Here is a 137,548-nt window from a genome sequence, read left to right as displayed (position 1 = left end):
TGCGAGAGGCAACTGATCGATGTATCTCTCATACATCCATGTCTCTCTCCCTCTTTCTCTCCCTTCCCCTCTCTCTAGAAATAAAGTATTTATTTAAAAAAAGAGTGCATTAGTTTGTTGGGGGGGAGTGTGTCTATAGATACAAATATTCGTTCGGTTACATCTCTTTCTCTCCCATCCCCAGAATGGCTGAATGGGTGAAACAGCAAGCTGAGCGAGAAGCTGAGAAGGAGCAGAAGCGCCTAGAGCGGCTGCAGCGGAAGCTCGCAGAGCCCAGGCACTGCTTCACCAACCCCACCTACCTGCAGCAGTGCCACGAGATGGCTGAGCGACTGGAGGACTCCGTCCTCAAAGGTGAGTCGCGGTTCCTTGGTGTGGTCGGCCGGCACCCCTGAAGCCGGCCGTTCCAGGCTGTTCCGCACTGCACGCAGTGAGCAGTTCTTCAGCTTTTGTGCATCACAGACCTCTGAGGATCTGACGAGTGCTGTAGAACCTTCCCCCTCACTGTTGAGCACAGTGCATCTCACAGCCTAGGGAAAAAAGACCACATGCCCACACAGCATTTGGTATACTCGACGCCTGAATTCTGTGGACCCCAGTTAAAAACACTGTATGTGCCTTATGGGGATAAGTTAAGTCTTATGGGGATAAGTTAAGTCTTCGGGAGGTGCCTAGACCTCAACATACGTGCTTGCAGTTTAGGTCAGTTTTTTAAATGGTTTTAAACAAGAGTGATTGTCATTAGCTTTTATTAGAGTCCGGAGCATTATGTTGGGTCTGTTGCAGGTACAGTTGAATAAGAAGGAATCTTTTCCATCACAAAGGTTATGACACCGCAAGGGAAAGACCAGTGCCTGCAAGTGACGCGCGTGGGGAGATGAAGCACTGCGTTTGGGGAGGGCGGGGTTTGAACCCGTCAGCCTCAAAGTTTGCAAACTGGACATTGATGCCTAACGTTCTGGTTCCAGAGCCAGAATGCTTATTATTTTAAACCTGTAAACTTGAGATTCATCTCATTTTAACCGTAATTCCATTTTGACATCTTTGGAAATTTAAATTTAGAGCTTTAGATTGCAGCTCTTTTGCAATCCAGATTACTTACAATTTCTCTAATTAGACTTAGTCCCGACAGTATGCGCGAGTTGTTAAAATTTCTGGTTAGGTATGCAGGCTGCCTCCAGCAAGGTGGTATCAGCAGAACTCGGGGAGACTCGGAAACGGCCCAACAAATCAAAAACAGACAGAGGATCCAGTGCAGCGAAAAGGAAGTGCTTTTGGTAAGTGTGTTCCATTTTCATTCCAAATGGATCTTTGAGGACTGGCAGGATGCATTTCCTTCGCGCCTCTCGGGCACAAACACGTCTCTAAGTGATGTTTGAGGGGGGCTCGGAAATTTTCCTGGATGCTTCAGCCTTCAGAGGTCAGTGACTGCCACCCTGTGCGTACCAGTAATGGCTTCTGCTGTGAGTGCCATTAACAGAGTCTAAAGGACAGTATTTTTCCTTACGGTGAAAGATCACAAAAATTGCTCTATACTTGAATTACTGTTTGGTGTCAAAAGAGTTAACTTTCAAAAATCCTCAGTGGAGATACCAGGGCTGTACCTTCTGGGCGGTTCTGTTTTTTTGGTTTTTTTCTCAGTCATAACTGAGGTCTGTGGCCACTTTGCCAGACCTCCCTGCACCACCTTGGCACTCGTGGGTCAAAAGCACAGCAGTGCCTTTTCTTATCCTTTCTTCTGGTAGCTCTCCCGCCCTTCCCGGCTGGTCCTCTGGGTACCAGCTCGGCTCCCTTGGGCCACGTTCTAGATAAGTGCGAATGGATTTTACCTCCTTGTAGGCCTCCCCTTTGGGGATAGAAAGATAATTATTAACCAAAGATCACCCTAGAAATTTCCCTCGTGCCCCTTTGCAGTTAATTCCCTCCCCCGCCCCTCTGCCCTGGCAACCACTGATCACAGGTACAGTGTTTGTTCCTGTGGTTTTGTCTGTTCCAGAGTGGCAGATAGCCTTTTGTGTCTGGCTTCTTTCACTTACCGTAATGCTTCTGGGCTCCGCCGGCGTGATTATATGTATCAGTAATTCATTCCTTCCCTTGCCCAGCATTACTGCACGGTGGGGCTGCGTCACAGTTGTTTATCCATTCTCCAGTTGGATAATATCCAACAGTTGAAATCCATGCAGTATAGGGAAAAAAGCTTTAAATGAAATCTGTTTTGTTTTATGAGAGTCACAACTTTAAAAAGGAGGTCCTCTTGGATCCTTGAGGTGGTTGGTTCCATTGTTATTTAAATTTTTTCCTTTTGTTTATGCCTCTGGAATATCTTTTCTGAAACGGACATACTCTCTGTCTCAAGCTAGCTGATACTTTTATTCAGCCAGAGTCTGATCCCTGAACAAATTGCAGCCCCTTTTTAAGTAGAAGCTGTAAGTAGTATCGACCCTTCCTGTGGTGCCTGGCAGGTTGGGCACGGACGGCCTGGAGGCGGCGGAGGGGTCCATCTCTGGAAGCTCAGATGATGACAGCGAAGAAGCACCTGGCACTTCAGGAACGAGCTTTCCTCTTCCCAAAAGTGGCAGTGACAGCATTGCGACGGCAGCCGAGTTTCCCAGTGGTTCTCAGAAGGCAAGAGTACTGAGTGCAGACTGCAGCTCACCAGAAAAACCACAGAGCCACACGGCTGACCCGCGGAGTGGAATTGCAGAAGGCTTGTGTGCTCAGCTGGGGGAGGCGTCCACCGAGCGTGCGGAAAGGAAGATGGAAACACAAGCAGAGAAAACCCAGGAGAAAATGGAGGCGGAGAGTAGAGGACCCACGGACGAGGACGCAGCTGGGGCTGGACTGAGTGAGGAGAGAGACACAGAAGAAATAGCCCAGGGGGAACAAGCTGCCCAGGCTGCACCTGGAGAAGGGAGGGGAAACGTGCCCCTTGCCAAACTGGGGGAGAGCCAGTCCGGAAGCACGGTAAGTCGTTGGGGGCTGTTGTCTAACACGAAATCAGTTTACTCTCCACAGTGAGTCATGAAAGGGAAAGCGTGCTTCCCCACCAGCTGCTTCGTGGGAAGCTTGCTTAATAATCAGAAGCGAAGTACAGGTAGATGATGGTTAAACTTGCCTGTCCCCCTCAAAATCCTTAGATTTTTTTTTTTTTTTTAGCTCCAGAATTTATATATTTTTGCCACTAGGTGGTGTCCTCTCATTAATTCTAAGATGTGTATTTTTCACTTTTCAATCTCTGAATCCGGATATGTATCATTAGGGCGTAATTGTATTATTTATTCTTTCTTAATAATACAACAGTAAGGCAGATTAAGGTAGGCGGTGCTAAAAAAAAGGTAGGCGGTGCTTTGGATTTGGTGAAATGTACTCGTTTTCATATAAGATTCCAGTTACTCAGCGTTTCTTACGTGATAGTATTTGAACATACTTGTCAGCTGGATGTGGAGATTTTCACTATAGAAGAGGAGCAACTCGTTTTTAATTTATCATTAAACCTTTACGTTTAATTTATCATTAAACCTTAATTTATCATTAAGCCTTTTAAACATTTATTTTCATTGTACATATTCTCCCTCTAATAGCTGATTATTTGCCGTCTTCAATAGACTGACTTCCAGCAAAAATATTTATTTTAATGTTTACTCTTTGAGTTAACGATTGGCTTTTTACAACAGCTAAAACGTGAACTACTTGGTTTCCTTTAATAAACACAAAGCCTATTACTTGTTTAACCAGCGCCGTCCTTACCCCCAATGAATAAGCGAAGATAGATACACAGAGGGCCTCCTCTTGGGAGGGCAAGGGGGTTTTTTATGTTAAGCACTGTCAGTTGACCGTCACATCCTCTCTGGAGTTACAACATGTAACTTTTCTGTTACTCGTATGTATTAGGAGCTTTATCCTGACCAAAGTCTTGGGAAAATGAATAAAGGGAAATGAAGTAAAACCCGATTTGGCTTTCAATCCTGGAGCCTTTAACCACGGGACGTTTTGTTCTTGACCTTGTAGTAGTAGCTGTTGTGTTCAGAACAACCAGGAGTGGTTCTCCAAGGGCACTTAAGTGGTATTTTAGGATTTGGTCACAAATAGTGAAGCCAAGCAAGGTTCTCTCCAGAAATCTAAGAAAGTGGCTTTAAAAAACTTAAATAGAAAGATAAAAAGTCTGTCCCTAGCTCTCTTTAATGTCTAAAGAAAAATAGGTTATTGTGAGAGAGTTACTGCTCTTTGAAAACCCTTGGACGTGCACATTTTCACCCTCTGAGACCATCCGTCGTTGGAAGTGTTAGCTTTGTCTCGCAGTCTGTAAAGGTTCTTGGTGGATAGAACAGTTGCACGTCTATGGAACAGCATTTTAACTTGTGTTCTGTAAGTGGGGACTGTGACAAGCAATCTTAATTATTCAGTCAGAACAGAAAACATTAGGAGTATGGGATTAATAGACTCACAGGCCTGAGAACCTCATCAAAATTAAGCTTTATTGGGAGCTGCTCTTCTCTGTGGTCATAGTGTGGGGGTCAGGTATATTTTGCTGTTGTAATTCTTAATGGAAAAATCAGAAGAGAATGTCATGTAACCATTTGTATAGTATTAAGACTCTGTTCAGGAATCCTGTAACTTCTGTTACTGTTCTGAGTGCTTGTTTCTAAATATATGGATGGAAAATGAATGGTTATGCATCTTGAGAATGCATTTGGAAAAACATTTAGATGATTATTAAAATGCAATAGCGAGATAAGGCAAAATAGCGGAAAATTCCTTGAGAAATAGAATGTAGTTGGCAGTTAAAGCCTTATTCGGAGAAAGAAAAAGAAGCCTGTTTTAAATTTTTTTTTTTTTTTCTTTTTTCCCCTTCTCAGTCTGTTGATCAGGAATCCCTAGATTTGCTGGCCTTCACCTCTGCTGCAGAAATGGAGTTGCTGGGTCTGGAGAAGCTCAAGGGCGCCCTGACGGCACTGGGGCTGAAGTGTGGGGGCACCCTCCAGGAGCGGGCGGCGCGGCTCTTCTCTGTCAGGGGCCTGGCAAAGGAGCAGATCGACCCGGCTCTGTTTGCCAAGCCTTCCAAAGGGAAGAAGAAATGAATTCCGTCCAGGGTGATGTCCTGGTTCTCTCCAGTCCGGAACTTACAACCTGCATAATGTTGACTCTTGGCCATTATTCCTGTTGATATTCAAGCTGATCTTTTACCTTTTTTTGGAGAATTTTTATGAGTTTGAGTCAAACTGAAGATATTGGCCAGGGAGCAAGATCTCAAATGCTCCCGAAGCTGACTTTTTAATAACCCAGTTCTAACTATCCTCTTTCCCATTATTACATTTATGGAATTAATGTGTGAAACCACCTAGGCCTGACGTTTTTGTGGGAAGGTTTTTTAATAACAAACTTAATTTAATAAACTTAAAGCTGTTCAGATTTTTTGTTTCACCTTGTGTCATTTAGGTAAGTTACATTTTCAAGGAATTTATCTGTTTGACCTGAGCTGTCAGACTCGTGGACGTCTGCAGAGCCTGCAGTGGTAACTTCGAGAGGGAGAAAGATGGGTTCCCTTCACAGTATTAGCAGGGATTCTCTGTTTACGTACAAGTGTGGTCATCGCACAGAAAACGGCCAGTCAATGGAAGGTCTTGGGCAGAGCAGGGCAGTAAGTAGTCATTTCAGAAATTGCATGGCTGTTCAAAGAGATCACAGGGCTTAAAGTCTTAGGGACAGAAAACCATTTTCTGTGATGCCGCAATTTGCCGGCCGTGGGTTCCAGCAGGTGGGAGTTTGTAAGAGTGAGTGGAATACACAGGCTCAAATTTGACTTGATCTGTCTGAGAGCGGTACGGACTTGGTGTTTGATCTTAGATGTCTGCGGGGAAAGGCTGTTGCAGAAAAAAAGTGTGTTTATTTTAATCTTCTCCTGAGGATGGACATACACACATATACACATGCATATTTATATATTTTAAATTGATTTCAGAGAGAGAGGAAGGGAAAGCGACACATCAATGTGAGAAACATCGATCAGTTGCCTTTTATATGCATGCCGACCCGGGGATTGAAACTGCAACCCAGGCATGTGTCCAGACCGCGAATGGAACCCGCGACCTTCTGGTGTATGGGCGACGCTCGGCCAACTGAGCCACCTGGCCAAGGCTATTTAATTATTATTATTACTATTCTTTCAGTAATATTTTGGACACATGCCTTGTTTCACACTGATAAAAACAGCCGTATGGAGACGTCGCTCTGTATTTCATGGTCTCCATTTGTTTTAAGTATATGCCGACTCTCCTCCCCTCTTGCAATGTCTGAGGTTTTTTTCGTCCAACTATCATTCTGTAGCATGGTCTGGCCGATCCTTCTGTTGTTTTTATTTTTTGTCTTCTGCTGGTGTGCTGAGAGGGATTTCTTTTTAAATGAAGAGTAGCTGGGCCGTACACCTGAACTCGCACCGGCCGACGGTGTTCCTCTGCTTCTCTGCGTGGGCGATGTCTTGTCTTCTCCTCACGCAGTAGGTGACGTGCTATTGCTTTCTGCCGTATAGTGCTGCGGAAGAAAAGCTCTATGCCTGTTGGGAGTTTTATTTTATTTTATTGTATATAATGTGAAATGATACATACCAATTTACTCCTTAGACACTTCCATATTTTTAAGTTTATCCTTCAAGTTAAAAAGTTACCAGGTTATTTCTAGTTGTGGTCTCTTTCTTAATATTTCTTAGAATTGGGTGATGCTTTTGAGGTCAAGTTTAGCCTTTTATTTTAGACCATTATTTTTGTATTAATTGATTTTTTTAAAATTAAAAAAATTATCCTCACCCAAGGATATATTCATTGCTTTTAGAGAGAGAGGAAAGGAGAGAGAGAGAGACATCGATGGGAGAGAAAAACATTGATTGGTTGCCTCTCATACACACCCAAACTGGGGATCGAAATCGCAACCCAGGTATGTGCCCTGGCTGGGAATTGAACCAACATTTTGGTGTACAGAACGACGCTCCAACCGACTGAGCCACCCGGCTAGGGCTACTTAATTGATTATTGCTTTTATTCTCTGTTTTCATGGAATCTCATTTTCTGTTGTATCTGCTATTTGCTACTCTCCTTGTCAATTCAACACTTAGGTTTTCCCTTAACAAGTCTTTCTCTCAGATTTGTCCCTCCTCATGCTTGCTTCTGTTTTGTGGGTATGTTCCCTTGAAACTCAGTGTGTATATGCCTTAAGGACCTTGTGTAGCTTCTGCTTCTCTTTCATAGGGACACATTTCCTCTGGTTCTTCAAGTTGATTTCTTTATAATTACTCCTTTGTTAAGTATGTCCACATGGGCGTGAGTTTAGGTCTTCTAGGATGGGATTAGATGTGCGAGGGATTTATTGGGGCCACTGCAGAGGACAGAGAGAGTCTGGAGGAGCAGGTTTGACACCCACGGAAGGAGAGCGAAGGGAGGACTGGGCAGGAAGTCTCAGGCTGCAGTGTAGTTACAAGGAAGTTTCAACCAGGTGGATGGAGAGTCCCCAAACCAGTCATCCTTTGGCGTCCAGCATCTCAGGGGAATGGGCCTGCCTTAGGACCCCCACCGTGCTCACTGGCTAGAAAGTATGGCCTGGGTGTGAACCGAGTGGACCCAGAGGGGCTGCCGGTGGGACCATCGGTCAACTGTGGTCCCCACAGTAGGGGACCCGAAGGGTGTATATTCATAGCTGCCACAGGGCGTTTCTCTGTTGCTTAGGACTATTGTTCCAGTTTGGGTACTTGAGAACAGTTTTCTTCAAGTTACGTGGCTATCTGTACAAATCTTAAAAAGTACTCTCAAAGGGGAGGGGGACGTTTAGACGGAGAGGAGGTTGACCTTGTGAAGTCAGGTTTTTTTCACCGGCGGGAGGTTCGTGCCCAGGGCGCTCCTCTTTTGTGGCAGCGAGCTGCTGGCAGGGTCAGTGCCCCTTTCCTAATTGGCACCGTTAGCCCCTTCAGCTTGCCAGCGCCAGCCGTGCCCTTCGACACGCAGCACGGAAGAGTGAGCAGCGCTTGCCCCGCTCCCCACGGGCAAATGGACTTTGACTGGCAAAGTAAAAAGACTGTAATTCTGAAGCGGCTCCTTTCTTGTAACACAAAAGGCTGGAAGTGAGGAGGCTCACACTGAACAGAGACTGGCCACCTTGGCGTCCTCACGTGTGGCTGCAGCTGGTCCAGCCCTCACTGGTCCGCGCGCAGGGGTATTAATGGGCTTCTGCTGTGGGTCCATTTCATTTACTGACTCTTTAGAAGTGGCAGCCTTCCTCTGTCTCTGGTTTCTGGTGCTAATACAGAGCTTGCTCATTATGTTTCTTTGGTTATGTCAATGGACGTTGGCAAGAGAGAGTTAAATGTATGTGCTCGGATTTCCGCCTTGAACCGGAGCCTGTCAGTGGACTTTCAAGATTGAAAGTGTCCCCCAGAAAGTCCAGGAACTGAACCCCAGGCGTTAACAGTTCTGGGCAGGCTCTGATCAAAGTTAGGGAGGTACTGTCTGTCAGACTTCACGGCACTACTCGTGTGTCTGAGCTAGAACACGGGAGAGGGTGCTGTGGGGGCCAGGTGGCCGCGTGTCATCACACGGGCTCTCCCTGTGAGCCAGCTGCCCACCGACCAACCTGTCCCGGGCAGAAGCCGGACTCAGGCCGAGCCGCTCTGAGCCCTGGCAGTGGAGAGCTGATGTGAATTTTAAATGCTGTGCTGCTTAATGTCACCCTTTCTTTTTATCCGCTCTCCACGAGTTTCCCGTCGGAGAACGGTGCTAGATGAAACGAGCCTGCCCCCACACCACTTCTGGATCACTGATGCAGGGTCACCCCACTGATCTGGGGCCCCATAGTTGTGGCCCCGAGTCACACAACACTGGTGGGTTAAATCAAAGCACTGGCGTGGCATAAAGTGACTTCTGTTTCCCCGCAATGCAGGCGGTGCGGTGTGCTGGGCTTCAGGGCAAGGGCTGTGCAGGCGCCCATCTGCGTCCAAATCCTGGTGTTCCCACTTTTTGGATTTTATTTGTTTATTTTTTTAGTGAGAGGGGAAGGGAGGGAGAAAGGGAAAGAAACGCCAGTCAGTTGCCTCTCATATGTGCCCCCACTGGGGACGGAACTCACAACCCAGGCCTGTGCCCTGACCAGGAATCGAAGTGGTGGCCTTTCACTTTGTGGGATGATGCCCAACCAACCGCCTGAGCCACACTGGTCAGGGCTCCCACTTTTAATGGTACTTCCTCGGACAAGTCCCATAACCTCTCTGAGCAGCAGTTCCCTACTCCCGCCATCAGGTGGCATCACGTCTACTTTTAGTTCTGTTAGGGTTGAGTAAGACCTGGCACGAGAGGCACCCGGTACAGTGCTCTGCAGGTAGCTTGTTGCTGCTCAGTGAACGGAAGCTGTTGGAACATTAGGGAGGGCTGACCTTTGGCCGACAGAAACGCAATGTGAGCCACAAATGTCATCAGACATTTTCTCATTGTCACATCGAAAAGTTCAAAGGAATAGGTGAAATTAATGTTCACTGTACATTTTATTTAACCCAACAGATCCAGAACATTCTAAGACAATTAGTAAAGATAATTTGCAGTCTGGGGGGATTTTTTTTTGTCCGAAGTCTTTGAAATCTGGTGTGTATTTTACACTTACAGCACTTCGCAATTCAGACCAGCCACACGGAAGTGCTCAAGAGCCCCTTGTGACTTTTGGCTACTATTTTGGACTTGTAGTTCTAGAACACATCTAAGGCCAGGCGGCGAGCACAGAAAACGGCGCATCGTGACCCAAACCAGCAGGTGCAGAGCTGAGTTGAGGTGGAATCAGGCCGAGGCTCCTTGGGGCTCTCAGCATGCTTGTCGGGCAGTCAGAATGAAACCTCCCTGGGCAGTCAAGTGTCACACATGCTAGGTGGAAGTGACTTCCCTGTGGGGACACACACATGCTGGGCTGGTTCTGGGGCTGAGCCAGCTAGGAGAGCTGTAGTTTGTGACCCTGGACTTGGGCTTGCTGCTGCAGGGCTGGGGGACCTCCCTGCAAAGTGCTCGAAGTGTCTGTTTACGCCTATGAATTGAGCTGTAAGGCATGACTTATGTTTGCATGGGGTAATAATTAGGCCCTTTAAGACTACAGCATCTTGAAACGAGAAAGTAGTGAGGAATTAGGGATGTTAACGTATAATGAAAATGGGTGTTAAGTACTGGGATGGACCCCAGTGCTAGGATGCGTCAAGGTAACGAGAATGACAGTTCAGCCCTGGCTGGTGGATTAAGTGCCGGCCTGTGAACCAAAGGGTCGCTGGTTCGATTCCCAGTCAGGGCACATGCCTGGGTTGTGGGCCAGGTCCCCAGTAGGGGGCAAGTGAGAGGCAACCACACATTGATGTTTTCCCCTTTCTCTCTCCCTTTCCCTTTCTCTAAAAGAAATAAAATCTTAAAAAAAATAAAAGAATGACAATTCATCTAGGAAGGCATTTCATATCTCTGCCTGTGAAGCTCATTTCAAGACAGCTCCCGTGTTACCTCCTCCAACTGCGAGAGGAAACAGTGGGCTTGTTAGGGAGTTCTGCAGACTTGCAGTTTCCAACCTTGACGAGTTGTGCGTGGCTGTCTGTTCGGGGGTGTGCACCCCGGGTCGTGTGAACACCTTTTTAGGGCCCTCCATTTGGTTCTTGTCCTCTCAATAAACACCTGCAAGCCCCGCACACTGACCTCATCCACTCTGTGTCCCTCCACCTCGGCCAGGGGGCGCCTTGCTGTTCCCGGACCAAACCCACCCGAGGCCCTGGGCCCAGAGCTCTGCACTGACCGACTGCCCCTCCCCTGGAACGTCCTTTCTCCAGGTGTTCACAGGAATGGCCGCCTCACTTCTCACTCTAATTTAAAATGGCAACTACCCCTCCCCCATACACATCCCTAACTTTCTTCCTTGCCTATCTTTTTTTTCTTTAAGATTTTATTTATTTATTTTTTTTAGAGTGAAGGGAAGGGAGGGAGAGAGAAAGGAAAGAAACACCAATATGTGGTTGCCTCTCGTGCACAACCTACTGGAGACCTGGCCCGCAGCTCAGGCGTATTCCCGGACTGGGAATTGAACCCGTGACCCTTTGTTTTGTAGGCTGGAGCTCAATCCACTGAGCCACACCAGGCAGGGCAAGGCTATCTTTTTTCATACTACCAAATTTCATACTGTTTATTTTATTTGCTTATTAAATGTGCCTCTCCCCACCTGGAGGATAATCTACATCCGGGCATAGATTTTTGTCTCATTTCTTAGTGCCCGGTACTAAAAAGGTGCTCAACAAATATTTATTGAATGGAGAAATGGACTACTGTACTAATATGATGTGTTTTATAAAGCAAATAGAATTCTGGGTTTATTCACCATCCATCAGCAGATCAAACAGCATGCCCCCTGGGAAGCATAGACCTACTTAAAACCTTTGCTTGTAGACATGGTGGTTGAGGAAAATGATTAGGACGGAATATTTTACCAAAATAAAGTCTGAGCCCTGGCTCGTGTGGCTCAGTGGATTGAGCGCTGGCCTGTGAACCAAAGCGTCGCTGGTTCGATTCCCAGTCGGCACATGCCTGGGTTGTGGGCCAGATCAGGTCCCCTGTAGTGGGTGCATGAGAGGCAACCTCACATTAATGTTTCTCTCCTGCTCTTTCTCTCTCCCTTCCCTCTGTCTAAAATAAATAAATAAGATCTTAAAAAAAAAAAGAAATCTTGCTTTAAAAAAAAAATCTGAGAGCAATTGAAGTACAGGCTCAAATGGCAATTCTATAGAAAGGGATTCCTTTGCTCCTCACCTGCCAACCATCAAAGAAACGTGACCAATTTCTGGGAGGGAGAAAGACTCCGCCTGCTGCCAGTAGAGGGCGCTGGGCACTAACGAAGGCACAAGCCAAGCAGGTTGGGCAACTGCTCTGAGGGTGGGAGGAGGTCACTGTGTCCCTAAGAGCTGAGTGACATCCCCTCCCAGGTCCCCCCACCCACCCCACACACAGAGTAAGTGGCAGACAGATGGTTAGGTCTGAATTTGACCGGGTTCTGTCTTGATTCTTGCATTCTCATGTTTCACTCCGGCTTTCCGTCTACCAGACATGAATAAATCATTTATAGGCTGGCTGAATATCCCATAAAATGAATACTTCTCAACTAACAACTCTTTTCTAATCACTCGCTGTTGTTTTCTGCTGCAGGGATCTGAGTCTCCTTGAGACGGAGGTCTGATGCTGGGGGTCCTGTAGCCTGATACCAGCTGGGCTTGGAGACTCACAGCGGCCTTACGCGTGGGTGTTGAAATCTTGTTGTTGGAAAGTGCTATCTATCATTTTTAATACAAAAATGTTCAAGACAATTCTGAAAATTCAAAGATACCAAAACCGAGCTAGCACACCTTTTGTTGGAATGCTTTCTAGTTACCTCATTTTGTGTCCTGTGCTTATCATTTGTTACTAGGTCACAGACACGTCGACCTCTTCTTCCTCCTCTTCCTCCCAGCCCACGTCATCGCCCAGTTCTAGTGAGCTGGGTGGCAGATGTGCCCGCTTCTCCCCATGCCCACGGCCGCTGCCCCGCCAGGCCACAGCCCCTCGGACAGGCCGTGGAGTACTGAGGCCTCTGACGGTCTCCTGCTTCCCCTCTCGGGCCCCAACCCGCCGTCCGCCGCCCACGCAGCAGGTGCAGTTGTCTCGTAAACATTGTTTTATCGTGGCAAGTCATATAAAGTGTACCACTGTAACCGTTTTTACCTGTACAGTGCAGTGGTGTTACTCACGTGGTTGTGTAGCCACGACCACCGCCCACCTCCAGAACTTTCTCACCTTCCCAGACTGAAGCTCTGTCCCTATTAAACACTAACATTCCACTTTCCTCCCCTGCAGCCCCTGGCACCCACCACCCCGCTCTCTGTCTCTGTAAGTTTGGCCACTCTAGGGGCTTCTTGCAAGTGAAACCACACAGTATTTGTCCTCTTGAGACTGGCGTCTTTAACTTTAGCACCGTGTCTTTAAGACTTGCCCACGTGGCAGCGTGTGTCAGAATGTTGTCCATCTGAAGGCTGAATAATACTCCATCGTGCATGTGCCCCCCTTTATGTTTCTCCGCTGGGATTGCCTTTTCCAATGCAAATCAGGTCATGTCTTTTTTCTGCCTGGCACCCCTTGGTGGCTTTCCACTGCCCCCTGAGTCAAAGCCCTTCCGTGACCTAGGACCCCCTCCTCTAGCCCCTGCCCCTCACCCTCTGCTCGCCACCCACACCGACCACTTCCTGATCCAGGACACGCCAAGCCCTTTCTCAGCCCCCCACGTGAGGCTCCCTCTGCCGAGCACCGCCTTCCCCACTCTCTTTCAAGCTGGTTCTTCTTACCCCAGACTGTCGCCTCCGCCCTGGGGTCTCCCCACTCACTCTCTCTTTCATTGTCCCGTTTACTTCCTTCCTTCCTGTTATCTGGCCTCTTGATGGCTTGTTTATCGTCTGTCTCCTCTCCCTGAAACGGCTTCACAAGACACAGGCCCGGCCCTGTCTGGGTCACTGCCGAGAGGGGATCAGCTACGATGTGCTGAGGAGTGGGTGCTGTCAGGCTGTCTGGGGGTGTGGGGGTGTGGCCTGGCTTGTTACTTGCTCACTTGCCCTAAACACTCATTTATAATAGCACTCATTTTAGAAGGTGGCGCATGGCCTCGGAAGGGCCTGAACTAGATGGCCAGGAACCTGGTTTTCTCCCTTTCTTTCTGCCACCCACAACCTCCCCAGCGTTCCGCGGGGCTGAAGCTTTCCCCTGCACGCAGCCGCAGAAGGTGGTGCTAAGGGCATGTGTCTCCCCTCACTTCCCAGCATTTCTGTACGATGCAGGGAGCTAGAGACTCTGAGAATATTGGGCAAAAATAAGGAGCTTTAGAAAGAGATATATCAAATCTATTAACCAGAGGAAAAAAGAAGCCACGGGGAACATGAATAAATTGTTTGGAAAAATTTTCCAGAAAAATAGGAAAATTCCACTCATCTGCTTTTAAAAGTTTGGAATGGGGGGAAATGTATTTGGTAAATACAAAAAAAGTAATTTATTTTCAAACTACATATATCTATAGAAACACATAAATATACATAGTTCGAGAAAGATGAAGAGACACTAAAAAGAGAAGCTTTTACTAATTTTGAGCGCAGACAACAGTCTGAGTGATACACGAGCATATTTTTTATGTGTTGCAAATATCTCCTCCTGCCTCGTCTTGCCTTTTCACGAGCAGCTCTTAGAATAAACCTGTTATTGACTATAACATACACATGGGTCGGTGACTATATCACAAAGTACAATGTGACATTTTTACAAATGAATTGTGTGACCCGCATCCAGATCGAAAAGGCGCCCTGGGCCAGCACTGCACAGGCTTGACCAGCACAGGACACGGCCTGGGAGCAGGCGCCGGGGTGGGGAGGCCACCTGGAGAGGGAGGGGTCCCTGCCGTGGGCAGAAGCCCGTGCCCCTGACTTGGGTCTCAGCCACTCACTTCCTGATCCCCTCCTCATTTCTTTCAGACCCCGTCACATTTCCGTAGGGGCCCTGAGCTATGGTTCGTTTGGGCCTAGTCACACTAGCCGGGGCCTACCGGCCATCTGGCCAGAGTCCTTCAGGGCGGCGAGGTTGGCCTTGCTTCGCAGCCAAGGCAGTGGTGCAGCGGGGACTGAAGGAACTACTCCCCCCCCCCCAGTCACTGTGTAGGGCCTTCTCCCCCCCCACGGTGGCAGGGCCGTGTCTGTCCCGTTAGCGTGGAAGCTCCCACCCCCCAGAGGAAGGAAAGTGTGAAATCTGCTGCTCACGGGGAGGCTGATGAGAATGCACGTTAGCACAGTGTTAGCTGGACTGGGCGCACTGCGGTGCGCTCCCTGAGAGCCGCACCCTGCCTGTGTCTCCACGGCTCTATGGTGTCTGCTGATGGATAGGTGCTCAGTGAGCGCTGCCTGGACGAATGAGCTTCGGGGGGATCAGCGGGCTGCCCAGCAGTGCCTTCTACGGGACTGGGAAACTGTTCACCTTGAGATTAAGGTGCTTAGGGTGCAGCCTAGATGGGTCAGAGGCCTGGGTTAAAATCCCATGGGGTCTCTGATAATCAGGCTGCCTGACTGTGGGCAAAAGTAGCTTGTTTTTGGTCTCAGTTTCCCTTCCCAAAGGCCCCCGTGGTTTCGAGGGTAGAAACTGAAAACATGTGACAGCAGGGAGCCCGGGGAGAGGTAAGCTGTGGGCGCTGAGCCTGGGGTCATGGAACCAGGGGGTCCCTGGGCTGCTCCCATACTCTCCTTCTGAGGAAAGGTGACCCCATGTGGGGTTCCAGCACCGACTTTCCCCTTCTCCTCGCATATGCCTTTTCTGAAGGGGATGCTGCCCTTTCGGCAGGGCATCAGCCTCCGGGAGGCAAGAGGCTGAGGGGCAAAGATGGCTGGGGGTCTGCCTGGTATAACCTCACACTGGGCTGAGGCTGGGCTCCCGGTTGCTCTCCACCTTCCTCCCACCTTTCATGAAGTGAGAAGCAACCACGGTGGTGTGACAAAGGCCGAGGAAGGAAGAGGGTGTCAGAGAAGCAAGGTCCCACCTCTGCTGTGTCCTTTTTGACATCCCCTCCCTTTCTCTCTCTCCTGGTTCCCACTGGGACCCTGTGCTCCCTCTAGGGCTGGACTCGGCTGGGGTCAGTGAGGCCACTTTAATAAGGAAGCTTCCAAAAACTCAATGATCAAGTACTATCTGGATTGAGCACTTTTAAAAATGAAAATTAATGCCAAAATGTCAATCACCAGCAAAGAATCCAGTTTTAAAATAAAGGCAGTTAGTCTCTGAAATATTTGCTTTGGTTGACGTCACATTACTTCTAGTTAGACAATTCTCAGATTTCGATTTCGAGCCCTGACTCCGTTGATGAAAAGTGGAGACTAGGCCCTGTCTGGGTATTGTTGCCCTGATGCACCAAGGTTGTGGGTTCGATCCCTGGTCAGGGCACATAGAAGAATCAACCAATGAATGCATAAATATGTGGAGCAACAAATCAGTGTTTCTCTCCCCCAACTTTCTCTCTCTTTGAAAAAAATCAATAAAAAAAGAAGTTGTGTCTCTCTAGCTGCTTCTTGAACCATCTGGAAGGTCCACTTGGCAAAGGGCTGAGGCCTTGGCCTACAGCTGCGTGAGCAACCTGCATGGGCGTGGATCCCGCGAGTCCAGTTCCACCTTCAGTTGGCTGCAGCTTTGACCGACATCTTGACCGCAGCCTCACTGGAGACCCTGGGTCAGAACCATCCAGCTAAGCTGCTCCTTGCTTCTGTACCCTCAGAGACCACGAGGTAGGAAGTGTTTGGTGTTTTCACCACTAAGTCTGGAGATAATTTTTTACGCAGCAACTTCTCTCTCTCTCTCTCTGGAGAGATTTTGGCAGACCACTCCATTGGGCTGCACGAGTGTCCTGTTCCTTCTCTGTCACCTGCCCCAGGATTGGCACTGCCTGTGTGCTGGTGATACCCAGGGTTTTGGCTCCGCCAACCGAAACATCTTCCCAGAGCTTCCAGCCATCACGTCTGCTCCCAGGTTCCCTGTGATTTATGAAATCCCAAACCCAACTGCCACAGGCAAGAGGGACCAAGACAAGGAAATGTGATGCAGTACCCTGAGAGGTGTCCTGGAACAAACAGTGGACAGTAGGTGAAAACTAAGGCGATCTGAATAAAATGTGCGTTTTACTTAATAGTAACATGTTAACATTGGTTCAGTGATCATGGCAAAAATACCAGGCTAATGTAAGATGTTAATAATAGGGGAAATTCTGTGGGATCTGTGGGAGCTCTCTTTGCAATTTTTCTGTAAATATAAAACTGTTCTCAAATACAAAATTTATTTTAAAAACAGCAACATAAGGGCTAGACTAAAAAGTCATGAATATTTTAGAACATAAAGTCAGGGTGTGTGATAATATATACATATACACACGTATATATAGAGAGAGTATGTGTGTCAAATGTGTATATATATATGCCATATATGAAGGGTGTGATATATTAAAGAACTTCATATGAAAAGGTCTCACATAGACCTAGGAGTAAAGAAGGCATTCTTGAATAAAATGCAACAAAGAAAAGATGAATAAATCTGACTTCAAGAAAGTACAAAGCACTATAAATTTGAAGCGAAACCATGAAAAAGGGAGCATCTCAGCCGTGGTCTGGGGGAATATATTTGCCGTGCATATAGTCAAGAGAGGGTCTGTATCCAGAACGGAGAAAAAGTCGCTGCGAATCAATGAGGAAAGGACAAAGCACAGAACAAAAGCTGGAGGAGGAAATCTACACAGCTCAGAAACGTTGGAAAAGCCATTCAATCTTCCCGTTAGTCAGAGGACTGTGAAGTAGAGGCAGTACGATTCCCTCCCCTTCCCACCCTGTATTAAATTAGCAAAATGTGGGAGCGTAATTAAGAGAGGGCGAGGACTTGGGGACTGGTTTTCTCAGACACGGTTGGGTCTGCAAATTAATAGGGTCTTGAATAGCAACTTGGCAGAGTCTGATAAAACTAAAACATGCACATTCTTCTACCCAGTTCTCAGTATCTAACTTAGAGAAATAGATAAATATATCATATTTCCTTATATAAATATATGTTAACATATATACACAATATGCCAATATACTAATAGAATACCAATAGAGAAATACCCGTACACAGTTCCCAAACAGGAATGCTCAAAAATCTGCATTGTAGCATTGAAGATCCAAAAGCTTTAAGAGAAAACAAACATTAATAATAATTATTATTATAGAGAATTAGAATGGCATCTAACTTTTCATTAGCAATCCTACCTGCCCTGATCACTGGAGGTCAGTGGAGCAAATGCCGTAAGCATTCTGAGAGAAAGTCCTTTTTGAAGCTAGAATTCTACACCCAGCCAATCAAGTCAAAGGGAAGAGTGAAGACATTTGTAGACATGTAAGCTTCCTTTCTGAGAAAGTTACTTGAAGATGTATTCCAAGAAAATGAAGGAGAAAAGAAGAGAGGTAGAAAACAGTGGATTTGACCCAAAATAAGCAGTGAGGGGAGATACCAATGACAGCGGTATAGCAGGCCTTGGGAAGAGCCTTATCTAAGTTTAAGCCAGAGAACAGAGGTCTCTGGAAGAAGGGAAGATACTGCTAGAAAAAAAAGAAATTGGATCCTCTGAAATAGATGAAAAAAGGCTGAATAATTTTGAAGATATGATGAAGGCACATTATTCTTTTGTCAACAAGAAGAAAAGTCATCAGCAACTCTAAGAAAAATGAAAGGCCGAACAAGATCATAATCTAAATATGAAGCAAATTAAAATGAGGTATTAGGCCCGAGCTGCTGTGGCTCAGCGGACTGAGTGTCAGTCTGTGAACCAAAGGGTCACTGGTTGGATTCCCGGTCAGGGCACATGCCTGGGTTGCTGGCCAGGTCCCCAGTAGGGTGCCTGTGAGAGGCAACCACACACTGATGTTTATCTCCCTCTCCCCCTTCCTCCCCCTCTCTCTAAAAATAAATAAAATCTTTTAAAAAATGAGGTATTGGGAATAATTGATAGACTATATGAGAAAAGTGAATCCATTTGTCTTTGATGCCAGAAACACTTTTCTTTGGGTTTATTTTGGACCCAGAGTTTTAAAAAAAGTCATCTTAGCATCCTTTCCGGCTCTATAATAAATAATATTTATATAATCAAGGTAACGTAAATGTCATTTATTAGTTTTTCAGCATTTAAAGTCAACTCATAAACAAAGGACGGGACAGCATGTTCAGGTTTCCGGCTTTGACGATTGACGATGCAAAGTGTAAGGCACAGCTGGCAGAGGCTGGGAGACAGGGGGGGTGGGGGGGGTGGGCGACCCTGGCGGTCCCCAAGTTGTGTTGTGTGCGTTCGTTACTAATTTCCTCAATGAACACTGTCTAAAGCTCAAGGAGCAAGAAATAGAGGTTTTAGTATATTGTTTACATTTACAAAAGTGACAAAAAGAACTGAAAGGACCCACATGTTTGTTAAGAACGTGATAGGATGATGGAAGAAGAGCGACCTGAGCCGACCGTTCTTGTCCGGAGGGAAGGCATCAGACGTGATGGCTGGAGAGCGGGAAGGGACGCGTGGGGGACTATTGCTTTTCTTTGTAAACCTTCGCTATTTGATTTTGCAGGACAGAAATGTCTTTTTTAAGAAATTAAATTTATTGGGGTGACATTGGTTACTAAGGTCAGATGTGTCTTTGAACACACACACACACACACACACACACAAACAGGCTCTTTCGGAAACTCATCAGCTCCCACCAGGAGCCTCTCCGAGAGGCCGGCCAGATGCTCAAGGGACAGCTCAGAGTTGCATCGCAGAGGAAGCAGAAAGTGTCTGCAGGAGGTGTAGGGGCTGCTTGGTGGCTGGAGTGTCATGTTCCCTAACGCACACGCAGAGAGGGGGTAAAACACGCCTGGGCTTCTCACCAGTGGTGGAAGGCAAAAGCTCGTTTCCTTTCCGCGATAGCTGCAGCGCTGAGCTTTTGATAAAATGCTTAAGTTTCTGCGAAAAGGATCCGTCCCAGCAGGAGAGGGCTAATCCTACTGATTTTCAAATGACTCCAGGCTCATTATTATGTATTTTGTTTACTCAGCCCGCCTTTCCAATTACCTCTCAGAATGTGCAAATCCTCCTTCCCCGCTGGCTTTAGCCTGCTGGAGATTGGAGAATGGGGTAATGACCTCAGTGACAATCCCAGGGCCTTCCACTCAGTACCAACAGCCTCGAAAACACCCTGCAATCGGGGCCTTTAAGAATTTTCTATCTAGAGCAGGGTGATCGCAAAGACCTAGGGCCAAGAAGTCAGGTGAGGCCAGGAGCGCTGGCTCCCAGCTCTGGCTCTGACTGCTCCTGGCTGTGTCTCCCTGTGGCAGAGTGAAAGCAGAAGAACCTGCTGCCATAGATCAGCAATTTTCAACTGGTATCCTGCAAGATCCTGCAAGAATTTTAAAACCACGCACTACCTGACTGTTGAGTGGGGGGCACTGACCTCTTTCCCCTTAGATTGCCAGATAAACAAAGGACAACAGCCAATGTAACAGTAGCTCTTCCGTGTGAATGAATGAAAACGACACCTTTTGTTTTTGTCAGATCCGGGTAAAATGTTTTTAGTGGGCCGCAGACTTTTCATAATTAGTTTATGTGCGCCACGAGATGAAAAAGGGTGAAAATCGCTGCATGTACCGATGTTACCAGGTGGCTGGTCTCACGTCGGTTCAGATCAACCTGAAGTGCGTACAAGACACAGCGTTGCTCTGGGAAAGCGGACCCAGGGTTAGGCAGCAGTGTAGGAGACACTTGTCACTGTCTGTCCCTCTGCCAACTGTATGTGGTTTTCAGCGTTGAAGTTGTATGTGTTTACCCCTAGTTTCCTGAATGAATTCTGGCCTTAATGTGGACTGTGATCTCATGCCTCTTAATCCAAATTTCAGAATGTTTAGCAAAAAGAGGCTCATCTTTCCATTTCTCCCTCTCCCTCTCTCCCTCTTCCTCTCTCTCTCCCTCTCTCTCTCTCCCCAAATGTTGTCTAAGCTCCGTGCTAGGCATGACTACAGAATCAAACAGGAGGGTGTCCATCCATCCCTCGCTGAGCTGCTGCTTGGTTGGACGACTGCACACAGCCTGTGTATCCAGAAGGCCACAGGGAGTGTCTTCCAGCTGTTGTCATGTGGGACCACAGGCACCCAGAGCTCACAGCGATGCACTGGGCAGGGACAGATGGGGCGGTCAGAACACGAGGGGAGAATTTTCACGAAGGAAGGGAGGGAGGTATATCTTAGACTGACAGATGAGAACACTGCAAGGGTGAGAGCTGAAGGGCTTTTAGGCCTAGGAGAAAGAATGGGCCAGTCCAGGGCTGCTCTGTGAGAGGCCAGACGGCCGGTGGGCGCTGTGATGAATGAGGCAGAGCATGGGGGTGGGAGAGCCAGGCTGGGCCTGAGCAGAGCCTCCAGCCAGAGCCCTGGCTCCCTGTGGCCTTGGAAGTGACAGGTGAGGGACTACTCAGGCAGAGAGGCGCTGTTCAATAAGTGCCTTGGTCTCCTGCCTTCTGTGTCACTGTGCTTGAAAGTGAAAATGTTTGGACGTGCTGATGCTCTCAGGACAGACAGAAATGGGTGTTTGCAGGAGAGGGTGGTAGAGAAGAAATAGACATTGAACACAATTTTGTTCACTTAAGAGGGTTAGATAGTTAATTTGCATGTAATATGAATACATTTAGAGTATTCAGAGAGAGAAAAAGCCTTTCTGTTCACCTGTTCTTACTCTCGTTTTCAGGAAAGAGCTCAGGAAAAATTTCTTTTCCATTTTTTTTCTCTGATCGTTTTCTTTCCTCTCTTCACGGCCGATCAGGAAGCTGAGGAATCATCTGACCCGGCTTGGGTGACGGAAGTACACCCTTTGTGGTGTGACGGGCTGTTTTGTGCTCACGGGCCTGCGGTGCACTCCCCCCATCACCCTCACACTCCTTCCCAAGCCTAACGTGAGAAGCTTCAACACCAGGTTCTCACTGTGCCCCCCGCAAAGCCCACTCAGGAGGCCTGGGCTGGGGGCCAGGGTTCCTCGGTGGTTCCAGGCAGAAATCGCCACCTCCGGGGACAAATCCAGACCTGGTGGAAGGTGGGAGGTGCCAGGGTGGGGCTCGTGGAAAAGCTGTCCGGGGTTGAGGGGAGGTGAGGAAATGGGGGCCCTACACCAAAGCTCGGGGGCAGCTGGCCCTGTGGCTCCCCGATGGCCGAGCTGTGTGGAGTGACCCCAGGTCAAGGGGCACCACTGCAGGAACCACGGCATCCTGTCCAGAGAGACTGGGTGACCTCAAGGCGGAGGCGGGCTGGGTTGGAGGGGCCTGGCTTTTAAGTGCCCTCAGTCCCAGGTCTGCATGGGAGAGCGAAGTACTGGGTCCGGCACAAATAACGCCCCTCTTATATGACAAAATCTTTTATTACAAAATCACAAGCATGTAATTCTGTAACAAAACACTATCTCACTCAAGCACACCGTATGACATTTTAGGCAAAATGTTCACGTTAAAACTACAAATTATTACACCCATATTGGTACCCTACCAACCACACTCAAGCAGGCCTTACTTCTGCTGGGCCCTGTATTTGCATTCTCCTCCAGCATTTGTACGGTTACACGTGGAGCATCCACAACATAGCATCTCTGAGAAAAAGTCTACAGAAAATTTAAAAAATCCCTCACACCATAGGTTTGTGAATAGCATGGGCTTATCCGCCGTAGGAAGCCTTGGGAGGGAGAGGGCTGAGCTAGACAGTTTATACACAGTCTTCCCTCCCCCACGTCAGAACAGGCTGTTTACAGTCTTTCTGCTTTTCAGGGCCCCCCTGACCCCACAACTGACCCACCGGACTCCGGGCCCAGACCCACACTCAGAGGGGAGGCCTGGGCGCTTCCTCTGCATGACAAAGGTCAGCTGCCCTCCTCCTGACCACCGAGTCCCCATAAAAAGCCTCCCAATCCACACTCCTGGTCTTCTCTTGGCCACTAGCTAATTGCCCAATTATTTTATTTCCCCTGAGCAAAACTTCAGGCCGCCTGGAATCCACATTCAGGACCAGGAGCCTGTGTCCAGGAAGCTGCAGGAGTCTGGAAGTTGATCCTCTTGTCTGCCTGCTGCTCAGGCCTCCCCACCCAGCCCTGCCCCCACCCAGGGGTGACCGGGTCCCTCACCTACCCGGAGCTGATGGCCGCCTCCCAGCAGCTTCAGGGGGTCGGACAACACTGTGCACTGGGAACAGCTTGAGGGTGCAGAAGGAACTTGGGGCTGGGAATCGGAAGACACGACTGTGCAGGCATCCATCAGTTGTGTGAGCCTGAGGACATCGTCCCCTCTCGGAGCCTAGGTTTCTTAGCTCTAAAAACTGGGGGCAGGACAATGGTCTGGAGAGCCCATTTCAGCTCCGATTCTATAAAGAATCAGAACCATTTGTACACGTCCTCGGAAACTGCGACTTCAGGGGAAATGGAGTATAATGAAACCAATGTTACAACAGGCCAATTGACAGAAATGTTAAATTCCTATGGCATATTTCTGGTCACAAAAAATCACCAAACTTTTAATAAGACAGTCAAAACACTTCTAATATTAAACCTTGGGATAAATGTGAGCTATACAATGTATTTAAGAAAGATGAGTAAAAAACAGTAAAGTCATTATTTTCCAACCCGCTGATTCCAACGCAGGGTCGCCAGAGGTCTGAGCTTCTCCTCAAAGTTCAGGGTGCCAGGTAGGGCCACCCGTTGCAGGGCCCCTCACCCTCACCCCACGTCACTCAGACTAGGACAATGCAGACACGCTGGCGCCCCTTCCGTGCACGTCTTTGGGATGTGGGAGGGACTCGGAGTCCCTGGGGAGACCCACGCAGACATGGGGAGATTGTGCCAACTCCACGCAGACCATGCTGTGGCCAGGGAGTGATTTTTTCTTCTTTTCCTCATCAGCATTACAGCAAAATGCCCGGGAACCAAAATGATGTATTCAGGGACTTGCTGCAGAATCATCTCCGTCCGGTTCTCCAAAGTAACGGAGGAGGAGGAGGGTGTGGCACCTTGCTGGATGGACACCTCCTTAAGGGAGGTCCCCGAGATAGAGAAGGGTTCTCCATTTCCCAATGGTGGACCACTCGCCCAGGCTCTCGGTGGCCCCTCGGAGCTCTTGAAACCCACGCCCCCATCAGTGGGACCGGTCCTTGGTCAGCGACACCGGGGGTGACTGGGCCGTTCCAGTCCCCACTGAGCACTCAGCTCTAGGGGGTCTCTGTGCTGGGAGGCCAGCCAGCTCAGGAGCACCCGAGAGACGTCTGGGGTTTAGGGTGGCAGAGAATCCAGCAGAGGAGGGACCTTCCACTTGACTTTGTGTGCTGGAAAATGAAGTTTCAGTTAACTGGTCAGTTATACCCTGTGCAGAAGGGGCTCCTGACTGCTGGGGACTCCCATGGGTCCTCTGCCCGACCTGGAGGCAGCTCCCTGGTGGGAGGAGCCTATGTCAGTCAGGAAGCAGCAGCCCCAGGGCCTGGCCTCTCTCACACTTGTGACAGCAGGTCCGGGCTGAAGCCAGCCCCAGTGAGCTCCAGGGGTCTCGGTGTTTGGGGACTGTCAAAGGGCCCCTGGCATGCCTGGGTGTCATATCCTTGGCACCACCCTGGCCGGTGATAAGCCACAGGGCTTCCTCTCCCCCAGCGCCCAGGCTGGCGGACTTTGCATATTTATGGAACACCGGCCCAGAACAGAGCTTCAAGGGACCAAGGGCCACAGGCTCTGGGCTGCCTGTAAATGGGATACTTCTGCACCTTTTGGCCTGACGTGAGGCCCAAATGTTTGCATCAAGTCCTGTCCCTGCTAATCATCACTTGCAAAGAAAAGCAAAACGATTCTTTTGAAGAAGGCTACACTTGTCACAGAGCGAGCAGGAGGGCGTGTTTGGGCCCAACACAGAGGTGGCGCCTTATAGTTTCAGAATGTTCAAACTCTCTGAGATAGGAGCCCCAAGATGGGATTTGAACCCTCCTTGTGAATGACACCGATTCCGTGGAAATGGAAGAGGGAGAGGAAAGGAAAGGGGAGCCCTTGAAGTGGCAGAGGCCCAGTCCTCGCACCCCCTGAGATTCCCCTCGGGTACAACTGTCAAAATCTCGGTATTTCCTCTTGTCCTGTGTCGATATTTGGCAGAATCCCTGTTTCCTTCCCTTCAAGCAACCCTAGCTCTGGCACTTGGTAGCTGTAGGACCTTGGGCCAATCAGGTAAAGTTTTATGCCTCAGTTTCTTCATCTGTGAAATGGGAACAATAATGGGAACAACTTATGAGGATAAAGAGTTAAAGTACATAAAACGCTTAGAACAGTGAGCAGCCCATAAGCACTGTTAGCCATTATGAATATTACCAGCGTTGTTATCATTCCTCCCTTTCCCCAAATTCTAAGCTCCCCCCTAATTACTGAAGCCCCTCAAAGTACACGCACCTATGCACACAGTGGCAATTTATGCACTGTGTCCCCAGGCTCTCATCCAGGGGAAATCCCGCCCTTGAGCACCAGAAGGTTCTGTCTCCCTCAGCCTGGAATGTGTCGCGACCACAGTGGCAGGGGGGTGGCACGAGAGACCTGCTGGCGACAGAGCACCCCTATTGGGAAGGGGGAGTGGGAGGGGGATGCTCCCTGCCCACTGGGCCCCTTCACCCTCCTTCACCATCATCACTCACCTCCCAGGTGACAGGACACGGGTTTTGGGAAGGACTTCCTCCTGCACATCCTCGCATCTCCTGGGGCAGGAGGGGCCCGCTGGGGACAGATGACCTCCCCAGCCCTCCACTTGCGGGGCAGGTCCCTTCACCACGTGCTATTCTGACTTCACGTCGGGCGGGTGCTGACACCTGCCTCCTGGGGCTGTTGTGCGTCCAGGTCCAGAGAGCTCTGCTGGTTGTCACCATGTCGGGAAAAGCAACTGTGCAGATGACAGTGAACTTTGTCTGGGCTTACTATGTACCAGGCACTGCTGCTGCATTTAATCCTCCCACCAGCCCCGTGGCGGAGCCCCCTGCTATCGCCCCTCCTTCAGACAGAGTGAACTGCAGCACCGAGTAGTGAAGGAACTCGCAAGCAGGTCAGACAGCCAGTGAGCAGCATATGTGAGCCCAGCCTGTCTAAAATGGGTGTTTGAGGAGGCCCAGGGGGCTCCCACCCCGCCCAAAGTGCCCAGAACCTGTGGCTTTGGGCAGGACAGGACTCTGGGCAGCTCTGGCCTCTGCCTTCCGGGTTCCTGTACCTGGAGCCCTGTCCGGGCATGGCATGGGCTTGGACGGACTGCTGGTGACGGGGCCAGCGGCCATGCTCCCTGCATAGCCCACTCCCCAGGACGATGCCGGGCTCGCATTCTGCCAAGACGCTGCAGAAATCTCTCTCCCGGGCACTTGCAAAGAACCAAGCTGCCAGATTTCTATCTGGACAGCATCTAGCTTCCTTCTGTCACAAGGGAGGACCGGGTCCCCCAAGGGACTGTGGAGAGGAGGGGGGCTTGCAGGGAATGGAGAGAGATGACTCAAGGGGCTTCTGCGAAATGCCCTGAGCAGGGCCTGGCCCAGGACCACAAGAATGCAGATCACTTTCCCTGCTTCCTTCTCAGCAAGCAAACCCAGGCTGGCCCCCAGGAAAGGGACTTCCACAGCTGGCTCTGGCTAGTGGGACTTTTTTGCAGAATAGTCTTGCTTTTTCTTAGACTAGGACTGGGATAGAGCCAGGGAAATTCAATAGGCACTAAGATTATTACTGAGCTGCCAGACAGCAGCGGCCAGAGGCCCCCACCATATAGCGTCCAGGCAGGCTTCGTGCCCTTCCCAGACAGCCCCTCCTCAGGGCTCGGGGACCTGTCTGGCTGCAGAGCTCCCAGGAGGGTGAGGGGTGTGACCTTCCCCCCTCACCACCCAGGCCCAGCCCAGGGCTGCTATAAAGCTGGCCCAGCCTGGCTCTCAGCACACCCAGCTGGGACCCTCCCAGACCCTCCTCAGGGGACACACAGCTCTGCTCCTCCTCCTGAGTGGCACCATGAGGTCCCTGTGGCTCTGCTGGGCGCTCTGGGCGCTGCCCCTGACGGGCCCCGGGGCGGCCGTGACCGAGGAGCAGATCCTGAGCAGCCTGCTGCAGCAGCTGCACCTCAGCGAGGTGCCCGTCCTAGACAAGAGTGACATGGAGGAGCTGGTCACTCCTGCCCACGTGAGGGCCCAGTACGTGGCCCTGCTGAGGCGTAGCCATGGGGCCCCCTCCCGAGGGAAGAGGTTCAGCCAGAACTTCCGAGGTGAGGCCTCCCTCCCTGCTGCACCCTGAGCCTTGGGGGGAGGGGGCTGAAACTGGATGTGCCCAATTTGGGAAGGCTGCTGGGGCCCCTTTCTGGGGCTGGGATGCACCCCCTGGGTGCCCAGAGACAGACCCAAGTGCCCAAGGTGAAGATTCTCATGTTCAACATCGCAGCTGACCCTGTTAGCTCAGGGCCCAAGGGCTGCCCTTCCTGCTCCTGGGGATTGTTATAAACGGCTACAGACAGGCCCCAGGGGGGTTTCTAGGTAACCAGGTTTGGTTCTCTCTCCACCTGGCCACCACCTTAGTGGTCCTATTACCCTCAGAGGTCCCCTGGGGCCTGGAGAGGCCCCGCTGACCCTGCTGTTGTCCCCAGAGGTGGCCAGCAGGTTCCTGGTGTCCGAGGCCTCCACGCGCCTGCTGGTGTTCAGCATGGAGCAGAGGCTGCCCCCCAACAGCGAGCTCGTGCAGGCGGTGCTGCGCCTCTTCCAGGAGCCGGTCCCAGAGGCCGCGCTCCGCAGGCATGCGCTGCTCTCTCCACGCAGCGACCGAGCCCGGGTCACCGTCGAGTGGCTGCAGGTCCGGGATGATGGCTCCAACCGCACGTTCCTCATTGACTCCAGGTGGGGAAGCCCTGGCTAGGATGTTTATGGGGAGAAAGTGGGACACGGAGTTAGGCGTGGCGGGTGTGGGGCGGGAAGGGGCCGGCCTGTCCTCAATAGGAGGGGGATGGGAGGGAATGGAGAGATTTCCCCAATCTCCAGCCCTCGGCGCAAGCCTCTGTCTCCGCCTGGTGTCGCAGGCCCGTGTCCATCCGCGAGAGCGGCTGGAAAGCCTTTGATGTGACCGAGGCCGTGAACTTCTGGCAGCAGCTGAGCAGTCCCCGGGAGCCCCTGCTGCTGCAGGTGTCGGTGCAGAGGGAGCACCCGGGTCCGCTGTCCTCCAGCTTCCACAAGCTGGTCCGCTTCTCCTCCCAGAGGCCATCGGGCACTCGGCAGGGCGAGCCCCAGCTGGAGCTGCACACCCTGGACCTCAGAGAGTTCGGGTAGGTCCCAGTGGGCAGGAGCGGACTGCGGTCCAGGACCTCGACCCCTGGACTAGCTGGGTGGGTGGGTGCAGACAGCCCAGGATGCAACCCATTCCCCACTATATGTCAGTTTCTAATGGTGGAAATTTGTATTATTCAAACGTTTTATTGAAAAACACCTTCAGATATTTTCAATGGTTTTTGTGTTGTCATTGACACATACATTATTCTAATCATCTATTTTCATTTTACCCTTTTCCATAATTAATTCTTTGAAACATATTAGCATGAGCTGTTACTAAGTTGAACAGCTTTCATCTGGCATCTGTGAATTCTTTCTTCAGGGGACACATAATAGGCCTTTGGAATCATACAGCCTGGGTTCTGTGTAGCTCTGCCTTCTACTGGCCGCAGGGCCTCCTCTGGCATGACACTTCACGCCTCTGGGTCTCAGTGTCCTCTTGTGTAATAGGGATAAAGCTGGACCCTCAGCGAGGTTCACGTCAGGATAAATGCAGGTGCCATCTGAGCTAACATATGTGAAGTGCCTGCCCCGGTGGCTGGCGTATGAGGAAACCTTTAGTAAACAGCAGCTGATTTATGTTTTGGGTGTTTATTCATTCACCATTTTTTCACACACATCCAGCTTTTTTAACGTCATGAGAGATGGATCATCCAACTTCCCCCCAGATGACCCCCAAGGTCTTCCCTAGGCCCCCTGACCTCCACTCTCCCAGCTGACCTCTGACCCTGCCTCTCCTTGCCCCCACAGAGCTCAGGGCAACTGTGACCCTGAGGCGCCAGTGAGCGAGGGCACCCGCTGCTGCCGCCAGGAGATGTACATTGACCTGCAGGGGACGAAGTGGGCTGAGAACTGGGTCCTGGAGCCCCCGGGCTTCCTCGCCTACGAGTGTGTGGGTGCCTGCCAGCAGCCCCCGGGGGCCCTGACCTCCAAGTGGCCACTTCTGGGGCCAAGACAGTGCATCGCCTCAGAGACGGCCTCGCTGCCCGTGATTGTCAGCATGGAGGAAGGAGGCAGGCGCCGGCCGCAGGTGGTCAGCCTGCCCAACATGAGGGTGCAGAAGTGCAGCTGTGCTTCGGACGGGGCGCCCGTGCCCAGGAAGCTGGAGCCGTAGGTGCTGGGCAGGGCCACTGAGGCCTCTGGCTAAACACATTCACAGAAGCAGGTCTTAGTGTAGGTTGTAGTTTTCCACTTAGCAAGTTTCCCTGCCTCAATTAGGGCCCGTATTTTACCTCTCCGAGTGTTTCTCCATTTCTTGTCCTTCTGTCCATCACCCTAAGCACTTATACGAGTGACTAATGCCCTTTGGGGTTGCTGAGTAGGAAATCCTGGTGTACTTGTTAGCTGGCATAGCTGAACATGGATAGATTGTCTGCTAGGAGCTTCTGTTCTCTGGCAAATTCTCAGCTGAGTCGGGGACAACACACCCCATCATAAGGGCTGGGGAGTTCAAACTCGTTTACTCTATTACATAATGAATTAAAACAAAACCCTACCCCCCCCCCCCATTTCCTCTAGATAGGGAGGGTGTCCAGAAATGAAGCCCCATCTCCCCAATGTCGACTCATTTCGGACCCTGAGAGGGTGCTGAGGGAGGCGCAATGGCTTCAGGCCAGTGCCAGCGGCCCGGGAATCAGGACAGCTGGTTATTGAATCTACCAGGGCGACAAGCTGTGACCTCTAGCAAACGTAGAAGCTTTTGAGCCACCCGTGCTATTCTTGTGAAAAAGAGAAGCTGGGTCTTAGCTCTCAGACGTCGTTGCCCTGGGGATCAGACAGCCTTAACCTCAACCCCCACCCCCCAACCCGCACCAAGGCGAACACTGCTCGCACATATTTAGTTACTTCTCCCCCTGCTTTAGATGATAGGCCACCAGTTAATACCACATGTATTTAGTTTTCCATTATTACTTAGCAAAAAAACCCAATTGAATGTTGATAACCTGCTGGAATAAAAGTGGTCTCACTCTGTGTCTCTGTATTTAATTTCTAGTACTTAATAACCCCTATGTAAAGTACTCCTTTACACAGGAGACGGGCGCACAGCCCCGGCCCGGCCTTGGATTGGCCCGTCCCGAGCTCCCGGCCGCGGATTGGCTGCCTGGGCGGGGCGGGGCGGCGAGGTCTGTGTGTGAGCGCGGAGGGTGGGCGGATCCGTGCCGGAAGCTGCGGAAACACCGGAGATTCGACTTCCGCGTCCCTAGCACCCTGGGTCGGGTCTTCTCTCGCTCCGCCTTTTTCGTGCGGTACCTCTCGGGCCGCGTTGCGCGGATTCCTGCAGCTGCCGGGTGGACGCCGAGCCCAGGACCATGAGCGTGGGCTTCATTGGCGCGGGCCAGCTGGCCTGTGCGCTGGCTCGGGGCTTCACGGCCGCAGGTGAGCGCGTGGTGGCGGGAGACCGAAGCGCGGGTGGCCTGTTAAGTAGCAAGAGCCTTGTGTCAATGTAAGGGATCCAGGGGGAGAGGGAGGTCGACACAGTGAGCATGGCGGGCCTTGATTCTGCTTTCCCAGGGAAAGCGTAGGGACGGGGTGGGCCATGATCCCCAGTTGAAAAGCCCTGTCTGCTGTAGGCGTCCTGTCGGCTCACAAGATCATAGCCAGCTCCCCGGAAATGGACCTGCCCACGGTGTGCGCGCTCAGGGTAGGTGGGTCAGAGGGGTGTGGGGGAGAGGGAGGGGGCCCAGGAGGAAGGTTTGGGGCCCTGAGCTGGTCATCAGCCAGCTGACTTTCCCCACCATCTGGAGCATCAGGATCCCCCCACCTTCCCTGGGACAGATCAGTGTGGTGAGAACACCCAGATCAACCGGCTGGGGTTCAAATCCAGGCTGTGGGGTGGTTAGACTAATTGAGGTAGTATGTGTGGAAAGCGCCTGGCACATAGTAGGTACCCAGTAAACACTCCTTTGTCTTCGTGGACTGTGTGTCCTTAAGGTACGCTGAGCCTCAGTTTCCTCATTTATAAAATGGAGGCCACAGTATCCTCTTTGCTGAGTTACTCTGAGGCAGGAATGAGCATGCAGGGAAAGAGCCTGGCAAGTTAGTTGTTCCTTTCTCTAAAAAAGAATATCGGATATCCTAAGTCTGCACCTAAACCTGGGCGGTGTGGGAGGGGATGTCTAATAAGGCAGATGACAGGCAGTGTCTGTGCCTAGGATGGCTGACGTTCCCAGCCCTGCAGGGCCCTGCTTCTCAGCTTGGAGCCTTCACACAGTCTGAGAACAAGTGTCCATGGTTGGGACAGGGCCTGACCCAGCTCTGCTTCCGACCATTGGGTCCTAGCATTTCATATTCTCTTTGTCACTTTCCAGCTGTGGAGACTTCTTACCTGGCAGAGGGGTGGGTGCCTTGGGTGCTAGAGTATTGGTGGGGGGTGTGCGACAGTCATTTCCTGGTTGCCATGGAGAAGCTTGTTCATGCTCTGCACTGGTGCTCACTTGCCCAGTACCACACTGGACAACTTTGTGCAGCAGGGTAGGGGCAGGCCCCGAGGGACAATGCAGGGAATTCCAGGCTGCAGTGGGCTGAGTATAGGCTTGGCAGGGGTCCAGCTGCTCCGTGGGAGGGCCTGTGCCTGGTGATGCTATGAGCTGGGTGGTTCCCTCCTGCAGAAGTTGGGGGTGAACCTGACCCGGAACAACAAGGAGGTGGTGAGGCACAGCGACGTCCTGTTCCTGGCTGTGAAGCCACACATCATCCCCTTCATCCTGGACGAGATTGGGGCTGACGTCCAGGCCAGGCACATCGTGGTGTCCTGTGCAGCCGGCGTCACCATCAGCTCTGTGGAGAAGGTGCCTGTCTCAGCTCCGGTGCCCCGCTGGGAGGGGAGGGGTGGGTGCTAGTGGGAGCTGCGCCCTGGCCACTCACCCGCCCTCCTCCTTGTTCCAGAAGCTGCTGGCGTTCCAGCCGGCCCCCAAGGTGATCCGCTGCATGACCAACACGCCTGTGGTGGTACGGGAGGGGGCCACGGTGTACGCCACAGGCACCCACGCCCTGGTGGAGGACGGGCAGCTGCTGGAGCAGCTCATGGCCAGTGTGGGCTTCTGCGCCGAGGTAGAGGAGGACCTGATCGATGCTGTCACCGGGCTCAGCGGCAGCGGGCCTGCCTATGTGAGGCCCTCATATACTTACTCAGCCATCTGGGGACCCAGGGGAGCAAGATGGGATGGCAGGCAGGCTGGGCTTTGGGTGCAGCTGGCTGGTGGTGGAAGCTGTTGCTTGGCACTAGCTCCAGTCATCAGGAAAAGCAGACCCTCAGGGTGCCCTCGAGTGTCTGTGGCCCCAAGACTCAGTGAGTATCTCCGCAGGCGTTCATGGCCCTGGACGCGCTGGCCGACGGCGGGGTGAAGATGGGCCTGCCACGGCGCCTGGCAGTCCGGCTGGGGGCCCAGGCCTTGCTGGTCAGTATCTTCCCTCTGCACTTCTGGACCAGGGTGTGGGCTGGGGGGTCTTGAGGGGCAGTGTGCTGGGGACAGGGCCTGGTTGGGAAGCTGGGAGGAGGACGGGGGAGCCTCTCCCGGGGCGTGCCTGCAGTGTGTTTCACTCATATCCCCTTCTGCTCTAGGGGGCTGCCAAGATGCTGCTGGACTCAGAGCAGCATCCAGGCCAGCTCAAGGACAATGTCTGCTCCCCCGGGGGGGCCACCATCCACGCCCTGCACTTCCTAGAGAGCGGGGGCTTCCGCTCCCTGCTCATCAATGCCGTGGAGGCCTCCTGCATCCGCACACGGTGGGTCTCTCTCTCCTCCGCCCAGGCCCCCGCTTCCCAGCGGGCTGCTCTGGGCTGGGCCCTGTCCAGCAGGACCAGCCGTCTCTGGTGTCACGAGCAGTGTTGGAGTCTCTGCTGTGTTTATAATCACGACCTTCTGGCTAATGGCTTGCAGACTTTACCTCATTTAGTTCTCGCTACAGTTCTGATAGTTGGGATTAGCTTTGATTCATAGGTGAGGATGTTGAGACTCAGTTTTCCCAAGGTCAAACAGCTAATAAGGGATAGAGGCAGGATTCAACTTCAAGTCCATGACTTTAAACCCTGTGGCTTTCCACACTCCCCCACCCCATGTGATCACAGATACCAGCTGGCATTCTGTGTCTGTGTGGTGACCCTGACCCATACTTAGTTAAAGAGCACTTTTGAGGAGTTGGGGGGAGTGCTTGGTTGGCCTTCTAACTTTGGGTGGTATCAAGTCAACAAGGGTTGGGGGTTATGTGGGTGGGGAAGCCTTGAGAAGTTCTGCTACAAGGCTTAGTGCCTTCCCCCTTAAACCCTTCTGGGCTTTGTCTTCAGAGAGCTACAGTCCATGGCTGACCAAGAAAAGGTCTCCCCAGCTGCCCTCAAGAAGACCCTCCTGGACAGAGTGAAGCTGGAATCCCCCACAGTGTCCACACTGACCCACTGCAACTCAGGGAAGCTCCTCACCAGAAACTCGTCCTCGGGAGGCAAGAAGGACTAAGGCAGCCCCGCCGCCCTCTGGGACCAGAGCCCTCGCCTGTGGGGGCCGCACAGGGCAAGGGCAGGTTCAGGTAGTCGGCAGACCCTGGGTATAAAAACCTCCTTCAATCTGTTCAGGCCAAGCAGCCCTAGTTGCCCCTGCTGTTCCAGGTTAGAAGATGCTTGGAAGGGGCGGTTGGTGCCAGAAGCCAGAGGGAACCCTGCCCACCTCCCACTGTCAGACCCAGCTCAGGTGGGAGGGTCTGGGGAGGACCTTCAACGCTGGTTCTCCGACCGGAGCCCACAGTGGGGTCCGCTGATGCCACGTCAAGGGCGTGAGAGGACAAAAATGACAAGGGCGCTTTGAATCTAGAGCGAGCGGCTTAGAATGGTCACAGTCCGCACGCACGAAAGGAGACCGGGCAGTATTTCACTCTTGCTTCACAGATGCACCAGTGAGAGTTCGTTGTTTTTGCTGAGTTTAGCTGCTTTAATAAAGTTTTATTTTTTGTTATCCTGCTTTTCTTATGCTTCATCGTAAGTCATTCTAGAGAACTTGAGGCCCTGACCAGGTGCCCCTGCTTCTGTGGGCACTAAGTAGGGATGAGAGGGAATAAGGGGCCAGGCCTTGACTGCTGAAATGACGCTGCTCCAGCCCGGCCCCCAGGGTCAGGGTCAGGGTCAGGATCAGGGTATTATGTTCTAGGATGGGCCAGAGCTCATGGCAGAGAAGAGCCAAGTGGCCTGTGAGCCCTGGCTCCTCTGACTGCCCTCTAAGGGAGCCGCTGTTTTCTTGCTCATTTTGTAGAAGATGCCAAAGCCTAGAAGGGTTAAGTGACCCCAGTTAACTGCGGTCTGGTGAGTCTGTCCGAGTTCTTCGTTGCTGCCTCTCGGGGCTGAGGCTGGGTGCGCCGGCCACACAGGCTGAGCCTGCGGTTTGCCCACAGGCTCGTGTGCCTGGCGCTTGGCCCCGGGGCGTGCTGTCTGTGCCATGGCTTCACAGCAGCTCTGAGTTCAAACCCTAGTTTCTACCACTTTCAGGGAGGCCGCCTTGGAGAAGTCACTGCATGTCTCTGACCTCAGGTGTCGTGCACCGTGGAATGGAGATCATGCTTCCCGTAAAGGTTCGGGCGGATGTGGAATGAGGTCCTGGGGACTTGCTCAACAAAACACATGACCACGGGAGACCCCTCGCCCTTCACCTTCCCGCTAAGGAGGAAAGAGCAGAGCCTTCTCTTCCCCTGGGGTCCGGGCACCCCTGGCTGCAACTCCAGTCCTGAGAGCTCACAGGGAAGGCGCCTTCCTACGGGGCCGAAGTGAGAACAGTGTTAAAAGCTATCATTACGAAGCCCCCACTATATGGCGGGCCCTTGGCAGGTCCCTTACATAAGATCTCGGCCTTAGTTAGCTAGGTATAATTTAAGACTAACGTAAAGCTCGAATAGGTTAAATAAGTTGCCCAAAAAGATTTGAATGGATATTTCACCAAAGAAGATATACCAACGGCAAGGGAGCACGTGAAAAGATGCTCAGTGTCTTTAGTTACTAGGGAAATGCAACCCCAGACCCAATGAGATAGCTTTTCACACCCACTCTTTTTAGTTGAAAAAACCATGATAAATGTTGGTGAGGATGTGGAGAAATGAGAACCTTCGTGTGTTGCTGGTAGGAATGCTGCAGCCACTTTGGGAAAAGTCTGGTAGTCCCTCACAAGGTCAAGGTGAGTACTGTATGACCCAGAAATTTCACTGCTAGGTATTTCCCTCCCAGGGGAAGTAACACCACGTGTCCACACACAGGAACGTGCGCGGCAGCATCATTCATAACAACTGAGAAGTGGAACAACCCGTGAACTGGTGGGTGGATGAACACACTGTTACACCCGCAGGGGGGAAAATTATCCAGCAGTAACAAGGAAGGAAGTGCTGATACCTGCTATGTGATGAGCCTCAAAACATGTTTTAATGAAAGACACCAGTCACCAAGTCCACAGAATATGTGGCTCCGTTTACGTGGACAAGACAGGTGGTGGCTGCCTCGGGCTGGGGTGGGAAGGGGAAGAGCATGGGGTTTCTCTATGGAGGGGTGCAAGTGATTTAAAGTGAGGTCGTGGTGATGCATTTTAATTTAAAAAAATTGATTTTAGAAAGAGAGAGAAACCTCAATTTGTAGTTCCACTTCCTTATGCATTCACTGGTTGATTCTTAAATGTGCCCTGACCGGGGATCGAACCCACAGCCTTGGCATATCGGGACGACGCTCTAACCAACTGAGCTGCCCAGCCAGGGCGAGAGCGTGGTGATTGTTGCACAAGTCTGTACGTAGACAGCAATCGAATTACACAAAGTAGGTGAATTTCATGACATGTAAATTACACTTCATAAAACTTAAAAAAAATGAAATAAGTTGCCCGTTTTCATTAGGAAGGGGTATCAGGTTTGAAATCCGTGTCTGAGGCCAAATCCTGTCCTCTCTGCACTCGGCCTGCTGGTGAGCTGTCCAGGGTGACAGGAGATGGTCCGCTCTCCCCCTCTCCTCTGTCCTGCTCTGAGGCCACCCCCTTTCCAGGCCTAAATCCACCAACACACGTTTCCTGAGACCCTACCAACTGCCAGGCCTCGGCTCCTGCTTGGGGCGTAGACCTGGCTCAGGTGAGTCCTCATCTGCCAAGAACCCACTGTCTTCACCTCTGGGCTTCGACCAGGTATGGTGAGGGCCAGATCTGACTGAAGGAGGCTGTCTTCCAGGGAGAGGGAGAAGGGGTCACCCTGTGGAAAACAGTTCAGGTCATCTTTCTCTTAGACCTCAGGCCCACCCTCCCAGAGCCACCTTCTCACCGGGCTGGCCGGCCCTGGGGCTGGAGCTGCGGGCAGTCAGCTGGAGGCTGGCCCAGGGGCCCCAGAGCGTCAGGCTCTGGGCAGAGGTTCTGGAACTTTGCCTCTGTCTCACCAGGTGCCTGAGCCACAGGAAAGCACCTGAGTGCCCCCTGTAAGCATTTAGGAGTAAGAGCTGGATGTTTAAGGTCAGCGCTGCATCTTCAATAAACATGTGTTGAACGCTCCCTCTGTGCCGAGTGTCCTGTGAGGCCTCAGGGTGCCCTGGTCAGTCATGCGCTGTCCTTGTTCTGAGAGGCACAGGGGCTAAGGACAGATGTGGACACAAGGAGACGTGGGAAACAGAGGAAGGCGGAGGCAAAGGTGGCTCAGAGGAGAGGGGTCAGAGAGGAAGGAGGGGGACTAGCCAACTCCCTACCCCTGACCCTTCCCCAGTAACCACCCCCTTAGGACCCCTGGGGCATCTGTGCCTGCAGCAGGACTCAGTCCCCATTTCATAAGTGGCTTCTCTAAGGACCCCAAACCTCTGTCCCAACTGTGAACAACAGTCACTTTGAGGAAGTGGGATTATGGTTAATTTCTCACTTGATTTTTTTCTTTATTTTACTTTAGATCGCTGACTGCTATAAACAGGCTTGATTTCCATAGCGACACACCATGCTTCATCCGTGTCCCTAGGTGACTGTTACTAAGCCATGCTCAGAGGGACACTGGAGAGCCTGACTCCACAGCCTGGTGGCACCTTAGCAAGTGACAATGTGGCCTCGACATGGTCCCTCCCCTTTCGGCAACCCACACACGGCAGGGTTTCCTCTTTTGTCAGATGGGAAGCCCAGCTGATGTCCCTTGTCAAGCAGCTTTTCATGTGTAACTTAAAGCATGGAAACTTCTTCAATAAACAAACATGTATTTTCTTTCCAAGTGTCAGGCACCGAATTTTGTGTTCAAGACACATAATCTCACTTCATCTTTTTTTTTTTTAAAGATTGTATTTATTTTTGGAGAGAGGAGAAGGGAGGGAGAAAGAGGGAGAGAAACATCAATGTGTGTTTGCCTCTCGTGTGCCCCCTACTGGGGACCTGGCCTGTAACCCAGGCATGTGCCCTGACTGGGAATCGAACTGGCGACCCTTTGGTTTACAGGCTGGCACTCAATCCACTGAGCCACAGCAGACAGGGCCTCACTTCATCTTTAATTGAATAATTATAATGTACTTATTATTTCCACGTTTTACTGGTGGAAACACTGAGGTTGGGCCAGTTAGGAGCGCAGTCAGGATGAGGAAAGGTCCGGCTGCCTAAAACCAAGATCCGTCTTCCAGCGGGCATTCAGACGAGGCTGGACGAGGAGCTGGGGGAAGTGGTGGGTGCCTGGGGAGAAGAGCCAGAGCCCAGGGTGGGGGCAGGACTGGTCCCCAGGGGGTGGGGACCTCGCTTTGAGAGTGCCTAGGCCCTGGGAAATCCAGAGAAGTAGACATTTAATTTTTTTTCTGTTTTATAGAGGCAAACAAAGCCATCACCTTTTCCTGCCTTTTTAATTAAGAGGAAGGAACAGGAAATGAGAGTATTTTTGGACTTCCTTTTCCAGCAGCACTGCCGCATCTCCCTGCCAGGCTCCTTTTGTCCTAAACAGACCTGTCTGTATCTGCTGAAGGCCCTGCCTTCCATGACCTCGCCTGCCCCTCCTCACCCCTCCCGCCCCGACTCCCAGCCCTTCACTGGCCCTTAGCATCCTGGAACTTACTCCATTGCTCATTTTCTCATGAACACTATGCTTTGCTCTTTAGCAGCACTTTTGAGCTGACAAGATGCTGTCCTCATCACATCCCACAGAATGCTCACAGCGATCCTGGAAGGCAGGTGGTGGGGTTGGGGGGTGGGCAGGGTGAGCAGCCCCATCTGGCACGTGGAGAACCCAAGGAAGTTATCTAAGGCAACTAGGGGAGCTGGAACCAGGATCCCGGCCTTCGATTCCAACTCCTCTTTCCGACTTCTCTCCCACTCGTCTCACAGATGAGCTCTCAAGGACAGCAGGTGGCTCCTAAAAATGTCCTTTACACAGTAGCCCGCTGAGGAAAGCTAGTCCTGGAAGCCCAGCTCTGTCCCGGTTGTCCAGCTGCAGAGGAAAGTCCCCCTTCACCACTAGATGGCACCAGACTCTAAGCAGTGACCACCCAGGCCGCTCGGTACTGGCGAAGAAATCCCGCGTGCCTGGTCCGGTCCTGGGGAGAAACCTGATCAGAGAGACCCTCCCCTGCTTGGTGCCCGGTGTGCCAGCTGTGGCAGGTGACTTTGTGTATTCACAGAGCAGAACAGCTTACTGTTTGTTAGAGATGGGAGCACTTGAATCTTCTTTCTTGGAAATGCCCTTGCCCTCTGCCTCTCGCCATCGTCACTGTCACCCCAGGTGGGAAAGGCAGGACAGCAGTCATCCTGGCTGCCCACACACCTGGGCCCCTCCCCTGGGTGGCTGAGGAAGACGAGCCTTATCGGCTGCCTGCTGTGTTCAGGCTTCTTGTAAGTCATCTGAACCAATACGCAGAGGCCTGGAGAGATCGTTCACTTACAGTCATTTGACCTTGGGCTACCTACCTCACCCTCCAGGAAGTTATCTGCGGGTGTGAGGACAACAGCTGTCCCCACTTGGAAGGGCTGCGGTGAGGATTAAGTGGGATTAAGGGCTGGGCTGGTGTCTGGCAGGAGGTGAGCTCGAAAAACTTAAGTTGCTGTGGATTTGATGGTTGTTGTTTAGGAAATGGAGTCTCAGAGGAGTTAGCTAGGAGGACAGGCCCCTGACACAGGGACTGGTGGAGCCCGAGCTCTGGTCTCGGGGGGCACATGGCCCCTGTTTCCCGGGCATCACTGGCTCCATGGCAGGTGCCCGGATTTGGTTCTCAAACCAATCGATTGCCAGTCTTTTTAAATTAATAGAAATGGAGAGGAAACTAGCATTTATGAGTTCTGTTTCCAATCTCAATACCCTCAACTCTCCAAAATGCTCCCTCTCTCTGGGCCTCAGGCCTACCCTTATCCGGAGGCTCCCCCACTGTTTTTGCTCACCCCATTTCCTCCCCTGGAAATGCCTTTGTGTCTTCTCTGCCTCTCTGAGTGTGGCACATCCTCATCTCCTGCCTAAATCTCAGAATCAGAGCTTCTCCCGACCCTCAGCCAGCGTGAGAGCCACTGCCCGGCACGATCCCTTGCGCTGGACAAGTGCTCGTGAAACTGAGTGGAGCCGACCGTGGCCGGCAGCCGACACTCCCGGGCATCCAGGGAGATAGACCAGAAAGATGAAAAGCCAAGAGTATCTGCGTGATTGTCAATCGATCTGTATTTATTTTGGTCTTATTATGGGCGCCTGAAATGCAATGTATTCATGTGTGGGGACCCTCCACGGCGGGGTGCCAATATCCTCGGATATTCAGCGCCAGTCCTGGGAAGTGGGGCCCCAGGTAAAGAGAAGCCCCTGGGGACCATGGGGGTCTGAGAGGCAGGGAAGGCAGAGAGAAGCTGCCCTTCCTATAACCTTGTACTTGTTCAGCCGTGGGAGGATGAAATGAAATGCGGTGTGAGGAGCACCTGGCCCAATCCGACTCACGTGCATTCCTTCCTTCATTCATTCACTCATCCCTCAAACACGGGGCACTGCCATATGCCAGATACTGGAGCCTCAAATAAAGCCAGACCTGACCTCTTCCTCCCCTGAGGGGCTCCTGACCTGGTGGGGAGATTGGTGTGAAAGAAGATGCTGCAAACCCCACACTACAAGCTGCTAAGGGCTCTGGTGGAGGCAGTATATCAGGGAGCGGAGAGGAGATGCTCAGGAAGCCTCGGGAAGGAGGTGATGTTGAAGACAGGTCTTGAACATTGTTAAGGTGGGCATTCAAGACAGAAAGAGACGGCAAAGGTGGTCTCAGGAGTGACACTTAGGCGATGGCGGTGGGGCCCCATGCCCAAAGTTGGTAACGTCTTTCTCGTGGCAGGAGTGAGGAGAGGGTATATGCTGGGGGCAGGGGGAGGTGAAGGGGCGACAGGCAGGAAGGCAGGAAGGCCCAGGTGAGGCGGGACTGGGCCCGCTGGAAGGTAGGTGCAGCCTTTGGAGGAGTTTTTGTTTCTGTTTTTGTTTTTTGACCAGGTATTGAGCCCCACAGCCTTTTGGTGCGGGGGACGATGCTCCAACTAACTGAGCCACCCGGCCAGGGCAGCCCCAGGAGGGTTGTAAGCAGGGAGCATCAGGCCTATTTTTGCTCAAGAAGGAAAACTCTGGAAGCCTTGTGGAACAGTCATCTGAGTCTTGCCCCCATCTGGGTAAACGATGAGAGCAGCCAGTTGCAGAGAGCAATCCACAAGGCTTAGGGCCCCCCCCTCCCCCGCTGCTCCCTGCCAATACACTTCCTTATATCTTAATTGATTGTGGAAAACCCAATTTGTTTACAGGATAAGCTGAAGCAGATACACTGAAGTGCCTCTCGCCACAGCCCCCTGCTTGGGGGCTCAGCAGACCATGGGGGCCATTGCTTAGTAAGTGCCCCTTGGGAGGGTTGCGCTAATGAAGCAAATAGACCCATGCTGTGGGGGCAGGTGAGGGGAGCAGGTGTGGGGGCCAGGCCAAGGTCCCAGCTTGGAGACTCCACTAACCGACCTGGGATAGACCAGAAGGGGGTCAACTTTGTGAGAAATAATAAAAACAACAGCTGCCATTTGCAGAGCGCCAAGTACAGCCCCAACCCAGAGCGAGGCCCTTTGCACGCCTCCCAGGCCCTCATGGACAAGGCTGTCCAGGGCGCTGCCTGCCTCTGTCTTTACTAACGAGGTAACGGAGTCTCACGGCTTCGCCCAGGGCGGCAGTGAGCAACAGTGGAGGCCAGAGCCTGTGCTCACTCCATCTGGCGTTCCACTTGGGGTGAACTAAGGGTGAGGTTGAGACCCTGCGAGCAGGTGGGGACAGAGGCTGGGCCTCAGAAGACACCAGAGGTCCAGGTGTGGATTTGCAACCTGGGGCCATAGATTAGAGCTGAGTGGAATTAGAGCTGGGTGGGCGTGCGCGAGAGGAGCAGTTCAGGCCACTGAAGCAACAGCTGTTGATTTTCTCACACTTCTGGAGGCTGGAGGCCCAAGGTCAAGGTGTCGGCAGCCTTTCTTCCCAGGCCTCTCTCCTTGGCTTGTAGATGACCACCTTCTCCCTGTGTCTTCACATGGTCATCCCTGTGTCTGTGACCTAATCTCTTCTTCTTACGAGGACACCAGTCATATTGTTTTAGAGGCCATCCATGAAGACCTCGCTTTAACTTACTTAGCCCCTTAAAGGCCCTGTCTCCAATGCAGCCACACTCCGAGGGAGTGGGGGTCAGGGCTTTGCCACGTGAACTTGGGAGCTCACAATTCAGCCCGAAGAGTCTGGGGATGATGAGGAATTCAGGGCCCAGGGAAGGACCAGGGCCTGCTGCTGAGAGCAGCTGGCAGGCCTGGGAGCGGAGTGGGGGGCTCCAGGCAGACCCGCTTCAGGGGACGGTCCATGTGGCTGTGCAGGGCGTCTCTGGCCTTTGCCAGGTGGGGCTGTGATGCCTTCTTCAGAGAAAGTGAGGCCGCTCCCTGGAGCTGTGGGGTGGGGGCTCCTGCGGCAGGACCTCTTCCCTGCAGGGATGACCAGTGGGAATCCAGGCCAGGGAAGCAGAGCCTCCAGGTGCGCCCTCCCCCATCAGTGCACAGGGTCTGCTTCAGGCCCCGCTCACACCTGGTGCAAAGGTGGCCCTGGTGCCACTGGCCTGCTGACCCTGGGACCCCGGACCCCAGCCCACATTTGGGCACCACTGTGACCTCTTCTCAGCCTGTCTGTCTCTGAAGGGGCCAGCTTGCTCCTTCCCTCTCCGCATGCTGTCCACCTCTGGCATCTCCTGTAGCTGCCCCTCCAGAGCCTAGGGGATCCTGGCTGGTCAGATGGAGAAGGCCAGGTCCTGTTGTTGGACGCATTCCAGGGATTCCGGGGGGCCTAGCAGGAGGACCGGCCTTCCCTTGAAACCCAAACACAACCATTTCCTGGGACCACGGTGAGCTTGCTCTGTGGCCCAGGTCCCAATCAATAGCCCCAGCTCCCAGGTGCTGCCCGGCCAGCTCATAGTCAGGGAAGGAATCGCGCACACACTCGCACATGCACACGCTCTTGCACAAATACACACTCGTATGCACCCCAGAGGAGGCCGTTGTTTTACTCAGCTGCTGCAGACACTGAACCAACCCATCTCAGAAGCTCCTGAAAGAGAACACCAACAGTAAACACGGTCACTCAGGTGAAACCCCTCCTCCGGAGAGGGCCCTGGGCTGCCCGAGGTCACAGAGCTCGCTGCCCTGGACTGTGTCCACTCTCCCTTGCAGGCCCCCTGTGAAGGCCAGCCCCGAGCCTAGTGTCGGCCAACACAGACCCACAAACGGGTGCTGGAGTTGCCCCTCCTCCGCCCCTCCTCCGAGCACAGCCGCCTGGTGCCCTGCTCCGGGGTGGGGCTTCCGACCTGCCCCTACTCCCTCTTTCTGCTTTTAGGGGCCCTGGGCAGGGAAATGAGAGGCTGGTCCTACCGCAGCCTTGGGGACCAGCCCCCTCCTGCTCTTGACATGTTATTCCATTTTAATTACAGAGACAGGCAGGAGAGCCTCCCAGCTGAGCCGGAAATAGCTTTTTAATTTGATTTTTGCTTTGAAGGAAAGCCTTGCAGGCCCATAGCACAGAACATGGGGGGCATGAGGGGTTCAGTGGGCCTGGAGCTATAGATGTGGGAGATCCTGTGACCTAGACATTTGACCCCAGCCTGGCTGTGCCATCAACAAGTAGGGCTACCACTGCAGGCCTCGTTTTTCTCATCTGTAAAATGGGCTGGACCAAAACTTCCCCCCTAGGTCCTTCCGAGCCCTGAAAATCGGTAATCCTGACCAGCTCTTCGCACACACACATGCAGCCTTGCCGGTTCTCGGCCCTCTCTTCCATTTCCAGGCTCTCATCTCTTGTGATGAGAGAGGTCTTCTCCTGACCTCCCGCCCACCATCCTAGCACCAGCCCAGGGTGCTCTAGGAGGGTGGGAAGTCTCCTCTTGCTTCTCTGACAGGTCTTTTCTGTCCCATCTGACTTCCTCCTTCTCTCCCTCCCACAAGCCCCAGCTACAAGTCATTGCCCACCATTTGCCCTTGGCCCCTGGGCTCAGCCCTTGTCCCTCTGTACCTGCGCCTGGCCACCTCTCCTCTCCTGCTGGTAAGGGCTCCAAACCTGACCTCCAGCAGGTTCCTGGTGTGGCCCCCAGACTTCCCCCAGCTCCTCAGACTGACCTGCCCACTCTCTCCCCACCCACACCCCCCCACCTTTGGTCCTTATTCCTTTCCCGCCTCAATGGCGCCACCCCCTGCCCAGACTCTGCCATGGGGCCCAGGGAGGTGCGGGAGGGTGGGAGAAAGGATCTCTGCAAACAGTATGATCCTTTCTCTGCAGCTTTCCTGCTCCAAAAGGGAAGGGACACTTGAAGTCGCAGCCACAATGGGGACATGCGTGTGTCCAGGACCTGAGGGCAGCCAGAAGCCAGAGCCCTGCGACCTTGTGGTCTTACAACTCTGGCAACAGCCCGAGGGAGCTCAGGAGTGGCACCTTCCCCAGTCAAACCTCCAGATGGGACCCCAGCCCTGGCTGACAAGTTGACTGTAGCCTGGGAGACCCACGCAGAGGACCCGGCTAAGCTGGGTCTGGGTTCTCACACACAGACCCTGCGAGGTAATGTGTGCATGTGTGTGTGTGTGCGTGCATGTGTTGAAAATGATGGAGACAGATACTTAGTTTTGGAATCACAGGACCTCTGTCCTTCAGGCCCAGTGTACAGAAGTGTCATCGTTGTGAGCTGGTGACTAAGCCAGGCCAAATCCAGGGCTCCAGGCTCCTACCCCAAGGTTCTCTTGGGCTCTCTGCCCCTAAGCCCTGCCCTGTCCCCAACCTCCCATCAGCGCCAGGCAGGCACTCTCTGGGGCTGGTTTCAGCAGGGACCTGCTGTCCCCGGACTGAGAAAGGCCAGGCCCCTGGTGCTGCTCCCTTACCAGGGGAGGCCCCCGTGTGGGATAAAAATCAAGAGTGACCCCCTGAGGGTGGAGGTCTGGCTGGGTGAGCCACTTACTGCAGTGGGAACAGGTGGAGGCGGATGGGCAGTTGGGTCCACGGTCCTGGCGTCCCGTGGAGTGGGCAGGCCAGAATCTTCCATGAATGAATGGCACAAGAAGCCATGAAAGGGGACAGGCTCCTTGAGGAGGAACTAGGAGCAGGTTCTTCCTGTGACCTCAGGCTGTTTGCACAGGCTGCTGGCCTGGGGTCCGAGGGAGGGCAGACACCATTGAAGTGGGAGATTGATTTAAGGAAGGGCATTGACAGAGGCAGACCTGGCAAATCCCCCAGACTGTTATCCCTCAGCAAACAGGGGCCCCTTTCCTGAATGTGGATTCCTCCCTGGGGTGCAAGAGTTTTGCTAGGCAAATAAAATAAGTGGGCAATCAGCCGGGGGAAGGCAAATGTGGATTGAGGCTTTTATGGTGAACTGACTAGCCAGTGGCGGGGAGGGCAGCCCCACCCTTTGTCATGCAGAGCAAGGAGCCTGGCTTTCTGGGCTGTGGATCTGGGGCAGAGTAGGGCCTTCTGCGGGGTTGGATTGGGCCTGAAGGTCAGAGGTAGAGAAGTCATCCAGAAGCCAGACCTGCTGTCCTCAAGGGGGGCAATGGAGTGGGGAGGAGGAGGTGAAGGTCGACACCCCTGACAAGGGCCCAACCTGGGGCCTGGAGTTGAGGACATTGTGGGGAGGTGGGTCACAGGGGCTGGGACAGGTGGGTGGAGATCCTGCCTCAGAGGCATGGATTGGATCCTAACCAGAGTCCTGGCTGCCAGGTGAGGGCCATGGGAAACATGAGGTCAGAGGTCATCTGGGGACTGGCTGAAACAGGGCCTGGGCTCAGAATCAGACTTTGAGGTGGATGATGGCTGGACCCCAAGAACAGGTTCACTTCCGGGTTGGGGCCTGGTGTCAGGGGGTCTCCAAAGTGGCACATGGTCCTTCTACAGCCAGGGGCAGACACTCCTGAGGGTGCTCCGGAGACACCCCAAGACCCAGCCCCACACGCATCAGCCCCCTGACCCCAGGCCTGGGGTCCATGTGGCTCCTTGGAGTATCCAGATGCACCCCTGGGTGGGCCCTCCCCGATCTCCCTGGGCTAAGGAGGTAGGGGACCAGGGCCTTCTGTCACCCAGGGTCTGAGGGCCAGGAAGGCAGCCTTGGCATTCAGCGAGGGGGGCTGTTGATTGGATGTTTACTCTGTGCTGGAACTGGTGCTCTGTCTACCCTCACACTGAGCTCCAGAGCATGTGATTGGCACCCCGCCTCTGGAGATAAGGTGCAGGCAGGTGATGAACTTGTCCAAGGTCACTGGCCCCATCGCCCTGCTCTGTGTTCTCATTATCAACCCATGACCTCGGGCAAGGGTCTGACCTGCTCTGAGCCTCCTTTGTTAAAGGTCCACAACCTTCCTCTGAGGGTGGAGGGGAGGGGGAAGGTGGAAGGTGGGAGGAGGAAGGCCACTGTGCGACCACCTAAGCAGGGAGGGGAGGGCGCCCTGGGCTCCGAACACAGCTTTGCAGAACGTCCCCCTTTCCCTGCGGGGCCCCACTGCTCTCGAGCTTCCTTCTGTGTCAGCTGCCTCTTTGTCTCCTCAGGCATGTCCCCAGGACACATGAGAGAGACAGAGTCATCAGTCTGTATGTGCTTCATTGACTGAAGAGAAAGTGAGACAGGAAGTGGAGCATACGGAGATTTGGGCGGAGAGGCTGGTTTCCGTGTGCACGAGTGGACACAGGGGTTGTGGGGTTGGGTAGTTTTCATTTTTACAGATGTTGCCAGTGGACCTCCATTTGCACCAGCGACAAGGGGAGGCACAGCCTCACCCAACAGTGTCATCGAAGACCAGACTTTAAGGGGGGCAAAGGGGGGAAGATCTGGACAATTGTAATAGCATAATCAATAAAATGGTTTTAAAAAGACCGAACTTTAAATTAAAATGATAACTTTGAAAGTGGAGTAGCTCATGTTGCCAGATCAGTAAGGTTTGCAGGTGGGAAAACACTTCCCGTTTCTTTGTAAAGCGCAGACTTCTGGGCAGGTGAATAGGACGGTGACGTTTTCTCACGTAGTTACGCCCTTTTGTACCTTTTGACTTTTGCACTAATTATAAACATAATTAAGAAACATTTTTCAGTTACATTTTTAAAAGTTAAACATTGTAAAAGTTGCTCACAATGCGCGAGACTCATTCATTGAGCACCTACTGTGTGTCAGGCCTCTGCTGACATCTCCATTAATCCTGACAAGTTCCCTGCAAAAAAGTACATTTCTCCCCTTTCATAGGAGTCTCATGTTGCAGATGGTCGAAAACTCGCTCGAGGCCACACAGCTCGAGTGACACAGCACAGACCCAGGGCAGGACTCACGCCTGCCGAGAAGGAGCGGATGAACTGAGACATGGGTCCCTGCCCCCCACCCTTGTTGGCTTGAGGGAACCCCAGGCAAGGGCTGGCCTGTTGCAGAGGCCAGACTGCTCTGGGAGATCGGAAGGGCCCTCCTAGGGGTGTGTCTGGAGACTCCAAGGAGCCATGTGGGACTCCAGGTCTGGAGTCAGGGAGGCTGATGGGTGTGGGGTTGGGGCAGCCCAGGGCTCCTGGGGCTGGGCCTTGGGGCATCTCTGGAGCTCCCACAGGAGTGTCTACCCTGGCTGTGAAGGGGACATGTCACCCTGGAGAGCCCCAGGTGGTGGCCTCCAGCCTTCCTTGACCTCATAGCTTTCTTTGGTTCTGAACCCAGGCTCCGATCTTATTTGTCCCCAGGCCAGGGAGGCTGCAGGATGACCTTTGACCTCCGTGTTTCCTTGTGGCCCTCCCCTGGCAGCCTGGACTCTGGTTGGAGTCAAATGCCAGCCTGTTAAGGGCAGGAAGGTGAGAGTGGACGTGTGGCCCACTCCACACCTGCCCTCCTGCCCCACCCCCATCATCCCTCTCTCCGGGACCATGTGGGTACCAGGTTTGGGGCCCACACCCCAGGCTGGCCAGCCCACTGCCCTCCATGGTCGCCTCAGCTCTGGGCTCAGGTCCAGGTCCAAATAGGCGCTCAGTTAGGGGCCCGTGGTTCTTCCTCCCTTTTCTTCATCAGGATTGGAGATCTGACTCCGGGCCAGTTTACCACCTCCAGCCGCCCAGACCGGGTGGAGCTGGGCCAGACTCAGGGAGGGGGTGGAAACCGGGGAAGCCCTGGCCTTTTCTGCATGACAAAGCATGGGGACTGCCCGCTGGAACACTAGTCAGCCCTTTGGAAAAGGGCTCCCAATCCACATTTGCTTCCTCCTTCAGGCCTCTGGCTAGGGTTGCCAGATTTAGTAAATAAAAATATAGGACTCCCGGTGAAATTAGGATTTCACATAAACAACAAAGAATTTGTTCATAGAAGGATTTCCCAAACGGTGGCCTGTGTTTTTTTTTTGTTAGCCCTCTCCCCCTGGCTGACTGTGCAATCGTCTTATTTCCCCAGGGAAACTCTTCAACCAGCCTCAAATCCACTTCGAGGCTGGGGAAGCCTCAGGGAATAAATAGGTGGGGGGGTGGGTTTCTGGTCCCCACCCAAGGCTCACTCCCTGGACTGAGGGCCCTTGGCCAGCTTCCAGGGGTGGGGCAGGGCTCTGGATGGAAAGAGTGTGGACAGAACTTTGGGCTGGGAATCTGAAGACCTTGACTTTGTGCAGGCGTCCATCGTTAACTGTGTGATCTTGGGGGTGTTGTTGCCTCTCTGAGCCTCGGATTTCTTGGCTCAAAAATTGGAGAAGGGGGTGGACTGGATAATCCTTTCAACTCTAAACTCTAAATCCATAGTATAAATCCTTATTGGACAGAACCCCATTGGTGCTAAATGTTCCCAGGACCCTTTAGACATCATCTTCCCCGACCCTGTGCTCCCCGCCCCCACCCCCCCAATGGGAAACACTTGGTTTCCTAACCAGGGACGGCCCAGGACCTCAGCTGCCCTGCAGACCTCTGAGCCCCAGGTCCAGACGCTCAGCCCACCAGGTGGGCTGGCCCTCAGAGGGCCCTGGTGTTGAGTGGACAGTTTAAACTGCAGCAAGGGCCACACACAGGGAGTCCAGTCCACTGTCACTGGGGGACAGGGCATGTAGGAGAGAAGGGGATCCCTACCCCTCCTCCAGGAAAGAAGCTTTTTAATTTGTCTGGTTAGGCACCCAAGCCCAGGCACAGATGACAGCCCCCTCCTCAGGGCTCAGGGACCTGTCTGGCTGCAGAGGTCCCAGATGGGTGAGGGGTGTGACCTCCCCCCCCCCCCCCCCCCCCGGCCCAGGCCCAGCCCACGGCTACTATAAAGCTGGCCCAGCCTGGCTCTCAGCACACCCAGCTGGGACCCTCCCGGACCCTCCTCAGGGGACACACAGCTCTGCTCCTCCTCCTGAGTGGCACCATGAGGTCCCTGTGGCTCTGCTGGGCACTCTGGGCGCTGCCCCTGACAGGCCCCGGGGCAGCCGTGACCGAGGAGCAGATCCTGAGCAGCCTGCTGCAGCAGCTGCACCTCAGCGAGGTGCCCGTCCTGGACAAGAGTGACGCGGAGGAGCTGGTCACCCCTGCCCACGTGAGGGCCCAGTACGTGGCCCTGCTGAGGCGCAGGCATGGGGTCCGATCCCGGGGGAAGAGGTTCAGCCAGAACTTCCGAGGTGAGGCCTCCCTCCCTGCTGCACCCTGGGCCTTGGGGGGTGGAGGGTAGGGGGCAAGACTGGATGGGCCCATCTGGGGGCCCAGGGTCCACAGTGCAGTGAGCAGGGGCCATGAACCATGAGGATGGCTGGCCTCTGTCTGCACTGAGGGCCCCACCCCTCAGGCCAGGAGGGGCTGTGCCACGCTGGACCCACTGGCAACGCCAAGGCAAGAACAGTTATCCAAGGCCCTAGTTGGGTAGCTCAGTTGGTTAGAGCGTCACCCCAAAACGCCAAGGTTGAGGGTTTGATCCCTGGTCAGGGCAGATACAAGAATCAATCAATGATGCATAAAGAAGTGGAACAACAAAGCGATGTTTCTCTTTCTCTCTCTTCAAAAAAAAAGGAAAGAAAAGAAAAGAGAAAGAAAGAAACAGCTAACCACCGGGTAGCGAACGGAAGGAGGGAGAATGGAGAAGAGAAAACAGGTTGGCACTAAGAGAGACAGGAGCTCGGGGCTCAGGTCTCAGCTTTGATCTTTGCTGTTTAACCTCAGACGTGTCACCAAACATCTCTGATTCTGTTCGCTTCTTCGGAACTGAGAGTAACTTAGCCCTGACTCCTTCCCAGAGCTGTGGGCATTCCGTGGGAGGTAAGGGGTGGTTTCGTTATTCTAGAGATTACTATTTGAGAACAGCCTGCAGGGCTGTCCCAGGTCTCACTCCCACTACAGCCTGTCACCTCCCTGGGGCTGGGGCTCACCTCCTTGGTGTCCAGAGCCAGGCCCACAAGCATCCGGTGCCCTGGCTGGGCTGGGTTCCCCGGGGGGATGAGGGAGATGAGCAGGCCAGTCAGGTCACAAACACCTCAATCACGCTGCCAACCTGGAGTCTCAGGTGTTGGCACCTCTGGCCAGGGTGGTGTACGTGTCCCTGCCATTTGCCTCTGGGCTTAGGAGCCCCGAAAAAACTGTTTATTTGTAGGCCTCTGGCTCCTCTTGCTTCTTTTGGGGACGTTTCACCAGAGAGGAAATGACAGTATATTCAGGGCTCCCTCTGCCCTTCAGGAAAAGGTTTAGCGGTGACCACAGACTCCCGTTGGTAGGGTCTCTGCCACCCGCTCTCCCCTCCCACCCTCATGTAGCCGCCTCTGCCTAAGGAAGGCTACGCGTCACCTGTACACTTCACTCAGGAGCCCAAAGCTGCCCCTACCCACTGAGGTGGGGGCCGCGAGTAAACAAGCTCCAAGCGCAAATGACTTTTGGGAGACTGGGGCTGGCTGGGGAGTTTTTCAGTCTGGGGGTGCTCTCTTTGTCTCCTGGCCCACCAGTTCCCCAGGCCCCACGTTCTCCCTGTGGATTACCGGGGAAATCCTGTTCTCAGGCTCTGGGCCCTGCACCCTCAGAGGTCCCCTGGGGCCTGGAGAGGCCCCGCTGACCCTGCTGTTGTCCTTAGAGGTGGCCGGCAGGTTCCTGGTGTCCGAGGCCTCCACACGCCTGCTGGTGTTCAGCATGGAGCAGAGGCTGCCCCCCAACAGCGAGCTCGTGCAGGCGGTGCTGCGCCTCTTCCAGGAGCCGGTCCCAGAGGCCGCGCTCCGCAGGCATGCGCTGCTCTCTCCACGCAGCGACGGAGCCCGGGTCACCGTCGAGTGGCTGCAGATCCGGGATGATGGCTCCAACCGCACGTTCCTCATTGACTCCAGGTGGCGAAGCCCTGGCTAGGATATGTGTGGGGGAAGTAGAGGGGGCGACCGGAGGGGACTGGTCTAGCCCCCGGAGGAGGATGGGAAGGGGCTGGAGAGATTCCCCCAATCTCCAGCCCGCAGCGCAAGCCACTGTCTGTCTCTGCCTGGTGTCGCAGGCTGGTGTCCGTCCGTGAGAGTGGCTGGAAAGCCTTTGATGTGACCGAGGCCGTGAACTTCTGGCAGCAGCTGAGCAGGCCCCGGGAGCCCCTGCTGCTGAAAGTGTCGGTGCAGATGGAGCACCTGGGCCCGCTGGCCTCCAGCTTTTACAAGCTGGTCCGCTTCGCCTCCCAGAGGCCATCGGGCACGCGGCAGGGTGAGCCCCAGCTGGAGCTGCACACCCTGGACCTCAGAGAGTTCGGGTAGGCGCTCTGGGGCAAAGGGTGAACCTGATTAGGAAATGAATTACACTTAAATTGAAATGGGCATCTTTGCTTAGGGTGCTATGGGAAAGGATGAGTATATAAAATTTCTCCTTTGAATCTTAGGAGTAATATCACATTGTTATTTATATTCTGGTTATTTCCAATTATCCTTATCACACATATCCAGCTTTTTCAACGTCATGAGAGATGGATCATCCATCTTCCTCCCAGATGCCCCCTAAGGTCTTCCCTAGGCCCCCTGACCTCCACTCTCCCAGCTGACCTCTGACCCCGCCTCTCCTTGCCCCCACAGAGCTCAGGGCAACTGTGACCCCGAGGCGCCAGTGAGCGAGGGCACCCGCTGCTGCCGCCAGGAGATGTACATTGACCTGCAGGGGACGAAGTGGGCTGAGAACTGGGTCCTGGAGCCCCCGGGCTTCCTGGCCTACGAGTGTGTGGGTGCCTGCCAGCAGCCCCCGGAGGCCCTGACCTTCCAGTGGCCACTTCTGGGGCCAAGACAGTGCATCGCCTCAGAGACAGCCTCGCTGCCTGTGATTGTCAGTGTGGAGGAAGGAGGTAGGCGCCAGCCACAGGTGGTCAGCCTGCCCAACATGAGGGTGCAGAAGTGCGGCTGTGCCTCGGACGGGGCACCCGTGCCCAGGAAGCTGGAGCCATAGGTGCTGAGCAGGGCCACCGTGGGACTGGGCTCCTATGTGTGTCAGAAGGGTTCTAGGTGCCAGGAAAGATGGGGATTGCTGATGGGCAAAAGCTCTGTGCTCTTTGCTGAGCTCCGACTTTGCTTCCTCCGACCTGTCAGCTCACCTCTGATATTTGCTTCCCAGGAACAAGACTCCCCGGCCGCTGTGTAGCCCCTGCCCTACGTTCTCTATCCTTCATATTATTCCCTGCACTCGATTCTAAGCACTTACCTGTGTAGATCTTGTCATCTAAGAGCAGAAACTCCAATCTGTCACTGTTCCCCTGTCCTATCACAGGGTCTGGGCTGGAGGCCCAGCTGCCACTCCGGTCAAGTGTGGATTGTGTGCTCCCAGCTCAGATATTAAGGGCATTTTGCAAGAAACACATAAAACCCAGTTTATTCTGTATTTTGTATTTTACGCAGAAGCCTGCCAATTACGAGGAAACGGAAGGTTCTCTGGGGACGAGGTCAACGTGGTTAGAAAGCTAAGGAAAGAACTTTCAAAAAAGGCCTGGTCAAGGTTTCAGTTAAGGAAATCAGGAAGCTAAGATTGAAATGCATTCAGATTTTGGGGTGCCTGTCCTTTTAGAATTGAAGCAGAAATCTTTTTGTCAGTGTTGTCAACATTTTAACTTTTCTGGACTTTATTTTAATGCCACTTGCTATCGAAAAAGAAAATCTGATCAAAATCATCAGTACTACAATAATGTGGGTCACTCCTTTAGATTTTGGGGCAGCTAAAGGGAGCAAGTGTAAATGTAACATTTTCAAATGCCAAGATTACAGGGGCTTTTAAGCTGTGACTTTGATGTAGGAGGCTGACCCGGGGTGTGAGGTCTTGGATTCCTTGCTAGTCTGCCCAGCTCTTATGGGCTATAAATTCTATACCCTCTAAACCTTCATTTCCTTCTCTGTCAAGTACAAAACCCCCAACCCCCATACATTTACTGGAGCTTTGAGGAAATAATGTTTTTGCAAGCACTCCACACCTGTATGCTATGTAACAGGGGCTAAGGTAATCTGAACCCACATTCTGGTCCATTTTGGACTTCTGTTGACTTTGAAGTAAACATCACCCATGGAAAATCAGATTTAGAAACCCCTTCCCTCTCTGAAATCAAAGACCCTAACTTTCTTGTCAGTGGCTTCATCTTTCTCATTACTGGGGTTAGAACCTTGATCTACCCTGGTGGCGCCATTGAGGTGGGAAAGGAATGAGGACTGCAGGTGGGGAGAGAGTGGGCAGGTCAGTCTGAGGAGCTGGGGGAAGTCCAGGGGCCACACCAGGAACCTGCTGGAGGTCAGGTTCGGAGCACTTACCAGCAGGAGAGGACAGGTGGCCAGGCACAGGTACAGAGGGACAAGGGCTGAGCCCAGGGGCCAAGGGCAAATGGTGGGAAATGACTTGTAGTTGGGGCTTGTGGGAGGGAGAGAAGGAGGAAGCCAGATGGGACAGAAAAGACCTGTCAGAGAAGCAAGAGGAGACTTCCCACCCTCCTAGAGCACCCTGGGCTGGTGCTAGGATGGTGGGCGGGAGGTCAGGAGAAGACCTTTCTCATCACAAGAGATGAGAACCTGGAAATGGAAGAGAGGGCCGAGAACCGGCAAGGCTGCATGTGTGTGCGCGAAGAGCTGGTCAGGATTACCGATTTTCAGGGCTAGGAAGGACCTGGGAGTTGGCTTTGGAGCAACCCCTAGGTTTTGCAGACGCGGAAACCAAACCTGCGAAGGAGGGCACTTTGCACGCCAGACGAGCAGGCAGGCGGGCAGGCGGGGCTCTTGGGCTTCATAGGGCGCGCGTCCTTCCTGAGCCCCGTCCTGCGTCCCCGTTCAGTGCACAGCTGCCTTCAGACCAGTTCGGAGGAAGCCCCCTGGTACCCAGCCCGGGCCTGGGCAGTACCCTGAGGCTTCAGTGTGGGGCCACACCGTGGACTCTCACCCGGGGACCTTACGGCGGGCGGAGGAGCCGCGGCCTTTCGCAGCGACACCAGGTGCCCGCGGACTGCCGGAAGCAGAGGTGCTGAGCCCAGCCGAGCTCTGCATCCTCCCACTCCCCAGGGCGCCCTAGGAGCCGTCAAGGAAACGAAGTGCAAAACGGGGTCGACCAGGAATGTTTGCGGATGCTCTCGCTCCAGGTCCCCGGGCCGCGACCACCTGTGCGTGGCCCAAGTCTTCCCCCAGGTGCGCTGGGTATGTGGACGCGCCGGGGGGCTGATGAGGAGAATTAGCCCTGACAACGTCCTCCTCTGCCCCTGGAAGTGAGCTGGCTAGGCCCAGGGACGAGGACCGCCGAGGGGCGCACGGCACTGGCGCGGGTGGGGCCATTAGGGTGGACGCCAGTGCGAGCGGCTGCTGCAAATTTGGCAAGCCGTGGCTTCCGCTCTGCGCATGTGCAGAAGGCGCCGGCCTTTCGCTTAGTAACTTTCAAGTTCTCCCGGGGCTGCTCCGCGGGACCAGGTGGAGCCAGACAACTTCCTCCCCGCCGCGCCACTTGCTTTACCCCCGCAGGTAAAGTGGGAAGGGGTCGTTGAGCATAGGGAATGTCTCCCTTCCCCTTTCCCGGACGTGCGGAACCTGGGCTCTGGGCCGGGGTGCCACGTCAAGGGTCAGGTTTCGGGCCGCAGCCCCCACTCAGCAAGGTGGGTGGGTGGGTGGGAGCAGAGGGTTAGTCCCCGGGCCGCGCAGCCCTGGCACCCCCATTGTCCCCCGCGCTCCTCTGAACTTCTCCCCCTGGTCCCAGCTTTTTGCCTGTACGCCAATCCCTGCCCTAGTCCCTCCCCTGTCTTTGGGGATTTGTCAACTGGAAGCCGACTTTCTAACCCCGGGTCGCGCCGCCTCGGGGCTTCTTCTTCTCGAATTATAGGCGACGCAGACCTGGGAAAGGGTCAGACGCAGGAGTCCCCTTCCGCTGGGGAGGTTGAAACCACCGTGGGTCTGTCTCTCCATAACCACTCCCTAGAGCCCTGGTGGAGTCCCGAGGAGGAAGGCTGGGAGTTTGGGGGAGGGACCGGGAGAGTGAGGAGAACTCTGCTAAGACAGCTACGGAGGTTTCAGTACCTGATAAAGACTGGCTGGCTCCCTGAGACCCTGGGGTGGCCTCCATATTTCAGTCCCAGGCAGTGTCCCCAAGGGCAGGAGTCCACATCGTGTTTGGCCCACTCCCCTAGGAACCGCCTTCCACCCTGAAGTTCATTGTGCGGCTGTGTCCCAGCCTGTGCAGCTTTAGGGTTTGAGGTTAAGCCAGTGGGTTGTGCTCACCAGTCCCCAGCCTAGTGGACACAGGGGGTTGTGGGAGGCATCCTGGACATTTCTGGCTCCTGCAGAGTTGTAGACACCCACTGGGGCCAATAAAAGACTCTGGGTCACCCCTGACTGTTTCTCCCTTTTCCCTGCGCCAGTCCCGCCTGCCTTTCTCTCTTCTCCCCTCCCCGGACACCTGTCGGAGTCCTGAAGTCGGCTTCTGCCTTGAGGTCAATGTGAACAGAAGCAGAGGCCACCTTCCCCCCACCCCTCGTGTTTGTTTAGTGTTGGGACAAAGGTCTCTCTCGGCTGTTCACTGGGCTCTAACAGAAAACATCAGAAGGAGTCCCGCTGTTTCCCCATTCGCTGGAGGCTGACTTAAAAGCACACTGGCTTTCAAGTGTTCACAGGGCTGAGCCCTGGGCTAGGTCCTTCATGGGCATCCTCCTGGGTGTGGGCCTCCCAGCAGCCCTATAAAGAGAAGCATTATTGTCCCCACTTTATGGAGAAGGAAGCCAAGGCACGGAGTGGTTAAGCCACTTGTCTAAGCAACATGGTGCGGGGACCCTGACTCCAGAGCCCAACATGGTGCGGGGACCCTGACTCCAGAGCCTGTTCGGGTAAATGCTGGGCACACTGTCTCTTGTCATGCCGGACGCTGTGCCGTTTACTGTCGTTCTGGGGCTGACGTGTGTGAAGGTCAACAGCTGTCCAGGTTCCTGGGTCCTGTTTGGTGGCGTTTTAAGCAGAAGTCTGTGTTTACTTTGCAACCTTCTTCTGCATCAAGAGCATCAGAGTGAGCTCCCGTGGCAGGAGGGCTAGGGCTGCTTGGAATCCTGGGGTCATTGTAACAAAATTGGGAGATTCGGAGATGTTAAAAATACCTTGAGTTTGTACAGAGCCTTCTTGTGAGAGCCAGCAGCGCTCACGCACTTCCTGCCGCGTTCTACCGGCATTTCGGGAAGATACAGAGATCTTCAGGTGTGTATGAGGGCCCGTCCTTGCTGCCAGCCCTGTGGCAGTGTGTTAGTGTTGGTGGTTGACCTCTTTGGCAAGTTTGAGACCGGCTCTGGGGCTCGGCCATCTGTCCCACTGGCCACAGTCAGATTCTCTGGCGCACATGGGCTGAACTTCGAGTTGGGGGACGGAGCCACCTGCTGCTTCCCTGGCCAGGCAGGAGTTCTTGGCTCTCCTGCTGCTCAGGGTCTTGGCAGGTGATGCATTCCTATGGGGTGATGAATACAGACCTGTCTGGAAGGCATGGATAAGTGCTAGGTATTTGCGAAAGCGTATCAAACAAATATCGGAGGACTGGATATCTTGAAGGTAGTGTGGCCTGGCAGGGCTCCTGTGACCAGAGGGTCTACTTGCTCGTTTGGCCACTGCCCAAAACTATCAGTGGAGCCAGCTCCCTCCTGATCACTACCAGCTGGGTCCCTCCCCCTTGCCCCCACTGGCTTGGCAGAGTTGTCCTCTCAGAGGTGCCTATTCTGGAAGATGTAGAGAGGCCGGTGGGACCATGTTGGTTCAGCAGAGTCTGGACTTGCCACGTGAAACGGGCAGGGACAGGCTGCAGCTGAGCTGAAGGGTCTGGGAGAGACTGCAGGCCTCCAGAGCTGTGCTCGCACCTGGGCACCTCCCCTGGATGAGGCAGGCGGGGACAGACTCCGTCCCCGGCTGGTGGATTGGCTGGCTGACCTCACTGAATTCTTACCAAACTTTGTGAAACTCACCGAGGGATCCTGTTTGGCAAGAGGAAAGGGGCTTAGAGGTGTGTCTGGGTTAGAGGAGGAAGAGGAACCGCAATACCTTCCTCCCGTGGGGCTCTGCTTGCCTAAAGCTTGGAGCGAAACAGCCTAGGTGAGGGTTGTCCCGCCACCTCTTTCAAGGGACAATGTTGCCTCTGTGAACATTTCATGAGGATGTTTTTTTCTTACCATTTCATGTTTCAAGCCTTCTTTGTTTGCTCTGTGCTGTCCCTGGCAGCAGCCACCCTTGCCATATGAGGTCCTCAACATAGTCCCACCACTTCCAGTGCTTGGGATTGAGGGGGGAGACCACTGCCCTGGACCCAGCTGGGCCTCAGGCCATAGGGGAAGAGGGACGAGACTGGAGCCCAGGTTGTGCTAGATAAGAGGGTGGAGCAGGGAGGAGGCACAGAGCAGCAAGTGCTCAGAGCCAATTCTGGGAGTTGGGGGAGAGACCGGGGCAGAAGGGTGCCCACTGGGAGGAACCAAAGGGTCCACGAGAGCATTTGAGTTCAGAGACATTGTGGAGGGTGTGAGTAGGGTGCTATGTGCCGGAGGGTGTCAGGTCGAAACTCCTGAACTGGAAGAGGCAGCTTCCACGTGACCCTGGTTGTCTGTGTTCCCCCAGGGCAGTCTGTGAACGCTGGTACCCCATGACCCTGTGGTCAGGGAGGCCCGGCAGGAAATGAGCGGCAGGCCCAAGGCAGCTTGGGAGGTGGCTGGGGCTGCCACTGCTTTTGCCAAAGACAGTTCCAGCCGAGGTCCTCTCCAAGAGACACACCCACAGTCCTTCCGTCCCCTGGTGTCTGGTAAGTGTGAGGGTGGTGGGGGAGGCAGGCCTTGGCCTCCCGGCATCCAGCTGGGGTGTTCTGTTGGGGTGGTGCCATTGGGTGGGGTTTAAAGGAGAGAAGCCAAGATCATCTGCCTCCCAGAGGTAGCTTTTGTGACTCTGTTCAGAGCCACCAACTCCATGGCTCTGGTGCCATACCCTCCAGCTCTTAGAGGGGTGAGAAAGTGACTTGGTCTTCTGGGGAATCCTCCCATGAGACTTGGACCTGCCACCCTCCCCTACATCCTGCCTGCACTTCTGTGTGTGTGAGATTGTCCCCAGCCTGGCAGTCCCAGGGGTCAGAACTGGGAACCACCCCCCCACTCCCCCACCCCCCCACCCCCGTCACTACCAGGAGTCCAAACTTCTGTTGGGGTTCTCTGTTCTTTTCCTTCTTGTCCTGCAGCAGGTAAAAGACCAGACCTGGCAGAAATCCCCTGGGAATCTGGTTTAAGCAGATTTGGGGAGGTGGGAGCTGGAGGAGGGGCTGCTGAGCATTTCTCCTGGCTCTTCAGCCACAGACAGAGTGAAAAGGGGCCAGAACCTGGGCACTATCTCTGGGGCCCCTGGCGTCAAGAGACAAACACTGGAGCTTTTCATTAGCTTCCCCAGGGGTACCAGGAGCCAGGAAAGAAGAGGTCAGCAGCCTGCCTGGGGCAATGTTTGCTTTGGACATTTCAGGCTTTCCATTTAGACCAAAGGGACTTCGGGAATGCAGGGGTCAGAGGGTGGAGCTGGGGAAGCTTGCTGGGTGACTCAGGGGTCCCTGTGGAGGTCCCAGGACTCTGCCTCCTTTTCCCCCTTGGGATACCTCCCTCTCAGTCTTCTCTGTTCCCACATCTTCCCTCTGGTCGCCCCTTGCAGAAGCCTTTAATCTCTCACAGAATTCCCACGTTTGTCCGCCAGCTGGACGGGGCGCGTAGGGTGGTAGAAACAGATCTGGCCTGTGCGAGTCAGGAGTCTGGGTCTGAGAATCAGTTCTGCCAGGACCAGTTCCTTAATCTTGGGACCGGTTGTCAAGCCTCTGAGCCTCGGTTCCAAGTGTATGGAAAGGGCCTGCCTCTGACCTCGGTGAACGGTGGGGGCAGGGCCTCTTCCTCCGGTTGCTCCCATGGATCAGCAGTTGTGGCAGACTTAGACGTCCCTTCTTCCTTGTTTGTCCTCCTCCACCCTCTCCCCTGCCTGCACTCTAGCTCTCCCAGTGCTCCTGTGGGGATTTCCGTGCCAGCAGTGGTCCTGGAGGCTGGAGACACGGGGGCACCTCCTAAGCAGGCAGACACAGCAGCTCCCATCCTTCCCTATCTTCCTGTTCCCCCCACCCCCATCTCCGGGAGGCTGCCAGCTGTGTCTTGTGTGAGCCATCTGCCCTGTCCCTCTGACCCTTGGGACTGTTCCCACAATGGAGCTATTTTCTGTAGTCTTGGTCTGGTGTCTGCCTCTCCCCGACCCCTTGCTGCTGGCTCCCTGTGCCCCACCAGCCCCTGGAGGAGACACCCAGCTGTGGCTGTGTCAGCGCCGGCTGGGGAAACTTGGGCAGAGGGAACTCTGACTACCTGCCTGGTCCTGTTCTTCAGGGGTGACAGGCGTGATGACTGACTCCCCATTCCTGGAGCTGTGGCAGTCCCAGGAGGTGTCCATCCGGGGTCGACTGGGCATCAGGGACCAGTCCAATGACTCCTATTGCTACAACTCAGCCAAAAACAGCACTGTGCTCCAGGGGGTCAAATTCGGTGGCATCCCCGTTGTTCTGCTCCTAGATGTCAGCTGCTTCCTGGTAAGACCCTTGTGATTCATGTCCCTCGCCTGCCCCTCTGCCCCTGGAGTTATTTGTTTATTTAAGCCCCCGCCCAGGGCCCTCTGTGAAACTCAGGTGAGGAGCCAGAAGCATCTGGGTTTATGTCCCAACTCTGCTGACCATGAGTGTGGTACATAGGGTGGGCCTCAGGTTCCTGCTTTGTAAAATGGAGCTAGTGATTCTTACCGCAGAGAGTTTAGAGAAGGTTACATAAGCAAGGTATGGAAGGAACACAGGTCACTGTTATTTGATTGTGACCATTGTTACCGAGTTGTCCGTCTGCTCTTGTTCCCATATTCCCCCCAATTTGAGATACGCCATTTTCCTCCCCTGTACTGACCCCACACTGGCCAGGCAAAATTTCCTGGGGCCATGGGCTTCTTCTTTTCACAAATGCCGATGGGATGGTTGGTCCCTCTTGATGCCTCCTCCTAACACTCCCTATGAGTGCATGGGGCGAGAAAGGGGCAGAGGGAACCCACACCCTGGGGCGGCTTTGGGCCAGAGGCCAGGTGAAGGTTTGGGGGGTGGGGAGTTAGGGTAGCATGAGTGTCCTGGTTCCCAAGGGAAAGAGGCAGGTATCAAACACATTTGCTGGCATAAAAGCAGTCCAGCAGATGAGGGTGGGGGGAGTCCCCCCTTTCCAGTTTGGCCCCCAGATTAAGGTCTAAATGTGTGCATTCAAGTCTGGCTCCACTGTTGGTCCTTTATGGGCTGACGTGGCTACCCACATGCTACTCAGTTGCTGTGGAAAAGGGCTCCTTAAGTGCCAAAGCACCCTCTTCTTGGAGCTAAAACCCATTTGTCATACAGACCAGTCTTAGCTGAGAGGGAAGAGTGGGCAGGAGGGTCGTGGTGGATTTGAGGGTGCTGGGGTTCATGCAGGAGGGAGGCCCGGAGCAGCAATGCAGCGGCTTCAGGGAGGGGAGAATTGGGGCCAAGGCATGAAGCTGGGGAGAGAGGTTGGGCAGGGAGCCTAGGGTGCTGGGTGGGGTACGTCTGGGCGGGGTAGGCTGAGAAGAGAGAGCTGCTCTCCAGCAGAGTGCGCTGGTGGGGGTAGATTTGTATTGCAGGAAGATATGGGGGTGGGCCACAGAAGAGCCAGGGTTAGTGGGCAGCAGGAAAAGCTGGAATCATGGGAAATGCCCACATCACAAGGCCTGAGACAGCAGCAGTCAGGACAGAGAGGGCAGGCCCTGGCTGGGCAGCCTTTGCTTTATCCTACAACATGACTCACCTGCCTTTGAAAATGCATCACCAACTCCCGGCTCTGCCTGAGTGCTGTGCTGCCTTGATTCTGTAATTACAAATTAAATTCTATGTAAAACAAAGAAGTAAAGTAAAGCTGCTCCCCGGGGCTGCTGTGAGTCCAGACCTTTCTGCTGGGGGCAGCTGAAGACAGATCCGGGCTGAGGAAGGTCAAGGCTGTTGACACTAATGTGCTTGACTAGGAGGGCACCAGGCAAGCTCAGTGTCAGCGCTGATAGCCTCTGTGACTTGGGAACAAGTGACAAGGCCTGGGGTGGGGGGCCTTTGAGTCGTATGGCTGGGGGCAGCTCAGTGTGCTCTTGGGCGTGGGTAACCTCCAAGGCCCTTCTAGCCCCACCCCCCGACTCTAGGCAGGTGGGCTTGGCCGCTAAGCAGTCGTCTGTTCTCATTAGAAGCCATTCAGTATACTTACACTTGGTTTCTTTTCTACTTTTAGTTTTTAATATTGGTGTTTTCCATCATAAGGAGAAGATTCTGGGATTATGGGCGCATTGCCCTGGTGTCAGAAGCGGGCAGGTAAAAAAGACATCACTTGGATATGAGTTAAATGTGTGTGTGAGAGAGAGAGGGAGAGAGAGAGACTGGGGTGGGCTGGGCACTTGCAAAGCCCAGCAGACAGGACCCACACATGATGCTGGTATTACATCACGTTCACTGAGCACGTCTACCAGGCCTGGACCAGAAGCTGTGTCTGCCTGCTCTGCACCGCAGACCTACGAGGTCAGCCACGTGACCTTTGTTGTGCTTTCAAGAAAACCAAGCCCCACATGCCCAGCTCTCTATTGGGGCTTTGGCCTGGCTGTGGCCGTGAACCTTGCTGGCTTCAGGCTGAGGAGGAAATCTTATTCCTTTAGATAATTAGGGATTTCAAAATCAACTGAAGAGGAGGATGACAGTTTTATCTGCTGCATGGGGAAATATCTTATACATAGGCAACATTTTGAAGTCAGTTTAGGTAAACCAGTCGTGGTGCTGAGGGTCAAGGGCGACCCGACCCTATGTTATAATGGCATATGATAGAGTTTCGTGTCTTCCATACCTAGGAGTGGTCAGTGCCCTCGTCTGTATTTTCCACAGGTGAGTTACATTTGGCCCCAGCCACTGAGGGCTAGTAGCTTTGGTCCTGAGCTCTATGAGGCAGCAAGATACTGGACATAAGTTTTTAGATTTTTAAAAAAGAATCATCTAATTTTTTTCCTTTTGTGTTTCCAGCGAGTCCAGTTTCCGGAGATTGTCATCGTCTTCCTCTGCAGGGCAGCAAGACTTTGAGAGTGAGCTGGTCGGTATCTTAGGGGCAGCTGTGGCTGTGGGGCGGGGCAGGGAGCGGGGAGGGGGGACCAGAGGTAACCAGTTAGTAGGGAGACGGCAGTGGTGTTCCTGTTCGGGTGCTAACTTAGTGTCCTGGATCTCGAGTGGCAAGTGTGGGTCAGAGGTCTTCTCTGCATTGACAAAGTCACCTGGACTTGGTCAATGCCACGGGGGATGTGGCAGCTGGGTGACCTGGGATCGTGAGACTTGACTGACCCTCAGACAGAGGGTTTGGAATCCCCACGTGTGACAATGAATTATTGACTTGCCTGCTAGTCTGTGAGCCAAGTATGGGCGGGAACCCTGTCTTAACCAGAGATGTCCCCTTCACCTGACACCCGGTAGTAGGTACTTAGTAATGGTCAAGTGGACGATGAGCAAATATTTGTCTTCAAATAAAGACGCATGAAGCTGGGGAATAGTCCAGCTCTAGGGAGTTCAGTGGACAGTGAGACCTACAGACGCCCGCCTTGCTCTCTAAATCCCGCCGCAGTGCTCTCTGAGCCACATCCCATTCGCGTCTTTGCAAACAGACAGAACCCCAGTTTCTCCAGAGCTTCCCTGAGTTTGCAGCGACAGTCACTTCAAGTTTCATGATTGATCCTGGAGCCTGTGTAATTCCACAGGTTGTCAAATCTAAGAGGCGTTTGTGAGAATTCCAGACATGGAGTGCACCTCGGGAAGGGTGGGGAGCGTGCGGACTCGGTCCTGTGTGGGGCTTGCTGCGCTGGGGGCAAGAGTGCTGTTTTTAGACAAGAGGAAGTGAGATGGCTGTGAATGTCAAAGACGGTGATTTTATCTGCTCCTGAAGACATGCGCGTGTGAAGCTAATCTCCAGTCTCTTTGTTTGAAGGGATGCTGCCCCTGGCTGACCGCGATCTTCCGGCTGCAGTGAGTACCCCGTGGGCAGCAGGGTGCTTGCGTGCGTGCATGGTCAGCCAGGATGCCCAATCTTGAGATAGGGTCTCGTAGGCACTTTTTCAGTTCAGGTTCAAAGCAGTAGCTGGGGAGAACCCACCTACTGAGAACACAGGTGGCCCCGGTGGCCCCCGCACAAGCTAATTAAATAAAGTTCATGCCTTGCTTAGGGCAGGAATTAGATCTACTTCATATTTAACATGGATACCCTTGAACGGAAGCTCTTCTAAGACAGTTTTCTGTGTCTCCAGTGAAGAGTGGAGAACTAATGATTGGCTTGATATACATTCAGCTCATTGGGTTAAAAGTTTTCATTTTTTTCAAAACTTGAGGCTGTGGAGAGACATCCTAAAAGAGGTACTTGGTGATGTGACCTGATCAGGCACCTCCAAGGTGGTGGAGGGAGCCCAGGTGTGAGTCGGGGCCCTGCCACCTGTTGTCAGTATGCCGCCAAACCCAAGGAGCTGCCCGTTAAGCTGTGGTCAGCTGTGATCATTGAAACGTGAAGGCGACATCTTAGAACTGAGGGGATGTGGTCATTTCAGTACATTGGGCAAATCCCTTTCTCTGGGCCTGTTTCCCCAACCATAAAAAGGTGTGGAGGACACCCGTTCTGCCTAATTGAGACGAATTAATACATGCTGTATACACGGTAGAGTTTGGGGGCCGGTTTTCCCAGGGGGACTGGCAGGAGGCGGAGTCTCTACAGAAGCAGCCAGTGAACCCTGGTCTGGAGCAGGAAGAAGGTGTTTCGGGGGTGGGGAGGGGACAGGGGTAGGAGAGGCGGAGATGCCCACCACAAAGTCAGGGCGCAAGGACACATTCCGCCCTGGTCCTGGAAGTAATGTATGCATTGTGCAAATACTTTTGCACATACAGATGAAAATCAATAGGAATAAATTGTAAGTCACCCGTCACCCTCCCTTGGGTCGGCCACTCTCCATTGCCACTGCTCAGGCCACTGCCCCCTCTCTGGGCTGTGGACCCCACTCTCACTCAGCCTGGACCCCGTGGGGCAAAACCAGAAACTTGGACTCATCATGTTCACGGTAACTAACAAAGGCTCAACAGATCGGCTCTGAAGTCACTCCCCTCTCCATGCCCCTGTGTTCATTGTTCCGTGTCCCCAGCTGTCCTCTCCGTGGGGACACTCATTTCTTATGGAGTGGGGCTGACAGGCGGGTGCAGCTGTGCATTCCGCTTTGTCATTTTAATGCTATATCAGTCATGGTTTGCATTTCAACTCCCAGTGTTTTTCTCTTCCATTCCAGCCCCAGAAGGGAGTACCCTTTGGCTTTTTTAAAGTTGCAATTAAATTTCAACAGCTTGCTCACAGCCAATATTGCAACGACATTGAAAGACGCCTCCCAGTTTCCGTCCGAATTGCCTTTCCCCAGCAAGATAGGGAAGCCAGAAGGGTGTCTCAGGAAAAACCGTGCTGGACATTGCTCATCTGTTGGTTTTAATCTTCACCAACATTTGTGTAGCAAGCACGGGCGATGGCAAAGCATGTGCATGTCAGCAGTTTATTTCGAAGGGAAAACAGTGTACTTAATTGCAAAGCTTTGTCCTGCGGTAAATAGTGAGAAGGAGTAACTTAGCAAGCACACTCCTGAGTGTGCGCCGGGTGCCAGCACAGCACCCCAGCTGAGTCCCAGGTAGCCAGCAGGTAGTCCCTTCCCTGCTTTAGGTGAGTCCCGTGACCCGTTCCCGCAGGTGGCCGAGCTGGATTCCACTGTGGCCTGGCTGACTGCCACACCCATGCTCCACACCTGTCAGATCTGCCTTTTTATGCCTCCCTGAGCTCTTTCCAGGGCGGGCGCTTTCCTGGCCTTCTGGAAGCAAGACCCTCAGGAGACACCCCTTCTGTGGAAGTCTGGCTGTCAGAACCCCAAATTTTCTGGGTTCCTAAATGACTGAGGACCTCCAAAATACGGCACTGAGGGTGGGAAAGGGGGGAGCAGGTCACCTCCCATCTCTGGGGTCATGGCAGGGACACCAGGAGGAGCTGGGCCTCAGTGTCTCCGCCTCTCTCTCCCAGCTTGGCTGAGGGCTGATGGAGGAAGGATTGGGCTGTGAGCTTCAGAAAGGGGTTCCTGGCAGTCGTCCTGCCTGTGGCTTTGTTCCCAGAAACAGGAAAACCCGGGTGTGGGACCCTCATATGTACACCTCTCAGCCCCACACAGACGAGGGCGCCAATGTTTCTAGAGCCGCAGATGGAGTGGTCGTGGGTTCCTCAGCCCAGGAGCGGGGTGTGGGGCCAAGGGGTCAGGCTCTGAAGCTCTCGTCACGGCTCCTCTGTGAGAAGCTATGTAATTGTAAAGCCGTGCAACTTTCCCACACCTCTGGGTGCTCAACATGTCAAAAAGTGGAGATAAAATCAGAACCCGCCTTGCGGGGTGGCCATGAGGGTTAGAGCAGACAAGCTACGCCAGGCCCTGAGGTTCCCAGCCTGTGACGACTACTCATTTCGATTCCACGCGTGTGTCTTGCCCAGCGATGACCAGATCCAGGAGTGGTGTGGGGAGGACGCCATCCACTATCTGTCCTTCCAGAGACACATCATCTTCCTGCTGGTGGTGGTCAGCTTCCTGTCCCTGTGTGTCGTCCTGCCCGTCAACCTCTCCGGCGACTTGCTCGGTGAGCTATTCTTTCCATCCTCGAGGTGGCGGGCCCTGGCAGAGCAGCGGGCCTCGGGAAAGGGGCTCAGTGTGGTGGGTCTCACACTCAGACGGGAGAGGGTCTCAGGGTGACTTCCGGACTTTTCCATCTGATTAAAAACCCAGAGAAGAATCCACCCCACCCCTGGGGCCCCTAATATCAATTCGTGGCTCTAAGTAGGAGGAAAAAATACCCCCCAGGTTTATAGAATCACGGGCTTCCAAGAGTATTTTATGTTTTCCTGCCCCCACCCAAATCAAGAGGTCATTATCGGTGGATCCAGAAGTCGTTTCCGGTGCTCAAGGGCAAAATCAGAGCCAAGAATGATTATTTCCAAGGAACTGGAGGACTCTGCCTTCCAAAATGCCACTGTGATTCATTTCTTACACCCAGTGATTACCAACCTGGGTTTTGGGAACAGCTTAGGATCTTTCCAGGTTTCTCAAGAAATGCCACAAAAATCTCAAAGCAAGACGAATTCACATTTTGACTTCACGCCCATGATGGGTTGAGAAGTTGTCAGGGAGCGTTTTGGGGTGAAGCAGAGGCCTTGGCTGGGGTAGCTCTAAAACACTGGGTGGACATCACTGTCCTCTGACAGGCCCCCCATCTATGGCCCTCCTGGTCAGGGGAGACTGGTTTTGCACCCCCACAGACCCTGGAACTAAGCATCTGTTGTTTCTCTGCAGACAAAGATCCTTATAGTTTTGGGAGGACGACGATAGCAAATCTGCCCACTGAGTGAGTAGGGGGAGAAGGGTTTGAGGGTGCTGATGGGCCAGGCCAAGGGGAAGGTAGATTCTAGAGCCCTGGGTGGGCCAGAGGTAGCCCGAAGGGAGCGGGCTGATGTCTGAAAGCCCCTTTGCAGCAAGTGTGTGGCTGGGCTCCAGGCACGGACACACCATAAGCAGCTGCCCTTTGCAGGGGGTTCTGGGAAACCAGGAGGGCCCAGGTACCCGAGTGCCTCTGTCAGGGCAAGGCTCTCTAACGAGGCACGGGCCACGCAGTCTCTGTGATGAAGCCATTTGCCCTCAGCTCAGAGCCATAAGGGTAGCCAGGCCCCGGCCCTTGCACCCCAGCCCCCTGCCTGGGAGCCACCCCCTGATGGCAGGTGGTGTCCCCCCACACCCCCAGCAACAACCTGCTCTGGCTGCACACTGTCCTCGCTGTCATTTACCTTTTCCTCACCGTGGGCTTCATGCGGCATCACACCCAGTCCATCAAGTACAAAGAGGAAAACCTGGTGAGTGAGGCTGGGATGGAGCAGGTGCTGGGGAGGGTCCCAGGTGGGGGCTGGAGAGGAATGCCCCCCCCCCCCAGCTTATTCCCCAGGTGACAGCAGTGAGCTTCAGGGGGGTCCCTGTGGAACCTGGCTTGTGTATTTGCACCCAAACTTGGCATTGTCTTTTTTTTTTTTAATTTTTATTGTTGTTCAGTTACTGTTGTATGCCTTTTCTCCCCGGCATCGTCTTTTAAAAAGGTTTTTCTGATAGGTTGTTTGAGGATTTAGATAGTCTCCCCTCATTCTGCCAACTAGCCCTTAGTTTGGCAGGATATGGGCTTGTCCTTACTGACTCTAAGTGGCTTCTGAGATGTTCAGATCAAGAGCAGCCCCTCCCTGGTAGCAACCCACAGCCTGACGGAGGAGGTGGTTTCTGATGCTTGGTTCCAGGCCTGCTGTGTGACCCTATTTGAGTCACTTTCCCAATCTGGATGCTTTCTCAGTCCCCAGTCATGCAAAAGAGGCTCATAGAATCTCTTTGGAAATGCTCTCAGTGCCGCTGGGAGGAAGGCACCGTGTAGATGTCATGCCACAGGGCTCTGCTAGGCCGAGGAAGGGGGGCCTGAACACCTGAGACCGCCTCATCCTGGTGACTTTCTTCTCTGGTGTGCTTCTCCGGCAGGTGAGGCGGACCCTGTTCATCACAGGACTCCCCAGACATGCCACGAAGGAGACTGTGGAGAGCCACTTCCGGTGAGCAGGGCCAGGCAGGAAGGGGAGGGAGCCCCTCCAGGTGGGACCACACAGTCCCACGGGGCAGGTGCCTTGGGCGAGTGCCTTACACCTTCCACTTTAGAGAAAGAGAAAAGGTCTCCACTGATGTGGGAATACGCGGCACAATCGCTCTGCTAACCTTGGATGTGGGGGCGGGGGAGGGGGGGGGCGGTCTCAGCTGCCTGGGGGTTCTCTTTTCCAATGCCGTCTTCTGATTCTGGCTCGCCTTGGACACAGGGATGCGTATCCCACGTGCGAGGTAGTGGAGGTCCAGCTGTGCTACAACGTGGCCAAGCTGATGTACCTGTGCAAGGAGAGGTAAGGGCGGGTGGCGCATGGGCGGGCGTCCATGGGTTCAGCTGGCCTGCACCTTTCTGACCCTTCCCCTCTGAGATGCCCACCCTCCTTCCTTGACCGGCTCGGATCCCGCAGCTGGGAAGGGAGGAGGGGGGCTTCTGCCCTTTTCTCATCCCAGTTCTGGTGGTGACTGATGGCCGAATGGAGGATGCGGGGTTTGTGCCACAGGACTGAGAGTCTGAGGGTTGTGCCTTTCCTCCCCAAATGCAGAAAAAAGACTGAGAAGAGCCTGACCTATTACACAAACCTGCAGGTGAAGACAGGCCAGCGGACGCTCATCAACCCCAAGCCCTGTGGCCAGTTCTGCTGCTGCGAAGTGCAGGGCTGTGAGTGGGTGAGGGCCCGCACCCAGGCCAGGCCCGTGGGCGCTGGGGTCCCCCTGCCCTGGCACAGGTCCACATCATCACAGGGGTGTGCCTTCTGGTAGGAGGACGCCATCTCTTACTACGAGTGCATGAAGGACAAGCTGGCGGAGAGGATCACGGAGGAGGAATGCAGGGTCCAGTACCAGCCCCTGGGGATGGCCTTCGTTACCTTCCAGGAGAAGTCCATGGCCACCTAGTGAGTGTTCCACGCCCCTCCTGGGCTGACGGCTGTACCTTCCAGACTGCTCACTGCTGTGGGGAGCCTGGCCCTGGGAAGGGGGTTGCACCTTTGCCTGGGGTCTGGCTCATAAATCACATTCATGCCCGGGGTCTCGGTGTCACTGACCCTTGGGAGCAGAAGAGGGTTGGGGCCAGGAGAGGGATATGGGAAAGAGGTGGCCAAGCAAAAGCCTACCTTGCCTTGGGCATCCTGGACCCAGGGAAGGGTCTCCTGGGTGTGCCCTGCAGACCCTGAAGTGAGGCTGGGGCCAGGAGGTGGCCAGTGGAAAGGGGAAGAATGTTCTGAGACAGCAGCAGAGGAGTGGTGGGTACTTAATGGGAGTCAGAGAAGGACAGACGAGGGCCCATGCAGCTGGCGAGGGTGGAGGTGGGAGTCCTAGGGAGGGAAGTCCTGGATCAAAATGCGAACACACCTCATGTAACGTAGTCTGATGACAACTCGGGGGCTTGGTGGGTAAGTGAGCGAATTGAAGGGTGAAGCCACTGGCAGCGGGGTCCTGTGGAGGGGTGCAGGCAGCATATGGGGCAGCACAGACAACATGGCAGCTGGAGCCAGACAGATGGGGTACAGAGCCTGCCATGGAGAGCCTCAGTTTCCTCGTCTGTGAAATGGGAACAATGCTTGGCTTACAGGGTTGTTCCAAGGATTAAACAAAATCCTCCCCCTAGTGTGCCAAGCAGGTCGTCTCTTTCATAGCATTGATTATAATTAATAAGAATAAAAAAGCAAAGGTCGGGCACTGTGGGGCTCCCAGGCTTTCTTGGTCCCGTGTGCGTTTGCATCTGGGGTTCTGAGCCCCGGCCCTCTCTGCTTTCCCCGCAGCATCCTGAAGGACTTCAACGCCTGCAAGTGCCAGGGCCTTGGGTGCAGAGGGGAGCCGCAGCCGTCCTCCTACAGCAGAGAGCTCTGCATCTCCAAGTGGACAGTCGCCTTCGCCACTTACCCCGAGGACATCTGCTGGTGAGCCCCCTAGCCTGGAAGGGCCACATTTCAATGCTCAGTAGCCACATGTATCTCATGGCTAGGGGATGACACTGCATCCTTAGGTCTAATGTCACCTGCCTCGTTAGCCTGGGGGACACATTAAAAGGATTAAAAAAAAGTCAAAAATAATTTTAATACTATCACCTCTTCCTGTAGATCTAAAATATTATCAGTTCAACAGCAGTGAATAACTTATTTTCCCTCTGAGCTCATAGAGCCCTGAAAATTGACCTTCCTGTAGCTGAAGGTCAGTGCAGAGAACTTATGTGTACTCCTAGGTTGAAATGAGCCCTAAGCCAGAGCCCTCAGGCTGGTCTCTTGGCTTGTCTCACTGGGACCTTCTGACCCCCAATAAGCCAGGGGCACTCTTGGTGTGGCTGGTAGCCGGATCCTGGGCGAGCAGCCTCCAGAGCCCGTGCTCTCTCCTCTGTAGGAAGAACCTGTCCGTCCAGGGCTTCCACTGGTGGTCCCAGTGGCTGGGCATCAACTTCACACTCTCCTTGGTGCTATTTTTTCTGACCACACCCTCCATCATCCTCTCCACCATGGACAAGTTCAATGTCACCAAACCCATCCACGCGCTGAATGTGAGTGACCATTCTGCAAGGCCCGTCCCGGGAGGGCTGGCGCAATAGGGCACAGGGAGTGTGGGAGGGATAGGGGCCAAGGGATGTGGGGGACAGCGGAACCAGGACGTCAAGTCGCTCGGCTCGTGTCTGTGCTGTTCTTCAAACAGACAAATAAGTGTTTTAATCGAGGTATAACTGACATGTACATCGTGTCTTTGCTTTTAAGCCCTAAGCAGACATGGCCACACTTAGTACCATGTCTTCTAGTAATTTAGACATTTATATATATACACATATATATATGCACACACATATGTATTTGTTATATATAAAACATATATACTAAGCATATAGTTATATTTATACATTCATATATATACAGAATGAATATAAAGTATATGTGGAGTTAATCTAAATACCCATCAGCAGGCCTCACTTGAGTTGAATGACGTATATTGGGTCTGATAGCATGTCCAACACCCATTAAAAACCGGAGAGACTTGTGGCGGACACTGGGGGCTCGGGATGAAAGCGGAGTGTAAGCTGCCTCTGAGCAGTGGGTGCAGCCGGCGACGCAGGCGAGGGATCGGTGCCATGGGGAGCAGGCGGGAAAGAATGGGAAGACCTTCTTGGATTGGGGTGGCAGAACTAAGAATTCGTTGTTTCTTTTACATTTCAGTTTCTAATAATCTTGTGAGAAAGTCATTGATTCTATGTAGACTGAATGGTTTTTTAAAATTTCAGATGAATTGATGAGATAACAGCTAAACACTGCCTAAATTTGCATCTACTTTAAAAGATACTAGCTTTGCTGAAATATCCCCCTAAATATATTTTTTTTCTCCAGCCCCACTTGGCATTTGGTTACTCATAGTCTGGGGAAGCACACTGGGCTGGAGGCCCGAGGTCACTGGTCCTCGGTCTGCCATTCCTTAGCTGACAAATTCTAAGCCTTGGTTTTCATCTAGAAATGAGTCAAAACGTTTGCCATATTACACTCACGGGGCTGTTATGATGGTGATTGAGTGATATAACGTATGGTTGAAGCTCTCTCACCTGACTCAGTATATCATAAAAAAAATACATAGTGTATATTAACCCGTCTTGTCTAGATTTAAAGCACGGACGTGTTCATTTCCTTGCAGTCCCTCGATGTGTGTGGTCAAGGCCTGTCCTTTTGAGGACGGACCTGCTGATTGGAGTTTCCCTTTGTCAATTTTACACAAACCGTACCCTTATTTCATTGTCTGTGATTCCAGTTTTGGTTTCGTACAGAAAAGCAAGGATTTAAAGATCCTTGCAAAGCCATTCTAAGGACAGAACCCTCCTAGGTTTCATTCCCCTTGGCCTTTTACAGTTTATTTATCCTCATCTAACTCAACAGCATTTTAAAGAAATTGGCCTTAATCAAGTCTTTCCCAAGTATCTGGCTTAATTTTCGAAGAATTTTTCTCTCTGTTTTTGTGCTCATTTAATCAGGAAAGTAGTAAGTTCATCAAATCATGTGATGACAATGACGAGTACAATAGGTGTAGACAGGTTTGGGAACAAACAGGAGGTCCTGGTAAGTCCCAGCCGGGCCACTGGGAGCTGAGTGGGCAGGCCAGCTGGGGAGGGAGCCTGGCCTTCAGTGTTCCGTCTTCCCTTGGCATGATCTTTGGTTGTCTACAGGGAACGGAAGAGGCTTTCTATCTGGTGAGTAAGACAAGGGGACCTCAGTTACCTGGGAAGTTGCTGCCTCACTCTAAAGGGCTCTGCTGAACAAATGTGAGGTGCTATTATTATCTATTCAGCCAACAGTATGGACCAGGCACAGCGCTAGTTCTGGGGGTCAAGGATGACCAACAAGTCAGGGAGCTCACTGAGCCCCCATGCCAGTCAGTCACGGTCTCCAAGCCCCCAACTCTCTGCTGCGGACCTTGTCTTCCAGGACCCGGTCATCAGCCAATTCTTCCCGACCCTTCTCCTGTGGTCCTTCTCGGCCCTGCTCCCATCCATCGTCTACTACTCTACGCTGCTGGAGTCTCACTGGACCAAGTGAGTGCCGGCACTCCGATGCCCATGCCCTAGGGCAGCGGGCACATGGCCTACTGGGGCCACCTGGGGCCCCGTGAGTCCCCTGTGGGCGCTCACCTCTGACTTCCCGCAGGTCAGGGGAAAACTGGGTCATGATGACCAAGGTCTACATATTCTTGATCTTCATGGTGCTGATTCTGCCCTCCCTCGGCCTCACCAGGTACGTCGCCACCCCCTGCTCTCAATTCAGAAGTAGGGTCACATCTGGAGAGCATGTCCCCAGGAGAACGGAAATGGTTTTGTGGTGATTGCAAATCCCTGCCCCCCTTGAAGCCTGTCTCACCCACTTGGGTTGGAGGGCAGTTGTGCGGGCCCGTTGGTTCTCCTGGAGACACCATCTCTCTTCCTTCAAAAATACACTATTTTTAAAAAGCTCGAGAACCAATTTCATCATGACCTTCCTCCACTTAGGGGGAGGGTCTGATCCTGGCTTTGTTTATCTCCAGAAAGGCAGTTTCCGTTAAAATAGGCCCTGGTATGTTACACTGTAGTGCGTGGCATTTTAAAGGATAAATGTAGGTCTTGAGATTCAGCCTGTTTTTAGAGCAGAAAAAAGAGAAACCGTGCGTAGTGATCATATAAAGTGTTGGAAATAAATTCTTATGGGATTCACTTGTCTTCCAGTCTGGATTTTTTCTTCCGGTGGCTCTTTGACAAAACTTCCTCGGAGGCCTCTATCAGGCTGGAGTAAGTATCAGCCACGTTGCGTTTGGGAGCCACGGTCCTGGGTAGACATCCTGCAGGGGCGTGGGCTGCATCGTGGGAGGGCAGTCCGTGCCTCAGAACACACCTTCCTCCCCGGGACCGCAGGGCCTGGGCTTCCCTGCCCCCGCCCCCAGATTCCTGGCCGGGCTGAGGCCAGGCAGAACCTTTGGGCACACCGTGGGAGCTGGCCCATTTTGTGCTATGTGTGCAAAAATGTAGTTAATCTTTCAGGACAAGGCTCAATTAGTCTCAGGCTCGTTCATTCCCTGGAACTTATTTACCGAGAACAGAATCTCCGGGGAGCAGGAACTGCTGGCTCCCGGCGGCGCCACGGAGCAGGAGTGGAGAATAATTATTAATGTCACAACCAGAAGGGCTGTCTGGACTGTGGAGTACTTGTGCCAGGGGAATGGAGTGAAACCTGTTTTCTGACATGTGTCCTTGCTAGTGTTTTTAGCTTGTACCGTGCCCACTCAACAGCAGTACTCGTTATTTAAGAAGGCACTCTGCTAAATGCTTTATTCTTTTTTCTCATTTTCCCTTTATAGTGACTTATGAGGTAAATGGCATCATCTCCATTTTACAGATGAGGAGACTGAGGCCCGGAGATGTGGAAGCACTTGCCCTAGGTTCCCCAGCTAGTTAAGAGACAGAGCGGGGATGCAACCTCTGCCCCCACTGCACTGAACTTTAGGTCCTGAAATAGGCTTTCAGGCTCCTGATGGATTTTTCCAAAGAGCTGTTTATAGGGAAGGCTGGCTGCGACTCTTTGGAAGGAGAGGGTGAATTATTTTTAATGGGTTCTTGCTGGGTACACTGGTGACCCGGGAGCTGGCAGCCTCAGAGAGACACGCGTACACCCAACCAGCTCCTGTCTGGGTTGACAGTGACTTCCAGGTTGCCAGGTGCAACGGTCAGCTCTCAGTCCTCATGTTACGTGACCTATCAGCATCATCTGAGACATTTCTCGTGCTACCCTCCTTGAAACACTGTCTTCACCGGCTTCAGTTCTCCCCTCTGCTGGTTCTCCCCTCTCAGCCTCCTAGGCGGCTCTTGTGCATCTCCCCAAGCTCTAAATATCACGGTCCGGGGGATCAGCCCTTCGTCCACACCCCTTCTCTGGGTGACCTCAGCTGGGCCCACGGCTCTGATGCCGCCTGAGTACTCCTGAATTAGAATGTGTGGAAGGGGTTCACGTTTTTAACCCCAGCCTGCACCTCTGGACTTTGTACTTCGCTGCCTGCCGTGGCTGCATTTGGGGTTCTGCTGGGCATCTCGGACTTTACCTGCCCCAAACCAAATCCCTGACTTTCATCCCCAAATCTGCTGACCCCACAATTTTCCCCACCCATGACTCTGTTTTTCTGGTTGCTCTGGCAAAAAAAAAAAAAAAAAAAAAAAAAATCAAAACCCTTCAAGTTCTGCTTGCCTCCCCTCTTTCCCTCACATGCCCTGACATCAGCAAATCTTGACAATCTAGATAGATTTGGAATGCCACCATGCTCACCTCTGCCGCCGCCACCACTGCCATTGTGCCACTCACAGATGACAGGGGTGGCACTCTGCCTGCAGCCAGGCTGCAGTTCTCTCCTGGCTAGCCCTCTCCAGCCCCTGCCTCTTGCCCCATGGACATGCCAGGCACACTCCCCTGAGAGCCATTATCTGTCATTTCCTGTCTGGGATGCTCTCTCCATGGTTTCTAGATGAGCTCACTCTTTACCTTTTCTGCACAAAATCACCTGATCAGAAAGGTTCCCCTGACCGCTCTGCCTAACACAGTGAACATGGCCCGCCGGCTTCCTTTTCCTCACACGTGGCAGCCACATTCGTTTGTCCCCAGCTCGGACGTAACCTCCGTGAGAGTAGGGTCAGGCGCTTTGTTTCTCTCAGTGTGTGCATTGCACACCCACATGCTAAAGGGAGGGCTGAGTACAAAGCTTCAGGGGGCCTAGCGTCTGCCCACCCTCGATGGGAACGAGGCTCTCCTGGGTCTCAGCTCACACCCCTTCCCTGGGTCCCCAGGTGCGTCTTCCTGCCCGACCAGGGCGCCTTCTTTGTGAACTACGTCATCGCCTCGGCTTTCATCGGCAACGGCATGGAGCTGCTGCGGCTGCCTGGACTCATCCTGTACACCTTCCGAATGATCGTGGCCAAGACCGCCGCGGACCGCAGGAACGTCAAGCAGGTGCGGGCTGGTGGGGCAGGGCTGGTGCCGATGGCCCTCTGAGCACCCCGCATCCATCCTCTCCCCAGCCACCCCACTCCATTGCCAGGCACTTTGCAAAGTGCTTCTCGCCATGCGGGCAGCGCCACCTCTGTGGGGGCGGAGGATCAAAGACCCTGGGTGACAGTGGCATGTCTTCACAAATCTCTACTCTTACTCACTGGCTGGAGGAGAGGGTGTGGAGTTTTGCATTGTAACCAACCTGAGATCACACACATACACACACACACACACACACGCACGCACACACATCTACCATCAACATGTTCCTTATTTGGAGGCACGCATTTGCATAAATGTTTAAGATTATCCCAGCTGTCTATGGCATTTGGGGCTCGTGGCATTTGTTCCCTAAGTTGGGTGGTGTGGATTCTCGTTTTTCTCCTTTGCCACGTGGGCACCATGAGAGGGAAATCAGAGACGTGCTGCATCCTTTCATTTAATTGCTGGAGCACCCCAGGGGCTGGGCACCACTGGGACCTTACTTGGCAGACGCATAGACTTAGCCGTAGGGAGGTTAAGTACGTGGCCCAGGACACGTGCCAGAAAAGGCAGAGCTGATGTTGGGTCCAATGCCAAAATCTGTAGGGGATCACTCCACAGTCTGCCCTCGGGGGCACCATCTCTTCCTTCCAGGGGCTCAGTCCTGCTGGGTAGACAGGATTCTGACAAGGACACAATAAGGAAACACGAATCACTGCCCCTTGGGGGGTCTGGGTGTGAGCTGAGTGAAGCTGGAGGAGGCTTGTGGAGGGAGAGAAAGGACCTCATGGGGCTGGGGGAGCTGTGAGTCTCCCATTTCCAAAGTCCTTCCCACCCGGCTTTCGCCTCCCCACCCGGAGCCACCTGATGGGGGTCTGGCGGGACAGGCCTGGAAGTGCCTTGTCACCTTCTCCTCCCCCAGAACCAGGCCTTCGAGTTTGAGTTTGGAGCCATGTACGCGTGGATGCTGTGCGTCTTCACCGTCATCATGGCTTACAGTATCACCTGCCCCATCATCGCACCATTTGGTGAGTGGCCCCAGAGCCGGGTAAGTGGGCGGCACCCCAAGACAGTCATCACAGGGCCTCTGGTAGCTACAAGAGCCACAAGCTATCAAAGAGCCACAGGTGACATCCAGTTTAACTTCACTTCTCAAGCCTTCCAAACTATGGGCTCACTTAGTGACTCTCGTGGTCTGAGCGTCTTGGCCAGCTGACCCCTTCCTTGTCGGTGGGTTCTCCCAACCGAGACGGCGCCGCGGTACTGATCAAGGTGGGCATGCGTGCCGTCGCTCTGGCCAGTCACCCTTGCACTCCCCGGGGATGATCACACTAATTCTCGCACAACCCTACAAGCCGGGTCCTGTTTCTGTCCCCCTCTCACAGCGGAAGCCCTGGATACGTGTCAGGGAGGAGTAGAGTCAGGATTCGAATTTAGGACTGTTCGATTTTATAGGCCAAGATCTTGCAACTAAAATAAAATATCAGGAACTGGCTGATAAAAGGAAGACTCTAGAAGGAAACAGAACACCCAAGAGACCATTGGCGGGGATAGCTAAGGTTTAGGGATAGGAGGAAGTTTTAGTTTTTCCTGTCCACTCTCTTGCACTATTTTTAAAATACAGTATTACTCTTTGAAAACAAAACAAAACTAACCATTTTTAAGGACCTGACATAAAAGGCAGCACCTGCCCTTTGTACTGCCCCTGGGTTGAGATCCTTGGCTCCCATCGACTGCCGTGAGGGCAGGAGGTTGGCTTGTGGGGGAGAAGGAAAGGCAAGTGGGAGCACTGAGGGGTTGGGGGTGCTGAGCAGGAGAGGGGCGCAGGAAGAAGTGGAGGCCAGGCCTCTGAGTGTAAAAGAGCCGCTTCCCCCGAGATGATGCTAGGATGCCAGTGGTCCCTGGGCACAGAATAACAGACCCCTCCACTCCTTGGGGTCAGAAAGAGGCCAGGAAGGGGGAGGGAAAAGAGGGGAGCGGAGGGAAGAGATTAAGAACACTAGCAGCCCGGTCTACGCATTTATGCCTTTTGCCCACCTTCCGGGTCATGTGGTCGAGCAGCAGCCCCAGCGCCAGTCCCACGCACAGATAGCCACCCTGGGAGGAAGGGGACAGAGCTCACAGCCCCATCCCTGCAGGCCTCATCTACATCTTGCTCAAGCACATGGTGGACCGGCACAACCTCTACTTTGCCTACCTCCCGGCCAAGCTGGAGAAGAGGCTCCATTTCGCGGCTGTGAACCAGGCCTTGGCTGCTCCCATCCTGTGCCTCTTCTGGCTCTACTTCTTCTCCTTCCTGCGCCTGGGTGAGGAGCCCTTCCAACCCAAGCGAGGGGAGGGGGTCAGCCCTTGGCCTCACAGTCCCATAGCCACACCAGCCCGTCAAATTCCTCACTGCTTTAACAGCATCAACTCAATGTCCAATCAGAAGGTGGCGTCCAGGGTGAAGGCTGGCTGGGGGCAACGTTGAGGACCTAAGCTAGCCCAAGTTCAAGTGTAGCTCTGGTGAAGGCCAGGCAGACTGCTGCAGACAGCCTGAGAGAGGACGGTCACTTTATCAACTTTGGAGGGGCTGAACCTGAGGAGGTGGGGCAGCTGGTCCAGATGGCTCTTTGGCAGTGGTGGACAGGTCCAGGTCCCCATACATCATGGGGACATGCAGGAAGGAAAGCCGACTCTCTTGGGAAAAAGAAAAAGGCAGGAGAGGGGTATGACTCTGCCCCAGTCAGCTGAGGGAGCCTCCACCCTACCTAACCCAGGACACGGGAGACTGCAAGGAAGTGACCCAACGAGGAAGCTGGCAAATAGCTGTTGACTTGGCCTCCCGGTGCCTGAAATCTGAGCAGACACAGTGCCAGCTGTTCAGTGGGCCCTGTGCTCCTGGCTGTGAAGACACCATCTTGGCTGCTTGAGGGGATGGGGGTGGGGCATCTGTTTATTATCTACCTGAGGGAGCAGTCACCCACAGTTCCTGTAGCAGGTGTGGGCCTCTCCCTCCCCAGGGTGAGGGTGAATGGCAGCTCCTCCCCCCTCCTTGTCTGAGGCTGGCATCCCATTGTCCCCAGGTATGACGGCCCCTGCCACCCTGTTTACCTTCCTGGTCATGCTGCTCACCATCCTGGTCTGCCTGGGCTACACCTGCTTTGGGTGCTTCAAGCACCTCTGCCCTCTGAACTACAAGGTAAAGGGTCCCTCCCCCTGTCGCCACCCAGCCAGGACCTGGGAGGAGGTGTGGGTTTGCTCTCCACCCCTCCTCCACCCAGCCACATACCAACAGCCTTCTCCAGGTTTTATTTGTCCACAGGAAAGGCGTGGGTAGTTGGGTATAAAGTGCACCTCCCCTTTCCACCCCCTTCCCTGCTCCCTGCCCTGGCCGCCCCCATCCACTCTTGGGCTGCTGCTGGGAGCCTGGCGCCAGCTGGTGCTACTGTTCTGGGTGTTAATAGTCTGCTTGTTTGGAGGGTGTTGGTTCAGGAAGATCAGTTTTGTTTATCATTGGAAGTTTCTGCTGTTATCTGCAGACAGAAGAGTTGGCAAGTGACAAAGGAAGTGAGGTCCAGGCCCATGTGCCCCCACCATACACGGTAAGTTATGGTTCTCCCCTGGCACCCAGCACCAGCGGTGGGCCCAGCCAGACGGGCCCGGCAAGCACGCTTTGATCATCTCTTGTTAACACAGAGGTCCCTTGGTCGTGTGTCAGGCAGGTTGCTGAATCAATGTCACTTGAGAAGGAATCCCTGGCCCCTCTGGGTGCTGTAACTTGCATAGGTGAAGCCACATCCCTCACTGAGGAGAGACTTTGTTGTGCCAGAAAGTACGCCCCTCCCCCTGGTTTCAGTTCCCCGCTCACTTTCCTGCCCTGCATATTTAATGCCTCGTGAATTCGGGCCTTTTGGGAGGCCGTGTCGCCAGGCCTGATGGTTCTGTAACTCGTATCACAAGCGTTTCAGCTGTGACGCCCTCTGCGGGGTCAAAACCAACTCCCCTTGGAATTCAACAAATGAACGAGACACCTGCTTCAGAGCAGGTGCTGTGTTGGAGACACACCAGTTCCTGTAGCCAGGTCTCCTTTCCTTCCTGGCTGCCCCTGCTTGTGGCCTCCAAGGTCCTGCTCCTAGGAAGGAAAAGGGAGCCACGGGACCCCAGAGCCGTGACCACTGGCCACCTGGCAGGGCCTGGGCTGGGGATAGTGACCTCACATTGGCAGTGTTCCTTCCGGTGGCTGCCTCCCGGGTGTTAGGCGTCCTTTGGATCAGTGTCTGTCTTTGGACCAGCCCCAGAGAATGTTCTCAGGGAGACTCATTATTCAGAGGCACGCCTGTGGCTGGGCCTACCAGCCAGGGGGAGAGGCAGGGCAGATGGACAATGGAAACCCCTTATTCTCAACCTGGGTCTGGGGAGGAGCAGAGCGGGTTTGTGCCCCTGGGGTCAGCAGCAGGAGCCTGGGGCTGGAGAGAGGAGTAACCTCCACTGAGTGGTTCAGCATTCCAGCATCCCATCGATGGCGTTCTCAGCCTGTCCTGCACAGACAGGCTAGTTTCCCATATAACATGAGCGATTCTCCTAGGATCCAGGGTGACGAAAACTTGTTTCTGCTGAGAAACAGGGGTGTGCGCTTCTTTCTCCACGATCGTGAGCACTGTGTGATTGATTGCATTTTCTGTTTTGCTCTGGCTGCCAGGAAATTCTGCAGTGGGCATACTTTAGGTCCTGACATCCTAAGTAGACATTGTTTCTTTGCGTGTCCTTCATGAGCATTGTGTGCCTCCTGGAAGGAGGGGGGACAGTGGAGGAGGAACAGGGTAAACAGGGTACAGTGTCTCACAGCCTCCCCACCCAAGTGCTAACACTCTCATTTGCTGGCAGCCCTACGTGCCCCGGATTCTGAACGGCTTGGCCTCAGAGAGGACCGCCCTGTCCCCACAGCAGCAGCAGACGTACGGAGCCATCCACAACATCAGCGGGACCGTCCCCAGGCAGAGCCTGGCCCAGAGCCCTGTGGACAGCGTGGCGGTTGCCTACCAGGAGGCCTGAGGGTGGGCAAGCTGCTTGGCTGGGCCCAGGGCTCAGGGAGCCCGGAGGTGAAAAGGCACAGGTGGAGAAGTAGCTCGACATTGCCTCCAACCAAGTTCAGGACTCGTGACCCTCAATTTAAAGCTCCACTGCTCTGCAAAGATGGAACCAGCCAGGAAAGGACTCTGGCCCTTGGTTTGGGGCCGGGGTGCCATCGGGTGATTTTTAGTGAGATCACGTGTTGGAATGGTGCCCTAGCCGGCCCGTTGGCTGTGGGGACTCTCTCAGGTAACAGAGAACACAACAAGTAGAAGACCTCCCCTCTGAGCTCGCAGACACCACCCTCCCCACTGATACCAAAGAGCCGTGGCGGGCCTGGGCCCGAGATGGGGTCCAGAAGGTGGTCGGGGTCATTCCAGCCCCTCCCCTCCCCGGAGGATTCAGCTGTGCACCCCAGGCCTGCCCCAGGAGTGAGCTGTGGGGAGCAGAGCTGGCCAGGGCAGGCCCTGTGGGGCACACACCTCTGCACCCTGAGATGGTTCCCTGTTTCTGTATTGTGTTGCTGGTGACACCGTGGTTGGGCCAGGGCCACCTGCAGCAGCCAGGGACAATGCGAATGACTCATAAAGTGCCTCTTCAGCCAGACTGGTGAGACCCAACCTTTCCTGCCTCTTCAGGGCCAGTGTGTGGGGCTCCACCTCCAGCCCTTGATGCCATCTGTCTGCTCGCTCCTGGGGGGTGGGGGTGGGACAAGGGAGAGCAGTGCTTAGGGCCCCCATGGAGCCAAGGGAGGACTGTGGCAGGGAGAGGAAGAGGGGGTCCCTGCACTGGGTGCAGGGCTGTGCACCGCCCTTGAGCTATGACCCTATAGGAAGGAAGGACAGACACTCCCTTCCTTTTCCTTCCGGAAGGGATCCCGGGGTTGAGCCAACTATGGGCACTTGCTGGAGACACCACCTTCCTACTGCCTCCAGGGGCCGCCAGAGTTGCTGGTGGGCTCGGATGGTGGGGCAGAGAGGGGAGGCTGCCTCAATCCCCAGAGGTGGGCCAGGCAGAGTCGGATCTGGGGCATCACTTAGTACCCTGGCTTCTGCTCTGCTGCCCTGGGCACCGGAAGGGGGACTCCATTTGGAGTCAGGGCACAAGCACGTCAATTGGTTTCAGCCGCTTTTTGAAGTAAAACTATTTATCACCAAAGCCATGTTGCTTAACATGTATGTGGGGGAGTATACGCGGGGGTGGTGAGTGTGGGGGTCCCAGGATGGGTAGGGGATGGAAGCAAGCCCGTTCCTCAGGTAAGGGGCACCTTCTCTGACAGAAGATAGAGGCCGCTCCCTGCCAGCCCTGCTCCGAGGGTAGTGGCACTGGGGGACTGGGACTTCCCGGAGAAAGGGCAGGTGTCAGCGAGGGAGCCTGCCACAGAGGGGCGGGGCTCCCGGTGCTGCATCACTGCTGCTCCACCAGCCCCACGAACTTGCAGATGTCGTGGGCGAGCAGCTCCGGCTCCTCAAAGGCAGCAAAGTGACCCCCACGGGCCATGTAGGAGTAGGAGATGAGTTTCGGGTACTTGACCTTCACCCACTTTTCTGGGACGTGCAATAACTCACAAGGGAAGGCAGCAAAGCCTGTGGGCACGTGGACCTTCATCCTGGAAGAGACAGAGGTACTGCTGAGGGGGTAGGCTGTGGCCTGGCAGCCTGTCCCTCTCCGCAGGGGGTTCAGGGGACTGGGGTGGGGAGGGTCAGCTGGCCCACCCACAGGGAACCATAAAGCCACCCCCTCAATTCCAACCCACTATGAACCCCTTTTTCTGGAAGGGCTGCCCTGGCTGGAGACTGGGATGGGATGGCCTCACTCCCCACCTTTGTTCCCCTTTCCCTTTACTGTCCCGAGGGTCTTCGTCAGTTTAGGAAAGGGTGATGGGGAGGCCCCAGAACCCTCGGTGCTGCACCAGGCCAGCATCCTGGCCCTGGGGAGCCCGGGTTCCTTCCAGGAGCTGAGTGTGAAGGCAGAGGGGTTTCCCCAAACACCCCTGGGCCTGTGCTCCCTCCCTGCCCACCCAGTGCACCCCACAGGCCAGGCTGTACTTTTCTGCCGTCCAATGTCCCCCCTTGAGCTCCAGGCCTGGTGGCCCGAGCTCCCTGCCTTGCAGGGCCCCTCCTCAGAGGTGGGCTCACTGATGGTGCTTGTCAGCCAAGAAGCTGCCTCCCATGTTCTCCTTGTAGAAGCGCTGGGAGGAGGTGATGGTGCCCGTTGTCCAGTAGATCATGACGATGGTCAGCAGGTCGTCCAGAGAGAACTTCCTGGGAAAGCAGGAGGCCCCTCTCAGTGCCGGTTTCACGGTGAACAAGAGCTGCCACTTTTGGCTGCAAGCATTTGCCAGGCCCCGTGCCCACCTGGCTTGCTTCCTCAGACCTTGCTGCAAGGCCAGGGGTGTTGTCCCTGTGCCATAGGCAGGGCAGGCTAGGCCCAGTGTCGCCATCTACCATGATGACAGGTAATGAAGGCAGAGGGCTGGCCACGTATGGGGCAGGCTCTGCTGGTTCTCACTGTCATCCTGGGTGGTGTTCGCCACCCCTCTCTTACCACCTGCAGGGGTTCCCCCTGGGTGGGAAGGAGCAGGCAAGGTCAGCCAAGCCCAGGGGCCTTGAGAGCTCACCACATGGCTCCAGCAGGTCTGTGAGCAGGACGCTGCACCCCCTGCTCAGAGGCAGTGCCCTGTGTCCTCTGTGCAGACTGCCCCTGGACCATCCCAGATGGGGCAGGCCTGGTCTCCAGGCAGCCCTCAGAGCCCCTGGACCTGCCCCAGTCTGGCTCCAGGGGCAGCAGGGCAGAACCAGCCGTTCCTCGGGCGCTTTTATCCACCAGCCCCCACCCAGCCTGCTCACGTGCCTCCTGCCAAACTTGGGTCACCCCAGGAGGGAGCTGTGATGATCTCCCCACAGCATGACACTTCTTTTTTTCTCTGGCCTGGGGCTGCTGAGCAGGCAGACCCTCTGCCTGTGACCACAGAGCCACACACTCTGAGTGGAGATGGTCACTCGGCTCTCACTGTTGGCACCCAGGGTCTGTGGGCTTTGGAAAGTCCCACATTCTCCTGGTGCTGGGCTCCCCGCCCTACCCTGCATCCAGAGACCCCTAGAGCCCTCCGTGGCCTCCCCTCTGTCCACTGGTGCCCACTGGCTGTGCCTCCTGGGATCCCACTTTTCCTCACTACTCTCCTCCACCCCATTGTCCACTCCACCCAGACCCTCTAGTTTCCATGATGCACTCCTTCAGTGTCCACCCGTGGTCTTCTGCCACCTGGACCCACCTGACAGTCCACAGACCTGAGGGGACTCCAGCCCTGCCAAGGGTCTGTTACAAATCCATACTCTCGAATTTCGGCTTCTGCCTCCTCAGAGCGTCCCGACCCTCGGTGCCCACCCCCAGCCTCCTGCCTTCCCTGCCTTCGTCCTTGAGGAAATCCAAGTCCATGGAGCAGCTGCTTGCCCCAGGCCCTTCTCTGCTGGACCCCGACTTGGGGGCTCGGCGCCTCCACCCAATGAGGATGGAGAAAGGGTGAGGGGTGAGGAAGGTGCCACCAGGGTGAGAGATGCACGGAGTCTCACCCCAAGAGGCCACCATCCTCCAGGTCTCGGAACTCTGTGTTGGTCCAGGTGGAAAACTTCTCCAGAAGGTAGGCCGCCAGTCCCACGGGAGAGTCATTCAGGGCACAGCCTGGTGTGGAAAAAGCCACAGTGGCTCAGGCCCGTGACAGGGCACTCGTCACGAGGACTGAGGGGTGGTACAGGCCCCACAGAGTGGTCCCACAGCCAGGGAGCCCTTGGTGGGGCCCAGCTCTGCCCTGACACTTGGGGGGCTCCCACACCTCGCTTCCTTAACCTCTGACTCGAGATCCTCACGTCTGACGGAAGGGGTAGTGCTTCCCCACGGCCTCATGGGGGCCCATGCACTATGGGAAGCTTCCATCAAACAGGAGGGTCTTTGACTCTGGGTTTTGGGAGATCCAAATGAGACATATAGATGAGCGAGCACTGTTTCTAAAAGGTGGGGTTTTGGGGTTTATATGCTATGATTAGTGAAAAAATGAGAAGCAACCCAAAAGTCCAACATTAGGGATCAGTTACAAATAAATATTGGTCTACCCACAAGCTAAAATGCTGGGTGGGCATGAAAAATGCTGGGACGACAGTGTGAGTGAGTTTCTCAAACATGATATTAGACAGAAGAAGCCAGAGTTAAAACAGGTTCCTGCTCTAGACTTCCACTTCCTGTCTGTCTCCAGTCGGCAGGGTGGTAGCCTGGAGGGCTGGGGGAGACTGTTTCTGCAGAGGCGGCGGGGTGGGGGTGCTTTGGGGCTGGTGGGTCATACCCTGTTTCTGGTTCTATGGACAGGTTCCCCTTGTCAAAAGTCACCAGCTGAAATGTTAGCAAGTTTGTCCCAAGGCTGGGGACGAGGGAGGCGGGGCAGGATGAGAGGTGGCAGGTGACTGTTATTTCTGGTTTGTGCTTTTCACATCTTTCACTTTTTCGGGAGTGAGTGTGGAGCTATTTTTTTTTTTAACCATATGACATTTTATTTATTTTATTTTATTTTTAAAGATTTTATTTATTTATTTCTAGAGAGAGGGTAAGGTAGGGAGAGAGGAAGGGAGAGAAACATCAATGTGTAATTACCTCTCACGTGGCCCCCACTGGGGTCCTGGCCTGCAACCCAGGCATGTGCCCTGACTGGGAATCAAACCAGAGACCCTTTGGTTCGTAGCCTGCGCTCAATCCACTGAGCTACACCAGCCAGGGCTGACGTGCTATTTTTATCATGAGTTGCCTGAAGTGGTGGAGCATGGGCCTGTTGAAAAGCTGTGAGAGACTTTGAAATGAGCAAAGCTGTTCCTGGGTGCCTTCCGAGTAGGGTCCGGGGAGTTACCTCGTGGGCCCTTCCAGGGTCACCTGACTCTGTAGGGTCCTCTCTTCCCCTGTCTTAGAGCTACCTGGTAGCTGTGTAAACTGTAGAAGACAGATAGGTGTGCAAGTGATTTTGTTCACAGGGAAGCAAATGGAGGTTTAATTGATTACTGCTGTGGATTTGATGTTTTGCATCTATTAGTCCATTAATTTCAGTGTTCCTAATTGCCTTTGAACTGTTCTACTTTACATTCTATGGATTTCTTTATTACCATATTCTGCTGTGTATAATGCGCACCTACATTTTTGGCCCAAACTTTCAGGGGGAAAAAAAATCTTTCGTTTTAATTTTTTACTTCAATTTTTAATTTATTTATATTTAGATACTTGTTTTTGTATTATAAAGGAGTTTTAGCATTTATTTTTTAACATATTATGGTACAAGCAATTTTATGTAACAAATAATAGACACAAGAACAGATACAAGGAATTTTAGGCACGACCCATATATAATGTGCATCGTTATTTTCCCCTCAAAAATTTGGGCAAAAAGTGTGCATGATACACAGCAAAATAAACGGTAATAATGAATTAAGTAAACTCTTTTTGAGTTTACTTAATGGGTTCCTTTTATATTTGTATGATTTTATTTTTTAAATGTTTTTGTCTTTTTTTTTTTTTAAGTGACCCTTTGACAGGGCTCTGGTGGCAGAAACAGTTGCTGGGCTCTCCCTTGCTGTTATGGGGATACCTCCTGGGCCCTGGGGTGCCCCATCCTCTGCCCCCACAGTCCCAGAGGGACCAAGCCCCTAGGCTTCCTTCTACCCCCACCCTTCTCCATCGCTCAGGGTGGAGGGATCAGGGCTCAAAGCCACTAGGAGTATTAAATCCACAAATGGAATTGTTGGGAGTCTGATGACCACGTGTCAACTCACTTCTATGGAAAAATGCAGCGTAAGGGTCAAAGAGCTCTGAGGCCCTCGAAAGAGGTCATCGCCCTGTTCCTGGGGGTCAGTGAGGCCTCCCCTGGGTGGGACCCTTCCCGAGTGGAATGAATGTAAGCTGCCTCCCCTTGCCCCTGGTGGAGAAGGCCGCTGAGCTGGGCCGCCTCCCGCTCACTCACCCACGGTGTCCGGCTTGGTGCTCTGGATGTGCATGTACCCACTCTCCCTCATGATGCTGTACAAAATCTTCTCCTTCAAGGGGAACATCAGCTCCACGTCCCTCTCGGTGTAGCCAAAAAGCTTCTGGAAACGCGGCCCCAGGAAAAGGGTCAGGGTGTAGAAATTTCTTATGACGAAAGCCATGTTCAAGTGCAGGCCTTTCACGTGGCTGAGGGCAGAGAGAGGCCGGGTTAGACTCGGCTGCTACCAAGGGAAGGGGGGAGGGAAGACACACAGGAGGAGGAGGCCACCAGGGCCAGCCCCCTTCAGCATCTGCCCTTCTCAGGAGGTTATTCGAGGTGAAGTGGCAGGGGCAGGTTGTGAGAAAATACAGTTTCTAGAAAGTTCCAATCAGGTTGCTCAGGGTCTGGTCCATCAGAAAGTTTTATTCCTTGACCTCCCCCCTCCTCTAACTGGCCCAGAGTCACCAACCTTGTGTGACACCAAATGGAGGGAAGGTCCCCATCAAAGTGCCCCAGGCAGAGCTGAGTGCCAGGGAGCCCTCCCTCCTCTCCCTGGGGCTCACAAGCCTCCCAGCAAGGGGGTGCTCCAAGGCTCAGACACTAAGTCCAGGCAGAGCCCAGTGTGAATAGCTGTGCCACGCCACACGGACGTCCTACTTGCAGATGCTGTGCACACACCTGCACACACACACACACACACCTGGGAGTGGCCCTCACCTGGGCGCCAGCTGGGCCATGTTGGTGCAGATGAGGGACCCCCAGTCCCCGCCTTGAGTGTAGAATTCCTGGAAGCCCAGCCGCAGCATCAGCTTGTAAAAGATCCTGGCAGCGGCCACTGAATTGAAGCCTGGTTGTGAGGGGGATGAGAGCAGAGTCATGGTGAGGTCACTCCTTGGTCCTCCCATGTCCTATGAAAATGCTCACACCCCCTTGCCCCGGGCTAGGTAAGAGGAGCTCAGGTGGAGAGAAGGAATCGTGGGGCCCAAATGGGGTGCCCAGTGTCCACCTCGTGGACAGGGAGTGAGTGGACAGATGGGCTCTGGCCAGCCCAGGTGAGCTTCTGTGGGCCCACACAGTGTGTGGGGCTTGGCCAGCCTTGCTGGCCTGCAACAGTCCAGGGCCCAAAGGTGGACGTGCTGCGGAGTCGGGGAGCTCCTCGGGACATTCTAGTCCAGGCCCCCAAGCCAGCGCTGGACAGCCGTGACCTCGGTTCTGGGAGTCATGACTCTGCCCTGTCCCTGGCCCACCAGCCACTGTAGATACTGAGAAGACACGTGGGCCCACTGTGTGATGGAAACAGCCTCCTCGCTTCTCTGCCCTCCTTCCCTGCCTCTCAGGCTCTGAAGGAAGCTGTCCCCACTGACTCCCTGACTCATTCTCCCAGAAGGAAAGCCCTGTGGGCCAACCTGGCTGTACCAGGTGAGGAGGGGGTGGGTCCACGGCCGCCAGCAGCCTTCCTACCCTTCTTGGAGGCTGCTTCTGAGAAGCCGTAGCCAGGAATGGAAGGGCAGATGACTTCAAAAATGTGCTTGTCGCTCAAGCCATGGTTTTTGGGGTCAGTCAGGAGCGGGATGATTTTATAAAACTCGTAGAAGGAGCCAGGCCAGCCATGCACCATCAGCAAGGGCTTTGGGGTGCAGCCGGAGGGCAGCTGGGGGGGCTTCACATGGATGAAGTGGATGTCCAGCCCTGGGGAGACAGAACATTATCAGAATGGGGGATGAGGGGACAGCGCCCTGTAGCTGGGGAGACCGCAGTTGCGGGCCTCAGGGTATCCAGTGAGGCTCTGCCCCCTCCAGAGCTCAGACACTGGGTGCTGCCACCTCAGCCCCCGCTGCCATGGTGTCAGCCACAGTAACAACAGTAATAACCACCAACACTGGCCAGGCACTGACACTGCACCCCCGCTTCATGGGTGCCCTTGCTCAGCCTTCATGGCCACCCTGCAAGGGAGGTGCTTTCCTGCAGCCTGTTCACGCCGAAACGTGAGCTCTGTGAGGTCAAGGCCACGGCCGCTCCCACGCTATTGTCTTCCTAGGGCCCAGAACCATTCCTGGCACATGGCAGGGCTTAATAAACAAGCTTCTTTAATAATTTAAAAATCGGGGCAGGGGGAATCCCCATATGTGTAGCAATGGAGAATTAAATAGATTATAGTTTAACAGCATCCTGGAATACAGTCCAGCTGTCTAAAATGACGGGGTAGATGTGTATTTGTTTGGCGGACAACAGCACAGTACATGTCGCTCTGCGGTGAAAGCAAATTACTAAGACGTACCCATTGTCTGACCCAATTTTTGTGAACAGTCATAGGTATGCACATATTTCTACTGTGTGTATATGAATTTTAAAGCCTGGAAGGATAAATTACAAAAATGTGTAAAAAAAAATAATTCTCTCTGAGCAGGAGAGTTTCAGGGGCTTTCGTTTTCTTTTTTGTGTTACGTGTACTAATTTTTCTATGACGGACGTATATTACACATGTAACTTTTTCTGTAAGGGAAGAAGTTTTTTTAAGGTAGAGTGCGGGACACGTGGAGCGCCATCCTAGCCAGGGTAGGTGAATGGGTCCCAGGCTCCTCCAAGGTGGAGACTCTTGGAGGGCAGCTCTTGCCCAAGCCAAGGGCCCGGGTGGCCCTGGGAGGTCACGGCCAGCATGGGCAGGGCTGCTGTCACAGCTGGAACCCTCCACCACGAGGGCTGGAGTTGACAGCCCAGCCTAGCTAATTTCGGTCTGTTGTTAATTCATTATACCAATAACACACATTTATGGTAGAAAACAGAACCAGACAAATCAAAAGGTGAAAAAATAATCACGTGTCATCCCACTATCTGAAGAGAACATTGGGTTGTCTGTCAAAACTTTAAAAAAATAAATTTAATATTTTGGAACAATTTTAGATTTCTAGGAAAATAGTAAAGATAGCACAGGAAGTTCCCACACACCCAGCTTTCCTGCTATTAACATCTCATGTTAGTACCTATACCGACATGTGAATATCTGAAGTCCATACTTAAGTTTTTATTTTTATAATTTGATGGTATTAAGAACATTTGACCTAAGACTGACCCTCTTCACAAATTTTTAAGTGTGATATTATTCTCATCTATAGTCCTGACATCGTACAGAGGATCTCTGGGAACTGAAACTTTGTATCTATTAATCAGCAACTCCTCATTTCCCCCTCTCCCAGCCTGACGCTTTTAGATTCCTATATAAATGGAACCACACGGTATTTGTCCTCTGGGACTGGTTTAACACCCTCAGGGCTCACCCATGGTAGTGGCATATACATACAATGGGTATCACTCACATTTCCTTAGTTTTTACCTAATGTCCCTTTTCTGTTCCAGGATCCCATCCAGGGCACACAGTACATTTACCTGTCCTGTCTTCTTAGGCTCCTTTTCGCTGTGACAATTCAGACTTTTCAAAAATGCTTAGAGAACAGAACTTCCTTTTAACAAAAATAGAACCCTACATACATTCTATTTTGGAACCTTGTATTTTTTTCACTTAACAATATATCCTGGGCATCCTATGAGGTTGCTAAATTTACTCCCATTCTACAGTTTATTTTGGTAGCTAATCTTACCTCCTTGGGAGCACACTGTATGATGTGCGATGATTTTTAATTCAAGTTCTATCGCATTATCCTTTGGGCACAAAATTAGAAAACACACAAAACCCATGTATGCACCCTTGCTTGCGTGTGCATGGGCGCTCCCTGGAAGCAGATATGAGAGAAGCAGAAGCTGTCGCTGGGGAGGAAGCTGGGGGCTGGGGGGAGGGCTGAGAGGGAGACTCCTTTTCACCGTGTGTCCTGTACTCTTTGAATTTTAAATACTTGAATTTTTAAAATTAAGAAAAAACGCTAGAAGCCCCTTCCTCATCGTTTACCCTTGGAGGAGGAAACGTTCTCTTGGTTTCTCTGTCAATCAGTGGTACCCACAGGACGTTCCATGCCCAGGTGGCTGGGTTAGGAGCCAAGTGGGCTCAGAGGCAGCGCTGGGCCTGGTGAGGGGTAAGAGGGGACCATGGGCTGAGGTCACGGCCTGGGGCCTGAGCTGGAACAGGCTGGACATCTGGAGAGCCAGAACCTGGCCCTGATCCCCCATCTCCCTGTGACTGGGGCAGCTTGCTCCATCCTCCTGAGGGGACAGGCTGGACATCCCTGGAGGCCTCTGCAGAGACTGATCTGTGGCGGGGGGCCTGGCACTGGGGTTAGAACCAGAAGCCCACCCCAGACCAGGCAGAACAATTGAGGAGGCCAGTGGGGATGGAGACAGACCACTGGGGTGAGGGTCAGAGGTTGAACCTCAGGCAACCCAGAGCACAGGGGTTAGGGCAGGGGCTGGGGGGACCTCAAAAAGCTCCAAATGTGAGAAAGGAGGACAGCAGTGTTCAGAGGGTGAGGAAGGAGGCCTTCTTGGACCAACCCCAGGCTAGGGAGCCAGGGAGAGAGACGTGCTGAAGGCCTGCTGGTTCCCACGGTGGGAGGCAGCCAGCTCAGACTGTGAGGGCTGGGCAGGCAGCATGCGATCCTGGGCTCCAGCTGTTGCATTTGCTGCGATTTCATGTTATTTCTGCATTCTGATGAGGTTGTACTTTTAAATACACCTCAATGACCAATGACAGGATTCCGGGTCTCCCCAGCTTTGTCTAAGTCACAACCAGTGTCTAAAAAAGCTGTTCCCGTGACGCCTGTCCCCCTGCAGCCGGTGTTTTGGAAACATACCTTCAATCTTCGTCTTGAAGTGAGGGTATCTATTGAGAACCTCCACCTGCTTCCTCCAGTCAAATTCGTTCTGCCAGTAGGAGAGGATTTTCTTCAGATAGTTGGAGTTGAAGCCATAGTGGAAGCGGCTGTCCTCCAAGGGTGGGGTCAAACGGGCCTTCTTGAGCCTTTGGTGTAAATCCTGGAGCAAAATGCAGGACAGGGAGGAGAGAGGGGTGGGTGGGGCAGAGCACAGGGAGCCAAGTTTGCTTCCGGAAGACAGAGCAAACCCTGAGGCTGCCAGACACGGCCCTCCAGCCGAGGAGAAGCTGGAGAAGGCCATTGGTCTGCTGCCTGTAGCTCCGGGTGGTCAAGTTCATCCCAGGAGAAACCTCTGTGTTTTCGACGACAGTGGCTGCTCCCAAAGCACGTGTTCTTTAGTTCGTCTTCTGGTTTACTTCTCATGTTTCGGTTTTTAAATGTGTGAACAATATACGTCTCTAATTTATCTACGCTTCTATGTACAGGAGATGACAAACCTTTATGAGAAGGGGCCACATAGCCAATATTTTAGGCTTTTTGAGCTGCGACTACTGCACTCTGTCCCTGGGGCGAGGACACAGCCACGGACAGACAGCACATGGGTGATGGTCGTGTCCCAGCAACCCTTTACTTGTGGATGCTGACACCGAATGTCATATAATTTTCACGTCATGAAACAGTCTTCTCCTTTTGTTTTTTTCCAACCATTTAAAGATATAAAAGCTATTCTTACCACAGGGACTGTATGAAAACAGGTGGCAGGATGGATTTGTCCCATGAGGTGTGGTTTGCCAACTCTGATATTCAGCATCGAACAATATATTATACCTTAGTTAGGATACAAATTACAGACCAGAGAGAGGGCACAAGTCCAAGGGGCGTCCATCGGGCCGAGAGACCAGCCCTAGCTGGAGAAAGGTCAGGTTAGCTCATGGATCCTTCAGAGAGTCCCCCCAAGCATCTGAGTCACCCCCAAACATACTTTGGAGATGAGGCTCTGAGTCTCAGAACCCACTAAAGGAGCGTCGTCAGGGCTCAGCCTGAGTCCTACATAGCGAGGCCTTATTAAGTCCCGCCAAGGGAGCCGCATCTGCTTTCTCTTCAGTGCAGCCCAGTTCTGCTTTTCAGTAATCCCTTCTTTCCAGAATTCTCAGGACATTTTTCTGGGCACTTCTTACAGCAGTTATCCTAGTTAGTCTGTTAGTTAACATTTCTCTGTGCACGTTTCTTTTCCCAACTACTGAACTCTGAGCTACATGAGGGAAGAAGCTCTGTCTTTCAAGCACCCGGCAGAGCATCTGTACACAGCAGGCTCTCCATACCCATGGAAGGAAAGCAAGAATGGGTGGGGACACCCCAGGCCCCACCCACCCTCCTGGCACAGCTGAAGATCAGCTCCACACACCCCACCCCCCATCCTCCCTGTGTGCAGGAACACACACTCAGTCTTTGGAGTCTGACAGATCTGAAGCCACATCTGCCTGATGATCTGCATCACCTCGGATGTATTGCTTTACCTCTCTGAGCTTCAGTTTCTGCATCTGTGAGATGAGAGCAATAGACCTGACCCTGCAGGATTACTGCAGGGCCTGAACAGGACCGCGAATGGCTGACATGAAGTAGGTGCTTAACCCAGGCTGGCCCCGCTGCAGGTTCTCTGCGCTTCAGCATTTTCTGTCACCATGATCTGCGATCTGCTTGTCACTAAGATCTCCGTCTGGGACCTGATGACAACCCACTCACTTTCTCCTATACGCTTAGTCCCCAGGTTTCAGATGGGGCACAAAGGAGGCAAAACTGCTGCTTTCTGTGACCTTCAATGCACGAAACTGGGGCCAGCCGGCACCCCCTCTCCCACCTGAGCACTCCCAAGGAGGGGCCATTTCCCAAGCTCCGACCCCTCCCCAGTCCCAGCCTAAGGCCTGCCCCCAATCTCAGGGAAGCCACAGAAGGGGCTCCCTGCCTCCCCGCTGCTCAGCCCTGCTGGGAAAGAGGGGCCTTACATCGATCTCCTCATCCGATGTTTCCACCTTGAAAGGGCGAATGCGCTCATCCTCGGTGGGGGGCCTCGGCCCAGGCCCCCACCACCCATCTCCAAGTGGCAGCGTTTCCTCTTTGTCCCAGGAGACGAACCAGTAGACGATGAGGCCCAGCACAACGGAAAGGAGAACTTCCAGCCACATGGCTCCTGCAGAGGGGGGACAAGTCCGTTAGCCACAGTACCACCCAGCCAGGAGTTGCTATACTCCTAACTTCTCCCACCCAACCCCTGACTTTATGTACTTCTGACCTAAAAAAAAGTGATACTAGTATAGAAAAATTGGGAAAACAACAGAAAAAGAGACAAGAATGACCCATAATCCTTCTGAGCTATAAAATTCATTTCTCATATTGAGAAAATATGAACCCAAGTTGGCTCTTACCCAGCCCTAGATGGTGGGGGCTGCATTTCTGAGGCTCCTTTTCTCTGAGGGCCCTTCTGCTCCAGAAGCTTCTCTCCACCCTGTGACTTCCTCCCCCATGGGAGGGGCAGCGATTTCTCTGAGTGGTGAACTCAGGAGAAGGAATGGAGCTGGGCTCAGCCCCTTGCTGTGTCTCTCTCAGAGGGTCCTGTCCATGGGATGTGTGTAAAGGGCAAGGGGGGAGGTCTGTAGTGCTGCAAGGTTAAGTTCAACTAGGGGGTGGGAGGGAGAGTGTTAGGTAGCCCAAACATCTCAGCTGGTTTTTAACAACTTTATTGGGATATAATTCAAATGACCTATAATCCACCCATTTAAAGTGTACAATCCAATGCTTTTTTAGTCTATTACAGGTTTGTGTGACCATAAGCACAATTTTAGGACACTTTCGTCACCACAAAGAGAGACCCTGTACCCTTTAGCTATCACCCCCTGAACGCCCCCCACCTGGGCCCTAAGCAACCACTGATTTACTTTCTGTCTATAGATTTGTCTGTTACATTTCTTCTTCTTCTTTTTTAAAAATCCTCAGCTGTGGGTATGTTTTTTATTGATTTTAGAGAGAAAGGAAGGGACAGAGCAAGGAAGAGAGAAACATCAATGTGAGAGAGAAACATTGATTGATTGCCTCCTGTACGCACCCCGAGCAGGGGTTGAATCCTCAACCCAAGTATGTGCCTTGACAGGGAATTGAACCCACGACCTCTTGGTGTACAGGATGATGCTTCAACCAGCTGAGTCACCCGGCCAGAGTACATTTCATATCAATGTTTTTACTCCCATTCGTCTGACTCCCATGTCTTTTTTCTCAGAAGGGAAGAAAGAAGAACTTATTCCCTGCACACCAGTACCAGAAAGACACGGGCCATGGTTGCTGCCTCCTGGCTCCTCATCTTCCACAGTCCCAGGGAAGTAACCCGCTGAAGGTTCAAGTTCAGAAAAATGTGCACGAACATGGACAGGGTCCCCAGGCCAGAGCCAGAGGAGGTGCTGCTGGACGATCGGAGGAGAAAGCACCCTGTCTCAGACTAGGCCTCAGCACACCTACCCCCACCTTTACCTGACTATCCTGGAAACCCTAGGAAGGGAGCACCTTGCGGGGAAACCCACCCTGGCGTGCCCTCAATTCCCCCCAGGACCCTGGTGGGGGCTTGCTGAGGCCCTGAAGTTTGCTTCTGCCAGGAGCTGCCTCTCTAAACTGAGCATTAGGCCACCGGAAGCTGTTCCTTGAAACACTCATCTACAGTGGTAGAGAAACGGAGCTTCCTGACAGGGAACCATTGGGGTTGGATGCCTTCCCCTTCCTGCACCACAGTGGAAATCTACCGCCCTCTTTCTGTCCATGACCCCGCTGACCTCCCAGACCCCACACTAAGTCCCTGGAGCCACCTCTGATTCTTTTCCCACACCCCCCATCACCAAGTCCTGATGCCACTCAGATCCAGCCCCTCCTCTGAACCAGAGCCCTTGTCACCCACACTTAGATGACTGTGACCGCTTCCCAACCTCATCTCTCTGGCCATTGGTATACTTCTTAGAATCCAGGGTGACATTCTTGTTAGGAACCATACCCAGTGCGTCCACCATTAAGCGTCCATCTCCCCCTTTGGGTTACTACTTGGCTCACGGAGTGCTTCAAAGCCACAGATCTCAGGTTACAAAGCAGACTTTACTACAGTGGGCTGATGTGGCATCCAGTAACAGCCCTTTGTTTAATAGAGTGTTACATTCACACGAAGTAAGGTGCTCTACCTTAGCCCATTGTAACAGGCGTGGACCATCGCCGGCGGGGTTTCAAGGGGTCTGATGAACCAGGGTCCTTGCAAAGCCACCCAGGAAGGAACTAAATTTCATCAAGACTTTTCCTTTTTCATGTATTTAAGGCAAATATAGGGCAGGCAAGAGTTTTGCCCCAAATCACACCGCAATTGTGAAGATTAGAATTTGTAGCCAAAGCATTCATTCCCTGTCGCCAAGCAGGTTGCACGCCCCCTCCTCCTCCTGTGTCTCCTCCGCCTCGTTTTTAGCCACGACTGCTCGGGACCCGCGGCCTTCTGCCCCAGCGTTCCTCCCAGGCCTGCACATCTTTTCCAAAAAATGGAATGGTGATAAACAAGAACTTCCCCTTCCTGGCCAGTTAGAGCAGACGTTCGTTTAATGGGTAAGGAGGTGGTGGGTAAGCAAGCCCCGAGAAGAGGCGGGGCCTTGGAATCCGACCAATCAGAGCTCGGCCGCTCAGTTAACTCCGCCCTCGCGCTCCCCACGCCTGGAATGAGAACTGAGCGGCGCAGCGTCAGGGGTCTGCAGGGTCCAGGGTGCTGCGGCTGCGCTCAGGGCCCCGGAACTCCCAGCTAGGGCTGCTGCTTTACTTAGAGTATGACAAGCGAAGGTTTAAGGCTCAGGAGAGAAGGTACCGCCCTGCCTGCCCACTCCCTGCACAAAGCAGGTGAGTGTGCTGGGCCAGCTCGTGGCTCTCTCCCCAGCGTGGGCTCCTTGGGGTTGGGCTGGTGGAAGCAACATCGCTCACAGTGGGGAGAAGGGAATGTTCACCGGGAAACCCAAGGCCATCTGGACTCTGGTAGCAACAGTCTGGTTTGGGGATGGGGGGTACTAGGCAGGTGACAGAGCCCTTCCCTCCCAAGGCCCCTCTCAGCCACTTGGCACCTAAGGAGGAAGAGGGCTCAATCAGCCCAACCTCCAGGGGGCAGACCAGTTGCTTGGTTGGAGCCAATGACCACTCAAGCTAGAAAGGAGCTCAGCAACTTTGAGTCCAACCCCTTCACTTCACAGCTGAGTCAGGGGGTGGGGGGAGGAAGCCTCCCGCCCCCAGTTGCGACAAATCTGGAATAAAGGGAGAAAAGAGTCACTGCCCTCCCTGCCCTCTATCGCCTCTAGGACACGGTTTCTCAACCTCAGCACAACTGGTATTTTAAACCAGGTAATTCTTTACTCTGAGGGCTGTCCTGTGCATTGTAGGTGTTTAACAGCATCCCTGGCCTCTACCCACTAGAAACCAATAAGTATCCCCCTTCGCCCAGTTGTGAAAAGCAAAACAGCAGGAAAATGTCTCCAGACGCTGCCGAGTGTCCCCAGGGGAGGGCGGCTGCCCTCAGGGGAGGACCCATGCTGTAGATCAGTGATTCATCTTTAGAATGTGTTAGAATCACCTGGGGAGCTTGTTAAATCGAATTTCTGATTCAAGGGGCCTGGGTTAGGGGCGGGGAATTTGCATATCTAACAGGTTCTCAGGTGATGCTGCTGCTGCCAGGCTGGGGACCATACTTGGAGAACTGCACTGTAAACTCTAAGAAGGCCTGTCCATCTCTCTTGCTCTCCAAGGTATCCCAGCGAGCACTGAGCCCAGTTCTGGCAGATGCAGGGAGCCCACCAAGAGTTGTTGAATGAACACTTGGGCCTGAGGTGGGAGGAACCCTGGCTCTTCTCCAGGATCAAGAAGAGAGGCAAAGAGAAAACCCATCTCCAAGGTAACAGGTGAACAGAGAACCCCAGACTCTCTCTCGGCCTGCAGATTGGTGAGTTGGTCCCACAATGGGAGACTGGATACCCAAGCTGCCCTTCTGGTTACAGTCCTCTGGGGAAGGTGGACTTGTGGACTGTGCATCATGGTGTCTTTGAATATATACCCAGAAGTGGAATCACTGGGTCATAAGGCAGTTCCATTTTCAATTTTTTGAGAAATGTTCATACTATTTTCCATTGTGGCTGTACCAATCTGCATTCCCACCAACAGCGCATGAGAGTTCCCTTTTCTCCACATCCTCGCCAGCACTTGCTGTTTGTGGATTTATTGATGATAGTCATTCTGACAGGTGTGAGGTGACATCCCATTGTGATTTTAATTTGCATTTCTCTGATGATTAGTGATACTGAGCATCTTTTCATAGGTGTATTGGCCATCTGTATGTCCTCTTTGAAGAAGTAAGTGGCTATTTAGGTACTCTGCCCCTTTTGTTAATTGGATTTTTTGGTGTTGAGTTGTATGAGTTCTTTATAAATTTTAGATATTAACCCCTTATCGATGCATCATTGGTGAACAACTTCTTCCATCCAGTAGGTTGTCTTTTCATTTTGTTGATGGTTTCCTTTGCTGTGCAAAAACTCTTTAGGTCGATGTAGTGCCATTTATTTATTTATTTTTATTTTGTTTCCCTTGCTGGAGGCGATATAGCAGAAAAAATATTGCTAAGAGAAATGTCAAAGATTTTACTGCCTGTTTTCTTGTAGTAGTTTAATGGTTTCAAGTCTTATGTTTAAGTCTTTAATTCATTTTGAGTTTATTCTTCCATGTGGTATAAGAAGGTGATTTAGTTTCCTTTTTTTACATGTATCTGTCCAATATTCCAAACGCCATTTATTGAATGCTGTCTTTACTCCATTATATGTTCTATCCCCTTTGTCATAGCTTAATTGACCATATAGGTGTGGGTTTATTTCTGGGCTCTCTATTGCATTGATCTGTTTTTTTAATAGTTTATATTTATTATACTTTTCAAAGACCATTTATCCCCCTTACACCCTCTTCTACCCCACACTCACCCCTGTCCTCCCTGTAATCACCACACTGTTGTCTGTGTCTGTCTGTCTGTTTTTATGCCAGCACCATGCTGTTTTGATTACTATGGCCTTGTAGTATAGTTTGATACCAGGTATGTGATACCTCCAGGTTTGTTCTTCTTTCTCAAGATTGCTGTGTCCATTCAAGATCTTTTGTGGCTCCATATAAATTTTTGGATTATTTGTCCTAGTTCCATGAAAATGCCATAGGTATTTTGATAGGAATTGTATTGAATCTATAAATTGCTTTGGGTGGTATGGTCATTTTAATGTTAATTCTTCCTATCTATGAACATGGTATATACTTCCATTTATTTGTATCATCTTCAATTTCTTTCTTCAGTGTGTTGTAATTTTCCAAGTACAGGTCTTTCACCTCCTTGGCTAAATTTATTCCTGGGTATTTTATCTTTTTTTTTTTTTTTTTTTTTTGGGTGCAATCGCAAATGGAATGTTTTCTCAGTTTCCCTTTCTGATAGTCCATTATTGATGTATAAAAATGCAACCAGTTTCTGAATATATATTTTGTATCCTGCTACTCTACTGATTTCATTTATCAGTTCTAGTAGTTTTTTTGTGGAATCCTTGGGGTTCTCTACATACAGTATCATGTCATCTACAAATGATAGCAGTTTTACTTCTTCCTTTCCAATTTCTTTTTCTTCTTCTTGTCTCATTGCTATGGCTAGGACTTCCACTACTATGTTGAATAAGAGTGGTGAAAGTGGACAACGCTGTCTTGTTCCTGACCCGTCCCACACACACCCAGGCCCAGCAGAGGCAGCCACAAACTGGATTGCTTTGTAGCTCCTAACAGGTAGCTCAGGGCTGGTCACAGTTAGTGTCTGACATTGACCTGCACTGGAGCTCCTCCCAAAAGGCCCCAAACCAAATTACACCTGGTACTGGGCACCAGACTCTGCTGGGGACAATTATGCTCTGTATGGTCAGCCTCCACAGAGCAGCTTGAACACTGTGGTCAGGGTCAATTATAATTAGCCAGCCTGAGGGTCAACCCTTGCCACCCACAGATGGGCCAACAGCAATCAAGACTCAACTACAACTGAACTCAGTGAAAAACTTCAACAAAGAGATAGTGAACATAAAAAAGGACATAGAAACCAATGGAAACCAATGGTTTCTATGGTTTCCACTATAGAAACCAACAAGAAAGAACCAATCAGATGTGAAGAATACAATATCTGAAATGAAGAATACACTAGAAGAAATCAAAAGCAGATTAGATGAAACAGAGGATCAAACCAGCAATTTGGGAGACAAAGTAGAAAAACATCACCCAATCAAAGCAGCAAAAAAGAAAAAATAATTTTTAAAATGAGGATGGTTTAAGGGACCTCTAAAACAACATGAAGTGTAACAACATCTACATCATAGGGATACAAGAAGGAGAAGAGAGAGAGAGGGAGAGAGCGAGCAAGGGATTGAGAACCTGTTTGAAGAAATAATGACTGAAATTCCCCAGTGATTACAATATACAGAAAGGGGACAGATAGGCCTGTGTGCAGCCTAGAAAAGAGAGACATGGAGAATAAGGCTGGGGCAGGTGCGCTGACGCAGCTCAGAGGTGTGCTGAGCAGTCTCTGCAAGGATGCTCTGTGACGAGCCCAGGTGGCCCCGGCTGACAGGCCTCCCCACTGCCTGTATGCTGCCTCTCAACTGTGGCAACCCACCTGGGCTCTGATCAATGAGACCTACTGATTCAGAAGTCAGCCACAAGCAGATGTAACCGATGGGTCACCTGGGGACATGTTATCTATTGCCCAGTCCACCATATATCAAGTCTTATGCAAATACCTTGTGAGTTTGGGGAAGCAGCATGGTCCACCTGGGTGTTATCTTCTAAGGAGCCAGCCTGTCTTACATGTACCACCCCCATTCCATGCGATACCCCCTCCCCAAACAGCAAGTCTGACTACCTTTGACTTTAAAACTGGACTACCTTGGACTTTACACTGAAGGAGCATCTAGCTTGCTTCCTTGTTCAAGTAGTTCAAATCCCAGCTCTACCATTTACTAGTTGGGGGGCTTTGGGCAAGTCACCAAGTCACTGAGCATCTATGACCTTGCCTGTAAAATGGGGATAATAATGCCAACCTCACAGGCTGTTCATGAAGATTGCCTGGTTCAAAGCTCCACCAAATCCCTTATTGCTGTGTGGGATGTCTCTGTGCTGGAAGAGACCCCAGAGAGACTCTGTCCCTATTAGGCTATGTACCCCATGCCCCACAGCCCCGTTACAGTTTTTGCGTATGGGCAGGCTGGGAGTAACGGTGTTGTCCGCACGGTGTGGACACCTAGGGTCTGGGGCACCTGCTGTCCGTCACAGGTGTCCTCACTCAGGACTGATGGGAGGATGAAGGACAGCATAGGCCATGCATGTCTTTGGCCACCAGCCCTTTCCCTGACATGTCCCTGGGGGTAGGCTCAGCTCTTCTTTTCTATCTGCCCATAGAAATTATATTCTCAGCATTAGGGGCAGAATTTTGTCTGCTAAGCCTCCACCTTTCTAGGGAGAGCTATATTTACCTCTTCCATGTGGTCAGTTCTTGCTGGGGTAGTAAACAATTCTAATCACTTCAATATATCACCATTTAGGAGACACTATGAAAAACCCACAAAAATTGTTAATACAGTTCAAATTGAGAGTGCCTGCTTTGTTACACTAGCACCCGAAATTAAAGCTTAATGGATCCACCCCCAAAGTTCCAGAAGCAGTTTATCCAGTTGGATTGTTGTTTTGGTTTTTAGTGTACTTTTCCAGAATAGTGACAAAATACTTTGCTGAGGGAGGCTGGGTGCTGGAGGAGGGAAGCCTTTCTGAATGAAAGCATTTTTTCCCTCTTGGAGCCACAGTACCCTTCCTTTAAAAAAAAAAAAAAAAAAAAAAGATTAGCTTGTCTAGTAAGGAAAGTGTGGTTTTTGTTGCAAAACAGCCTATTTTTTTAAAAAACACACTGACTGGAGAACAGTGGTCATTGACTTGTAGGAGGCTGAGCTTATAGGGACACATGATGAGCAGTAATTGACTACTCAGGTAAGAAATGAGATTATATACAGTTTAATTCCCCCAGTTCTATAGTGAGGTCAAGTTCTGGCATGCGTTTATAAAACATGGGAAAACAGTCAGGAATGAGTTCAAGTGGAAAAGCTGGTTGAGCAACGTGCTAGCCATTACCCTTAAGAGGCTGACTACACGTAAACTATTTGTAAGTGACAAATGGTGCAAGTGAAGCAATTTATTAGTTTACTTTTGTCTCTCTGGGTCCCACAAAGGACAATTTTAAATATAGGAGTTCAAATGAGGTAGGTGCTTTGTTCTCTGGCACTGTTAAAAAGCATATCAGTTTCATCATTGAACATGGTAACTTGTTATGCTTCAGGCAGAACTACAAGTTTTCAAACACAGGATTCATTTAAGCTCAAGTGAACTCTTTTTCTGTAACCTGAATGTGGTCTTTAAAGTGTCAAGAAGTCATTTGTTTTTTAAAGTAAATAAGAGATTTGGATCTGTGCCTTGGAAAAAAGCGAGTATAAATTTGGTTTTGGACCAGAGGGTGGTTCAGCAAATATTGTGCGTGACTGTGGCTGGGGTCCTTGCAGACACAGGGAGGAAGACACAGCCTTGTACCTGCAGGAGTTTGTGCTCTAGTAGGATGAACAGATGAACAAATACTATCCTTCTGGTGATTGATAAAATACTTGTACAGTTGCGTGCTGCATAATGATGTTTTGGTCAACGAAGGACCACATAAATGACAGTGATCCCATACGATTATAATGTAGCTGAAAAATTTCTATCCCCTAGTGTCCTCATAGTGCAACCCATGGCTCACGTGTTAGTGGTGATGCTGGTGTAAACAATTCTACTGCTCTGCCCGTGGTATAACAATATGGCACGTACAATTATGTATGGTACATAATACTTGATAACAAATGACCACATTACTAGTTTATGTGTTCCCTATACTATACTTTTTACCATTATTTTACAGTGTACTCTTTATAAAAAATGTTTGCTGTAACACAGTGTGCTGCGAGCGCCAGCAGCAGCCTCGTACGTCTCGTCACCTTACCTTGTGTTTACTGCACTTCCTGATTGCGTAATTTTCTGTGCTTGATTTCATGTTCTGTTGGTTTGTACAGTCACATGCCTGCTGCCTAGGCTATCCCCTCTAGGTTTGTGTAAGTACACTCTGCGGTGCTTGTACAACGATGAAATCACCTGGCAACTCGTTTCTCTGCACTGTTGAGGGGCACATGGTGTACATGGAAGAGAAGTGTGCAAAAGCAGGAGTAGTTAAGTAGGCCACAGCGGTTTCCCAGAGGAGAGGGTCACTGAGTGGGGTTTTTAAGAACAAATAGGAGTTTACCAAGCAGAATTGAATGGTGGGCAAAGACTGCATGTGCAAAGGTAGGAAGAGAGAGAGAGAGAGAGAGTGCGTGGTATAAGGGAAGAACCGCAAGAACCCATATCTGTGTTCGGTGTCAGAGTTGACAGTGCTGACCTTTGAGGAGGGCAGCTGTTTCCGGATTCATTTCTGAATTAGTTGAAAGGAGTCCCCTTCCCTTATGTATTTTATAAATTATCACTCCATCATGATGGAGCTGAACCAGGAGCTTTAACTTAGAATTGTGTTTGCAGTTCAGATCATCTGTACATGCCAAGAGAGGAGTGAGTAAAGTCAGGAAATATACTTGGTGATGTGAGGATTTCATGGCTGCGCGAGGAGAAGAACTGGATGGCGGATTGCACAAGTCCACACTCTACCCCAGCCCTTACTGAGCTGACCGCTCCAGCACACATTCCAACAGACTGAGTTAGCACGGCAGACGGTCGGCTGTGTTTTCCTCTTTTCTCTTAGCAATGGAATTTTTTAGTTAGAGAAGCCCAGCTAAACACTACATTTCTTTGTCTTCCTTGCAGCTCAGTATGACAAAGTGATTCAGTGATGACAAAGAGCTGTATGTGTACTTGAGGCAGTGCCCAGGAATTATCTTTGTGTAAATTAGGAAAAACAGCCATTTCTCAACAGACTATCCAAAAATTCACCTAATATGCTGCCTTCGTTACAAGACACCTCCTTGCCAGCTGTTAGGAAGTAGCTGTAAATAAAAACAGAATGATGTTGACGATGTGGATGGTGATGGTGGAGAAAATAAAATGGAATAAACTTTGCTAAGAGAGTCACTTAAAGTGGAGTCAGGAGGTCACTGAGGAAATGGGGCCTGTGCACGTCCAGTTCCTGGAACTATTGTTACGTTCTGACCTATGGATAAGCTCAGCTCAAGGCTGGACAGCATACGTCCTGGAACCATGATTGCTCCAGGGACAAGTATGGTCTTGACTTCCTCCTCATCACGGTCTCCAGACCGTCTGCATTCTTCACCTTGAAAGGAATCCATCCATGTCCACAACCAGCATCCTCCATTTACACAGTGGGCCTAACCACTCCCAGCTGACCTAGCCAACGTCCTTCATTTTCATGGAGGACCGAAATGAGAACAGCTCTTGGGATTTTGCCCTTTATAAACCCTTTCTTTGTTTCCTTTGGAGCACAATTTAGGTTGTTCCATAAATCTGTGCCCTGGATTGCAGTTCCTCCTTTGCTCCGATAAACACCTTATGTCCTTTATTACAGCCTATGCTTTCATTTGTTAAGTTGGTGATGGCATCCTCTAACGTTGTTCAGTGCGCAACCTGCACAGCAGTATGAGGGCCCTGCACGTGTGTGGAAGACTATGTAAAGAATGCTGACTCAGCTGGGAAGCAGGCACCTTTTGCCCTTCCCCTTCCCTGTCCTGCTTTCCCCTTCCTCATCCTGCTTTCTGGGATGTAGACATGATGGCTGGACTCTGGTAGCCACTTTGGACCATGGAGTGATGTCGAGGATAGAAGTCATTGCTAAAATGATGATGGAGAAAGACAGAAGGAGCTTGGGTTCACCCTGGAGCCACCAGCCCAGGCCTGGACTATTCAAACTCTCTTTGCATGACAAAAATAAACTTCTATATTATTTAAGCCACTATTGCTTTGAGTTTTCTGTTCTATAAAGCCTAGCATAACCCTAACTAATTGAGAAAGTCAGGGGGAAAAGAGAATATAGCAAGGCCCCCAGTGGACCACTTCTCAAGAACAAATGCTTGGTCTTTAACGTTTTCAGTGTCACATTAATGTTCCATCTCTGAGACATTTTATGATAAATACACACATTCTTACTGAGGACAGAAGAGTGTGGTTCCACTTGGCTGCAAATATTCAGACCTGGATGAAAAGCAATTTTGTAATACCCATCAAAATGTAAAATACAGATGGCCTTCGATGCAATTCTAGTTCTAGGAATTTCTGTCCTTAAAATACTGAATTTACATTTACATAAAATATTATGGGGATAAGAATATTCACCGCTTTTTTTTCTTTTGTAAAAGCAGAAGATTCAGAACAACCCATGTGCTCACCAACGGGAGACTGGGGAAATAAGCGGTGGCGTAGTCCTACAGGGAATACTACGCAGAAGGTGAAAACAGGGGCAAATCTAAATGCCGATATGGACAAATCTCTAGGAGGCATAGTTAAGTGAAAACAGCGGCGTGCAGAGAAATGTGCAGGATTAATGGGCACCAGAGGACCCACGTCCCTGGGGAAGGCTGTCCCTGCAGTTCCCCCAGACACTCAAAACAGTGATCACTGCAAGGAAGGAATAAGCTTTTGCACTTAAAAAAAAAAAATCACTTCTACCAAGTGCATGTACTGTCAACTCAAAAACAGAATAATTACGCAATTGTAAAATATGCAAAACCACAATGGTGACAGACCCTGGGATCCCACATCAGTGGTGACTCAGCCACCCTCACAGCCCCTGAGCTGCACAGAACACACTTGAGCAGCTGCGGCTGGGATGCCTTCTGCGTGACTTTCCAGTGGCCATGATCTTCTAGTGGCCAAGAAGCACTTGGGACAAAGGTTAATGTGGAAACGTGGACATCTGAGGGCCAGAGGCCTGGCGGCAGTGTGACAGTGGGTAAACAAAGCTGGCGAGGCTGCCAGAGCAACGGGAACTGCCAGAGAACCCGTGTCCAAATGGGGCCACTCTTTCTGTGAAAGTGGCTCCCACTGCTACCTCTGTACAAGTGACAGCCATGCGTGTCTCTAACCCAGACTCCTCTGAGCTGTAGGCCCGTACGTCCGTCTGCCAACTGTCTGTACCTGCATGTCTCAAAATGACACAGCCCTGAGTGTGCTGAGAAAGGCCCAGCCCTGTCAGCTCCTGAAGATTCCGCCCCCTGCCCTGCCAGCTGCAGTGGTCCTGATTGTGAGTCAGACTCACATGAGCGTGAGAACCTCAAGCGCCTTCTCGGGGAAGCCTGCCTCGGCAGGACCCTGTGGGGCAGAGGGAGGAAAGGGAATTGATGGTACCACGTGCCCGTGGGATGCCAGGCCAGGGAGCAAGGTGGGCGCAGGGGGTCTGTGTTCTTCCTCAGGCCTGGGCCCCTCTTCGCCCTTCCTGGGGAAGGCGAAATGGACATTCTGCAAAGGGAAGAACAGATGGCTTCCCATCCATCCCAGGGCCAGTCTGCCAAGGCAACGCAGAAAGGGATGTTTCCACCACCAGTGCCAAAACACTGTTGACAGCCACCGAGGCCCTGGGGCTCCCAGGGGCTTCCCAGAAGTGAGTCCTCAAACTCCCAGGCTCACCCACTGGAGCAGAGCCCACTCTGGGTGGCAGGCTGGCCCACCACGGATGGGGGGAACCCTGGCAGGGACATACCTGACCTGCACAGCCACAGCTCAGCTCTCTGCCAGCCTCTCCACGTACAGCCACTTCCTCTGCACTCCAGAGGCCCATCCAGGACTCACAATGGGGCGAGGCTGCCTGTGGGTGAGCTGGATTGAACAAAAAGCTCCACACCAGGAAGGGCCTTGTTTTTCGCCCTGCGGGACCTGGAGCCTAGCCCTGGGAGCCCTGGCTGGCGCCAGCACCAGGGAAAAGGGGAAATGTGGTTCAAAGGCAAAAAGGCAGGGGAGTAAAAGAAGTAAAAACAGTGTGAGGGGGCAGCCTTCTTGGGGGAGCTGTGTTCTGGGGCCTGAGTGAAGGGACATCACCACCTGCCTCGGAGGGACTCCACTCTATCCCCGGACTCCCCATGTGCTGTATTGACAGGAAGGATAGAATCTGGGACTGTTGGCCTGATGAAACCATTCAGGGAGTCAGGAGCCAGCCCACCAGGTGGTCAGGCACTAATTGGCCACTTTGAATCCTGGCACTGCCACTTGCCAGCCGTGTAACCTCAGGACAGCAACTCACTCCACTCCTCCAGGCCTGTCTCCCCATCTGTAAGATGGGAGAACGAGGAACCTCCCTTAGAGAGCTGAGAGGATTTGATGAGTTAACTCAGGTAAAGTGGCCAGCACATGGCACACTACAGTTGGTGGGGGGGGCGGGCGGGCGCTAGTCTGAAGCTGATGGCACCTTCCCTGAGGAAGTGCCATCTGACCCAAGACGGGAAGTTACACGGTAATTCTCGTGAGAGGGCAGGGCAGAAGGTCCCAGTGTGGCCGGAAGGCAGAAGTGTGGGGAAGGGAGCATGGCCTGGGATAAGGAGAAACACCCCTGAGCTGGGGCCCCCCCCACAGGCTCATTTGCACGACCTGCCAGCCTCAAGTTGTATAATGCAAGGAGGGGCCAGATTCTCTCCAGGCAGAAGTGGCCACATTCCCTGGTTGGGGAGTTTCGTGTGAAGTCCTGTTCCATCTCATGTTCTGCCAATTAAAATAAGAGCTGGCAGGTTTTCCATTGGTTCTAAATTACTGGAGGAAAAAAACCCAAGTGAAACACAGTTCACTACCTATGAGAAAAAAGCATGACCTTTTGCAGAATTTCAGTACTTGCCAATTCTCTATTTGAGTAGAGAAAGACTCCTATTTCAGGGGATAATAGGAGTGGGCCATATAATATGCCTATTTGATTCCTTTCCCACCACTAACCACACTACCCTGCCCTCCTCCACCCTGGCGGGCTAGTTCTCAGCAATGAGCTCCCCATCTGGAAGCTTCCTCAATAGTGTGTAACAGGATCGCACTGTTAGGTGGGTGCTGGCTCAGTAACCTGAGCTGCTTTCTTGTCCAGGACACAGTGAAAGGGCCTGTGCTTCCTGGGAACAGCCCTAAAGACAAGGGGCAGCGTTTCGAGGAATGCCCTGGGTTGCTGGTGTCTCGATGGGGTTGGCTTGCTTGCAGCAACGTCTAGGTTGCAAAAAGGAATAAGAAGTCACAAAGGCTGAACTGCTCATGGAGTTCAACCAAAGGTCCTGGGGCAGCTCTGAAATTAAGACGTGCCCTCTTGACAGAGTATGACCATGACCTTGGGAGGAGCCCTGCCCATGGGCAGGAGGCACGGACCAGGCAAGGTGTGTGTGTGGGGGGGCCTTCCCCCACTGGGCGTCTGGGCCTGCCTCTCCTGCCACCTCCCAGAGAAAACAGTATCCACAGGCAGAAAACCCAGGAAGCAGGAAAGGATATCCATTTTGGCAAGAGACTTCCTGAGCTGCCCTTGTCACTACGGGGTTAAACGTGGGTCTTGGCACTGGCACCAAACTGTTTCTCTTACTTTCCGAAAGGTTCACGAGTCTCCAGTTCTAACAGAAGAGGAATGCACCAGAAAGTCACCACTCAGTGTAGCAAAGATCTCTTATTCCACAGGGAAAGGCAAGGCTGGGCTGCCAGGGGCACCCTGAGGTGGTGGCAGCCCTTGGGGCAGGGTGGAGAGCCCCCTCCCCCGTCCCTCTGAGCACTGCATGGCTCTCTGGTGCCACAGAGACACTTAGACCTCCTGCTCCCGTCATTAGCTCCCTGCCACCCTCACAGGCTCACAGTGGGCCACAGCTGAGCCAGGCTCAGGCCAGCCAGCCGGGCCCAGGGCGGGGACACTCAAACCCTTCCAGGGCGTCTGTATGTGTCTGGCACCACAGCCTCCCATGAGGGAGGCTGGGGACACTAAACACATCATCTCGTGTGCTGCAATAACCCCGAGGAGGAAGGAGTATTTTTTCCATTTTAAAGAGATTTAAAAATGAAGCTCCGAGAGGCTACGTAGTTTGCTTGAGTTAAACCCACTAGTAAGTGCCAGAAAACATCTGAACAATTTCTGCTTCTGACTGGGGATGAGGCCTATGGCCCTCCTCCTTCAGTTGGCTAGAGAATCTTCTGGAAAGTCTCTGAGCTCCTCAGAGAGAAGAGCATTTTCCCTATTATGCAAGCACTTTCCCTTAGACCTTGGAGAGCCCAACAGGTGTGGCTTTGCGGTGCCTGGACCGTGCACTAAGTTGGCTCCTCGTGAGAACCATGCCTACCCGCCTGGCAGCAAAAGTCGAAGGCAGGCAGTGGGGGGGACCAATGGGCGTGAAGACTGCACGCCAGGTGTTTGAGCCCGTCTGGAGGACTGCTGTAGGCGGGACTTCAGAGGGTGAAAGTAGCACTGCAGGGTAAGAAAGGATGAACTATGACCCGTGCCCCCAGAAAGACAAACAGACCTCCAGGGTAGAAGAGTCTGCTTCCCTTTGACCTGGGTTTGTGCAACGGTGTGTTTAGGTGTGCCGCTGACCCTTGGACAAGGTGGGGCAGGGGCACCGACACCCCACACAGCTGAAAATCCACATATAACGTTTGATCCCTCCAAACTTCTAACACCTGCTGCTGACCCAAAACAGAAACAGTTGAAGAACACATATTTTGTGTTTTATGTGTTATCTGTTGCATTCTTACACTAAAGTAAGCTAGAGAAAAGAAAATGTTATTGAGAAAAATCTAAAAGTTCTTCTGTGAGTTTCGTTAAATTGTCGCAAGTCTCCCCAATTTTTTTCCAATATATTTATTGAAACAGACTCATGTGTAAGTGGTTCAACCCCGTGTTGTTCAAGGGTTGACTGCGTAACCGGGGTTAGGACTGTGCTGTTCTATCCTGGTGGCCGGGAGCTCTTCCTGGCGCCCACCATTCCTCCCTCCTCAGGGAAAGGGATGGCTGGATCCCTGGCAAAGCTTTGGTTCCCTCTTGGGGGAACTACTGGGGTGCCTGCTCCACCTTAGCCTAAAGCACTGGGCCTAGGCCAAGAATACCCACAGGCAGCCCACCCACAGGTGACCCCAGGAGGCCAGCTGGGCTGGGCGGTGACTCTTTGGCCTCTGTCTGGGCCTGGGCTCTCTGTCTGAGGTTTGGCCCGTGCACCTTGGGGCCAGGGCCTGGGCTCTATTTCAGCTGCCTGCAGTGGACCTGGAAAACACTGCAGGGCCCACCCAGGCCCTATCAACTGACCATTCCCCACCTACAAAATTCCCTTCCCAAAGGTCCTGTTGGACTTCTCAAGCACAGAACCATCACATATCAGAGCTGCAGAGAGTCTCACAGATCGGATAGTCCAAGCTCGTCCTTGTATGGATGAGGCCCTGGGAGGGTGATGTGAAAGGCAGAGCTAGGACATGAGCTGGGTCCTCCTTCTATGCCAGTTCTCTTTCTGCATCGTTGTATCACCTCTCAAAGGAATGAACCCCTAACGATGGGATTCGGCCCTATCAGAGGTGGGTGCGAGCATGAGGTCCCAGAAGCCCCGCAAGTCACCACATGCCCGCTCCGTGCCCGCTGTGCCTGCTTCAGCCACAGTGGGTGCGCTCTGGGCTATTTCTTCAGCAGTGGCCACCAGCTCATGTTTAGCCCTTCTGTATTTTGTAACCTAGGCCATGGTCCATGTCTGTGAATTTTAAAGAAATGGATTCTGGGTAGCTTCTGCCCGCCCACGTCGAGGCCTGGTCAGGATGCTGGAAGGGGGAGAATCACGGTGTCAGGTGAATAGCCACTAAGCCTGGGTATGTGGGTGGGAGGGGCACTAGGCACTGGTCACATGGGGGCTCCCTGTGAGCTCCGATTTGTGCTGGGTTTAGACGTCAGACACGCACCAGGACACCACAGGAAGAGGTTGGGGGAGGCACTCCACTTCCTCCAGTGGCCAGATGCCCTTTCTCTAAAGGTCCTTCTGCCCAAGGGCAGTCACTTGCCATAAATGGCATCTACTCCTGTAAGTCTGTCCAACTAGGATGCTTAAGGTACAGCGAGAGCCAGGTGGGATCACACGGACGGGCGGGACTGGAGCAGATGGCTTTGAGGTTCCCCTGGCTGCCTTGCGGAGCAGTTATTTTCCATGGGCGTCTTTCCATCCCAGAACTGTGTGGGAGGCGGCGGAAAGTTTGGAGTCTTCTCCCTCTCAGGTGGGTGAGGAAGGAGACAGGAGGAACTGTGACCTCCTTCACTTTCCCGAGGGAGGTCACAGTTCATCCTGGCTCACCCGGTTCCAGTCGCTCACTCACACTAGAGAACACTGCTGGCAGCTTGGCCCACATGCAGACAAGAAGCTCTGCCATGCCAAGCACACATCTGCCACAGGGCCTTTGCACTTACTATTCTGTCCGCCTGGGGCGCTGTTGTCCCAGATAGCGGCTTGCCACTCCCTTACTCCTCAGGTTTATTCAAATGTCACTTCTCAGTGAGGCCTTCTCCTTCTACCTGAGATTCAGGCCCCTTCCCTCTTCAATGCTTGTTCTGCACTGCACACATCTTCTAGCATTCTTCATATTTCATGAATTTATCTTGTTTAGTGTCCATCTTTCCCGCACATAACTGCAGACCGCATGCCTAGAGCAGAGAGCAGTCCTTAAGCTCCACCCTCACCTCCTCCGGGGAAATAGGAGGGAGCTACCCCATGGCCCTCCTAGGTGTGGAAATTTGGGAAAGAAAAACTGTTTGCTGATCACCCTAGAGCCCTTTGCTGAATCAGGCCCAGGAGGGCCAGGGAAAGCTCCCCACAAGGTCCCCCAAGCCCAGAGTCCCTGCAGGAAGTAACCAGGGCACTGGAAGATGATGGTACTTTCTGGAGCAGCGCCAGCGGGGTTTCTCGAAAAAACTGTTTATTTTAAACCACACTGAATTCAGAGGAGGCTGCAGTGGCCCAGAATCAGGCATAAATCCCAATGTCCTCAGCCATTTCCCATAACAGCTCACAAATCTGGGCAAAGGCGCCTCCCTGGAAGCTGAGATGCCAACTGCCTAGGCTTCCTTACCTCCCACCCTACCCCAGAGATGCCAGGGCAGAGCCACAGTGTCAGGGAAGGGAGAGGATGTCTGTCCACCCAGGCGCCAGGGGTAGATAGCGGTTTTGGGGAGTCTGAAGTTTATGCACTGGAGGGGAGGGGAGGACAGTGGAAAAGGGGACACAGCTTGAAGAAAAAAGTAGTCAAAATTAGGATTTCAGCATTGCGAGAGCCCCCACCTTCCAACCCCCAAAGCTTCCTCCTTCAGAAGGGGCGGGGCACATGAGGGGCCAGAAGCCAAGTTCCACAGCTTCTGCGTCAGTGCCCCCCTGCCAGGGCGGGAGGCTGGGCCTGGCCAGGCTGAGTGGGCTGGCGGGCCCTCCCGAGAGGAGAGTAAGGAGAGGAGAGTAAGAGGTAAGAGAGGGAAAAGCCCCCGTAATGGGCAGAGATAGCAAGAAAGCTCATTGCAACGAAAACACGGTGAGATAGGTGGTAGGATTTGGGGGGCAGGCACATGCATGACACTGTGGAGTTAAGACGCAACCCTGGAATCACTAGTCTCTGGGACAGCCTGACGAGGGACTGTGCCCAGCGGGTCAGGGCCGTGGAAGTCACCACCCGGCCTCGGAGCCAGAAAGGTGGCTGGATGCCAGGCTCTGGCACGCGAGGGTCCAGTGTCCAGGACGCAGCTGCGGATGGGGAGGACAGGCGGCGCACGACACCAGTGGGTGCGGAGGCCTGTCTGCAAGTCATCTTGGAGCCCCAGCCTGCTAGACGACGCGACCCCACAGTCCCCCGCCCGTGGCCACCAGGCCCGGTCATCCTCACGCACCACCCCGCGCCGCGGGTCTCGCCCCGCCTATGCTCCCTGGAAACGCCCCCTGGCCGCAGGGCCCCCGAAGCTGCACCGCTGGCGCCCCAGGGACTTACGTTTGCTAGTTGGTTCCCTGGATCCCAGGCTCCTGCGGGGACCTGCACACTGTCCCTCTGGCTCCCGGTTCCCTGACGTCCGCGGCCGGTCCCGGAGCCCCACCGCTGACCCCGCCCAGGCTCATCCCCCTCCGTGGGGCGGTCCCAGCTTCGCCCAGGGCAGCAGGGACGTCCGGGATTCTGTCGTTACCTGAGGGCCCTGGGACAGTCTGCCCTGCTCTAAGGCTCTGCGTCTGCTCTGGAGCGGGGCTCCTCGGAGTGCAGGCGTGGGGCCGCGTCCGCGAACGCCTCCAGCGATCGGATGCAGTGACTTCCAGTCCGAACTTCGCTAACGGTGACGGCCGCATCCCCATGACCCCGAATATGCAAAAGAACTACTGAACTGCACACTTTAATAGGGGGAGTTTTGGCGTATGTGAATTATATCTCAATAAAGCTGTTCTTATGTAAAATAATGGCGGTGAGATTGTAAGCTGAGTCCTTAGAATATGAAATCTAAGACACTTAGATATTTCAAAGTACAACGTTCACATAAGCAGTCGATAAATAAGTAAGTTACAGAGTCCAGCTCCCCAGGGCAAACGTGGGACAGAATGCTACTTACTTTCGGCCAAAAGCCCTTGGGATAGAGCAAAAGAATGGGTATAAGATGCTCTCTAGAGTAAATTATATTTTAAAAATCAGAACAAAAGCTGTTCCTCTGTTCAAACTTCTGGGGAGTTTTCAGGAACATCCAGTAGAATGAAAAATAATGTGTGAGGGGGACAACTTCGGATTGAAAACTAGATCAATTCCTGATTCCCTGGGAAGGAAACAGCATTCTTTATGCCAAAAATGAATAATAGGAGTCGATCATGAGGAAACATCAGACAAACCCGAGATTAAATCACATTCTGAAAAGTAACCAGCCTGTACTCTTCAAAAATGTCAAGGTCAAAAAATGCCCACGTCGGGAAAGACAAGACGTGAGCACGAAAACGACGGCAATGCCCTGTGCGGGCTGGGGCCGGCCCAGAAGGTTCCTAGAAGGAGCGTTATTGGGACGACTGCAGACAGTTGAAGAAGGCCTGTAGATCGAATAACAGTATTATATTCATGTGTAACATCTTGATTGTGACAACTGAATTTTTCTAGGTGAATATCCTTGATCTTAAAAAATACACATTGAAGTATTTAATATGTAATTCTCTCTCTCTCTCTCTCTCTCTCTCTCTCTCTGCTCCCCACCTCAAGCTTTCCCTCCCGGGCACTCCCTGCTCTGTGGATGCTTCCCAATACATTGCCAATGGAAAGGTCATTGACTGCAGCAGACCCTGTGTGTATTTTACTATAGTTCACTTCCCAAAAGGGCATATCACCCATTCCTCAGTACAAAGCTATTATCTATTTCAAGATGAACTGATTATAAATGCACGTGACATCAAAGGGGTGGGGGTGGGGACACCAAATGGCTGATTTACAAAATCTCCTAAAGAGAGAACACTTTGTAAGAATACCGCTTGCATAGAACTGTTTCATATCTGTCTTTTCATCATTTTTATAATCAAGTATATTTACCAATCATCGATTAGCATGTGGTGCTCCGAATGAACCAATGAAACATAAGCAGAACCCCCAGTTTCTGGAAACTTGCCCATGTACAAGGGACAAGATAATTTATAAAGATATATCTTATGCACTGAGTCAATACACAGACAAAATAATTTAAGATTTTATATAGACTTCATATTTTATAAAAAGATGTTAAAAGAGACAACAGGCCAAAAATGGAGTCACCTGTGCTAGGCCCTCCTTCAGGAAGCCAGATGTAATTGACCTAACCTAACTGCTGCTTCAGTGTCTCCCAGAAATAAATGAAACTGTTAATCAGTCACTCTGGAAGTACCTGGTCAGCACTGGTGAGGTCATCTTCCTGTTAGACCCCTGCCTCCCCCCCCCCTCCAAGGAAGGTGACCTTGCCTGAAACAACCTTTTCTTTTGCTATTAACTCCTTGTCCCATCCCTCTTTCTGCCTTTAACTGATTCCGTTTTGTACAACTCTTTGGAGCTCCTTTCTCTTTGCCGGATGGGATGCTGCCCTACTCATGAGTCACTGGATAAAGCCAAGAAGACATTTAAAATACACTCCGTTGCATTTTTTAATAGTTGTAAATGAAGAGGAAAGATGTCAAATGTTAGACTTTTAAGCACTTTTCCTATGTCCACAGAAAGGACCCACTGACCCTGAAAATTCTTTTAAATGACTTCACATCGACTCCCCAAACCACTTTATCCCAGATTTCTAGAGGTCTCTGACTATACTGTATTCCCAGAACTTCCAAGGCAACAGTCAACAACACAATCTTGTGAAGATCAAGGTCAACAGAAGAATTTCCGTACATTAGCTGGTCTGTAAACACACAGTGCCAAAGCAGAGGTCCTCGTGGGCCCTCTATGGGCCTGCAGCGGACAGTTCTGTGACGTACTTAAGTACGAGGATCGTCTTGTCCCTGTTTTGCAGGGGTGGGAGGACTGTTATTTGAACTCCGTGTTACGATCAGTCAGTTGTCTGAAGCATCAAGTGGCTCTACAGGGCCTGAAGCCAACAAAAGTTTCTTCTCCCCACCCCCGCCCCATCCTTCTTAAAGAGCAAAACCCAGCTCTAACCCTTTTAGCCGATTCTTTTTATATTTGTTTACATTTTTTTAAACCTCACTTTAGGTACTATCTGTTGAAGACCTTAACTGATATGGAAATTAGCTCTTTCTTCAACTGACCTCACTATCCGGACTTCCCATCTCCTCTGTCTGCCCCGAATACATTTGCTTGTATCACTGTTCAGTGTTTTCATTATTATGAAGGCAATTCGAGCTGATCTCTAGTAGCTATGATTAATGTTCTTTTCCCTTATAACATGTTGTTTTCCCTAGAATTAACATTGGTAAAATTTGTGTAATGACCGTATTTTTCAGACTATATGATGCACCAGACCATAAGATGCTCCTAGGTTTTAGAGGAAAATAGGAAAAAAAAATTTTGAAGCAAAAAATGTGGTCCTGCTCCTGCCTCCTGTGACCCGCTCCACTGCCACCCCCTGCCCCCCCGCCGTGAGTCAGGTCATCTACATTTGGACTATAAGATGCACCCCCATTTCCTCCCAAATTTGGGGGGTGCATCTTATAGTCCGAAAAATGCGGTATTTATGTACCAATCGCTACTTCAACACTAACCTATCAGTCATCTAAATCCCTTTATAATAAATTTATTCACAACAGATTTTCTTTTCAAACATTTTAAAAATTATTTATTGATTTTAGAGAGAGGCAAACATTGGTTTGTTGTTCCACTTATTTATGCATTTACTGATTAATTCTTGTATGTGCCCTGACTGGGGATCAAACCCACAACCTTGGTGTATCAGGACAATGCTCTAACCAACTGAGCTACCCGGCCAGGGCATGTCAGACTTTTCAATTTTATTTCCTTAAAGTGCCTGAGGAGCCTTCTGACCTGCCTCCTGTCTGGTCTAGTTGCCCCATCCTTGGAACTCAGAGCTGTTCTCTGAGTTCCCCCTTCACTGCCATCCTCTGGAATCCTCCCTGCGGGCTCCTGTGTAGTGTCTGCTTCCTTTATCCACTTCCCACCCCGCCCCTGTCTTCCTCCTCCTTGGGTCACTCCCTCACTGTAGAAGAACACATCCTTCAGTGGCTTAAAAAAAGAAAGAAAAAGATTGTATTTATTTTTAGAGAGAGAAGGGAGGGAAAAAAAGGAGAGAAACATCAGTCGATTTCCTCTCATACATGCCCAGACTGGGGACCGAACCCGCAACCCAGGCACGTACCCTGACCAGGAATCAAACCTGCAACCTTTCCTTCGTGGAACAATGCCCAACCAAACCAAGCCATGCTTGAGTGGCTTCTTAAAAAAAGGGTATGTGGGAGGTAAAACCTCGAGACATTGAGTAGGTAACTCTTCCCAGGGATTCCATGCTTCCATATTCCTTCCTTTTGCTATGTGACTTTCCGTGCCTCCCTGAGGATGCATGTAGTCCCCATGTCACTGACATCAGGCTTGGACGTGTCACTTGCTTTGATCAATAGAACAGGATGTGACATCTGAGCAGAAGTTTTAATAGTGGTTGGGAGGTTCTGCTCTTTCTTCCTGGAGCCTGGGATGAAAGACTGGAGCAGGAGGCCTGTGGAGCCACAGCTACCTGTACTTCGAGTAACAAATGTTTTATTTCCAAAGTGCTGAGATTGTTACCTCAGTAAAACGTAACCTCAGTGTGCCTGGAAATGTCTTTATTCAGTGCTTCCCATGAATTAATAGTTTTGGCTCAATACAAAATAAAAAATTCCAGGATGGAATTTTGAACGCATTGCTCCATGATCTTCTGCTTTTCCAGTATTGCCACTGAGAAGTCCAGGGCCATTCTGATGCCTGAGCCTTTTCAAGACACCCCCCCCCCCCCGCCCCGCCCCGGAAACTTCCAGCATCTTTTCTTTATCCCCCACTTTCTGAGGTTCTGAGCTCATTGGTCTTGACATTTGGTCTACTTCCACCCTTCGTGCAAGGCACTAGGAGGGCCCTTTCAGTCTAGAAGTGCACGTCCTTTAATTTTGCAAACACTTCTTAAATAATATGGATTTCTTCCACTCCATTTTCTTTTTTCTGGAATTCCTATTTTTGAAACCTTGATTCTGATTTTCCTCTCTTTGTTTTCTGCTTCTTTTTGGATCTATTTTCTGAGGTATCTGCAATTTTTTCCCCACTTTTCACTTCAGCTATCACGTTCTTAATTTCCAAGAGTGTTTAGATCTGGGTTCCCCCCACAATCGAGCCTGAGACAAACTCTTCTGTGTAAGTAGCTTGCTTGGGAAGTTGTCCTGGGGGCAGGCGTTAAGGGCTAGAGAGGTGGAAAGGTAAGGGGGAAAGAATACAAGGATGTTTTCAAACTGGCTACTGCTCTGAGCAACTGGTGCTTGATTCTATGGAACCTTCCGAGAAGCTTTATGAGAGCTGTCCACCCAGGGGACAGAAAGCGGGAGTATTAGTTCCTGTCCCTGAATGGTCAAGGGTGACCTCACAGGCCCTGACTTGCCTGCATCTCTGGGTTGCACATGCACGAAATGCCAAGGAGACTGATGTCAGGCCGAAACCACAGAGGAATGCACTGAGAGCGTAAGAGGCTGACCTGGAACTTCTGTCCCACAAAAGGTATTTTTTGGAGGCTGAACACCAGATGCTGCGTCACCTCAAGTCCTTTAGAAAGCACGGGCCAATGGAGTAGGTGGTAGAAATGCCTGCGAAGGGAGGGAGATTGGGTAGGAAGAGCCTCAAACTGCAGTGCGGCTCTCCATCTGCCTGGGAACAGTGCAGTCCAGGTCACAGGAGGTGTGGCGACTGGGGGCTGTCACTACTCTTATTTTTTAGAGAGGGGAAGGAAGAGAGGGAGAGAAACACCAATGTGTGGTTGCCTCTCACATGCCCCCTAGTGGGGAACCTGGCCTGCAACCCAGGCATGTGCCCTGACTGGGAATCGAACCAGCGACCCTTTGATTCACAGGCCAGCACTCAACCACTGGCTGGTTTTTTTCTTTTTCAAAACACCTTATTGAGCTATAGTTGGCATGCAATAAACTGCATATATTTAGAACATAGTTTCCTAGGTTTTGGCCTATGTACACTCACGTGAAACCGTCACCCTATTCAAGACTGTGGGTATACCCATCACCCCGCCCTTTCCCCAGGTCCCGCTGTAATCCTCCCACCCACACCTCCCCGCAAGGATCTGCGGTCACCTGCAGTCCCTGTAGGCCGGTTTGTTCTCTATTTTATATAAATCAGATCACCCAGTATGCATTTTCATGTCTGGCTTCTCTCTCTCGGTGTAATTGTTTTGAGATTCATCTACCCTATCACGTGTTAGCAATAGTTCATCCCTTTCATCGACGAGTAGTATTGCTATATATGGACATCCACAACTTATTTACCCAAAAACCTTCTGACGGACTTTTGGCTTGTTTCTGGTTTTTGACTATTTGTGAAGAAAGCTATTATGAACATGCACGCACAACTCTTTGGATGGATGGTAGATACATGGGAAACTTTTAAAGACACGGTCGGCTTTCTGAAGCGGCTGTACTGGTTTCCACGTCCACCAGCGGCGTGAGAGAGTTCTGGTTGCTGTGTGTTCTTGCTGGCACTCGGGATGGTCAGTCTTTTTAGTTTTAGCTATTCTGATGTGTGCAGTGGCATCTCATCATTTTAATTCGCATTCTCTTGACAACCGACGAGGTTGAACATCTTTTTACGTGCTTATTTGCTATCTGTTCAAATCCTCTGTGGGTTTTTTAGGGAGCGAGGCTGTTTGAGTACTCAGAGTGCTTTATGTTATGGTACAAGTCGTTAAGTCTATGAGAGATCTTATATTTTTAAGACAGAAAGCTCACAGGCTAGGTGCCCTGGAGGGGGAAGCCGACCCTGTACAACCGAGAACTCAGGCAGCCTAACTGCAGTGCTCAGGGGCTCTGTGACCCAAGGAGAGGGGCTCTTTAGAAGAGAAAACAAAATGAAACTCTGTGAACTGCTGACTGCACCTAGAACCTCAGTGACTAGTGGCTTCATGAGGTTACCTTAGACTCGAAGGTGGGTCCCAACTTGTGGCACCTCTGGGCCACACATTAAATACACAAACACTAACGAAAGCTGATGGGCAAAAAAAAGGTTTTAAGGAAATTTACGATTTTGTGTCTGGCCACATTCATAGCTGTCCCGGGACACGTGCGGCCTGCGGGTGGGTCACCCCTGCTGGAGTCAGCAGCGTTTGATCAAATACGTCACAAAACCGCTTGCTGAAAATTAATCCATAAAGTATGATTAGAGCCCAGAAACACTTCCTGATGTAAAAAACGGAAGCACACAGCACTGTGATTTTCACACTATATTATGGTTGGGTATTTTATTATTTATATGGTCCTTCAAGAGATTCAAATACTTTTACCACTTACCACCACCTAGGTCTCTCAATAATTTTATTTTTTACAGACACAGATAAACACAAGTTTTAGATTGAAGGATTTCAGTCTGCTTCCCCTCCCCCCACCACACACACACAAGAACACTCTGTGAGGGCAATCTTGTATTTCCCAACTGCAAAAAATGCCATTTAATAATATAGCTTGGCAGAAAGGGCAGACATTACCAATAAATAATGGTTCAATTAAAGTTATGAGAAAATGTAAGAGCTAGCTTTTTGTACCTTTTCCCCTGAGAAACCATCATCGTAACAATAATAGTAATAATAGCAGCTACCATTTATTGAGCTTACTATGTTCTAGGCACTGTGCTAAAGGCTTAATATGGATTATGCCATTTAACCCCCAGAATGTCCAATGAGTACCGCTATTAACCCGATTTCCAGGGGGCAATGAGGCTTACAGAAGTCTCTCGTCTGAGACCACAGAGGTAGAAAGTAGCGGAGCCAGAATCACATCCTAGGCAGTCTGCCTCCGGACCTCTGCTCTCAGCTGCACAGGACCCCAAGGACCCAAATGCTAGTCCCGTCCTTCCTGGTTGCCTTTATAAAGTCATGTTAAAAAAGGGAAGATGTAATGAGAAAGAAAAAAGCCAAAGAAAAGCTAGTGATCCCACTAATTGTCAGGGAGGGGGAACCCACAAACTCAGAAGACCCCCAGACTACCTGACTACTTTCCTTAACCGAGAAGCGAAGCTTGTCGTTGCCATACAGCTTGGAGAAACGGAATGAAAAGTACCGAGAAACAAAACGAAATTTACTGAACAGTAGCACGAGGCTCACTTCACAGTCTATGAATACAGTATATCCCAGGCAAGAAACCAGTAATTCTTATGACGTGAAAAACTTCAAGAGAAACCATCTATATTTACCTAATAGTTTATTTCCTGACCTCTCTGAAACGTCAAAATTCATATGGCTAATAGAACTTTCTGTATTAAAATGTTGCTCAACATGACAGCTTCCGAACAAAAATATTTCAATGCAGGAATCAACATGTGAACATTACACTTAGGTGGTGGAATTCAGGTTACAGATATAAGATAAATATCAAATAATATCCTTCTGGTATAATGGAAAACATAACAGTTGTGAAGGCATGCTTAACACCCTGGTTAGGCAGAGGGGGAGAAGTGGGCAGGGGCTGAGAGGTATGCGAAGGTGTAACAGTACGTACGGCCGGTAGCCCTTCTGACAGGCTGTTCGGGAACCGCGTGACCGACGTTCTGGAACACGGCACCTTCGGCCATCGGTGACGGTTGTGCTCACGTGTTTGGAGCACTGAGAAGTAGGTTCAAAGTCTGCTCAACCAGCTAGTGCTACTCTGAAGTCCTTATGTTCGAAACAGAGTTGAAATGTGCAAAGTCCAAGATCCCGCACATCTGTTTCCATGATTGTTTTAGACACAGCCGAGACCACACTGCTGGACACGGCAGGTCCTGCTGGGCGAGGTTAATTCTGGTCACCGCATGCTGTACGTGCTGCTCGTCAACTGCACACGTTTTATGCCCCAAAAGGAATCTATCGATCCAACAAAATGGTTACATTTAATTTCTTCTAAAGATGGAGAAACTAAAGAATAGGCTTTTCTTGATAGTTCATTTTCAAATTACTGATACGAACTTACTAAAAGAAATAGTATTTTACCCAGCATCAAAGAATCTGCAGAAAGTTTCTAAGAGAGCCAACTTTCTTGTTCAATTTCCAAAAATAAAATGCCTTCTAACTGAAAGCATTTATATCCATGGCTCTCTAAAGTAAACATTAAAAAACAAAGTTAAAAAAAAAAATGACCCTTCAGCTTCTGAATAGCCCGCTAAGTTATTACATAAAGTATTTTCTGTCCCAACACTTCCTCAGTTCAGGATATTTACTTCCTAAGAACATGGTAAACAGGCTTCATCTCAAACCACTCAGTCCGTTTCCATGGCAACACTGCGGGATTCCTTGGCTACCATGAGTCGCATCAGTTGACTGTGGAATTTCTCAATCTTCTTCACATCTTGAGCTTGGTCTGTTCTGTACACCAAACACTGTCAGAAAGTTGAAAGGCACACGTTAACTATGTAGAAGTAGATTGTCAACAGTACCACTGTCTGGGTAAAAATGTGAGCCTTTGCCACCACTGTTTTTGCCCTATTCTCTCCAGGGGCCATACTAACAAAATTACATTCAAGTTTCCAAACCTCTAGCAATTACATTCCATAAATGTCACTGCTGTGGATTGAAAAAGCTCAGTGAACTCTATCAGAAGCTTATCAAAAAATAACCAGTCAAGTAGTATGTTAAATCCTGCTGTGGTCTGATGGGAAGAACTCAAATCTCGAGCTTTTCAGTAATAGAGAAAAAAGCAGATGACAGGGGATGTGAGGGTGGGGTTTATACTGAGTGACGAGGAGCCACGGAAGATTTTTAAGGGGGGGGACACATCAAACTCGCAGTTTTAGAAATCAGTCCAGCAGCAGTGCAGGATGGCGGAAGGATGAACTGGCAGCAGGGACACAGTCAGGAGACTATTGTAATAGTCCAGGCAAGTGACGACGACATCCTAGACTTGAGAGTACTGGTGGAGATGGAGTATTTGTTCCTGACAGGTACGGAGTGAGGGGGCTTGAATCATTAATCCCCAAATGCCTAAAAAACCATACGGAATGTACCACAGGATCAACTACGGGTTTTTCAAGGGAAGGAAGAGTGGACACGAGAATGAGGGCGAGGAAGGGATCACAGGTGATCCACAAACACACAACTGAAACTAGAGAACAGGAGAAGGAGCTGTCGGAGAAGAGGCGGTGAGTTCCGTTCTAGACAGGCTCATTTTGAGTAGTGAGGTTAGGATACTCAACATAGAGCTAGTCAGGGCGTCAGAAAAACATGTGAGCTAAATGTACAGATTTGATAACAGACATAGATACAGGCAGTACTGAACTTAATGACCGAACAGATTACTCCAGAGAAGTGGTGTGAAAAAGACAACCACGGACAGAATCCCAGAGAGGCCACTATTTCTGGGGACATATCAGTGAAGCAATTAGCAACCAATGAAACAGAAACACAGAAAAAGAAAACAAGATAAAATGGAGCCACAGATTCCAAAATAATGTTTTCCACGAGAGTGGTTTTCTGTATCAAAAGCAGGGAGGCAGTGAAGGCAGGCAAGAACCGGTGAGACTGCGGGGTGTGAGTCAAGGAGCCACCACCGAGCTCTCAGCACGAGCAGCTCAGTGCAGCGCAGTCTGCAGACGGCAGCTGGCAGGGGCTCAGCAGTGAGCAGGCCGGGGAGGAGAAAGATGTGACTATAAAGCCTGTATCTTGTGTTCAAATACCATCATTCACTTGTCACATGCCCATAAGGAAACCTTTGTCCCCTTATATCCATTTATGGCCTCTACATTCTTCTTAAGGTTTGAAGGGAGCAATTACTAAACTACACCTGATATGCTATCTTAATGAAGCAAGTTAAATTATTTCCCCAAGAGCCTATAAAAGGAGCTTCTATAATGTGGCTCTCGACTTTGGAATGAAATGCAAAATAATAATCCTAACAGGTAATTTGCATAAATTCTATGTAAATAATTTCAAACAAATCTGAAAGTATGCAATAAATAAAAGTGTATACTTACGACTAAATCATCTGTTACTTTCATACACAAACTCCCATCAGAATGCCTATACTTGAGAACCACACGTGCCTGAAACAAAAATGCATGTTTAGAAACAGGGAAGTCAAAGGATATTTCTCATAAATGATTTAGCCTTCAGATTGGCTAAAATGACCCTTTTAGAATTAATACCTAAAATGTCCAGTTATCTTAACAGTAAACTTATCACTATTGAAATGAGGTAGAATACAGCACTCGAGCCATTCCTATTGCTACAATTATTTATTGATTTATTGATTTAAAGACATGAGGTGGTTTGGCATTTCCAGCCAGTAAAAACGTACACAGACGGGATCGAAGTATGCCACCTAAACAAGCCACTTGGGCAGAAGGACGATTTTGAGCTGGAGGCGGTTAGGCCTCTGCCCTTTCTGGCTAACAGCAGGTCACAAATGAACCTCCCTGTAAAGGTTCATAACCGTTCCCCTCTCCTTTACCCAGAAGGGCACTTCTCTGCTTAGGAAGCTGCAGTAAACGACTATTTACCACACACTCCCTAGGCACCTTCCCACAAGTCACCCTGCCTCCCAGACACCCCCAGCCCCCTTTTCTTTTTCCAGCCTGTTCTACACTTTGTCAGCCTTTGTAAAGACGGCACCTAGGCTCCAATTCTAACTGCCCCTGCTATTTCTTTATGAACTCCAGTTCTTATGTTAACAGTTTTCCCTTGTTTATCTGCCTTTTGGCAGGTTAATTTGCAGGACCCCAGCAATTAAACCTAAGAGAATAAAGGAGAAAGTTCTTCCTCTCTTACAGTACTGACACTCTCAGCCACAGGGGAATGACAGGAACAGAAGGGGGGAAACAGCAGAGGGCTGGGTAAGTCCAGACCCATCCCTCAGGAAACCCAAGTTCACATCTCCCCTGTCCCACGGCTCTCGGTAGGCGGACTGAGGCTCGAGCATTCAGCAAAATCACACCTTTCCCATGATGGTACACGGATGCGTTATTACAGAAAAGCAGAGTTCTGCCTTGAAAAGACGTCTCCATCCACATTTTCCCAAATCTAGAATAAATCCTAAATTGAGTGCCATCCTACACAATACTTTTTGTTAAAAATATTTAGTTCTCCAGACACGAAAAGAAACTGAAACCTTAAAATGTACTAAGTGTGACAACTATGTAAAGTTTTAACTCTCAGTTAAAAGAATACCCATTGCCTTCATCAGGAGAAATGAGTTAAAGGGTCAATGGCATTATAATAAGGTCAATTTTATAACTAGGGGGCACCTAAGTTACCACGCCAGATGCCTTGGAGAAACAAGGAAATCCAGACTCTTGCTCTCTCAGGAACTTTGAATCCCACCAGCCAAAAATAACCAAAACATAAAAGAACATGAATTAGGTCCTCTAAAGGCACACACAGGTAAAATGCTGAGAGAAAACAAGCAATTCAGATTGGGGCAAGAGGAAGTGTAAAAAGGTTTCGTGGAGGTGGCTTTGCAAAGAATCTTTTTGCTTTCAGGGAAGAAGGCGGGATAAAGGCTGAAGCAGCAGCCTGCATGAAGATTCTGTGAATTCCGTAGCTGCATGAGGCTAGAGCCCAGGGTGGTGGAAACGGTGGGAGACTATGCGAAACAGGCTGCTGAGAGGGTCGGCCGGTGGGCCTGAGCCTGCACTTGACCCAGCTGTTAATGAAGAACCGCTCTGTAAGCAGAAAACGGAGAGTCCTCAATGTGTTTTAGACTGTTGAGGTGAGACAGGGAGCGGGGATTAAAGACGCAGGCAGACCAACTACGAGGTCAGTCCGTGGTCCAGCCGCGACACCACCTTCAAGTAGGGCGATGTCAGACAGGACGGCAGACGGGACTATGTGCGTCATTAAAGGTTCAGTGCGGTCGGGAGAGAAGAGAGATTTTTTTGTAAAACAGGTTCAGAGAATTCTGACAAAATTTATTTACTTCTTTAGTCCTGGCAGGTAGCAACAACAGCATGGACTTGGGGTTTAGAGTCCTAATTTCAATTTTAACTTAACCTCTTAGACTATACATGTCATTTAATGTATCTAAGATTTACTCAACTACCTCAAGGGGCTGTCTTCATTGTTCACATAAACTATACACACAAATATACGTAACACAGGAGTCTGTCAATCGCCACTAGAAGGCTCTCATGAGAACGCAGGGGTTTGAGGCCACTGGCATTTTCTGATTGGGTGAAGAGCCAGCAAAGTTCTCTCTGCTGCTGTTCACGGCAGTGCCCTGCAGTTACCATTTTATTTTAGTTTCCATTTTCCCTGGCACCACCAGCACCACATTTAAAGGACTACTCTTGACAAGAACTTGTATATTCTTTACTTACTTTTAGAAGTCTCAGTGTATACAGTGGGCACTACCAGACTAAAATCCTGTACTGTTCTCATGGTACATGGTTTCAACGAATAAACTAATGGCCCCACGAACAAGAGAAGCCATCCAAACGGAGGGGCCGTGTCATAACCAAAGCATGTGATTTACAAAATATCTAACCCACTTCATCGTTTATTGTTGTATTATTTTGTTGTAAATAATGGAACAGAGTATTCCACAGCTTCTTGTTACCTATCAAAATTTAAAAGCTAGCAGGATTTTTAGTTAACAAGGTGGTGTTTCAAATAATTTTTAGGTATGACAAAGTAAATCTTAGCTTTTTTAATAATGAGTTAACCTCTGGAATCCACTTACGTAATCATTTCTGTGGGGGCCTTCAATGAATTCACGAGTCCCTTACAATTGTTTCTAAACTTTAATGTTTAGGCTCATTTTGCTGGGGGAAGGGTGCAAGCATTCTCATTCTCAAATGGGCCCTGACCTCTAAAAGATTAAGAACCACTATTCTAACGGGTGTAGATGCCTCTAAATTGGGGTTTTTCATGAACGTGTCAGCGGTGGCAGAAAAAATTTACTGTTCTATTTTCGAGGAGGGACCCTCCCGCCCTGGCGGTACCGGAAACGGGCAGCAAGACTACAAGGCCAGGAAGGCAAAGCTGCGGGTGGGGGAGGAGCCCTGCCCTGAGGGACACGTAAACCACTCAATTCCTAAGGGACAGTCGGGGGTTGGGGGCAGGAAAGGCCGGCCGCAGGGCTGCTTTCGGCCCTGAAATGGTTCTGCTTTTGCCCATTTCAGGGCCTCATCGGGCCATTAGTCAGAGAGGAGGCAGCAGGCACAATCGGACTTGGAGGGGTCCGTCTACGGTCAATGGCAACACCTCCCAGGGCGTTGAAGACGCTCTGGGGGCCGAGCAGACGGCAGTGAAGACATCCTGACCTGGGCCTGAGTATGGAGCGCTGGCCCCGCCAGCGACTTACCTTCATAGGGTCGGCGAGGTAGAGTTTCTCGGCCGCGCGACTGAACTCCTCCCAAGTCTGGTACTGCGGCATGGTGGGCCCGCTGCAGGACGACTGGGAGGCAAAGCCTGACCGGAGGCTGCGTGACCTGGCCCCCCCGTACTACCTACTTCCCGCTGATCAATATCGTGGCCCACCCGACCAAAGAGGGTGGTGCCTCCTCGCACCAACGTCTCTTTTTATTGGATGGCCGGATGGCCCTTGACCAATAGGAAGTATGGATGTTGTCAGGAATGGGGCGGAACCCTGAGAGGGTGGCTCTGGGAGCTGGCCCGGAGAGGTCGAGAGCAGGGGGATAGTTGGAGGCTCCCACAGCGCCCCCTGGAGCAGTGGGGGAGCATCTGTCCCGCCGCCCTGTAGGCGGGGCTTCTAGGTAAAGCCAGAGTGCGCTGGAAAGAAGTGTAGGGGTTGTGCTGGTCAAGTGCCTTTTCTTACAGATAATAGTCACTATTTATGGAGTGTTACTAAGTGCCAGATGCTATTTTAAAGTTCATACGGCTTAATTCATTTAACACTAATGAAAGCCCTATGAAGTAGTACTATTATTACTCCCATTTTATAGGTGCTGAAACTGAGCCCACTGAAATGAAATAGTTCACCCAGTTCTGTAGCTTAATGGATCTTGGACCGAAACCTCTTATTCCTTAATCTAACACTCTTTTCACTAAGACACTGCCACTCAAGCCCTTTGGAAACGAAAGACTACATGTCTTTTCTTCCCAGTGTTAATTTGCTAAATCAAATTCTTGATCAAGCTTGGCACATTCCAGCCGACTTCTGAGAAGTGCTCGTGAGTGCTCGCATCAGACCACCCCCACCGGAGCAGCCTAGTTTCCCAGCTCCGCTCACCGGTCTCATCTCTGCACTCAGGGCTCTGGGATCCTGGAGGGTAGCCAAGTACCTGTTTCCCTGTGCATGATGTATTGGGTTGGCCAAAAAGTCCCTATGTTTTTTTTCAGTAAAATAAAAGACACATTTTTCATTTTCACCAATAACTTTATTGATTTGGTGAATATGTTGGCTATCTCCCGTGCAGTAGAACATTGATTGTTCTCAATTAATGTCGCGATTTGATCACTGTCAACTTCAACTGGTCTACCTGACTGTGGAGCATCCTCCAGCCAGAAATCTCCAGCACGAAACTGCACAAACCATTTGTGACATATTTAAATCAGTCACAGCACCTTTGCCTTACACTGCACAAATCTTTTTTTGCGTTTCAGTTGCGTTTTTACCTTTCTTGAAATAAGAAAGCATACTATGCTGAAAACGTTACGTATTTTCTTCAGTCTTCAAGATTAAAATGGCTACACAAAAAATTCACCAATTTTGATAAATTAAAAAAATGCATGCTCATATGATAGCTGTCACAATACAATCTAACAACATTGTTTTGAATGAAGTTAAAGACAACTAAACACCCACTAGAGCCATCTTAGGGGAAAAAAACCAAAGGAACTTTTAGGCCAACCCACTATGTCAGGTCAGTGGAGGACAAGAGAAGAACAATCACATGTGGGTTCAGAGGGGGTGCTAACAGTGATCGCACAAACTGACTCTCAATAAACAGGGTGGATGTTCTACAGGTAGGCAAGGCGGGGAAAAGGTCTAGGCCCATTTTAGATCTGCTGTGGAACTGATGTGATGGGATTTAGGGAGTGAAGGGAGAGAAGAAGCAAGGAAAGAAAGAAGCCATATTGTCACTTATGCCAGGATAAGAAATTTGAACTTTGTCCTGCAGGCAATAGGGTGACATAGAAGGGTATCATTCTTTAATTACGTTTATTGAGATACATTTTACATACAATAAAACATTTTGGCTTTAAATGTACAGTTTGATGCATTTTGACAAATATACCCATTGGGTCTATACCCATATGCCCCATACCACCATCAAAATACAGAATACTTCATCTCCAAAACATTCCCTAATGTTTTTTTATATTCAGACTCCCCACCCTGACTCTGGCCCCAGACAACCACTAATCTGCTTCCTGCTACTATAAATTAGTTTTCCCTGTCAATTGAAGGGCTTTAAGCAGATTAGCATGTTATTAGGCTCCAGCTGCAGACCAAGCCTGGCAGCAGGGAGACCTCTGAAGATGGTCTCTCAGTGATACATGCATAAGAGACTTCGAATTCCCAAGGATTTCGAGTAAGGGAATATGGACCTGTGCCCTTTTCCTTTACAGGTGATGAAGAAACCAAGCCTGAGAAATAATTTATACTAAACAGATCGGCACTGAACTCGGCTCTCCATTGTCCAGCAAGTGGCGAGCCAGCATGTAAATCACAACAAGAAGTGTAGGATTCATTCTGATTTTTAGAAAATGAAACTAGTGGCAATAGGGAAGCGGGATTAGAAGACTGAGCTTCTGGGAAGATGTAAGGTCAAACCAAAGGCTCTTGTTCTTTTCCCTACGTCCATTGCGTCTGGGATTGTTTTGCTGTCCTTACCATCCAATCCCCTTCCCACCATGGCGTTTTCCACTCTATCCACCCCCAGCCTTCAACTGCAGCTGTGTTCACTGAAGTCACCAGCTTGACCCCGTTGACCTTCATACTGCTTGATCCAGTAGTCAGCTCGCAAGCCTTTCTTGACTAGATTATTCAGCTGCGTTTGAGGCCACTGGCCACCCGTTGGTCCTTTAAACTTCCCAGGCCCTTGGCTATCTGGATCCCATTCTTCTCTCCTCCTTTACTTCTCTGGCTTTTCGTGCTCTGGCTCTGTCCTGGCCTCTTCTGCAGCCCCTGGTCCTTCAGGACTGAGTCCCGAGGGCCCATACTTTGATTCCATGCTCTATCGTCCTTCCTGGGTTCTCACTTCCAACTCCATGCTGTGGGACTCCTGGATTTCTGCCGAGCCCAGAATTTCTCCCAGAGTTTCAGGGTTAAAACCCAAATACCTACCAGGCCCTGGGCTAACCCCAGAGTTTGATTTTGGGAGTTGAAAACAATTCCTCAGCAAGTGGAAGCAATTTACAAGCAGTAAATGGGGTGCCTCCTGTTTTTACTTATTTTACTATTGCCACTGGCAAAGTATTCGTAGCCACTCATATGCTATATTCGATTGCCAGGAATTCAATAACTCTGCACTGCAGACCCTTTGCGGGCCAGTCGTTGTGCTGGGCGAAGTGCTTATAAGCTAACGAGGTCAGGGGCAGTGATAATAAGGCAAAGTCACAAACACCTGTCATTAAAGACAGAGAACGTGACACAGTGCGGGAGAGAGCAGTCTCATCCCCAAGGCCAGGCAATGCTTGTGTTTCCTTTCCCTCTCCTTTATCTTTTCCCAAAGGAGGAAGGTTTTGTTGTTGCTGTGTAGATAGAGAGAATCGGCTGATTGTTTTTGAATTCTTCCGCTTGAAGTTTTTTGTGCCTTTCTGTGGTCCTCGGTTGTCTTTAAAAGCAGTCAGTGCCGTGGCTGTTCTAGACTCAGAACAAATACAGATCCTTAAATGGACTCTCATGTTAACGACTGTAATAACAGCCCCCAGCGCTGCTGGCATGCCAGGAACGTTTGCGTGCAGTAAGTACTGAGGGACCCCGCTACCTGCCGGGAGTCAAAGAAGCCCTGTCCTCTTGTCCCTTCCTGGGTTTCGTGGATTCAAAGCCAGGCAGTCAGGATGAAGCAGACCTGGTCAGAGTAGCCAGCTGGGAAACCGGTTTGCCCAGCTGTGTGTCCAGAATGGGGAGGGAAGGACCCCTGAGGGCCTTTGGACATGGAGCCCGTCTCCAGGCAGCTCTGGCCCAGTGTCCAGCGGAGGGCAGTGGTGTGCAGACTGTCGCACAGAGCCCTGTCCCTGACAGGGAGTGTCAGCCTCTCTTGCAGGAAGTGGTCCTCCACAGAGCACATAGCTTAGCTGGGGAAAGGGTCGGGTTTGGTTACCTTTTGCTCAGTCTCTTTCTTTTAGGACGGAGCCGAGGCTCTTATTTGCTTGCCAGGAACTTCCCGACCGGTTTAATTCATTGCTTACTTACCCCGCACCCCTTCGGTGTCAGTCACGTTACCAGGTGCGCTATAGTGAAAACAAGGACAGGCACGAGACGCTCGCATGCTACTGAGAGCAGAGGAGGGCGCTAGGGTAAGGCAGGTTTGCAAATAATCAAACTGAATGCAGAAATAGGCGTTGATGGGGGCACCTAACACAACAGGACCCAGCACACTGGGATGCAAGCGAGTCCGAATGTTCCCTGCCCTCCCGCGTGTTAGGGGTGCGGTGGAGGTGTGACTGGATGAAATGTCACAAGCAGTTCCTCCTGGTGTGTCTGTGGGGGCAGCGCAGAGCTGACCCCCAAGAACCCACACTCAACCTTCCCAGATTCTGTGATCAGCAGCCCTGGAGTTGCCGGAGGGACACTATAAGAATAAGGACTACTTTGAGGCTGGGGGTGGGGCGGGGCAGGGAGGGAGGGGCCAGAGCGGAGGTAGAAGTCACCCTAAGAAACTGAGCCCCTTCCCAGAGCCACGTATTAGCATCCTCGTGCCCTCCGCACCTACGCAAGCATCCTCTAGGTGCGTTTCAGAGCTGTCTCTCTCTGTCCTGTTACACCCCGCTCCAGGAGTGCTGACAGTTCCACACTTTGGGCAGGTAATGATCCCTTTAAGGTGAAGCAGACTAAAGCTGAATGAACACACCTCAAAAAACAATAGGGGGGGAAGCCTTGTTTTTTCCAAGGGTATTGAGGGAGAACAGGCTCCGACTGAGCCTTGGGAATGGGAAAGGCCACCCGCAGTGCTGCCTCCTCTGGGGAAAGGTGGGTCAGGCCAGGTCACAGGCTGCCCAACCCCGGGTGCTCCGTGCTCTGTGCTCAGGCCAAAGGCCAGGACACTGAGATTCCAGAGGCTCCTGGCTTGTCAGTTTCATCTGAAACTGATTAAAATGAAATGCAAACCCAAGTAACTGGGAAGAAAAGATCGGGATTTTACCCCCACCTTCTCCCCTTCTTCCTCCTGAGTACACTGCGCTCTGGCCTGGGTCCCATCACCGCTCAGGTTTCCCACATGCCCATGAAGGCTGGAGAATGGCCCCATTGTGGACGGGACAAACCAAAATAGCAGCATCTTCTGTTCTCTGCCTCAGGGACATTCACTCCAAACCCCAGAGTCCCAGATGTGGACAACAATGGCGGTTGTTGTTGCAAATTAGTGATCCTGGAACAGATGAGAGGCAGGTAGTCGGAAAGCAGCCAGCACGGTGGGTTGGGCTGTGGGGAGAGAACAATTAGGCAGTTACTTCATTAACCCAATTAGCCCTCCCTGGCAGGAATTGTGGGGAAGGTGGGGAGAGGGGACAACCAACTGGTGGGGGGTGATGGGGGCTGGGAGGTGGGGAAGTGGGAATCGATGCTGTGACCAAAGTGTTAGGACTAAAACTTCAGCTATTTCTAGACTGGTTAGTGCTATTTTTATCATTTTTTAAATGCTCTGGATTTTTTTTTTTTTTTTTGAAACTATGCTCTGGAGCATTTGGATGAATGGTGTTTGCGTTAATTAATAAATCAGATGACATCTCTACTTAGCAGCAGGCTCTGCCGTGGAAACTCTCTGGGTGGCCTGAGAAATGGTAACTGTGGACTCCTGATTGATTGCAACTGTCATGTCCCCAGTCATTTGGTCCAGCCTGTCAATCACCACGGCCTGAGCACCTGCCTGGCACTCACTGGGGTTTCGTGCGGGGAGGGGAGCGGACACAACGCAAAAAAGGCGATGAGTGTATGCACGGCTAGTTACCATAGACAGCGTTCACAATTGAGTTACAAAATTCTGCTGAGCAGAGGAGGGGCAGGTTAACTGAGGGCCGGTGTCCAAAAAAGCCACACAGAGGACCTGGGTGTTGAAGGTAAGGGTCAGATTATGATAGATGGAATCTCTAGGCTCTCAGATATACAGAGTGTGTGAGCAAAGGCACAGAGACAGGCTTTAGGGAGCAGGTCCAGCCCTTCCCTAGTAGGAGGTTGGGGTCCCCAGAATCTGGTGGGCTTAGTGGCAGAGATGCCTAGAGAGGCCAGTTGGGAAAGGGGGCGTTGGAGTGAGCAGCAGCAAGTGGAAAAATGGTAAGCAAGGTCTTCCCACTGTCTGTCTTGACTTTCTTTTTTAGAGGCCATGGGTAAGGACCTGGCCCAAGAGCTTAGTGTGGCCACCTGGGGTCGCAGGAACCAGGACACTGATACCCACAGCCTTCATCACAGTGAGTAAAGGGAGACAGGGAATCCTACCAAGCTCAGTGCACTGGGACACTGGGAGGACAGATGGGGAAGATAAGCCCAGCCCCGGGGGAAATCATGGCAGGGAAGGCGCCTGTCCTGTCTCCTTCCCCACCCAGACCTGGGAGCCATTGTCCGCCAGCTCCCCCAGCCTCTCTATTATCATTCCCCCCACACGTCATCAGATGCTCACCCAATGTCCCTCCTTGGCTCTGTCCCCTTCTCACCCTAGCCAGCCTCCCAGCCACTGTGAAAGAGAAAAATAGTAAAACATGCAAGGCTTTTGTCTTCAGGACAAAGATGAGGTGTCCTATGTCTCTAGTGATGGACCAGTGGGAAGCCGTGTGTCTGGTCAGTAAAGCTTCTGCTAAAACTTGCTCCTCTTTACGGTGCGTCTTCAGGGACACAGGGCTGGGTGGGCAGACGCTGACCTTTGTAACCGAACACCCCAGACAGGGCCCTGCAGAAAGTACTGCTCGGTAAGTATGTGCTGCCGACCAGCATGGCACATATGGAGAAACTACCTCCCACCAGTTTTCAGAAAAACGTCCTTCTCTAATCACTGACCAGTGAAATTTCTGTATCTCCAGAGACAGCTCAGGCCCGTATGTGGAGATCTATGGAGCTGTCGTACGCATAGGGTGTGGGCTGGGAAGCGCATCCACCTTGGTTTCCGGACCTCCTTTCTTCCAGGTGTGGGTCACTAACACACAGGGGCACAGCCTTTCTGCTTCCCTTTCTGACTTGAAGCCTCCCAGGCTCCTAGAAGGCCTGCCTTCCTTCCCTCCTCTTTCCGCGCAAGGCTGGGGTTGTCTGTGCATGAAGGATGAGTGCGCTCTACTCTGTTTGCCCCAACCACACAGTACCTGCCTGTTCTCAGAGCACCAGCTCATAGTCACCCCATCCCCTTTTCAGGTTTCATAACTGCGCAGAAATTGCACCTGGTCCTTCTTGACCAGGGGCTGCAAGGATGGAGGCCAAGGAGAAGCCCTCCTGGCTGGTTCGCCCCCCTCCCTGCTCAAGCAAGTCCAGATCCCTGAGGCTCCTGGGGTTTGAGAGGCTGACTCACACTGTGGAGCTGGAAAGAGCCTGGAGCCGTCCCTCTTCTAACCAGGAAGACACAACAGACCTCAGGTCCACCCATGGGCCTAGGTAGGAAAACTCATCAGGGAGGGCAAGGCAGAGCAAAAGCAGTGGTGTGGCGCCCGGACAGCTTCCCAGAGCGCCCAGCAGCGGCCCTGGCGCACCTCCCAGATCTGCTCAGCCAGGAGGCCCAGGCTCAGCCCTAAGCAGGCCCGGGCAGAAGTGGCCGTGCAGCTTGCCCTGACCTTGGAGCTCCCTCACTACATGCACAAACAGGCCTCTAGGAAGCCTCCTGACCTCCTGGGGTAGGGGGGCAGTTAGGACAAGTGTCCGTTGATGGCTGTGCCATTTTCTGGTGCAGTTCCAGGTGGTGGATGCCACCACCTCGCCTCTGTCCACAGGCAGAAGCCAAGAGGCCTCAAGGGAGACGGCTGCTTTGAAGCTCCCAGCGTTGAACTGCTGCGGCCTAGCTTGATGTCAGGAAGCCTTACAGCTGCTCTGCACCAGCAGAGCCTTCTCCCCGCTGACTTGGGGCTTTTTGGATCAGGGTGTTGGTGAAACAGTTTTGGCAAGAGCCTTGGTGGCGGCTGCCAGGAGGAAACTGAAGGGAGATAATTAGACCTGGTAACTGGTTTGCTTTTGACTTTCTCAGCTGGGCTGAGAGAAGAAGACACAGAAGAAAGTTGGTCTCTGGGCCCAAGGCAACACTGTCCACAGCTAGTACAGCACTGCCTGTCACGTCTTGTCTTGCCCATCTGTCTGGCTGTGAAATGATTCTCTCCAGCCCATTTTGCCCCCAACACAGCAATGAAGGTTTACCACACGCAGGTCCAGGCTCACCAGGTCCAGGCTCACCCAGGTCCATGCTAAGCCTGGGCCACGCTAATCCCAGGCATCTCAGAACTTTGAACCCAAGGGTGCTCTTTAGATGGAGTTACCCAACTCTGTCTCCACGTATGAACCCTGGTATCCTGTGGGGTCTATTGCAAAGGACTTCAGTAAACGTTTTTGTTTCTGGGCAGAGCTGACTCATCATTTCCGCCAGAGAAGTTTGTGCGCTGGGTGGTTTCCAGGCCCCCATCCCTCCAGTTGGCCATTGCTCCCAACCAGATGGCTCATATTAGATCTCAATTTGCAATGTGCCACCCTTTGTGGTCACATGTTCTGGATTTGTCCCAACCTGAGCAGCTGATTCACTTGGATGTTCCAGGAAGTCCTCATTGTGTGATTTCACCTCTTCGCATCAGCATGGAAGCTTTGGGGCAGAATTCCCGCCTTTGTGGGGAACCTCCTGGTCCTAAGCATAGACACAGAAGTGTGGTCCTGGGAGAGTGAAGTTGGACCTCAAGCTGAGTCCCCAGGAGCTCTGCGTTGGGTCCTAAGGACCCAGTACTGCTCTGGGGAGGAGGGCTGGTTCCTCCCAGCCCAACTGAGGATGGACTAGGTTGCAATCAGTGATCTGTTCTGTGGCCCTTAATATCTTGGGTCACGGACGAGGAAAGAATTCATGACTGGTTTGAGTTCTGAGAGTTTAGGTTTAGACAGGATGGCTTTCCTCTGGCTTCCTCCTTTCCAGTTACTTGGAGATTTATTCACTAGATACTTACCGAGCATTTACTGCATGCCAGATATTGTGCTTAGGGCTTGGGAATAAGGATGAAAAGATAGTTCTTGCCTTCAAGCACGTGCTGACTAATGCCTGAGACAGACAGGCACTTACAACAAAGTAAATGAGAGCTGATGTAGCATGGTGATCACGAGCCCAGACTTGGGCTAGACCGCCTGGGCTTGTATCCCTACAAGCAGTGTGGGCCTTGGGCAAATTACTTACCACAGTGCCTCCGCTTCCCCACCCGTAGAATGGGAACAAGGATACCTACTTTAGTGTGTTATGGGGATTAAATTAGTAAATAGATTTAAAGTGTTTAGAACTGTTGCAGGAATAGTGAGGGTGGTACCTGTTTGAGATGTTTTCAAAGCTGTAGCATCCACAGGTCTAATTGGACGGGGATTTAAGAGGAAGGAAGAGTCACGTATAAACTCCAGGATTCTGGGAGCTGGACGTGTGCACCGGGAATGCTGTACTTGAGTCCAGGGTCCACTACAATATAAATATGTAGTTAACCTTGACTAATTATGGTCTCAGTCTGATCCTTGGTAAAACAGGTACAATCATATCTTCCCTTCTAACCTCATTAGGAGAAAGGAAGAGAAACCAAGATTTGAATCTACTGCATACCAGATGTAGTTTTGTTCTGAGCATTGGGAGGAATAACAGTAAAATGTGTTATATTAAGAAAAAAACATTGTGAACTGTAAAGTACAACACCCAAGGTAACTGTGATCTTTCCCTCTACTTTCTCCCACCCTCCTGGCCAGTCACATGGATAACTGAGAGATGACAGAGAAGAAGGCCCTTCGGTTCTCCTTTAATAATAGCAGGCACCGCCATGGTAGTCTTTTGCTTCTACGTGACTCACCTCATTTCCATGCTATTTCGTTCCTGATTACCACAGCTTTGTGACCCCACAGGAGGTGGGCGATCTGGGAGCACCAAGAAGCTGAGGGACATGTGCTGAGCTTCTCAGAGGAAGAGTTTCATGGATGGGGCCATCAGATGGGGCGGGGTGGGGCGGGGCACAAACGTCCCCCAGCGCAGACCCAGGTTCCTCCAGGTCCTGGAGGAGCTGAGCATCCCACTCCTATGAGCTTGTCCTGTGTCACCGGGCTTCTGCTAAACATGAGTGTGTCAATGGAAGTGGGTGAGGAGGTTCCCATCCTTTGACTGAGGGGAGAGGCTAGACTAGGGGTAGAGGTTTGGGGGGGGGGGGTAGTCAGTCTTGCTGTTGGCTCCCTATCACAAGCGACCCTCTCATGTCCTGGAGAGGTTTCTGGGCAAGGTTTCTGAGTTCCACCAAGATTACAGCAGGCAGGCTGGCCTGGCAACGGTGTGGGGGAGGAGTCTGCCGCAGAGTTCACAGCTGTCAGGCCTCTTTGGGAGACAGGCCAACACTAACGGGATTACTATCTGCTGCCCTGATATCTGCCAGGAAGTTGTGAAATGCCATTTCAAGGACCCTACCCCAGGGAGTCAGGGAGTGTGTGGGCTGATTTGGCCGAAGCAAGAATTTTGGGGGAAATGGGTTCGTTTCCGTAGAGCTCTGTTAGTCCCTTTGAAGAACAGAAGCTCTTAGATCAGCAGTGGGCAGGCAGCTGGTCAGCTCTCTGAAGCCTGTGGCCTTGGGTGGGGACAAGAGATGGTCCCCTGGCAGGGTGGGAGATGGCACAGTGACATGAAGGAACATGTGGGCTGAGTGCCAGGGACCAGAAAGCAACTCCCTGGCTCTCTCCTCAGCCTCTCCCACGCCTCTGACAACCCTGGGCTATAAGGTCAAGAAGGGACCATCTAGGATCCCTCATCCAACCCTTTCAATGGCCGGAGGAAAACAGCCCTGAGCTTAAGGTCCCCATTCCTGGTTGGAGGCCCTGCCCGATCTCTCACCCAGTCTGAACCTCACTCTTATCTGCTTACCTTGCAAAGTTCTCTTGAGGATCAATTCAGACAGTGGCTGTGGAAATTCTTTGTACATTGTCAATAAATGGAAGACATTGCTCCAGACTCAGCATCTGAAGCCCAGAGGGTAAGAGGAGCCGAGTGCAGCCTTTTGGGCCTGATTCTTCGGCTCTGCCAGTCTAGCCCTTCTCCCAAAGGCAGACAGGAGACCTTTCCATGGACTCTCCTTCTACCTTCCTCTGTTCTGAGCAGCCTGGGTCTCATTGGTGGTCTGGGGACCTAGACAAAAGGAGTTTGCAAAGATCATAGAGCCGGCTGGGCTTCCTGTCGGGATAGGTTTACCAGTGGGCCCCCAGCCACTGGTCTTAGGACGGCATGGAGGCTCCCCAGGCCAGGGACCAAAGGGAGCCCTGTTTTCAGCAGGGTTTGTGTTTACCACATGACAGTGTCTTTACCTTTCATCTAGCAAGAGTGAGTAATCTATTTAGGATATTTAACCAAAACCAGACATTACCTCACTGGTGTCTTATCTAAAGCTGCTCCAGTCTTCCCATTAATTCCAGTGATTTGGGGTCTCTCACTGCGGTAAGTGGCCAGGGAGACAGCCATAGGCTCTTTTTCTCTGAGTAAAGGGATTCGCAGAGCACACAGCTGGGAAGCCCTCTCCTGGTGTTGGTCATCAAGCCCTCTCTTTTCCCTAGTAAACGTCTGTTTTCTTCATTCTGAGGACATAGCAAAGGAATTGACCCCGGCCCATCCGCCAAACCATCCCGACTCTAACCAGGTTGAGACTCTGACCTAAGGGTTAGAAGGAGTTATATGAGTGAACTCCCACCAGCCTCATGTGGCATCAGCAGGAAATACTAGCAGCAGGCACACCACCCTCTCTGAGGACAATTGCT

At 51.8% G+C, this 137,548-nt stretch overlaps 7 protein-coding genes and 1 long non-coding RNA gene across 17 annotated transcripts in view; 6 read left to right on the top strand and 2 right to left on the bottom strand.

Moving 5' to 3' along the window:
* SDE2 (SDE2 telomere maintenance homolog) overlaps positions 1–5,409 on the top strand; it is an 11,715-nt gene extending 6,306 nt beyond the window's left edge. Inside the window, exons 4-7 of the mRNA XM_024576112.4 lie at positions 185–354; positions 1,163–1,277; positions 2,463–2,964; positions 4,857–5,409. Coding sequence (XP_024431880.2) covers positions 185–354; positions 1,163–1,277; positions 2,463–2,964; positions 4,857–5,078 — 1,009 coding nt within the window. The 3' untranslated portion in view covers positions 5,079–5,409. The remainder of the gene's footprint in view (positions 1–184; positions 355–1,162; positions 1,278–2,462; positions 2,965–4,856) is intronic.
* Positions 5,410–26,420: 21,011 nt separating this feature from the next.
* Positions 26,421–29,851, top strand: LOC112318905 (left-right determination factor 2-like). The gene is made up of 4 exons (XM_024576141.3): positions 26,421–26,848; positions 27,224–27,470; positions 27,650–27,892; positions 28,647–29,851. Exons 1-4 carry the CDS (start codon positions 26,599–26,601, stop codon positions 29,008–29,010), a joined length of 1,104 nt encoding a protein of 367 aa, XP_024431909.2. The 5' UTR covers positions 26,421–26,598; the 3' UTR covers positions 29,011–29,851.
* A 203-nt stretch (positions 29,852–30,054) lies between these two features.
* On the top strand, positions 30,055–33,837 carry PYCR2 (pyrroline-5-carboxylate reductase 2). The gene is made up of 7 exons (XM_024576029.3): positions 30,055–30,272; positions 30,467–30,537; positions 31,505–31,684; positions 31,782–32,003; positions 32,201–32,293; positions 32,458–32,621; positions 33,180–33,837. The coding sequence occupies exons 1-7, from the start codon at positions 30,206–30,208 to the stop codon at positions 33,343–33,345; spliced, it is 963 nt and encodes a 320-aa protein (XP_024431797.1). The 5' UTR covers positions 30,055–30,205; the 3' UTR covers positions 33,346–33,837.
* Positions 33,838–48,674: 14,837 nt separating this feature from the next.
* On the top strand, positions 48,675–51,771 carry LOC112318908 (left-right determination factor 2-like). 2 transcript variants are annotated; one of them, XM_024576148.3, is made up of 5 exons: positions 48,675–48,924; positions 50,358–50,386; positions 50,489–50,604; positions 50,763–51,005; positions 51,322–51,771. In XM_024576148.3, exons 1-5 carry the CDS (start codon positions 48,675–48,677, stop codon positions 51,683–51,685), a joined length of 1,002 nt encoding a protein of 333 aa, XP_024431916.2. In that variant the 3' UTR covers positions 51,686–51,771. The 2 variants fall into 2 exon arrangements, with proteins under 2 accessions (XP_024431916.2, XP_024431915.2); XM_024576147.3 differs by having other exon boundaries at positions 50,358–50,604.
* A 1,687-nt stretch (positions 51,772–53,458) lies between these two features.
* TMEM63A (transmembrane protein 63A) lies at positions 53,459–80,633 on the top strand. 5 transcript variants are annotated; one of them, XM_024576159.4, is made up of 24 exons: positions 53,459–53,889; positions 57,325–57,505; positions 59,100–59,299; positions 61,026–61,105; positions 61,802–61,868; positions 62,751–62,788; positions 65,313–65,455; positions 66,166–66,217; positions 66,611–66,719; positions 67,381–67,451; positions 67,710–67,790; positions 68,040–68,163; positions 68,257–68,390; positions 69,258–69,395; positions 69,853–70,006; positions 71,919–72,025; positions 72,138–72,224; positions 72,689–72,751; positions 74,792–74,954; positions 75,898–76,003; positions 77,114–77,281; positions 78,041–78,156; positions 78,497–78,559; positions 79,842–80,633. In XM_024576159.4, the coding sequence occupies exons 2-24, from the start codon at positions 57,382–57,384 to the stop codon at positions 80,007–80,009; spliced, it is 2,556 nt and encodes an 851-aa protein (XP_024431927.2). In that variant the 5' UTR covers positions 53,459–53,889; positions 57,325–57,381; the 3' UTR covers positions 80,010–80,633. The 5 variants fall into 5 exon arrangements, with proteins under 5 accessions (XP_024431927.2, XP_024431928.2, XP_045040352.2 ...); XM_024576160.4 differs by having other exon boundaries at positions 53,459–53,898; XM_045184417.3 differs by lacking the exon at positions 53,459–53,889 and adding an exon at positions 53,962–54,216.
* A 523-nt stretch (positions 80,634–81,156) lies between these two features.
* EPHX1 (epoxide hydrolase 1) lies at positions 81,157–112,048 on the bottom strand. 3 transcript variants are annotated; one of them, XM_045184423.3, is made up of 10 exons: positions 111,840–111,947; positions 105,604–105,708; positions 92,786–92,970; positions 90,762–90,942; positions 87,484–87,711; positions 86,740–86,869; positions 86,020–86,228; positions 83,600–83,708; positions 82,166–82,291; positions 81,157–81,636 (listed from the first exon to the last, which is right to left on the bottom strand). In XM_045184423.3, the coding sequence occupies exons 3-10, from the start codon at positions 92,963–92,965 to the stop codon at positions 81,435–81,437; spliced, it is 1,365 nt and encodes a 454-aa protein (XP_045040358.2). In that variant the 5' UTR covers positions 92,966–92,970; positions 105,604–105,708; positions 111,840–111,947; the 3' UTR covers positions 81,157–81,434. The 3 variants fall into 3 exon arrangements, with proteins under 3 accessions (XP_045040358.2, XP_053768607.1, XP_024431930.2); XM_053912632.2 differs by lacking the exons at positions 105,604–105,708; positions 111,840–111,947 and adding an exon at positions 112,030–112,048; XM_024576162.3 differs by lacking the exon at positions 105,604–105,708 and having other exon boundaries at positions 111,840–111,990.
* Positions 94,895–103,856, top strand: LOC123478226 (uncharacterized). 2 transcript variants are annotated; one of them, XR_011650512.1, is made up of 3 exons: positions 94,895–95,687; positions 96,581–96,774; positions 102,485–103,856. It is a non-coding gene; the product is annotated as an uncharacterized lncRNA (long non-coding RNA). The 2 variants fall into 2 exon arrangements; XR_006653382.3 differs by having other exon boundaries at positions 94,896–95,687; positions 102,480–103,856.
* Positions 112,049–118,748: 6,700 nt separating the features above from the next.
* On the bottom strand, positions 118,749–125,981 carry SRP9 (signal recognition particle 9). 2 transcript variants are annotated; one of them, XM_045184424.3, is made up of 4 exons: positions 125,804–125,981; positions 122,478–122,546; positions 120,729–120,887; positions 118,749–120,375 (listed from the first exon to the last, which is right to left on the bottom strand). In XM_045184424.3, the coding sequence occupies exons 1-3, from the start codon at positions 125,873–125,875 to the stop codon at positions 120,768–120,770; spliced, it is 261 nt and encodes an 86-aa protein (XP_045040359.1). In that variant the 5' UTR covers positions 125,876–125,981; the 3' UTR covers positions 118,749–120,375; positions 120,729–120,767. The 2 variants fall into 2 exon arrangements, with proteins under 2 accessions (XP_045040359.1, XP_024431879.1); XM_024576111.4 differs by having other exon boundaries at positions 118,749–120,887; positions 125,804–125,980.
* Between the last annotated feature and the right edge of the window lie 11,567 nt (positions 125,982–137,548).

The sequence above is a fragment of the Desmodus rotundus genome, chromosome 10 (genome assembly GCF_022682495.2).
Source record: "Desmodus rotundus isolate HL8 chromosome 10, HLdesRot8A.1, whole genome shotgun sequence".
NCBI classification, from domain to species: domain Eukaryota; kingdom Metazoa; phylum Chordata; class Mammalia; order Chiroptera; family Phyllostomidae; genus Desmodus; species Desmodus rotundus.
The sequence above is the reverse complement of the archived record's forward strand: the minus strand, read 5'-3'. Positions and strand labels throughout refer to the sequence as shown.

Coding starts and splice junctions, on each gene's coding strand:
- TMEM63A (XM_024576159.4), top strand. CDS start 57,382: ATGAGCGGCAGGCCCAAGGCAGCTTGGGAGGTGGCTGGGGCTGCCACT. Junction 61,869..62,750: donor AAGACTTTGAGAGTGAGCTG/GTCGGTATCTTA, acceptor CTTTGTTTGAAG/GGATGCTGCCCCTGGCTGAC. Junction 67,791..68,039: donor ATGTACCTGTGCAAGGAGAG/GTAAGGGCGGGT, acceptor CCCCAAATGCAG/AAAAAAGACTGAGAAGAGCC.
- LOC112318908 (XM_024576147.3), top strand. CDS start 48,675: ATGAGGTCCCTGTGGCTCTGCTGGGCACTCTGGGCGCTGCCCCTGACA. Junction 50,605..50,762: donor ACGTTCCTCATTGACTCCAG/GTGGCGAAGCCC, acceptor CTGGTGTCGCAG/GCTGGTGTCCGTCCGTGAGA. Junction 51,006..51,321: donor CTGGACCTCAGAGAGTTCGG/GTAGGCGCTCTG, acceptor TTGCCCCCACAG/AGCTCAGGGCAACTGTGACC.
- PYCR2 (XM_024576029.3), top strand. CDS start 30,206: ATGAGCGTGGGCTTCATTGGCGCGGGCCAGCTGGCCTGTGCGCTGGCT. Junction 30,538..31,504: donor CCACGGTGTGCGCGCTCAGG/GTAGGTGGGTCA, acceptor TCCCTCCTGCAG/AAGTTGGGGGTGAACCTGAC. Junction 32,004..32,200: donor GCGGCAGCGGGCCTGCCTAT/GTGAGGCCCTCA, acceptor GTATCTCCGCAG/GCGTTCATGGCCCTGGACGC.
- EPHX1 (XM_053912632.2), bottom strand. CDS start 92,965: ATGTGGCTGGAAGTTCTCCTTTCCGTTGTGCTGGGCCTCATCGTCTAC. Junction 82,292..83,599: donor GAGGATGGTGGCCTCTTGGG/GTGAGACTCCGT, acceptor CTGCTTTCCCAG/GAAGTTCTCTCTGGACGACC. Junction 81,637..82,165: donor TTGGCTGACAAGCACCATCA/GTGAGCCCACCT, acceptor TGTCTCTTCCAG/GATGAAGGTCCACGTGCCCA.
- SRP9 (XM_045184424.3), bottom strand. CDS start 125,875: ATGCCGCAGTACCAGACTTGGGAGGAGTTCAGTCGCGCGGCCGAGAAA. Junction 122,547..125,803: donor ACCTCGCCGACCCTATGAAG/GTAAGTCGCTGG, acceptor TTTTTGTTTCAG/GCACGTGTGGTTCTCAAGTA. Junction 120,888..122,477: donor AAGTAACAGATGATTTAGTC/GTAAGTATACAC, acceptor ACTTTCTGACAG/TGTTTGGTGTACAGAACAGA.
- LOC112318905 (XM_024576141.3), top strand. CDS start 26,599: ATGAGGTCCCTGTGGCTCTGCTGGGCGCTCTGGGCGCTGCCCCTGACG. Junction 27,471..27,649: donor ACGTTCCTCATTGACTCCAG/GTGGGGAAGCCC, acceptor CTGGTGTCGCAG/GCCCGTGTCCATCCGCGAGA. Junction 27,893..28,646: donor CTGGACCTCAGAGAGTTCGG/GTAGGTCCCAGT, acceptor TTGCCCCCACAG/AGCTCAGGGCAACTGTGACC.